This window comes from Schistocerca americana, chromosome 3 (assembly GCF_021461395.2).
Source record: "Schistocerca americana isolate TAMUIC-IGC-003095 chromosome 3, iqSchAmer2.1, whole genome shotgun sequence".
NCBI classification, from domain to species: domain Eukaryota; kingdom Metazoa; phylum Arthropoda; class Insecta; order Orthoptera; family Acrididae; genus Schistocerca; species Schistocerca americana.
The window spans coordinates 223,174,880-223,319,058 of record NC_060121.1 but is presented as its reverse complement, the minus strand read 5'-3'; positions in this window follow the sequence as shown (position 1 = coordinate 223,319,058).

Genomic DNA, 144,179 nt, shown 5'->3' with positions numbered 1-144,179 from the left:
TGTTTAACTAAGTCATTTGTATATGTTTAAATGGTACCTTGAAGAACTCTTGCATAGTGTATATGTATGTACTTTTAGTTTGTTCAATAAAGATAAAAAAAAGTGGTAATCGTCGTAAAAAAAAAAGATGGATAGAGCGTCTGCCAGGTAAGCAGGAGATCCCGGGTTCGAGTCCCGATCGAGGTAAACATTTTCAACTATCCTCGTTGATGTACATCAACGCATATCGGCAGCTTAGGGTCTTGATTTAATTATCATTTCATTCTAAGAAAGCTGCATGGTCATCGATGGTATCTGTTCTTCCGGATATGTCCGAAAGAACAGATACCATCTTCATATATGTATATAAAGCTTGTCGGGGGAGGCGAAAAACAGTGCAGTCGTTGTGTAATACGGAAACGGCGCGATTTATCTTATGCCCTAAAGGACATGATCACTGACTCTTGGGCCAAGGGGATAATCGTTTCCGAAATATTTAAACTGCACTCCTACCGGCGTGGTTAAAGTATACCGTGCATGATAAAATGGCGCTATCCAAAACGAACGCCGAGGCAAGTGTGGTGCACCGTGGGCCATAGGCAACAGGGGTGAATGACAGTTTCAGAAATGTGTACGGTAGAATAGATGTGCAACTGTTGAGCAATTGACCGCCCAGATGAACCAAGGAGCTAGCAAAAGTGTCTCCTCAACGACCATTCAGCGAACGTTGCTGCGTATGGGCCACCCCACCAGGTGCCTGGTTCATGCGCCCATGCTGACTGCTGTCCATCGGCGACGAGGGCTGGAATCTGCACCCCAATAACGCACCTGGCCTTCCACTGAGGCTAGGCGCAAATTGAGACACGTATAGCGTGTGTGGTGCGGCGCCCCGAAGCGCGCGTTTTTGTAACTTCACAGGTTCAAATGGGACCGCGGAAATTGCGACGCGACGCAACTGGGACGCGACACGCGCCTGCGCCAGGTCGCGCGGCGTTGTGGTTGAGGCACAGTTTCTCGCGCCGCGCGTCGCGCGAGCACTGCAGAAGAGGTGAGGCGAGGAACGGGAAGGCAGGCCTGCCATATGCTCACTTTGGCATGGCGCATATGGGCAGAGGAAGTATTGTCCATCCGAAAAATAGAGCCCTATGGTATACTGAATTTTATTGTCACTGAATTGTGTTTCGTTTGGCCGTTTTAGAGCTCCCTCTGTTTTAGTTAGTACATAATAGTTTTCAGTTACATATATCTGTATACTTTTTTGTTTTGTTTATTCTTTTGGCAAGAGCAATCTACAGTTCATGAGCCATTGGCCACTGGAATTATATTTTCTACCTCCACAATATTCTCAGGTCTTAAGAAGGGACAGACGATTCATCGTGAGGATAGTGAATAAACAAGTAAGGAATATTATAAAATCATTTGGTCTAGAAGCAAGGCACAAAAGTAAAACTAGGTCATGTACATGCTGCCTGTTAGGCTGACGTATCTCTACGATCTGTTACAAAAAGTCGAGAAGGCGTAATTTCCAGAGGCATGACCCCATTGTGCTCCTGGTAAAAAGCGTCCAAGATATAAAGTACATAAAATTCACTATCATTATTTGGATATGGATATAATAATAGACATTATAGTATATACATGTGGATATCACATTTCCACTGCAGTCTAGAAACAGTCGAGAAGCCCTCATGAATAGCGATGTTTAAATAGTCTTAAAAATGGTTCAAATGGCTCTAAGCACTATGGGACTTAACATCTGAGGTCATCAGTCCCATAGACTTATAACTACTTAAATCTAACTAACCTAAGGACATCACACACATCCATGCCCGAGGCAGGATTCGAACCTGCGACCGTAGCAGCAGCGCGGTTCCGGACGGAAGCGCCTGGAACCGCTCGGCCACAGTGGCCGGCTTTAATCGTCTCGTCGTGACGAGAAAAAGCATTTCAGTGGTTGCATACACGCTATCAGCATTAATAAACAAATTATATAACAGGCCACACAAATGAGGTAGTGGTCGGTATTGTTCCGAAAGTATATCCTGAAAGAGTATGGTGATCTGCTATATTTAATTTGTTAAAATGTGTTGCTGACAAAGGCAGATCTACTTTTATGACTGTTTTTCGAACGACGTGAACTCCCGCTCACAAGGCACACATGGCAAGCTTCTGCATTCCTGTCGCGTACGTTATTCTCTGATGCTGACAATACACTGCCATTGTTTTGTGCGACAGATCAACTGTTTATTATTCTCAGAAACAACTATTTTATTCGCGAATCACACACTGTCAGTTTGGCAAGCCGTAGGTGAGTAACCAGCATCTGGCATGTGCCTGTTACTCCTCCTGAAGCGAATTTATTTTAACATTGCTCATATCAAGAAATGGAATAAAACCTCTGGTAAGTTTCCATTCTAGTCGTTAGGTGTTAAAAATATGATGGATTACGAGGATTCAACCAAAATTCCAACAGAATTGACAATTTACATTTGTGTGAATTGTTAACCTTATCTTATTCCAAGAAGCATCACCATTTATGAGTAACGGTCACATTTCTCTTGTTGACATGTTTAATTGTACTTCCTTTGCCAAAACACAGTATAATTTGCACAGACTCATCTTACAGTAACGATTGCAATAGAATTATGAAACAGAACGCCTCATTAAACAAGTAATTTGCAACCAGAGAGCTCAATAGCTTACGAAAAACCTCATTCTGTTGGTTTGTGGTAACACAAGAGAAGGAATTTCATGTTTGTTTTCATACTAGGAAACTCCTGCTTCACTAGCTGTCGATAACTCTTAAAAAATGACTGTCACTGGAGTGAAAAAATAAAGCAGAAAGTATAACTAGTGCTATATCGTCATAGATAAGGAAGTTCCGTGTGTTTACGAACTGCCAAAATACTCTCCTCCTTGTATGTTGTCATTCGCCAAAATCTCGTTTCGATGTCTCGAGCGGATTAGAATATATGAGGGCTATTGTGAATATTTCACTCTCGCGGGCACGGCCTCACGAGTGAGCGCGCTACATAGGATCCATTTTCTCGAGATCGGAGACAGAGACCACCTCCTAAGTCTAAAGAAAATGTTAGCTAAATTTCACATGCAGCAACATATGGTGTAATATGTAGCGACACAGTGGGAAAACAGGCTCATTTCCTTCTTTACTAGAAATATTTGAACAAAAAAATGGTTCAAATGGCTCTGAGCACTATGCGACTTAACTTCTGAGGTCATCAGTCGCCTAGAACTTAGAACTAATTAAACCTAACTAACCTAAGGACACCACACACAACCATGCCCGAGGCAGGATTCGAACCTGCGACCGTAGCGGTCACGCGGTTCCAGACTGAAGCGCCTTTAACCGCACGGCCACACCGGCCGGCAAATATTTGAACAAATCGATTACTTAAAACTTAAAGCAGTAAATCTATAAACTGTGCTCCACGGCTGTGATATATTGCAGGAAGGCTTTAATGTAACTGCGACTCTGAGATGCTGAATTACAAAACTTTATTCACTGCCTGAAGATCGTCATGCAGGCTGAAACTGGTGACGAATAAAGTTTTTTGATTCAGCAGGTGAAGGTAATGGTCGCAACAGTTAAAATATCAAACAGTAAGTTTGTTTACAACATCTTGTCATAATTACAAAGGATAAATTAAACTCATTGTTAACTCTAAAAAGTTTACATTTCTTTCCTCACATGTATTTAATTTCATTACCATGAAAATAAGTTATTGTTGGTAACACCCCTATACCGTAACAACATCTCCTTCACACGCACTGTTGGCGTTAAACATGACAGGTAGCCACACACTCCCACACCCACACACGCACACTCAGTCTCACACCCACACCCACACCCTCACACCTTCACACCCACACTCACACTCTCACCCCCTCACACCCAGTCTCACACCCACACCCACACCCATACTCACACCCTCACACCCACACTCACACCCTCACACCCATATTCACACCATCAGACTCACACCCACATCCACACTCCCCCTCCCCCCCCCCCCCCCACACACACAGACACGTGCATGCGTGTGCACACACAGCTTGTTTGGCCGAACCAATATGCTTCCATTGGATAGCCACGGGATACAGTGTGAGTCGTCACTCCAAATGACTCGTTTCCAGTCATCGAGTGCTCATTGTCGCTGCTCAGGAGACCATCTCAAGCCTCGCACACCATTGACTATAGAAATGTGTGGCTGTTCAAGCATTGTACCCCACTCTTTTTAACTCTCTATGCACAGTCATTGTGCAAGATGGAGTGCTGGTAGCACTCTGGAACTCGTGAGTGATTCCTTTTGCCTATTTAATGCAATTTTCTACTACCATTCTTCGCACTGCTGGACGGTCTCTGTCCGTCGATAAATAAGGTGTGCCTAGTCTCGTTTAGCTGTTGTTGTTCCTTCCCATTTCCACTTCACAGTCACATCAGAAAGAGACGACTTGGGCTTCTTTGGCAGCTTTGGAATGTCCCTAATGAATTTCTTACCAGGTGGAGTCCGACAATTAGTCCAAGCTCGAAGTCACTGAACTCTCCTGTTCGACCCATTCTGATTTTGCTGTCTCTCAACTGACGAGACAATACTTTTATGTTGGCGGGTCCGCCTCCCGTGACATCGAGTGTTCTACTGGGCATTACATAGGGGTACTCCTGATACCTCTGGTCAGGTAGTGTAGTTAGTGAAATTAGAAAAATGTGTAACGAATGACTAAGTACCACGGTTGTGGCATGTGTGATGCGGGCGGACATGAAGACATTGGCGACTAGCGACTGACACGAGCAGGTAGTGTCGGATCCGCGTCGAGACTGCCCAGCAGTTAACGGGCGCGCGCCCGGCATGTAGTGCACAGCGAGGGCGTTGATTACACGCCAGCAGCGGCCGAATTACGATCCGCCCGCTACGCCCGCTCACGCCACTCGCTGATTATAGAAGTGTGCGCCGCGCTGCTTTATGCGTTCCGGAAGAGAGCAGGGCTTCATTTTTACCCCCGGCGCCAAGTCAGATGGCAGATAAACATTTCACGGCGAAATTAAACACCGCCGGCGGAATTAGGCGCGCTCGCAGGTCGCGCCCAGAAATTGTCGCGGCCGTCCAATTTATATCCCGACTCGCGGTTAAGTATAAGTTGGGGCCTCTAAGCGGCGGGTTTTACATGCAAATCGCTTCCCGGGAATAAAGCCGCGGCTCTGGTTTCCGCGGCGAGATTACCGCCGCGCGGCCCGGCCCGGCCGAGCAATTTGCTATCAATTATTTTGGCGGTGCGGGCTCGCTGCGTAGCGGGGGCGGCACGAAACACGGCCTGCGGGCGCCGGGGCGGTTCCACGCCAGCTGGGACACGTGCGCGTCCTCGGCTTGTCAGTTGCGCCGCACTTTGCGATAGTAATGCCATTCGTTCTTCATTTTGCTGACCTCATCGCGTCTTCCCGGTGTCGGTACGCTATTCTGGATTTTAAAATGTTAGTGGGAGAGGGTAGCCGGATGTCCTTTCTGTCACCCCACCCCTACCCACATCACCCACGGCAGACCCTCAGTACATATACGTACGTTAGTTCGTTCAGTCTTAGAGTACTGTTCGTCTATGTGAGACCCTTACCAGTTGGGCCTCATTCAAGAGATTGAGAAGGTCCAAAGAAGAGCGGCAAGATTCGTGACTGGTACATTAAGCCATAGCGAGAGCGTTACAAATCTCATAGAATGTTTGAAGTGGGACACACTTGCAGATAGACGACGCGCTAAAGAGAAGGAGCCGGCCAGAGTGGCCGAGCGGTTCTAGGCGCTACAATCTGGAACCACATCCATGCCTCGGGCATGGATGTGTGTGATATTCTAAGTTCTAGGGGACTGATGACCTCAGATGTTAATTTGCATAGTGCTCAGAGCCATTTGAACCAAACAGAAGGGGTTGCTCACTAAATTCCGAAATCCAGTCTTCACCGAGGATGTAGAGCGTATATTATCACCACCAACTTTCAAATCGCGTAATATATCACCATTCAAAGATAAGGAAAATTAGAGTTCTTACTGAGGCGTCCAGACAGGAACAGAGGGGGAGGTGGAGGGGGAAATGACTTTGGCGCGAATTGTGCCCTCTGCCACACACCGCTTGGTGGCTAGCGGAGTATATATGTAGATGTAGATATGTAGATGTAGATGTAGACTCCGCAAGCCACCGTATGGCGCGTGGTGGAGGGTGCCTCTTATCACTACTAGTCACTTTCTTTACTATACTTGTTTTGTAAATAAAACTGCATTTTCCTGCTGCTGTTTACCTTATTTATCCCATACGCGTTTCGCCTTCTCCTGTTCTAACGCATCATCAGTGGATCTATAACGATACAGTTTCCTTAGTTTTAGATTATTAAACTGTTCACTTCGCGTTTTTTTTTTTTTTTTGTTGTTGTAAAAACAGTAATTACTTACGATTTGCTGATCTGCGTTTCCTCACATCTGGTTTGGAGGTCGGGCTACCACTTTTATCACTGCCATATAATCACATCTTTGTGTTCTCGCCTTCCACACACTGTTCACCATGTTTCTAACCCTTTTTTGTGGTGAACTATTGTTCTTTTGCCACTCGATGCAAATATTTTGTCGTACACTGTTTTTTACAACGTAAATATTGCGACCACATTACGTGTTTCATCTCCTTTGGTATGTTTATCTATTTGTTGCCAACCTAACGAAGTATATGTTCGAGACTAACTTCGGTTTATGATATTTATACCGTCTGTGTGTATGAGAGAGAGAGAGAGGGGGGGGGGGGGGATAGAGCCGACGAGTTTTTTTTCTTGGGGGGGGGGGGGGGATGCGGCGGGTATACTAGCTGTTGGCGAGTGGTTGAAAACTTTGGTGACAGCTGATTTGACTTTTCGTTTCAATATTCTGTGGAGTGGTTCAGGGAACAGTGAGTGTAAAGATGCTGGGTTCTATTATTATTACATTGGACAGAATTATTATATTAATAATTTTTGCGAACGTTATTCTATTATTTGCACTAATAGATAAAATTATAGAATAACATTGTGGTTGTGTCCTAGGGACGCAGCAGGAAGCAGTGCGTCACGGGGAGATAAACCCTGGACTGCTGGCTGCGGTGGTGCATCAGGCGGCGGTCGTTCCCCGGGGGCACTGGCTTGGATGGCCGTCCGTTTCTGCCTCGGCCATGAGGTGGTGGTAGTTACGATGGCGAGCTATCTCTTGGAGTTGGCGGCCAGGACCTGTAGGGACTTCCTGGAGGCTGGTCATTGTCTCAGCCAGTGATTCGTGTAAATTTTGTGGGAGAACGTCTTGCTGCTGCTGATCAAGCAGGTCGTTGTCCATGACTAAGCCGTAATTATGACTCTGGACTGTGGCTGTGTTCTAGGTCTTTACACTTACTCCCTCCAAAGGAAAATTTCAATCCTCTGGATTATTGCAGGATGAAGTACAATGACTAATGTGTTGTAGTTGTTTTTATTCTCAGCCTTGTGTCAATGGTAAACACTCTTGCATAACCTTCAACATTTGGCGTTCCTTTACCCTCTACACTCAGTTCACTGTCTCATAAAGCACTCCGTCTTCAGGCCACAAGTGGCCCATCTGGACCATCCGACCGCCGTGTCATCCTCAATTGAGGATGCGGATAGGAGGGGCGTGTGGTCAGCACACCACTCTCACAGTCGTTATGATGGTTTTCTTTGACCGGAGCCGTTACTATTCGGTCGAGTCGCTGTCTTATAACGTAGAGCTTAAAGATCCTTATTTGCACTATCTTACTTCATCTCGCAATTTTTAGTCCTGTTAGCAGCTGTGTCGTTCCACTGCGTGCGAGGCAAGTGGGATCAGGAATGCATCCTAGCTTTGAAGACTTGCTGGTCTTCCCACTTCTTAATGCATACTACATTACACATCTCACACTTTTTAATACTTTATTCACTTTATTCTGCAGAAGAGAAATTTGTTAACATCGAGTATAAATTTAAGTGTCAGGAAGTCGTTTCTGAAAGTATTTGTATGGAGTGTAGCCATGTATGGAAGTGAAACATGGACGATAACTAGTTTGGACAAGAAGAGAATAGAAGCTTTCGAAATGTGGTATTACAGAAGACTGCTGAAGATTAGATGGGTAAATCACATAACTAATGAGGAGGTATTGAGCAGAATTGGGGAGAAGAGGAGTTTGTAGCACAACTTGACAAGAAGAAGGGACCGGTTGGTAGGACATGTTCTGACGCATCAAGGGATCACAAATTTAGCATTGGAGGGCAGCGTGGAGGGTAAAAATAGTAGAGGGAGACCAGGAGATGAATACACTAAGCAGATTGAGAAGGATGTAGGTTGCAGTAAGTATTTGGAGATAAAGAAGCTTGCACAGGATAGAGTAGCATGGAGAGCTGCATCAAATCAGTCTCAGGACTGAAGACCACAACAACAACAATTCACCACAGACCACTAATAACTAGGGAAAATTCTCAGTACACAATTAAGTGATTATGTCACACCCTGCGTTAACTTACACGAAGAATATCACGAAATATAAAACCAGCGACTCCTTTACCTGTACAACACGTTTAGGTTAGTATACATACACACTACCCAGGTTGCCATATCTATCAAATGACGTAAACTATCTACGAAAGAAAGAGTCAGTGGTAACATTCCATCGATGGCATTCTCAGACTGGTAAAAACTCTGGATCCATGAACATAATCCATTACATCTTCTTAAAACACACTTCAGCCTCACAATATATCACTGAATACCCATAATATTTCATTATGATCCTTAATACCTCAACTCAAAGCTCCCTCTTACCCCAAGAGACAAAGTAGTCCAGTGCCCTACTTCATTGGCCTTCCATTCGTGGGTGATACTCACTTTTCAGCTACCCTCCTGTGTCCTTAATAAAACTCTAGCATACGATACGTTCTCCCGTGATGTCAAATCTCTAACGTGGACAGATGTCGTTGGCGGATTTTTCACTATCATGTGCACTCTAATTAGACAGTGCTTTAACTGACGGAGTCAGGGCCAATGATTTGTCTCGCATCCTCGTGGTGTCTCAGCATACTGCTGCTTTCAGTCAGTGTCGCAAGATGCAAAGACAGGAAATCCTAACCATCCGATATTGTTGTGATACTTTGCCCATGTTCTTCTTTATCACTGCCGTACAACAACGGTTTATACCTCCCTTAACATGTACCTTACTCCTGGGGACTAAACAGCATTCACTAATTATTTTCCTGGTGGTCATCATACCACCGGACTATCCTGGCACCTAGTACATACTTAATTAAATGTCGCGCTCAATGTCGCGCTCAAACATTCATTAAATGTCGCTCTCAACTCGTGAAGTCTCATTTCGTTTGCTTCCCTTCTGGGTGCTTCACTTTGTCAAGCAGTGTATTAAAAGTTTTGCATCACCCTGGCTCCCAGAACTCCTGAAGATAGACGTTGACTGTGGAAATTGTATCACAGACACAGTCCCTTTGACTGTTCAGAGATGTCACTAAACACACCCAAAGATATAAACATCCATGCAGGAGCAGCACCTATTAGACGGAGGGAGTCCGACAGCCGTTCAATTCCAGTCATTCCACCAGGTAGGAGGTATACGGCTCTAGTTGTCTGTAGTTCAACTATGCCTAGACGGCCAATACCGCGGTTCGATCGCGTCCGCGTTGTTAGTTTGTGCAAGGAAATGCTCTCAACAAGGGAAGTTTCCAGGAGTCTCAGCGTGTTGTTTGGACATGAAGGAGATACAGAGAGACGGCAACTGTCGATGACATGCGTCGCTCAGGCCGCCGAAGGGCTACTACTGCAGTGGATGACCGCTACCTACGGATTATGTAGTGTTGGCAGAAGAGCCAACACTGTGTTTCTAGAGGAGACCGAAATGCACGCGTTTAATTACACGCTGACTGGCGCGAGGTCTGGAACAGTTAAAGGAATTAATAGTAGCAAATAAAGTACGTAGTTGATATAATACTTAACTTTAATCCACAATTGTAGAACATCGCTCTTGATGATTCATGCTTCACATAATAAATATCAATTGAATACGGCGCCTTACTAGGTCGTAGCAAATGTAGCTGAAGGCTATGCTAACTATCGTCTCGGCAAATGAGAGCGTATTTGTCAGTGAACCATTGCTATGAACGTCGGCTGTACTACTGGGCGAGTGCCAGGACGTCTCTCGAGACCTGCCGTGTGGTGGCGCTCGGTCTGCTATCACTGACAGTGGCGACACGCGGGTCCGACATGTACTAATGGACCGCGGCCGGTTTAAAGGCTACCACCTAGCAAGTGTGGTGTCTGGCGGTGACACCACAGATTATGCCTCGAAGGAAACCTGACAGCAACGCCACCATGTTGAATAATGCTTTTCGTGCAGCCACAGGACGTCGTGTTACAAATCAAACCGTGCGCAATAGGCTGCATGGTGCGCAACTTCATTCCCGACGTCCATGGCGAGGTCCATATTTGCAACCACGATACCAGGCAACACGGTACAGACAGGCCCAGCAACATGCCGAATGGACCGCTTGGGATTGGCATCACGTTCTCTTCACCGGTGAGTGCAGCATATGGCTTCAACCAGATAATCATCGGGGCAACCCGGTCGGGCTGAACGAATTAGACACACTGTCCAGCGAGTGCAGCCAGTCGGAGGTACCCTGCCGTTTTGGGGTGGCATTATGTGGGGCCGACGTACGCCGCTGGTGGTCATGGAAGGCGCCGTAACGGCTGTACGATACGTGAATGCCATCCATCGACCGATAGTGCAATCGTATCGGCAGCATATTGACGCGGCATTCGCCTTCATGGACGTCAATTCGCGCCCCCATCGTGCACATTGAGCCGAGCGTGGCTCATGTGCCCGCCATCATGTATTTGACACCAACTTTTTAACGTACTTCCATCTCACCACGTTAATTGAAATCGCTACTGTCAGTGAGTTGTCGCTTTGCCTGACCGTGAGCGGCGTTAACAGCGCGTATCGATGTATCCCTTCTCGAAGTATCTTTGCTCGGCTGCCATTGCTTCCCTGTCGTAAAGAGTTGGTCGCAGTTCGGATAGCGAGTTCGGGTCTGCCAGGCAGTTGGAACGCGTCTGGAGCGCTGTCCGGACCTGCCAGTCGGGAGTTGCAATGCGGCACTAGTGCAGTCGGGTTGGAGCAACATTGAGGTTTGCGTCGACATGGTCTCGCCCGACCATTGTCACCACGTAACACTTGAGCCGGGCCACGGTCTTGGTGGATCGGCGGTCGGTCGTCCTACCGGACGACGCATTTTGGCTCACCGATCGTACATGGTTGGTTGGTTGGTTGGTTTGGGGAAGGAGACCAGACAGCGTGGTCATCGGTCTCATCGGATTAGGGAAGGATTGGAAGGAAGTCGGCTGTGCCCTTTCAGAGGAACCATCCCGGCATTTGCCTGGAGTGATTTAGGGAAATCACGATCGTACACGAGTCGGCTGTGTGTGTGTGTGTGTGTGTGTGTGTGTGTGTGTGTGTGTGTGTGTGTGTGTGTGTGTGTGTGTGCGCGCGTCGATTCCCGATTTGTCTTCGTGTTTGCTTAGTTACTGTTACGTGCCATTCACGTCTTCGTGCAAGTGTTTCAAAAAAAATGGTTCAAATGGCTCTGAGCACTATGGGACTCAACTTCTGAGGTCATTAGTCCCCTAGAACTTAGAACTAGTTAAACCTAACTAACCTAAGGACATCACAAACATCCATGCCCAAGGCAGGATTCGAACCTGCGACCGGAGCGGTCTTGCGGTTCCAGACTGCAGCGCCTTTAACCGCACGGCCACTTCGGCCGGCTCGTGCAAGTGTTTGTCAGGTTGTGTGTGTATTTCACGTTATTTCCTTTGACTGGTTATTTTAAATGTTGTCGGCGTACTGCCTCTGAGAGGTCGGTCATCTCTTCGGGCTACGTGTAATTGGTTCTCTGAGCGCTTCTGGGGCCCTTCAATTACCATCTTGTTGAACTTGGGTCGGTCCTTTCCTGGTGAGGGATGTCGTTTTACCAGTGTGCGGATTTCCTATGCATGGTTGGGTCCGAGCCAGTATTTGCGCCGTCGTGTGTCTGGAAGTGAGTGGGAGACGCACCAGCGGTGCAGTCGCGACGGAACAGCAGTCGCGGACGTACCAGCGGGCAGTCGGTCGGTTGTTGCGGACGAGAGAAGTTATCTCCGGGCGGTGCAGTCGGCTGTGGCCGCTGGCAGCCCTTTTGCAGTGTCGGAGCGTGTGTGGAGATGTCCGATCGCTACGAGCTTCGTGGTTCACCGACCCAGGACGACAAGGTTGAGTAGTGGTTTCAACTACCCAAGCCACGTCTATTCCTGTTGTGATGGTTCGCTTCAGTGGTTTGCTGTTGGGGAGGATTTCCGGTGAGCAACACCGAGTGGTTTTACTGCTGAGATTTAGCCGTCATGCGATGCAATTAACAATTTTGGTCGACTACAATTTGAGTGCACCAGTGGAATTTTCTGTCTTGTGGCCGTTAGTCTTCTGGTTACCTGCCCTGATCACCAACGTAATTTCAGGCAGCGTCCTTTCCTCACCTGTTGTCGCTGTCCAATATGGTGTGTAATTTTGACAGCTAATACTTACTCCATTGGGGATTATCACGTTTGTAACATTGCTGGTTTGAGTTCTCATGTACTGATTGATCGGAAACAAGTCGTTGTGTCGGTCGGTCCGTGGCTGTCCCCTGGTTGGGTTCCGACGGATCAAGTATAGTTGGGCTCACCACCTGTCCCATCTAAGTGAACGAGGGCAGACCGACCTCCCTGGAGGCATTCTGAGTGCCACCGGTGTTTAATTATCTGTTGTCAGCTATTTTAAATTTTAGGCTTATGGTTATTTGTTTCTTGAAACTTTGCAAATTAATTTTTAAATTTATATTTCAAGCTTAAACACTGCGGCCTTCTGCCTTTAAAGATTATGGTCTTATATTTTAAAATTTTGAATTTTAGTTGTGCCCTCGGCAATTGGTATAGCACCTTGCATATGTTGCGTCTTCAAATTATTTTATTCCTATCTTAACTGGATTTTACCCTGTTGATTTTTAAGATTTCAGAATGGTTCAAATGGCTCTGAGCACTATGGGACTTAACTGCTGAGGTCATCAGTCCCCTAGAACTTAGAACTACTTAAACCTAACTAACCTAAAGACATGACACATATCCATGCACGAGGCAGGATTCGAACCTGCGACCGTAGCAGTCGCGCGGTTCCAGACTGAAGCGCCTAGAACCGATCGTCCACTCCGGCCTGCATTTTTAAGATTTCTTGTTGTTAAACATGCTGGCCTTCTGCCTTTAAAGGTCTATGGTAATACATTCTAAAGTTTTGAAATTTGATTGTGGCCCTCAGCCATTTGTGTTGCACCTTGCATATGTTGCTTTTTTGGGTTTTAAATTGTTTTATTGCTATCTTAATTGAATTTTGATTTTTTAAAGATCTCTTCTTGGCCTTCTGCCTTTAAACGTCTATGGTAATATATTCTAAAATTTTGGAATTTCATTGTGGCCCTCAGCCATTTGTATTCCACTTTGCGTGTGCTGTTTTTTGAATTATTTTATTGCTATCCTAATTGGATTTTTATCTTGTTAAGATTTCTTGTTGGAGGCCTTCAGCCATGAGAGAGTTGCATTCGGTAAAGATTCGACTATGTGCCGTTTTGGTCGTAAAGGTTATTAAATTACAATAAATGACAATTAGAAGCAGAAACTGACCTCAACCTTGGCCCTTTCCACGGTCCCATTACCTGTTCTGCCAAGCGGGGTTTACCGGGCGTCTCACACATCTTGTGAATGACTTCCTTCAGGATAACGACACTGATCGACTAGAGTGGCCAGCAGGTTCTCCAGACATTAACCAAGTCGACCATGCCTGGGATAGATTGAAAAGGGCTGTTTATGGACGACGTGATCCACCAACCACTCTGAGGGATCTACGTCGGATCGCCGTTGAGGAGAGGGACATTCTGGACCAACAGTGCCTTGATGAACTTGTGAATAGTATGCCACGACGAATACAGGCATGCATCAATGGAAGAGGACGTGCTACTGGGTATTAGAGGTACCGGTGTGTACAGAAATCTGGACCACCACCACTGAAGGTCTCGCTGTGTGGTGGTACAACATGCAATGTGCGGCTTTCGTGAGCAATAAGAAGGGCTGAAATGATGTTTACGTTGATCTCTATCCCAATTTTCAGTACAGGTTCCGGAACTCTCGGATCCGTGGTGATGCAAAACTTTTTTTGATGTATGTATACGTCTAATTTAAGTGCTCCTCTACTCTGTTACTTGTTTCAGTTATTTACAGTTCCTTTTCACATTACAGAATGCCTGTTTACAAGAAAAACCTTATGGTTACACCGGTTTGTTTTTAAATTTTCTTAGTACCACGGTTTTCTACGTCTAACCAGGTGCCCTCTTAGCACTGGCTGCTGTAATGTCCTTTACAGTGGCATACCCAACAAATTAGATCGTGAGATTTGGTGCACGTGGCTGCGTGCCCTGCTAAATTACGTTGCGTGCATATTACCGGAGTTAATGGTTCGGCTCTCGACCCTTTGCCAAATACTACTGAGGTGTCTACGAAAGGTAATGCCTCCGAATTTTTATTCTGTTCTCAATATCGGTTAAGGTATTACATGTCATGCATATTACTCGGTCGACTTTCCCAATTCACTGAGGCAAGTTTCAAACCTCTGCCGGTAGAGGGCTCCGCACTGTAGCGTGTAGCATGGCGCTGAGAAACGTAATTATGTCGGTGCATGAGAGGCAGCGTGCTGTAATCGAATTTCTAATCGCAGAAAACTTATCTGCAACTGAAATCTATAGAAGAATAAAAGCTGTGCACGGTACTGATTGTATTGACATTAGTAATGTGTGACGTTGGTTTTTCTGTGTTCGTAATGAAGGAAACGGGGGTGCTAACCTCAACGTGTGGGACAAATCTCAAAGTGGACAATCGTGTACGTCAACCTACGAGACTCATCGGAATAGGATTGATAAACTCATCAGATAAAATCGTCAGATAATAGACACTGCTATCACGCAACTGTGACTTATCACGGGAACGTGTAGAGGTCATCACTGCAGAACTGCGATACAGAAAACAGCGCGCACAGTGGGTGCCTCGAATGCTCACACCTGACATGAAACAGAGGAGAGTGGATATCTGTCAACAACTTCATTTGTGTGTGAGGGTGGTGAGTTTCAAATGGTTCATATAGCTCTAAGAACTATGGGACATAACATCTGAGGTCATCAGTCCCCTAGACTTCGAACTACTTAAACCTAACTAACCTAAGGACATCACACGCATCCATGCCCGAAGCATGATTCGAACATGCGACCGTAGCAGCCGCATGGTTCCGGGCTGAAGCGCTTAGAACCGCTCGGCCACAGCGGCCGGCAGGTGTAAGTTTCTCAACAACATTCTGACTCGTGACGAAAGCTTGATTCAACATTCTGACCCCGAAAACAAGAGTGCATCAATGCAGTTCCGCCATAAAGGATGACCGACGGTAAATAGTTGAATAAGATGCCAGCAGCAGCAAAGCCAAGCTTACAGTGTTCTGGGGTGTTCTTGACATGGTGCATTTGGAATTCGTGCCTGAAGGCACCACCATAAACTCTGTTAGGTACTGCGAAACCTTGAGAAAACTTGAAGCAAGGAATCGAAGAGTTCGTCCACACGTGGATTACCCTCACCTTCAGCATGACAATGACACACCACACACGAATGTGACATCTGCAACAATTCGACGCCTTGGGTTCTCTGTTATCGATCATCCTACATACAGACCTGACTTGGTCACGTCAGAATTTCATCCTTTCCCAAAATTTAAATAACACCTTCGAGGACTTCACTTTGATGAAGCGGTGAAAGTTGAGGTGAGGTTGTGGTTTTGTCAACAAATTAAAACGCTTTGCAGTAATGATATCAACAAACTGGTCTCTCGTTGTGAGAAATGTGTTCGTCGCCAGGGAGACTGTGTCAGAAATAAATGTGTAGATTTCAAGAATAAAGATGTAGAATGTTAACAACGTTCGCTTTACTTAAAAAAATTTAAGAATTTTTACATAAAAATTTCGGAGGCACTATTTTAAAGCATGCTGTTGTAATGACGATGCTGGTGCTAAACTGCCTTTTATTCCATTAATTTCCATTCTGCGTTCTGGCGTCCATAGCCAAGGTGTGTTATGACGGCCATTAAGTGTGCTGCGTTCAGTACTGTATGGGTCAAAAATTTCCTGTAGAAACGTATCATTCGTAAGTATGATTTTAACTGTATCTTGTTTGATGGTTCGGGACACTTGATTGTTGCGTCCAGTGTATGTGGATCAGTCCTTCAATATTTACTGTTATCTAAAAACTTCATCTAATTTCGTCCAAACTACATCTTAAAAGTTTAATTATTATGCCTTATAAGTGCAATCTACTAAAAAGGTGGTCGAGTGTTTGATGACGCTCAGTCCAACTTTTAGGTATGAAAGTGAGATGTTGGAACCGAATGGTAATACCTCAAAATAATGATTACGTTGAGAAATAAATACGTAGACATGAAGAATAAAGATTCACAAGTTTAACAAAGTTTAATATGAAATGAATACCCTTAGCTGCATACAGGCGTTGATATAAGTCAACGGGGACAGTTGAAAATGTGTGCCCCGACCGGGACTCGAACCTGGAATGTCCTGCTTACATGGCAGACGCTCTATCCATCTTCATATATACATAATTAAGGTTCTCCGGCTATTTGGCCATGTTCTTTTGTGTGGATGCACAAACAGTGCCCGAACTCTTACGGGAATCGGCGGTAAAGCCGCGAGTAATGAGTATGATGGGCAAGGGCACTATGAATATAGATTGGGACAATAAGTTGCGAATGTGGGTCTCACGGGAGGCGTGCCAGATAAGTCCCTGCAGTCCCACTATCCTCTGTGTCCTCGGAGGCTCAGATGGATAGAGTATCTGCCATGTAATCAGGAGATCACGGGTTCGAGTCCCGGTCGGGGCACACATTTTCAACTCTCCCCGTTAACTTATATCAACGCCTGTATGCAGCTAAGGGTATTCTTTTCATAGTAATTTCATTCTAACGAGCTACATGTCCGAGAGAACAGATACCATCTTCATACATCAATAAAGTTTGTTTTATTTAAAATGCTTTAAGAATTTTCACATAAAAAATACGGAGGCATTACTTTTCAGCTCACCGTTGTAATCCCACCATAGTGGCAAACAGAACCAAGAATGGAATGAACCACACAAGAATGCAAGAATCACGTGAGTGAAAATTCATACTCTGTATTGTACTGCAATGTACTTACGTATATTGTTGTTTCAATTGAATCACCATTGTAGTCTCCATCTCCTTCTGTCAGCAGAATGAAGCATAGCCACTTCTTCAACTCGAACCCATCCCTCTTGTCACCACAAATACAGCGCATCTTCTAGTGTTGGGCGTTTTGGCGAGCGGAGCTGTCCAGAATGTGACAGCGAATATGGTGGCTAAAGACAAACACGATTGTGAACACTAAACAGTTCCTCATTGTACCATCCGATTTGGAGAATCATCTGGGTGCACCATCGTGTCTGTTGGTGCTTGATGTTGTCACATAATTTTTTCAATCGGCTCTTCAGGCAATGTATGCCAGCGACCAGCCTGCGACGTACACATGCTGCCTGCGACGTGGCGTGCTGAGCTTAGTGGTGAGTTGTCGGTGACAGTCATGGTCCTGAACCTGACCCGTGGTGTTACATCAGGCGGAGGTGGTGCCTCAGCGGCACGAAGATGGGTCATCGGTGATCAGTGACAGACGGCCCTGCTGTCCCCATGATACTCGGTTCTTCTGAGGGTTTAATGCAGCTGTCCTGGCTGACTATGCGGAAGGAGCCGCGTTTGTCTGCCACACAGAAGTTTCTTGAATATTGGTGTGACCTGTGCTACTTTCCAGTCTTTAGGAACAGACCTTTCGTCAAGTGAGCGGTTGTATATGATATCTAAGAAAGGCGCTATTGTGTCAGGTACCAATCAGGTTCCTTTCAGTGTATGCAGACATAATAGCGCCTTTCTTAGCAATCATATACAACCGCTCACTTCACGAAAAGTCTGTTCCTAAAGACTGGAAAGTAGCACAGGTCACACCAGTATTGAAGAAAGGAAATAGGAGTAAGCCCTTGAATTACAGACCCATATCACTGACCTCAATTTGCAGTAGTATTTTGGAGCATATACTGTACTCTAACATTATGAATCACCTTGAAGAAAATGACGTTGATACATAACCAACACGGATTCAGAAAATACCGTTCTTGGACAACGCAGCTAGCCCTTTATTCCCATGAAGTAATGAGTGCTGACGACAAGGGATCTCAGGTCGATTGCATATTCCTAGATTTCCAGAAGACTTTTGATACCGTTCCTCACAAGCGACTATTAATCAAATTGCGTGCATATGGAGTATCGTCTCGGTTGTGTGACTGGATTCGTCATTTCCTCTCAGAGAGGTCACGATTCGTAGTGATAGACGGTAAATTATATAGCAGAACAGAAATATCTGGCGTTCCGCAAGGTAGTGTCATAGGCCCTCTGCTGTTTCTGATTTACCTAAATGATCTAGGTCATAATCTGAGCCGCCACTTTACATTGTTTGCAGATGACGCTGTAATTTGCCGTCTAGTAAAATCAACAGACGATCAGTTCCATTTACAAAATGATCTAGACAGAATTTCTGTATGGTACGAAAAGTGACAATTGGCACTAAACAAAGAAAAGTGCGAGGTCATCCAAATAGGTACTAAACGAAATTCGATAAATTTTGGGTATACGATAAACCGCACAAATGTAAGGGCTGTCAGTTCGACTAAATACCTAGGAATTACAATAACGAGCAACTTAAATTGGAAAGACCACATACATAATATTGTGGGGAAGGCGAAACAAAGAGTGCGCTTTGATGGCAGAACACTTGGAATATGCGACAAACCCACTAAAGAGACAGCCTATATTACACTTGCCCGTCCTCTGCTGGAATACTGCTGCGGGATGTTGAATCCTTACCAGGTAGGATTGTCGGAGGACATCGAAAAAGTGCAAAGAAGGGCAGCTCGTTTCATGTTATTGCGCAATGGGGGTGAGAGTGTCATTGATATGATACGCGAGTTGGGTTGGCAGTCTCTGAAGCAAAGGCGGTCTTCCTTCCGGCGAGATCTATTTACGAAATTTCGATCACCAACTTTCTCTTCCAATGCGAAAATATTTTGTTGACGCCCACCTACGTAGGGAGAAATGATCATCATATTAAAATAAGAGAAATTAGAGCTGGACCGGAAAGATTTAGGGTTCCCCTTTTCCCACGCCCCTTTCGAGAGTGGAATGGTCAGTAGTATGAAATTGGTACGATGAACCCTCTGCCAGGCATTTAAGTGTGAGTCGCAGAGTAACCATGTACATGTAGAGGACAGGCCAGTGACAAAAATCAGGCGGTAATGGATCAGACCACAGAAACTTCCTAAGGACTGTTAAGTGACTTTTGGAGTAGAAACGTCTCCGTGGTGCTGATGAGGGAGCTCGTTGCCTATGGCTGAGACGTAGTTACGACTCTGGGCCGTGGCTGTCTTCTAAGCTATTACACATATGTAAATGTGTGAACGCTTTTCCGAAATGTTCGCGAATCACGTAGGTGAGGTGATACATTGTTACCAGCTCAGTATTCAACTAGTCAGATTTGGAAAACCGCCTAAAAACCACAGCCAGGCTTGCTGGCATACCAACCATCGTTGTTAATCCGTTAGGCAGATTCGATCTCGGGCCAGCATATCGAGGGTGAGCACTTATGTTGTCAAGGTTGTTTCGACTATGCTGCAGAAGTTCCGCTGGGAAGCTCTTACACAGTCGCAATACGGTCCCAATCTCTCCCCCACGAGATTTCCATAGCTTTGGAGCTTTGAAGAATGACATTCGTGACCGGCGGTTTGCTTCCGAGGAAGATGTCCATGCCTGGGTGCAATCATCTTCCTGAGGCAATTAAAAAATTTTTTCTGCTAAGGTATTGACCGTCTTGTCTCACAGTTGGGTGAATGTATTAACAAATGCGGTCATTACTTTTGAAATAATAAACAGTTTACTTCCTTTTTTCTGTCTGTCTCATTTAAGTTACTGCTGTCGAACGGGATTAGCCGCGCGGTCTCAGGCGCTGCAGTCATGGACTGTGCGGCTGGTCGCGGCGGAGTTCTCCCTCGGGCATGGTTGTGTGTGTTTGTCATTCGGATAATTTAGATTAAGTAGTGTGTAAGATTAGGGACTGATGACCTTAGCAGTTAAGTCCCATAAGATTTCACACACATTTGAACATTTTGAAGTTGCTGCTGTTTGCCGCAGGAATACGTAAGGATTTTGAACGTCTATGACAGTAGATAGTAAATATTGATTTAGTCTAACCATTTAGTCTAACTATATGTAATGCGGAATTGACCATTAGGTGTAACTAGGGGCGGATCATCAGTATTAAAGATATAAAGGAGTACTGTTTTGTCAGTAGAAACCAGTAACAGCAGAACGGGTCGATCGGGAGAATATGGTGACGTCGAACGTGGACTAGTCATTGGATGTCACCTGCATAGCAGATCCATCAGGGCCATTACAGCCCTTCTAAGGCTGCTGCTGTAGGCTGTTGGTGATGTGATTGTGAATTGGAAACGCCAATGAACAACCGCAGCTAAACGAAGACCAGGCAGCCTCCACGTACTGACTGCTCGCCGGAGCAGTGCGGAATGTAATGGTAAAAATTCACATGAAAACAAGGGAGGCAATCTCTCTTGAGTTTCCAAGTGATACCAGGAGTTCAGCTAGCACTCTGCCTGTGTGTAGTGGAAAATAGTGAGGTACTGTGGTGGAGCAGCTCCTCACAAGCTACACACCTCCGTAGTTACTGCTGAGCGAAGCTTGAAGTGGTCCAAAGACCTACGCTACTGGACAGTGCATAACTGTAGACAGGTGATTTGGAATGGCGAATTAAGCTGTGCCCAGTGGCAATCTGCTGGAAGGGTTTAGCTTCGGCTCCTTCACGAACTCACCTGCAATCTTGTGTAGCGCCAACTGTGAACTACACTGCTGGCCACCGTAAATGCAACACCAAGAAAAATAAGAGGTAGCACAACAAAATTTATTTTGTAGATAACATGTTGACCAAGTATCAAATGATTACGTTTACAGACGTCTGTGACATGTGGTTCCTGCCAGAATCAGTAGCCAGAGTAGCCGCCATTGTTGGAGATCGCTGCCACACGTCTCGGCATTGAGTCAAAGAGACGTTGGATGTGTTCCTGGGGTACAGCAGCCCAAGCAGCTTCCACACGTTGCCAAAGATCATCTGGTGTGGCAGCTGGGGATGTAATCTGGGTTACTCGTTGAGCAACCATGGACCACATGTTTTCTATCGGCGAAAGTTCCGGAGAGCGAGCCGACCAGGGAAGCAATTCAATCTGTTTATTGACGAAGAACCTTTGGACAATGCGTGCCACGTGTGGTCGCGCATTATCCTGTTGAAATATGGCTGTGGCCGAGCCCTGAAGGTAAGGGAGGACAACTGGCTCCAGCACCTCGGATATGTAGCGCCGGCTACTTAAAGTACCGGCAATGCGTACTAGAGGCGTGCGAGAGTAATATCCAATACCGCCCCATACCATAATACCCGGTGCAAGACCAGTGTGGCGGTGCATAATGCAGCTGTCCAGCATCCTCTCTCCACGGTGTCTCCACACTCGAATCCGACCATCGTGGTGCTGCAGACAGAAACGTGCCTCGTCAGCAAAGACAACGTCATTCCATTCTGCCGTCCACATCCGTCTGTCATCACACCATTGGCGACGGAGGCGTCTGTGATTCTGCGTCAATGGTAGACGAAGCAATGGACGTCTTGCGGACAGACCATTCTGCTGTAAACGGCGTCGAATGGTACGCGCAGACACTGGGTGATGCGTTACAGATGCAATGTGCTGTGCTATGGTTCGGGATGTCACTGAGCGATCCGTCACTGCCATGCGCACAATTTGCCTATCAGCACGTGCAGTGGTGCACCGAGGTGAATGCGATCGACCACGTCGGTCCGTCGTACCCTCCTGCATCCAACGGTCACATATCCGCATTAGAGTTATTTGGTTTCGTCCAACACGACTAGCGATTTCTCTGTATGATAATCCACAATCTCGGTAAGCCACAATCCTTCCTCTGTCGAACTCGGATACTTGATCAAAAGATGTTCGCTGTTGTCTACGAGGCATAACTGATCGTCTTGTGAAACAACCACAAGGTAAACATACGTGCCGAACGTACACTCGTCGAAATCGCCAAGCCTTAAATGGCGCTATGAGGTGGCGCCACAGGCGCGCGTGATGTGCGTCTGCGCTGAAATTCTAATCAGTTGCATATCTCATCGCTGCAAACCCATGGTGTAAATTTCACTTGATTCGGATGCTTCCTTCAGGGTGTTGCATTTACGGTGGCCAGCTGTGTATATGGGAGTGACGTTACAGTATGGGGGTGTATTTCGCGGTTCGTATGTGGTTACCTTATTACCATTAAGAAAATGCCGAATGCGGAACGATATGAACAAATTTTACAGCATCGTGTACTTCGTGCAGTAGAGGAACAGGTCGGAGACCATGACTGTTTGTATCAGCGTGACAATGCATCCTGTCATAAAGCAGCATCTGTGCGTCAATGTTTTCTGGAAAATGATATTCCTGAAATGGTCAGGCTTACCCAGAGTACCGAAATAAACCGTAATGTAGCACCTTTAGGATGAATTTGAAGGTCGTCTTTCCTCCAGACCCTAGTGTCTAACATCAGTATCTCCTTTCGTATCGGCTCTTGAGAAATAATGGGTTGCCACTCATACAGTGACATTGTAGACACCTCATTAAAGGTGTCCCCAGCAGTTCAGGTACTTATAAAGGTGAAAGGTAGACACACCGTGTATTAATGTCCATTAATAGGCATCACGATATTTTTTATCAGTTAGTGTGTATGAAAAATGCTGTGTTAAAATGTAAATGTGAGTATATTACAGGCCACTGAAGATGTTCCCAATAAGTGAGGATTGCATTTACGCAGTTGCACACTGACTTAGTATTAGAGTCGTAAAGTTATTAGCTGGTATGGATAAGGTGAACAACATTAAAAGAGGCTTCTATGATTAAACGGAAAGTATCTCAGTGTCTGACTCAGATATGCGACAAACCTCGCTTTGTGGTTTTGAATGTCCGCCCCCCGTAGCTGAGTGGTCAGCGCAATAGAATATCAATCCTAAGGGCCCGGGTTCGATTCCCGGGGAGATTTTCTCTGCTCAGAGACTGGTGTTGTCCTAATCATCATCATTTCACCCCATCGACGCGCAAGTCGCCGACGAGGCCTCAAATCGAAATACTTGTACCCGGCGAACGGTCTACCCGGCGCGAGGCCCTAGTCACACTACACGTATGTAGTTTTGGATGCTCATCATAGCTGCAAAGACTACATAACGGAGTGTTCTTATCTTTACATCGAATATTTCCTGTTGTCTATAGTTGCGGAAGAGTGGAGTTCTGATCCCCTTGTGAAGTCGAGATTTAGATTTTTTGTGATTTATCTTTTAAAGCGAGTGTCAGATTGTTTTCACTTGAAAAGGACACGTTCGATATTCTTTGCCGTTCTTGTCACTACGGAGATTGAGCTCTGTCTTTAATGAGATCATTGTCGACCGAATGTGAAATCCTATTCATTCTTTTTTTCCTTGTAATGTAGCTTGGGCACATGGTGAGCTGTCATCACATATATAGCGAGAGGAAGTTGAAAAAATAACTACTTCACCCTTGCCAAATGAAATGACATTTTCAGAGACTTTACTGGTCTCATAGAGGTATGATTTTACGCATATAGACTAAAGTGGCGAGTGAAAATTTGTGCCAAGGCCGGGAATCAAACCCGGGGCTCCTGCTTACTAGGCACCTACTAAACCAACTTGGCACAGCGGTTCGCACAACTGCACGGATTACCCTGGCACGCCTCCCTCCTCGACGTTGTGTCATTACATTTGAATAAGTACATGCACCTGGTTTCATGCTGCATCTCCCACTTATGTTCGATGCTGAGGTGCTATTCCAGAATGTACAGAGTCTCGGCAATTCTGCTTTTTGTGCGTAAGGCGGAAATTAAAAAAGTAGACTGGGCTGGCAGTGAAAACTGGGATCGAGGAGGGAAATCCGCGCAGTTGTCCGAACCACCGTGCGAACACAATCGGCTTATAGCCGTTGATCCCCATCACGTAAGCAGCCAGTAATTGCAACGAATATTGTTAAAAAAAATTTGGAGGGCTCATAAATCTTTAAAAAAAATAACAACGCCTGAAGTGGGAGAGGTAATATTCTTTATATATATATTTTAACCTGCCCCCAAGAACCATGGACCTTGCCGTTGGTGGGGAGGCTTGCGTGCCTCAGCGATACAGATAGCCGTACCGTAGGTGCAACCAAAGCGGGGGGGTACCTGTTGAGAGGCCAGACAAACGTGTGGTTCCTGAAGAGGGGCAGCAGCCTTTTCAGTAGTTGCAGGGGCAACAGTCTGAATAATCGATTGATCTGGCCTCGTAACACTAACCAAAACGGCCTTGCTGTGCTGGTACTGCGAACGGCTGAAAGCAAGGGAAACTACAGCCGTAATTTTTCCCGAGGGCATGCAGCCTTACTGTATGGTTAAATGATGGCGTCCTCTTGGGTAAAATATTCCGGAGGTAAAATAGTCCCCCATTCGGATCTCCGGGCGGGGACTACCCAGGACGACGTCGTTATCAGGAGAAAGATAACTGGCGTTCTACGGATCGGAACGTGGAATGTCAGATCCCTTAATCGAGCAGCTAGGTTAGAAAATTTAAAAAGGGAAACTAATACGTTAAAGTTAGATATAGTAGGAATTAGTGACGTTCGGTGGCAGGAGGACCAAGACTTCTGGTCAGGCGAATACAGGGTTATAAATACAAAATCAAATAGGGGTAATGCAGGAGTCGGTTTAATAATGAATAAAAAAATAAGAGTGCGGGTAAGCTACTGCAAACAGCATAGTGAACGCATTATTGTGGCCAAAATAGACACGAAGCCCACGGCTACTAAAGTAGTACAAGTTTATATGCCAACTAGCTCTGCAGATGAAGAAATTGAAGAAATGTATGATGAAATGAAAGAAATAATTCAGATACTGAAGGGAGACGAAAATTTAATGGTCATGGGTGACTGGAATTCGGTAGTAGGAAAAGGGAGAAAGGGAAATGTAGTAGGTAAATATGGATTGGGGGTAAGAAATGAAAGAGGAAGCCACCTGGTACAATTTTGCACAGAGCACAACTTGATCATAGCTAACACTTGATTCAAGAATCATAAAAGAAGGTTGTATACATGAGAGAAGCCTGGAGATACTGACAGGTTTCAGATAGATTATATAATGGTAAGACAGAGATTCAGGAACCAGGTTTTAAACTGTAAGACATTTCCAGGGGCAGATGTGGACTCAGACCACAATCTATTGGTTATGAAATGTAGATTAAAACTGAAGAAACTGCAAAAAGGTGGGAATTTAAGGAAATGGGACCTGGATAAACTGACTAAACCAGAGGTTGTACAGAGCTTCAGGGATAGCATAAGGGAACAATTGACAGGAATGGGAGAAAGAAATACAGTAGAAGAAGAATGGGTAGCTTTGAGAGATTAAGTAGTGAAGACAGCAGAGGATCAATTAAGTAAAAAGACTAGGGCTAGTAGAAATCCTTGGGTAACACAAGAAATATTGAATTTAATTGAAGAAAGGAGAAAATATAAAAATGCGGTAAAGGAAGCAGGCAAAAAGGAATACAAACGTCTCAAAAATGAGATCAACAAGAAGTGCAAAATGGCTAAGCAGGGATGGCTAGAGGACAAATGTAAGGATGTAAAGGCATATCTCACTAGGTGTAAGATAGATATTGCCTACAGGAAAACTAAAGAGACCTTTGGAGAAAAGAGAACCACTTGTATGAATATCAAGAGCTCAGATGGAAACCCAGTTCTAAGCAAAGAAGGGAAAGCAGAAAGGTGGAAGGAGTATATAGAGGGTTTATACAATGGCGATGTATTTGATGACAATATGATGGAAATGGAAGAGGATGTAGATGAAGATGAAGATGAAATGGGAGATACGATACTGTGTGAAGAGTTTGACAGAGCACTGAAAGTCCTGAGTCGAAACAAGGCCCCGGGAGTAGACAACATTCCATTAGAACTACTGACGGCCTTGGGAGAGCCAGTCCTGACAAAACTCTACCATCTGGTGAGCAAGATGTACGAGACAGGTGAAATACCCTCAGAATACAAGAAGAATATAATAATTCCAATCTCAAAGAAAGCAGGTGCTGACACATGTGAAAATTACCGAACAATCAGTTTAATAAGTCACGGATGCAAAATACTAGCGCGAATTCTTTACAGACGAATGAAAAAACTGGTAGAAGCCGACCTTGGGGAAGATCAGTTTGGATTCCGTAGAAATAATGGAACACGTGAGGCAATACTAACCCTACGACTTATGTTAGAAGCTAGATTAAAAAAAGGCAAACCTTCGTTTCTAGAATTTGTAGACTTCGAGGAAGATTTTGACAATGTTGACTGGAATACTCTCTTTCAAATTCTAAAGGTGGCAGGGGTAAAATAAAGGGAGCGAAAGGCTATTTACAGTTTGTACAGAAACCAGATGGCAGTTATAAGAGTCGAGGGGTATGAAAGGGAAGCAGTGGTTGGGAAGGGAGTGAGAGGGTTGTAGCCTCTCCCCGATGTTGATATTGAGCAAGCAGTGAAGGAAACAAAAGAAAAATTCGGAGTAGATATTAAAATCCATGGAGAAGAAATAAAAACTTTGTGGTTCGCCGATGACATTGTAATTCTATCAGAGACAGCAAAGGACTTTGAAGAGCAGTTGAACGGAATGGACAGTGTCTTGAAAGGAGGATATAAGATGAACATCAACAAAAGCAAAACAAGGATAATGGAATGTAGTCGAATTAATTCGGGTGATGCTGAGGGAATTAGATTAGGAAATGAGACACTTAAAGTAGTAAAGGATTTTTGCTATTTGGGGAGGAAAATAACTGGTGATGGTCGAAGTAAAGAGGATATAAAATGTAGACTGGCAATGACATGGAAAGCGTTTCTAAAGAAGAGAAATTTGTTAACATCGAGTACAGATTTAAGTGTCAGGAAGTCGTTTCTGAAAGTATGGAGTGTAGCCATGTATGGAAGTGAAACATGGACGATAACTAGCCTGGACAAGAAGAGAATAGAAACTTTCGAAATGTGTTTCTACAGAAGAATGCTGAAGATTAGATGGGTAGATCATATAACTAATGAGGAGGTATTGGATAGGATTGGGGAGAAGAGAAGTTTGTGGCACAACTTGACTAGAAGAAGGGACCGGTTGGTAGGACATTTTCTGAGGCATCAAGGGATCATCAATTTAGTATTGGAGGGCAGCGTGGAGGGTAAAAATCGTAGAGGGAGACCAAGAGATGAATACACTAAACAGATACAGAAGTATGTAGGTTGCAGTAGGTACTGGGAGATGAAGAAACTTGCACAGGATAGATTAGCATGGAGAGCTGCATCAAACCAGTCTCAGGACTGAAGACCAAAACAAGAACATATATTTTAAACAAAATTTTGCGTTAAACTTTGTTTAAAATAAATAAATAAATGTGGCTTGGTGAATAGCGCACGTGCCTGCTAAGCAGGTTGGATTCCCGGCATTGGTACATATTTCCACTTGCCACTTTAGTCTATGTACATACAGCACACTTGTCAAAGATACTCGAATTAGTTGCGTGGGCTTGCTCGTACAGAAAGTTAAATTACTGGCACAACGCGATACGAACAAGGTGATATTGGTAGGCAGGTCGACGGCCACACGTCCCAAACACCTGTAGCAAACTGTGTACCGTGAATGTAAGCCAGATGCCTCAGTGATGTCCATCTGTGAGTGAAATCGTAATGTCAGTGCAGAAATGAACAAAACTACCCTTCCTGTAACGAACGTTTATCAAGCTGGCACGCTATATAAGCAAGCGAAATATCACAGACTGCAAGAGCGTAAGCTTAAATAATTCAGTAAGGGTAAATAAAACAGACCAAAGGTGGTGTCACTGCGCATACGGAATACGATCGATCACGAAGCATCTCAAGTGCACTCCAATATTATGCCAAACAACTAGATTCTCTCTTCACCAAGTCTTGTGTCAATCAAACTGACCGAGGATCTTCATGTTGTCTCATTAGGTCTCTGACGATCGTGACTGTTAAGAGCCAGAACAATGAGGCGTGGCTGTATAGTGTGGTGCTGTTATAGGACTGCACGTTTCTGCTGCGGTGACGATTAGGCAGCGTCTAACGCCTGGCTGTCGGGCGGGAAACAGACCTTCAGAGCATCAGGCGCTACACTGAGACTCGTGCCAGACTGGCAGAAGTTCAAAAGTTTACCTTAGTGGTGCCACAGGCTTTGGCCAGTCTTTACAGATTGGAAGTGCTTATTACGGCATGTTGATAATTATCACTTCGGGACCGTCAGATCACAAGTGAATAAACACAATTTTCTTTTTTCATACGCGTTTCGCCTTTATTCTTTGCAAAGCATCTCCAGTATCCTGGAACATGTACGTATTTTTGTTGAGACTATTTAGTTTTCATTTAGGACGTTGTATGTAGAGCTTATAAGCAGTTCTGGTACTCAATGGTTTTCTATGATGTAGTAATAATTTAAAGTTCCACTTACAGAACGCAACGTGTAGATGAATATCCACGAAATCTATAAGTAGAACTTTAATTATAACTACATCATAGAAAAGCAAAAAGTGCTAGAACTGTTTATAGCCTACATATACAACATCCTAAACGTAAGCTAAATAATAGTAAAATATGTTTACGTATTCCAGGCAACAGAAGGTGCCATGGAAATAATAAAGCCGTTACGGGTACGACGCAAAAATTGTGTATTTTTCAATTGGGATTGGACAGTGCCAAAGTAATAATTATCAACATACCGTAATATTACACGCAACTGAGGACAACAGAATTACACTGTTGAAAACGGAAGTGCTTAATTTGACTTTCTTCGTTTTCTTTTGTTATGAACGTACAGCTTATACGAATGGCGTGCAGTTCTAGGATACATCTATACACTGTGTGAAGTGTGTTGCAGGAGCTAGTTTGTATTAACACATACAGGTAGCACCTAATAAACATTGATAGTACCCTTACTCATGGATAACTCAAAGTTTATATTACTCTAGAGGAAATGACGCGTACGTGAAATTAAAGCAGGCATGAAACCCTCACGTATAACCGAACTTCCTAAGGTGCGTTAGTGTCACGATGTTTGGCCCAGAGGTAACCGTCTCGAATTCTAGAGTGGAAATAATTACCAGCATTCGGCTGAAAAGGGGATGAGACGTGGTGGCCAACAGTTCCTTAACACTATACTTTCAAAACCTTCTTCAGTGCGCTGTTAAAATTGGACTGGAATGAGAAAAGGCTGTGGAGATGATGTTCCAATATCAATAGTTTAAGCTTGAGACAAAGTGACACAAAACGAAATTACAAAATTATGTACAAAATACCGGCAAAGGAAAAGATTTCCACAAAGTAACAACTCTACAATTATTGTTCTTCTTCGTAAGAAAAGGAACAGTCAGGACATAAAAACTATGGACCTACCAGCCCCCTCTCCGTGATGTACAAGATATTCACTAATATTGACCCAATTCGCATTAAGAAACCTTGTATATTACTTAGTCAAACGAATAAGTTGACTTTGGAAGTGGGATGCTACCCTTTGGAGCCCTTGCAAGTCGCAAACTAAATTACAGAAAGGAGTAATGAGCGTTAATTAGAACACTGGACTTAAAATAATTATATTAATTTATTAAAGTTAGCACATTGTCTGCATATCAAAGAATATGAGGAGATACATACAATTTTTACAACTTTCGTTAGACTCTGAAATCGTGAGTTACCAGGATCAGTAAAATGACATGGAAGGACTAGGTTCCATTAACTAACATAATTTATTTCCGGGCAGGAAGGTGCGCCGGTCCCCGGCACTAATCCGCCCTTCGGATTTGTGTGGAGGTCCGGTGAGCCGGCCAGTCTATGGATGGTTTTTAGGCGGTTTTCCGTCTGCCTCGTCAAATTCGGGCTGGTTCCCCTCATTCCGCCTCAGCTACACTATGTCGGCGATTGCTGCGCAAACAAGTTCTCCACGTACGCGTACACCACCATTACTCTACCACGCAAAAAATGGTTCAAATGGCTCTGAGCACTATGGGACTCAACTGCTGAGGTCATTAGTCCCCTAGAACTTAGAACTAGTTAAACCTAACTAACCTAAGGACATCACAAACATCCATGCCCGAGGCAGGATTCGAACCTGCGACCGTAGCGGTCTTGCGGTTCCAGACTGCAGCGCCTTTAACCGCACGGCCACTTCGGCCGGCCTCTACCACGCAAACATAGGGGTTACACTCGTCTGGTGTGAGACGTTCGCTGGGGGAGTCCACCGGGGGCCGAATCGCACAATAACCGTGGGTTCGGTGTGGGGCGGCGGAGGGGTCAAGTAGCTGCGGTAGTCGTCGTGGGGTTGTGAACCACTGCGCCTGCGGCGGGGACGCAGCCACTACATCGTTTCTAGGTTCCCGGTTACCATAACGTAACATAACATCATTTATTCTTGGGCAACAGGTCCCTTTTGAAAAACAGTTGAGAAAATTAAAGTTCATTTGACCTTAGAAACATGAAGGCGTTCAAAATGGTGAATGAGATGTCCGTTGAATTACAATAATAATAACCATAACAATATTGGCCTTTTTAAAATTTTTAAATTAAACAGTGTTAAATAAACCGGCAAAATAGTTAAAATAGTTCTAGATAAATTTCTTCAGAATATTAGGCAGACCCCCAAAAGGTTTAAACTGAAAGGTTTACAAAAATTTAGAACAAGAATACAACATGTATTAAACATTAAAGGGAAAACTTCTTGTGCGAAGCTAATTAACCAAAGACCTCTTGCCCGACAGCAAAATTCCATTTACAGTGCATCTCAGATAACATGAGATATTCAGCTTGGGCACAGACAGCCAGAACGCGCGACTACAAACAAACAGACAACCGCGCTTGGAAATGCCCGAGAGACGTACACGCGGCCGCAAGTAAGCCAGGCCCACGAGACGAGAAGCCGTCGACACAAAACACTCTCCCAACAACTTAGTAAGTGCTGCTAACAGCAATAAAGGTAAGTGACTGCACTACACTACGAGTAGAGTTATGGTTTCACCATGATTGCACCTATAGAACGTTTCCAATCAGTTGATACGCCCTAAGAAATAAGCTTCGCTAATAGAGAGCTATAGAAAGGAAGCTGTAATTTCCTACTCGGGTCTTACCGTTAACTGAAACTCACAACAAGGTTAAACGGACTGGAAAACAGTGATATCGGGGTCCATCAGCTTCTAAAACATCGCGAAATTAAATGTTAAAACCTCGAAACAGCTGGAATAAAATCATACGAAGATTTTTTAAACAAACATTTTTTAAGTAGATGAGGCGTAGGCCCGTGATATAGCAATGCTTGACAACTGGGCACATTACATAATCATAACAACATCAACAATGGCATTTTTTATTTTTTGAGAGAGAGAGAACGCTCTCCAGCAGATTAATACAAATTACTTCAAAACCATGCAGAGCAAGCAGGACAATACACTACTCCTAAAGTCACAGAGCCAAACAACAAGACGTGCATGATGACTCAATGAACATTAACACGAACGTCTGTTCAAACAGCTTGCGGATCGGAAAATCGGTGCACAGAGCTGAACAACTTGTTGCGCACAACATAAGAGAACCGGACCTTTGCCGTCATCTACATCTACATCTACGCGATTGCTCTGCTATTCACAATAAAGTGCCTGGCAGAGGGTTCAATGAACCACCTTCAAGCAGTCTCTCCACCCCCTCACTCTCGAACTGCGCGCGGGAAAAACGAGCACTTAAATTTTTCTGTGCGAGCCCCGATTTCTCTTACTTTATCGTGATGATCATTTCTACCTATGTAGGTGGGTGCCAACATAATGTTTTTGCTGTCGAAGGAGAAAACTGGTGATTGAAATTTCTTGACAAGATCCCGTCGCAACGAAAAACGCCTTTGTTTTAATGATTGCCACTCCAATTCACTTATCGTGTCTGTGGCACTGTCTCCCCTATTTCGCGATAGTACAAACCGAGCCGCCCTTCTTTGTACTTTTTCTATGTCGACCGTCAGTCCCACCTGATGCGGATCCCACACCGCACAGCAATACGCGGACAAGCGTGGTGTAAGCAGTCTCTTTAGTATACCTCTTGCACCTTCTAAGTGTTTTGCCAATGAATAGCAGTCTTTGGTTTGCTCTACCTGATGTGTTGGCAAATGTGCCAACACCTTGTAGATAGAGGAGGCCGAAATGCACGCTATCTAACGCAGACGGGCGTGAATTCTGGATCAGGATAAGTAGTGAATGGTAGCAAGAAAAGTATGCAGCTCCTCGAATACTTAACTTTTATCTATCCTTGTTGTATACATCGTTCTTCTTGTTGAAACAATTCATACGATAACTATCAAAATATGTAAGGCTAATGGCGCCTTGCTAGGTCGTAGCCATGGACTTAGCTGAAGGCTATTTTAACTGTCTCTTGGCAAACGAGAGAAAGGCTTCGTCAGTGTAGTCGCTAGCAAAGTCGTCGTACAACTGGGGCCGAGTGCTATTCCGTCTCTCGAGACCTGCCTTGTGGTGGCGCTCGGTCTGCGATCACACAGTGGCGACACGCGGGTCCGAAATGTACTAAATGGACCGCGGCCGATTTAAGCTACCACCTAGCAAGTGTGGTGTCTGGCGGTGACACCACACTACCCACAATATTATCCATGTGACCGTTCCAGTTTAGGTTATTTGTAAATGTAATCCCTAAGTATTTAGCTGAATTTACAGCCTACAGAGTTGTGTGACTTACGGCCTTCTGCCCAATCCTGGCGAAGAAGAGCGCCCGGAAAAGACGTCGTGCCGATGTGCACCACGTGTCCGTTGCTCCAGGCACTGCTGCTGCCTCCGGCTCCATGCTGTGCGATAACTACCCGTCAACTGACTGCGCCGCGTTCTATGGAGGCCTCTCTGTAAACACGACTCTAGTGGCCGCTTTGGAAGACCAAGCGAGGTAGCGATAGCCGCGCAAGGGAGTAATCCGCGTCCCCTACTGAGGTGCCAGCTAAAAGATATCGGTAGTAAAATATCCGCCACGGCTCAGACTCCATCAGGAAAGTGAGAAATCCCGATCAAAAGACAAATCAGACCAGGCGATACCGTGCTACCAAAAGAATTCCCAATAGTACTAGACGAAGTTTCAGGTCCGTCAACTGGAGAAACGAAGAAGGAATCTGTGTTAACGAGACATGGCTGAACCACCTTCGCTTTGCTGATTACGTTGTACTGTTCCCCTCTAACACAGATAAACTTGTTTTATTATTTATTTTATGGCCTTCATTGGACCACTGTAGTCAAAAATACAAAGTTCTAAACAAGTTGTTACATATGGATACAATTTGGTTCGACAATAACTTAATATATTTAGGTAATATAATTATTAGAGGCTATTCTTATATGAAAGGTGTTTTGCTCTTCTGTCTGCCCAATATTTCTTCATTCTTTCCGATATTTTCTTTCTTTCTTCATCTGAGACAACTCTTCCTGTACTCCTTTATTGATTTTCATTTGTAGTCTGGTTTGCGGGTCTTGCAGTATTCTGGTTTTCTCTGTCTTGTTTTTTAGGTCATCTACTGTAATTTGAAGTTCTTTTATATCTTCCTTAATTTCTGTGATCCATTTAATGTCGCTCTTGCTATTCCACAATTTTTGCATTATTTTTTTACTAATTCTGTTTTCTGGAGTTCTCATCAGATGTCCAAAGAATGAGATGCGTTTCTTCCTGATTGTGCTCATGACTGGTTCTATTTTCTTATATACTGTTTCATTTGATGCTATTCTCCAATGTCCATTTATTTTATACTGCTTATTTATACATGTCTTAATTATTCTTCTTTTTTTTTTTAGTATTCTGTCAATTTCTGCTGTATTAGTTGTTTTGAAGATAGTTTCAGTTGCATATGTTATTTCTGGTTGTGAAACTGTTTTATAGTGTTTTAATTTTGCATCCATAGATGGTTTTTTTTGTTGTATGTAGTTTTGGTAATGTAATTTGCATAGTTCAGTTTTTTTATTCTATTTTGCCATGATGGCTTCTCATTTAGAATGTATGTTATTATTTCGCCTAAATATTTAAATTTATCAACAATTTTGATTTCCTGTTCTCCTATTGTAATTTTGTTTGCAAGTGGTGGATCAGTTAGCATAATCTCCGTTTCTTCAAATGATATTCTAAGGCCTACTTTCTATGCTATTTCTTGTAGTAATTTCACTTGTTGTCTGGCTAAACTTGAATAACTAATGGAATACATTATTTGCGTACGTTTGAAAGTATACCTGAAAATACATAAGATGAAAATATTATACAACGAATGCGTAGAAAAGAAAATTGTATAATTTTACAGTGGAATCCTAGATTCAGCTGATGCGTTTTCTGTAATTTAGTTAACAGAAAACGATGATTGAATAAATGACTAGAAATATATTTTGCAGTGAACATATAGTGTGTAGTGGGGCGATCACTCTGTTGTAGAAATAATGCAAAAGCCAAGATTGCTTAAATACTGTTTACTGGATAACCGGTTTCAACACACTAAAGGTACCATCATTGGATCTGAATGTAGATTAATATTTATAAACCATCTGGACATAACGATACACGCGGCAGAATAGCTGATATAATAGAGGAGGAGTAGAAATGAGCTGCAGTGCTTTTGGTAAATCAAACAGTGATTTAAAACTGTGCTTCCTATGTGGTTGAAAATGCTAATTCCACTGTAGTGTGCATTTCCAGTTTGGCCGTTTGGCGGCGAGACACCGACTTTTAATGAGGAATCCACTCAAAAACTGAAGTCTGGTAGGCGAGTAGCTTCGAGATGCATGTTTGGATTTCCTACGGAAACCAGGAACACAAATCTGTATTATTAGAGAACAGAGAGAAGCAGATGCCGTAATTATAGTTGCAATTAATTCGAAATAGACGTGGGAGGAAGGTGTAACCAGGCGAATCGTTGATAAATGGATCAAAGAATTTTTTTGCTGGATTCCATGGCGTAAAACGTGACAAAGAAGAAGATCTGTTGCAAAGTGAGTAGACAAAATTATAAGGCGTGAAGGAGCAACAACCACACTCACACCTCAACACCGTAAAACGTGTAAAAGAGTGGCTAAATGGCTCTGAGCACTATGGGACTTAACATCTGTGGTCATCAGTCCCCCAGAACTTAGAACTACTTGAACCTAACTAACCTAAGGACATCACACACATCCATGCCCGAGGCAGGATTCGAACCTGCGACCGTAGCAGTCACGCGATTCCGGACTGAGCACCTAGAACCGCTAGACCACCACGGCCGGCTGTAAAAGAGTGGTGACTGCCTTTATCCAGCAGTCGATATACATAGCTGATGATGTTAATTTCATACTTCTGCTGATTTCATTCCAGTAAGGTTATTCCCAATCTGATTATAATATATAATTCCTCGACTCATTAATTTTGTGCCAAACATGTTTCCTAGAAACCAGAATGCTTATTTTTCATTCTGTTAATATTTGATGAGTTGCTTTACCATTCCATTACTTCTCTTCACTTTCATCTTAGCTATGTTTGTCCTTGTGCCTAGCATTGATGGCACTGGGCTATCAATATGCAATTTTTTTTTCGGTCGTGGACACACACACACACACAAACCTTTCAGTTACAGAAAAATGTAATATTGACGGAATCGACCACGCCAAATACAATGCATGATGCGCTATCTCGCGGGACATGGAGATGAAATCGAACTGCGCTTGCTTTGCCGGGTTAATCACAGCTGGTCGGGTATACTCGGCGACGTACATCAGAGTTACCGAAAACTCCATAGCATAGGCAAATACCAGGACAAAATATACACCTGAATTGAGTTCTCCGTCTGTACATGGTAGTCCTGGATCTACAATATTTCCAAACCGGGGCCAAAATTTGATAGTGACGCCCCCCCCCCCCCTCCCCTTCGAGCGTTTGAGTAGAACGTCAAAAACTAAAAAGAAATCTATTTTCCAAAAATGTGTCCAGTGCAATGCCATGCCTCTTCAGGCAGCATTCCTCTATGGCACGTCACTGTATTTGGCTCTGTGGAGCTCAAAGGTGTATATTTTGTCACGGAAGCCATCAAATCTATATTCAAGACAGCGGAAATTAAAATGTCCTGTGGCACCCCTTCTGTTCCCAGTCAGTCGGTTTGATATCCTACCCTTCCCTTTTTTCTTTTTTTTCTAAAAAAAAAAACTCTTACAATTATTACGGGGTGGGATTACTTGTCACCGGGACAGTAAGAACTCTTCAGATAATTTGCACTATTTATTGTCTGTTAACTAATAAGTTTCTCTTTTGGGAGACAAAGTTAAATGTAAGGAACATAAAAGCAGTAAAGACAAGAGAGAAGCAAAACAGCACACATTTCTGAAATCCTTGGGTCCCAGCATTTTTTTCTCTCTAATCTTGCTACAGCTTTACACGGCATGGTTGCCTTCCTGCGAAATAATCTGTTACCTCGTCAAAGTTCGACAAATGTTTTGCCACTTGAAAAATCAAAATGTCGGTATCTAATACTGGAAAAGCTGTTAGTACCCAACACTGGTGTGGTTTCTCGATTTGGTTAGATTTATTTTGTCACAGTGTGCTCGATAAAACGAAATACTCCTTTCTAATATTGCAGTAACACATGCGAAATAAGCGAGACTGTTTTGCCACAAATGGTCATCTTTATCTACCTCATTTACATAAATAACGCGACAATATAATTCACGAAATGCCAATATCAAATGCCTATTAGGTCTACTAAAAGAAAAAGGTTCAATATTAGGAAACAGTTTTACATTTCATTCTCAAGCTCCAGTTTCTCAAGCACAAGATCGAAAAGTAGTATAATTACGACATTTTTACATAAATTTGGAATCGTCATATTCTTCCAAATAATTTGTGTGATGACTCCGTTTCTTCTCCTCCTTCGTTCCAACAAACAATCTCGTCATCACCAATTCTGTAACTATTCCTGCCATTGTCAAAACTTATTCTCCGGTTAACTTCACTAAAACCACCGGTTTATTTATCCAGCGTTTATTTTCCGGTTATACGTTATTACGTTTTTGCACAACGCGTTTCCCGCGCTATTCTTAGAATAGAATTTAGGCGGCTGCTAATAGGGGACTGTAAAACTGTCTCTTTTAGTAGTGTTGCGAACTGCCAAAAATTTTCTGCGAAAATTTCAGTTTGTTGGATACTCCGAGAAGATAATATGTAATCTTTGTTACTTGTTATTTGTGTTAGTCGTTTATTTCCACTCTGGTAGTGTGAATGTATGGATTTTGCTAATAATTATAACAACGCTTATCATTCTTACACCCAATCAACCACATGAACAAACAGCGATTGGCATTCACCCGATCGGGTTTATTCGGCTCAGCTCGTATAACCCCGTCCCCATATGTCAGCAACCGAGCGAGGTGGCGCAGTGGTTAGACACTGGACTCGCATTCGGGAGGACGACGGTTCAATCCCGCGTCCGGCCATCCTGATTTAGGTTTTCCGTGATTTCCCTAAATCACTCCAGGCAAATGCCGGGATGGTTCCTGTGAAAGGGCACGGCCGACTTCCTTCCCCATCCTTCCCTAATCCGATGAGACCGATGACCACGCTGTCTGGTCTCCTTCCCCAACAACCAACCAACCAACCATATGTCAGCAGGGATTTCTAGACGCGCCGGGATTCCCCTGACAGAGACATCAGGTACAATCTACACGCATTCAGAAATCAACTTTTGATTCGTTGAGATATCAACTTAGATAGTGATCAAAAATATTCAGAAACCAACAGGGATGCATTTCAAAATCATATGAACAATCTATAGACCAACGTGCGCTGGATGCTAGGCTCTTTGTGAAACAGTACTTAAAGAATATGAATTTGGCCCCCCTAACATTGCCGTCCGGGGCAGATACCACAGTTTTCCCCCCTCCCTCCCCCATCCCTCCCAGATGCGGGCCTGGTGCACGGTAGAAAATATTACTTTTTCTGAGAGCAGGTTGGTTTTATTCAAGATAACAATACATCGTATTATTTACCACACTTTTGACCAGAAAACTCTATTTCCAACATAGCCTCCGTTCAACGGGACGGTCTTACGTTACCTTAATGGTAAGCCCGCATGATGACACACTATGGGCTATGTTGGAGACAATGTGTTGCTGCATCAATAACCTCTCCATCATCCACTTGCTGCTTCCCGCGGAGTGCATCCTTAATTGGCTAAACAGATGGAAGTCTAAAGGTGAGACATCCATGAACCGTGAAAATTTAACTTTCAAAGTCTTTTCGTATTATTTACCACACTTTTGACCAGAAAACTCTATTTCCAACATAGCCTCCGTTCAACGGGACGGTCTTACGTTACCTTAATGGTAAGCCCGCATGATGACACACTATGGGCTATGTTGGAGACAATGTGTTGCTGCATCAATAACCTCTCCATCATCCACTTGCTGCTTCCCGCGGAGTGCATCCTTAATTGGCTAAACAGATGGAAGTCTAAAGGTGAGACATCCATGAACCGTGAAAATTTAACTTTCAAAGTCTTTTCTTAAAGAATTTACTTAATTTACTAGCGATTCATCAAGAACATTAACACATTTAATCACACTATGTGAGCGTGGAACTAGTTGCCAGGGAGTAACTGATGAAAATGAAATTGCCTTTAAGAAATGAGAATTTTATTCATAAAAGCCTTTTCAAAAACAGATTTAAAATTTGTAAGCAGAAAAGCACCCTCGAAATATCAAGTTACGATTCTATTTAGAGGCAGAAAGAACAATATTGATAGTATGAGCCTTCGGGCTGAGAAGCTTGCCGCTCCCTTTCAACACGGCCGTAGTCACGACCGCTCACAACATTCTCTGAAAGACTACACAGGTGCAAATCTGCAATGCACCAGATTTCTTTTAAAAAAAATTTTTAACAACTCACACAAACACATCAACTATGCACCCCGTAAGAGGTATGGAAATGGTGCAAACACTCACACTAAGAAATTCTTTGCCACCGAAAGTGCAATTTGTTTTTAAAATGACTCTTACGGTGGAAGGGCGGCAACTTTATAAAAATGACTATTTAAATAAAACCCATGAAATTCAGACTTACATAAAATGTACAACATGCTCGACATTACACATATATCGCCTAGCAAGATGATAGGCAAGATAAAAACATAATTCAGGAATTCGGCCTTCACCTTAATTCTATAAAATCGTTAACACCGAATGCGACAAACATGACAGGCAGCTATTAACGTTCGGCAGACAGACAGACAGACAGACAGACACTAACTGCCTAGCAAATGCGGACGAGAGAGAGACGAGCAAGCTGGGGACGAGAGACTGGCCAAGAACAAAAAAAGGCTCAAATGGCTCTGAGCACTATGCAACTTCTGAGGTCATCAGTCGCCTAGAACTTAGAACTACTTAAACCTAACTAACCTAAGGACATTACACACATCCAGGCCCGAGGCAGGATTCGAACCTGCAACCGTAGCGGTCGCTCGGCTCCAGACTGTAGTGCCTAGAACCGCACGGCCAAGAGCACAAGTAGAATTTAACAAGTAAATGAAACAACATATCACGAATCACTTATAATAACTGCGATGTCTGGCGAAGAACTGGCGCAGCATCCCCAAAACGCTCTCCCGAACCGTCCACTGCCAGCCGCTTCAACGGACGCAGGAAGGCGAGCCGATCTCCCGTCTCACGGCGTCGCAGCTCGCACAGGCCAGACCGATGTCGCAGGTTGGCTCCTGTTGCTCTCGTGTCGGCCGCGAAGCCTCTACTCCTCGCTATGCGGCGCGGCCCACTGGACTGACGCGGCGACCTCACATGCGCCGACGCTCAAGACGGACAAGTCATCTTGTGTCCCAGTGCGCGACCGACCAACCGATCGATCCAACCGCCAATGACCATTGCCTGCACAATCTCGAGCAGACCGGCGGCCTAACACATACTAGCACTCCGGACCACAGACGGACACTGACTGCCCCACACTGACCCGGCTGACCAACTGACTAGACTCGCCACTTCACTGCTGGTCCGTCTCCAACTGATCGACTGACGAGCTCATAGCGCCCCTTAAATGCACGTGAACAGGCAAACTTTCCCCTTTCCTACCAGAGGGAGACACCAAAGCTGCGACTGCCACAGCGGCGCCACCGCCAGAAACGGATGGCGACTGCTTCATACAACGCGCTGCGGCGCGCTTTTCAAAACAGCAAATTTTACCACGGCTCGATCCAGACCTTAGATTGGATGAGGAAGAACAGTCAACAGTTTGTAAACTCCTGTCTGGTGCGCGGAATAGTCTGAGGCCTTGAGTTGTCACGGAGAAGGAGAGCAGTACAAAATGCTTCAGAGTTGATCGTTGCACCATGAGGAAGGACATCAAATAGAATAACGCGTTCAGCGTCCCAGAAGACTGTCTCCATGACTTTACTGGGGAAGGATACTGTTCTGAGGTGAAGTGGTGTGGTGCCTTTCCATGCTTTGCTGTTTTGTTTCCTGTTCGAAGTGATAAATCCACAGTTCATTGCCTGTGACGATGTTCTGCAAAACATTGTCTCCATCAGCACCGTAACGCTCAAGCAATTCCTAACACATGGTCCTCCCTTGCTTTTTATGATCTTCTGTTAGGCCGCCAGGAACCCAGCGGGTGCACACCTCCGAGTATCCCAAATGGTGGTAGAGTATGTCAGCACTACCAACAGAGATGTCCGGTTGAGCGGCGAGATGTTTGACGGTGATCCGTCGGTCACCTGTAATGAGAGTGTATTTATCAATGAATCAATAATGGTGAGAGAACTGAGGCATTAAATTGTATAAATTCAAGGAAATTATGAATGAATCATTAATACATTAAATTTAAATAATTTTCAATTAAGGTTTGAAAGCGTGGCGATCCGTCGACCTTCTGTGAAAATAATTTTACCAAAACTGTCTTAAAATTCAGCCAACTGAATATCCAGTCCTTCAATCCAGCGCATTGCATCTGGAATTGCTAGCAGGAAGTCCTCTTCAGGACCTTGATAGGTTCGAATCCTGCGTTCTCTGACAATGTGAACAGTCTACCATGGAGCCCCGCAGTCACAGGCTGGATTGGGCAGCTTCTTCCACTTAAAGAGAGCATCCCTGCATCGGCCATGGCCGGTACGGAATCTGTTCAGAGTAGTCCAGGTCTTGCGTGGTAGGAAGAATCCACTTGGAAGTTTAGCACCTGAGAAGATGTCATGCAGGCGCACATCTGTCACTGCTTCCCACCGACCTTTCCATTCCTCAAGCGGTGTGAAATCCTTAGCAACCATGTCAGCAGCATCGCACAGAGTTGGATGGCGTGATTTCAGTCTCTTACGATTTAAAAGTGGCAGGTCGCTATGCACGGGTAGGTTAGAATTCCTGGAGATCTTGTGGAATTCCCTCATAAGGGCAGTACATCTGCGTAGATCAGTAGGCATTATACCGGTTAGCAGTGGAAGCCAATAAACTGGAGTAGATCTGATTGTGCCAGATATTATTCGCATTGTCGTATTCAGCCGAATGTCAACAAGCCTTGTATGATGACTGTTGATCCAAACAAGTGCACAGTACTCAGCACTTGAGTGCACCAAGCCCAGAGCTGAAAGTCGCAGGGTGGTTACTGATGATCCCCAGGTAGTTCCGGATAGCTTATGGAGGATGTTGTTTCTAGTCCTCAACTTTTGAGCTAAGATAAGAAGGTGGTGTTTGAAGCATAGTGCACGGTCCAGGATGACACCAAGATATTTTGGGTTCCAATTATGACGAAGAATTCTGCCTCTGAAACTTACTTCCAGTTTTACGTTCGCCAAACGATTATTTAAATGGAAGCAACACACTTCTGTTTTACTCACACTGGGTTGGAGTCTCCAGATTCTGAAGTAATTATCTAATGCAGACAATTCATCGTTTAGAATCTCTTCCGTTGTCTTCATTTCCTGGTGTTGTACAACTACAGCCAGGTCATCGGCATAGCAGAATTTTGTGGACGAAGTATCAGGTAGATCACATAGATATAGATTGAAGAGTAATGGTGAGAGAACTGAGGCATTAAATTGTATAAATTCAAGAAAATTATCAATGAATAATTAATACATTAAATTTAAATAATTTTGAATTAAGGTTTGAAAGCACGGCGATCCGTCGAGCTTGCGTGAAAATAATTTCACCAAGAAACTGTCTGAAAATTCAGTCGCCACAAAAACACACAGAAAATTTTCAGTTAGCACAAGTTCCAAAGAAAAATACGTCAGTAGTCAACAAAACCGAGACATGCAAGCCAGGCATATCAAACAACGAATGGCGGATCATAACATATGGGCCTTAAGTAAATCGTAAAAATAATACTTGAACTCTTTTTAATAAAATACCATTTATTCACGCTGACTGCATAAGTGAATGTGTAAATAAAATTTAAACAACAACGCCCTCAAGATTTCCACCAACGCAACATCAGTCCCCTAGAACTTAGAACTGCTTAAACCTAACTAACCTAAGGACATCACACACATCCATGCCCGAGGCAGGATTCGAACCTGCGACCGTAGCGGTCGCGCGGTTCCAGACTGAAGCGCCTAGAGCCGCTAGGCCACATCGGTCGGCAATACCGTCGCCGTACCGCCGTTTTGTAAGGGTGCCGCTGATGACAATCAAAGCGGTCCTCCTATGAAAATAAATAGCACCCCAGGATATCACTCCAGGTTGTCGGGCCGTATGGCAAGCGACAGTTAGTTTAGTATCCCACCACTGTCCAGGACATCTCATTGACTGGAATAGAACTGTCTTCAGTGATGAGTCTCGCTTCGAACCGAGCCCCGATGACCAGTGAAGACATATCTGGAGATGGCTCGGACAGCGCTGGGATACTAACCTTACTGGCCTCCCGTACGGTTCGACAACCAGGAGTGATGGTCTAGGGTGCCATTTGCTTTCACGGCAGGACCCATTTCATTGTCATCAACGGCACTCTTGCAACTCAGTGGTACACCGGAGAAATTCTACGCCCCGTTTTGTTGCCCTTCGTGGTAAGCCATCCCGGGCTTCATTTCAGCAAGATAACGTACGCCCGCCCACGGAGAGACCTTTTACCGCATACCAAACCCTACCTCGGCCAACAAGGCCGCCGGACGTTTCCCCTAATAGAGAACGTTTGGGGTATTATGGGCAGGGTCCTAAAACCAGCTCGGCATTTTTACGCTGTAACGTACCAGCTGGACAGGATTCGACACGATATCCCTCAGCAATCCTTCGTGTGCCTCACAACGCAGCAGCATTATCGTTAAGAGGCACAGTGCGTTATCTCTCCTCTAGGCAGAAAGAAGGTAAGTAGGACATCATTTTGATCCCAAATACTGTGGTCATATACTTTTTGATGCTCAGAATTTGTTTTCATTCTTTTTTTGCTTTGCTGGAGATCGTGAATGATACCGTTCCACTGACTGCTCAAAAATGGTTCAAATGGCTCTAACCACTATGGGACTTAACATCTGAGGTCATCAGTCCGGTAGACTCAGAACTACTTAAAATAGAACAAGAAGCTACTTATCTCAAGGTAGTAGTTGTGGTACAAGCTCTTCTGTAATGGATCACGTTAGCCTCACTGCTGGTGAAGTACAAGTTCCATTGTGTTCACTACTCTGGTCACTATGTGCTGCCTGAGACTGAGACTCTGATTGCGATTGCGGCTGTCTGCAACTGCAAGTGTCTGTGACTGATGACTCGACCTGGTGGATGACTGGCTGACTGGGACGCGACGGCGATCTGTATACTGGCAATCGAGAGAGCGCTGGCGGCGCGTTGCCTGCGAGTCTGTCTTTGCCCTCTCTCCTGACAGGACCACTAGCCCCAGCGTTTATTATCGATCTTCTGGCAACCTCTTGCCGCCTGGAGTGCTGGCACCAGCTTACGCCAGCACACTATCCTGCTGTATTTTTTCCTCATTCCTTGATTTGAGCCGGCCGGGGTGGCCGAGCGGTTCTAGGTGTTACAGTCTGGAACCGCGCGACCACTACGGTCGCAGGTTTGAATCCTGCCTCGGGTATGGATGTCCTTAGGTTAGTTAGGTTTAAGTAGTTCTAAGTTCTAGGGGACTGATGACCTCAAAAGTTAAGTCCAGAGCCATTTGAACCATTTGAACCTTGATTTGAGTTTGTCAGTTACAACTCAATGTCGGCCTGATCGTTCTTCATCATGAAAATTCGTTCGCTCGCCATTAAACATAAGGCAACGTTTCTGAACTGAAGATTTATTCATCGCACTTCCATGAACTAAGATTATCGGTCTGTAAATTTCTACAGCATGGACTTCTTCTCATTGAGGAGCTGTATTGCAATAAAAACCTCAACTTGGCGCGACTGATAATTTTGTCAGAGGTTTTAAAGTTACATAAAATAACAGTAAGCTATGGCTCCTGTCTGTTGTTGGCGTCATACTCACGCCAACAATTGGGAATGAAATAATAATTTAATCAAGACCTTACGCTGTCGACAGGCGTTGGTATACATCAATGGGGACAGCTGAAAATGTGTGCCCCGATCGGGACTAGAATCCGTGATTTCCTGCTTAAGTGGCAGACGTTCTATCCATCTGACCCACAGAGGGCACAGAGGATAGTGCGACTGCAGGGATTTATCCCTCGCACGCTCCCCGTGAGACCCACATTCCCAACGTAATGTCCACACACTACATTCGTAGTGCCCCTGCCCATTACACTCATTACTCGAGGCAGGCAATCTTACCGAGTCCCGTAATAGTTCAGGCAATACGTGTGCATCCGCACAGAAGAAGGTCAATGGCAGGTTCATATTCATAACCATTCGGAAGGTTCGTGACATGAATCGTCAGGTCAAAATGTTCTTTATTTTTACAATAGCCCTCGAAATTCAGCATTCAACTCTTAGGTTGGTAGAAATTCACGTTTTACGTGAATGTGATAGATGAGGAATCCTGTCACCTTAGGAGCACTGTAAATGTTATTACTGACCGAAATCTGGGATACCCAAGATATGGTGTCGCAGGTGTCGTATTCCTCGGCTCTTGAGCACGCGTGATGGTGGGATGTCCGCTGCAGCACGCAGGATCCGGACGACATCCGAGGACTTGGCTTGGCGACGGATCTGCCTGACTCGCGAAAAGCGCGCTCGGGCCGCGACACAATGCGCTCAATTGGCGCGCTCGGTGGCAGGCAGGAAGCAGCGGTCGGGGCGACACGTGACCCTGCCTGCTGCTCACTCTGACGGACATTCCTCCACGCGGAGACCACGCTCGGTAGACCTGGAAACCAACAAAATACATTACCTGATCAAAAGTGTCTGGACAGCGCTACGTAGTGAGGAACTGACCATTAGATGTCACGATAGGGGGACCCACTAGAATGAAAGGAGGTGGAGAGGGTTGTGTTGTCAGCAGAGAAGCATGAGATATCGGTGACGGACTAGACACTGGATGGCTCAGAAATGGTTCAAATGGCTCTAAGCACTATAGGACTTAACATGTGAGGTAATCAGCCCCCTAGACTTAGACACGATACTGCGTGTAGAGTTTGACAGAGCACTGAAAGACCTGAGTCGAAACAAGGCCCCGGGAGTAGACAACATTCCATTAGAACTACTGACGGCCTTGGGAGAGCTAGTCCTGACAAAACTCTACCATCTGGTGAGCAAGATGTATGAGACAGACGAAATTCCCTCAGACTTCGAGAAGAATATAATAATTCCAGTCCCAAAGAAAGCAGGTGTTGAAAATTACCGAACTATCAGTTTAATAAGTCACAGCTGCAAAATAATAACGCGAATTCTTTACAGACGAATGGAAAAACTGGTAGAAGCCGACCTCGGGGAAGATCAGTTTGGGTTCCGTAGGAATGTTGGAGCACGTGAGGCAATACTGACCTTACGACTTATCTTAGAAGAAATATTAAGGAAAAGCAAACCTACGTTTCTAGCACTTGTAGACTTAGAGAAAGCTTTTGTCAATGTTGATTGGAATATTCTCTTTCAAATTCTAAAGGACGCAGGGGTAAAATACAGGGAGCGAAAGACTATTTACAATTTGTACAGAAACCAGATGGCAGTCATAAAAGTTGAGGGGCATGAAAGGGAAGCAGTGCTTGGGAAGGGAGTGAGACAGGATTGTAGCCTCTCCCCGATGTTATTCAATCTATGTATTGAGCAAGCAGTAAACGGAACAAAAGAAAAATTCGGAGTAGGTATTAAAATCCATGGAGAAGAGATAAAAACTTTAAGGTTCGCCGATGACATTGTAATTCTTTCAGAGACAGCAAAGGCTTGGAAGAGCAGTTGAACGGAATGGACAGTGTCTTGAAACGAGGATATAAGATGAACATCAACAAAAGCAAAACGAGGATAATGGAATGTAGTCGAGTTACGTCGGGTGATGCTGAGGGAATTAGGTTAGGAAATGAGACACTTAAAGTAATAAAGGAGTTTTGCTATTTGGGGAGCAAAATAACTGATGATGGTCGAAGTAGGAAGGATATAAAATATAGACTGGCAATGGCAAGGAAAGCGTTTCTGACGAAGAGAAATTTGTTAACATCGAGTGTAGATTTAAGTGTCAGGAAGTCCTTTCTGAAACTATTTGTATGGAGTATAGCCATGTGTGGAAGTGAAACATGGACCATAAATAGTTTGGACAAGAAGAGAATAGAAGCTTTCGAAATTATGGTGCTACAGAAGAATGCTGAAGATTAGATGGGTAGATCACATAACTAATGAGGAGGTATTGAATAGAATTGGGGAGGAGAGGAGTTTGTGGCACAACTTGACAAGAAGAAGGGACCGCTTGGTAGGACATGTTCTGAGGCATCAAGGGATCACAAATTTAGCACTGGAGGGCAGCGTGGAGGGTAAAAATAGTAGAGGGAGACCAAGAGATGAATACACTAAACAGATTCGGAAGGATGTAGGTTGCAGTAAAGTACTGGGAGGTGAAGAAGATTGCACAGGATAGAGTAGCATGGAGAGCTGCATCAAACCAGTCTCAGGACTGAAGACCACAACAACAACAGACTTAGAACTACTTAAACGTAACTAACCTAAAGACATGACACACATCCATGCCCGAGGCAGGATTTGAATGTCTGACCGTAGCAGCAGCACGGTTCCGGACAGAAGCGCCTAGAACCGCTCGGCCACAGCGGCCGGCCCACTGGATGGGACCTGAGTAACAAATCAAGGGCATTTCAATACTTCCAAAGTGGCTCACGTCGACTGTTGCTAATGTCACTGTGAAGAGGATTGGTGAACAAGCAACCGCAGCTGAAGCAGGACCAGACACACCTCATGCAATAACGGGCAGAGACCCTCCAGTACTGCGGTGGGTAGTTGTAAAATATCACGTGAAATCAGCGGAAGTAATCACTCGTGAGTTCCAAATTGATACCAGCAGCCCAGCTAGTGCAACGGCTGTCTTTATCGAGTTAAAAAAGAACTGGGTACAATGACCGAGCAGCTCATCATGGGCCATACATTTTTGAAGCCAGTGCTAAGTAACCCTTCAGGCGGTGTAAAGAGTAATCAATTATTCAAAAACAGTCTTAATCGCATTTATTATTATTATTATACCGCCAACCGGTTTCAACCCGACGTAGGGGTCATCTTCTGGGCGTTTACACCATTGGTCGACTGCTGGTGGTGTTACTCCTGTAAACATAGTTTCCTGCCATTATGTAGACATTACTCATACTAATCGGTGCTTCATCTCCACAACCATGTTGTCCAAAAATCGGTGTAAAGAGTGTCGCTACTGGACAGTGGATGACGAAACGAGTGATTTGGAGTGACGAATCACGTTGGACCCTTTGACAATCCGATGGAAGGGTTTGAGTTTGGCGAACGTCTGCAGAATGTTACCTGCCATCATGTGCAGTGCCAGCAGTGAAGTAGGCAGGAGATTGTCACAGAATGACGGAATGCGCCAAATAAAAAGCTATGAACACATTTTGCAGTACTGTTTATTGCATACACTGGAAGATGGAGATCATGACTGTATCAGCATGACAAAACAAGCAGCATCTGCAGCATCTATGAAGCAATGGTTTGTTGCCAATTCCTGGAATGGACGACCCTGCACAGATCCAGGCCTCAACACAGTGAAACGCCTTTTGGATGCACTAGAACGTAAACCGTTCCAGACTCCACGTAGAACGTCACTACCTTCTCCGGTTTTGGATACCGAGAAAGAATTGACAGCCATTCATCCACCGACATACAGACACGTCACAGCTGAATTGTCCGCAGGAGCGTCCAAGTCATAAAGGCGAAAGGTGGACACATACCGCATTATTGTCCTGTATTGGGCGTCCGGATTATCTTTATCAGATGTTGAATATTGCGATCGATTCCAGCGTAGGCGAAAAATCTGAAATATGTAGGGCACTGAAAAACAGCAATAGAACATCTTTTCCACTACTTTCCGAAAATGGGATAACTTATGACATAGGCAGGAGAATATGCGATTTTCTCACGAACATCAGGAAGAGACATAAAACGTTATCGCTTACCCGTCCGGTGGTCTGACATCACCTGGTCATGGCTCGTACGCTGACGTATCTGTTGTTACGGAATGCAGTAAATAAATAAGGAGAAAGCCAGTTTAGTATCAGTCAGGTGCTGTGGCTGCCATGAAACTTGGGGTTAGGATAGTTGACGGAGTGGAAAGCTTAGCGGTGGTTTGGGGGGGCACAGCTGCTCCTCTTGAAAGGGTGGGTGGAATGCGACACGGCGTCAAGCTAATACTGTTGACAGCCTGGGAGAGACGGAGGAAATCCATCCAGCCTTGTAGGCCTAAGGTCTTTTGGAATCCACCAAAAAGGGAAGTGAACCAATCACAGCCCTGCAATTAAATTATGTATGTCCTGTTTACAATGTAATTGACACATGCAAGACATATAGGAAAACAGTGCCAGTCTCCCACAAAGTCATCAGGGAAGATTAAATAATTTTTTCAAAGATGCGGTTACTACAAAATGCCGTCCAAATCTAAAATACCGCAGAGGTTCTACTGGTTCACGAATAGCTGGCGCAAACATTAGTTGTGCGAGTCAGTGTGGAGGCGGCACCGCGCGAAAACGACACTTCTTCTTGGCCACTCGTGAGTGCAAGACTTTATTCACACTCATGAGCTGGTGGACAGATTCAGTACAGCGGAGCACAGCCTTGGTGAGATGTTGAATAGTGCGATCGATTCCAGAAAGTGGGTGGACTACACTTCCTGAGGAGCGGGAAACAATCTTTAGGTTAGACGTGTTAGCTCTACAGGGAAATGTTGACCGTAATAAGAGAACTCGTAGGAACAGTAGTACAAAGAGAAGCAGGGCCTACTAGTAGATTCTTAAATGGTTATGTGGGTAACAGAAGTTTTTTTGGTGGTAGGTAGTAGTATCCCTTTCTTTCTTTCTATCTTTCTTCTTCTGTTTACTGTTGGTTACATTAATTTTTTCTTGGTAGCATTTGTACATTGTATTGTATGTATTGTATGTTAACCGAGGACCTAGAAACGATGGAGAGGCTCCGTCCCCGCCGCAGCCGCAGTAGTCCACAACCCCACGACGACAACCGCACTCCACTTCACCTCTCCGCCGCCCCACACCGAACCCAGGGTTATTGTGCGGTTTGGTCCCCGGTGGATCTCCCAGGGAACGTCTCACACCAGATGAGTTTAACCCCTTTGTTTGCGTGGTAGAGTAATGGGGGTGTACGCGTACGTGGAAAACTTGTTTGCGCAGCAATCGCCGACGTAGCTGAGGCGGAATAAGGGGAACCAGCCCGCATTCGCCGAGGCAGGTGGAAAACCGCCTAAAAACCATACACAGACTGACCGGCTCATCGGACCTCGACACAAATCCGCCGGGCGGATTCGTGCCGGGGACCAGGCGCTCCTTCCCGCCCGGAAAGCCGTGCGTCAGACCGCACGGCCAACCGGGCGGGCTAGCATTTGGTCACACTAAATGTAAAGTCCATTGACTGACACTGTCGGGCCCGTCGGGACGGGATGACTGCCATGTCATACTCCACCAGTGGCGTGATTGGATGTGATATGGAAGGGCGTGGGATCAGCACACAGCTCTCCCAGCTGTTGTTAATTGGAGTGATCTGGAGCCGCTGCTACTCCGTCAAGCAGCTCCTCATCTGGCATCACGGAGCTGACAAGGGGAGACCGCAACGTTGGGATCACGGATCTACTTCCAACTTTGTACACCTTTAGTAGGCCATTACAACAACACAATTTGCAAGTATTAAGGTGCACTACTCTGGCAATTCTGAGAAAATCGCAAGACAAGTTTTACGCGTCTGTTACACTACGTGATTAAAAGTATCCGGACACTGGCAGAAAATGACTTACAAATTCGAGGCGTCCTCCAACGGTAATGCTGGAATTCAATATGGTCCTCGTCCACCATTAGCCTTGATGACAGCTTCCACTCTGGCGGGAATACGTTCAATCAGGTGCTGGAACCTTTCTTGGGGAATGGCAGCCCATTCTTCACGGAGTGCTGTTCTGGGAAGAGGTATCGATGCCGGTCGATGAGGCCTGGCACGAAGTCGGCGTTCCAAAATATCCCAAAGGTGTTCAGGTCAGGACTCTGTACAGGCCAGTCCATTACAGGGATATTACTATCGTGTAACCACTCCACCACAGGCCGTACATTATGAACAGGTGCTCGATGGTGTTCAAAGATGCAATCACCATCCCCGAATTGCTCTTCAACAGTGGGAAGCAAGAACGTGCTTAAAACATCAGTGTAGGCCTGTGCTGTGATAGTGCCACGTAAAACAACAAGTTGTGCAAGCGCCCTCCATTAAAAACACGACCACACCATAACACCACCGCCTCCGAATTTTACTGGTGGCACTACACGCGTTGGAAGATGACGTTCACTGACCATTCGCCATCCCCACACCCTACCATCGGATCGCCATATTGTGTACCGTGATTTGTGACTCCACACAACGTTTTTCCACTGTTCAATTGTCCAATGTTTACTCTCCTTACACCAAGCGAGGCGTCGTTTGGCATTTACCAGCGTGGTGTGTGGTTTGTGAGCAGCCGCTCGACCATGAAATCCAAGTTTTCTCACCTCCCGCCTAACTGTCACAGTACTTGCAGTGGATCCTGATGCACTTTGGAATTCCTGTGTGATGGTCTGGATAGATGTCTGCCTATTAGACATTACGACCCTCTTCAACTGTCAGCGGTCTCTGTCAGTCAACACACGAGGCCTGTATGCTTTTGTACTGTACATGTCCTTTCAGGTTTCCACTTCTCTATCACATCGGAAACAATGGACCTAGGGATGCTTAGGAGAGTTGAAATGTCGCGTACAGACGTATGACAGAAGTGATCCCGAATCACCTGACTACGTTTGAAGGCCGTTGAGTTCCACGGAGCGCCCCATTCTGCTCTATCACGATGTCTAATGACTGCTGAGGTCGCTAATATGGAGTATCTGGCAGTAGGTGACAACACAATGCAACTAATATGAAAAACGTATGTTTTTGGAGGCGTTGGGATACTCTTCATCACACAGTGTATGTAACTAAGATAGAGGTGCGAAGGTATAGTCACCGTGGCCAAGTGGTGAGCGATCGCGCGTTGCCAGAGGGCCGTAGAAGAGGCGACCGTTCAAGTTCTATAAACATTTACTTTTTAATCTATGTCTTTTTTAAAAATCACTGGTCACATTATTTAAATGATGTGGTAATACAGTAAAAAAAAAACACTCGCATTTTCATGAAGTTCTTGTGAATTTCAAATCTTATTTGACTATTTACAATCTGTAGTTAAATTTTCGTGGACGAGGAACAGGCTCAGAAAGCACAAGCCGAACCTCGATAAACAATGACGCGAATGTCGTTATTCACAGTCAGCAATATAGTATGTCATAATGCGCCAGACCACAAGATTAATGTACATTTACTCGTCGGATGTGCTCGTAACATCACTGTTGCTGGATGGTATTTGTCATGCAGACATGGAAAACATAAATTGAAGCTTCATGCAAAAGCACGTTCTTTTTTCATTACATTAACTCTCAATTTCATATAAATTAAATAATATGGCCAGTGATAAGAAAATAGATTAATAATTGAGTCTGAGTGGAAGTTGAAGCGTCGCCTCATACACGTTCGTTTTACAAAGTCCATACGCTAATCACTTGACCAGCATTAGCTCTAACACCCGGCACCTACGCACAGATTCATAAGGCACATAACAACGCGTAAAACTTCTCTTGCGATTTTCTCGGAAATGTCAGAGTAGTACGCTTAGCTACTTGCATATTATGTTGTTTCAATGACCTACTAAAGATGTACAAAATTCGAAGTACACTCATGCTCATAAATTAAGGATAATTCTGATACATTGTGAAAAAACGCTCTGGTGGGCGGTTTGCGGGTTTCAATCACCTCGGGGTATGACCATGCGGTGCTTCTGACCTGCGGTCGTCGCACGGTGGCGCTGGCAGCAGTCCACATTCGCAGAGATCTGTTGGTGCATGTCAGAGTGCGGTGCAGCGAGTAAGTGTGCAGATGTTTTCAGACTTGCTAATGGTGGCTGTGTGTTTAAAATGGCTCAAAGAATACATATTGATGACGTTATGAGCGGTAGAATACTAGGGCGACTGGAGGCTGCTCAAACACAGCAGGTCGTATCACGAGCCCTCCGTGTGCCACAAAGTGTGATCTTAAGATTATGGAAATGATTCCAGTAGACAGGAAAGGTGTCCAGGCGCTACAGTACGGGACGTCCACAGTGTACAACACCACAAGAAGACAGATATCTCACCATCATACCAGCAGACGGCCACGGAGTACTGAAGGTAACCTTGTTCGGGACCTTACCGCAGCCACTGGAACAGTTGTCTCCAGACACACAGTCTACCGACGACTGAACAGACATGGTTTATTCGCCCGGAGACCTGCAGGTGCATTCCACTGACCCCTAGTTACAGGAGAACCCGTGAAGCCTGGTGTCAAGTACACAGTACATGGTCACTGGAACAGTGGTCCCAGGTTATGCTCACGTACGAGTCCAGGTATAGTCTGAACAGAGATTCTCGCCGGGTTTCCACCTGGCGTGAACCAGGAACCAGATACCAACCCCTTAATGTCCTTGAAAGGGACCTGTATGGAGGTCGTGGTTTGATGGTCTGGTGTGGGATTGTGATTGGTGCACGCACACTCCTGCATGTCTGTGACAGAGGAACTGTAACATGTATCGGGACGTCATTTTGCAACAGTATGTCCACCTTTTCAAGGGTGCAGTGGGTCCCACCTTCCTCCTGATGAATGATAACGCACGGCCCCACCGAGCTGCCATCGTGGAGGAGTACCTTGAAACAGAAGATATCAGGCGAATGGAGTGGCCTGCCTGTTCTCCAGATCTAAACCCCATCGAGCACGTCTTTGATGCTCTCGGTCGACGTATCGCTGTACGTCTTCACACCCCTAGGACACTTCTGAATCTCCGACCGGCAATGGTACAGGAATGGGAGGCTACACCCCAACAGCTGCTCGACCACCTGATCCAGAGTATGCCAACCCGTTGTGCGGCCTGTGTACGTGTGCATGGTGATCATATCCCATATTGATGTCGGGGTACATGCGCAGGAAACAGTGGCGTTTTGTAGCACATGTGTTTCGGAACGGTTTTCTCAACTCATCACCAATGCTGAAAACTTACAGATCTGTGTAGTGTGTGTTCCCTATGTTAGTATGCTTTTAGTGCCAGTTTTGTGTAGTGCCACGTTGTGTGGCAACACATTCTGCAATTATCCTTAATTTATGAGCGAGAGTGTAAATCTGTTATCCCAACGTCGTGCCCTCCCCTCGTGAGTGCGTCCCGTGCCAGTCCCCTCACCAAGGAAAAATCCCTGGCAGTACGGGGAAGCGAATCCCGGTCCACTGCGTGGCAGTCAGCCGCGCTGACTACTCAGAGAATTAGGCGAACGCTCCTGTGTAGTAAGTAGGATTGGTAGAAATAAAATGGAAATGTCGTGTGGCTAGGGCCTCCCGTCGGGTAGACCGTTCGCCTGGTGCAGGTCTTTCTATTTGACGCCACTTCGGCGACCTGCGCGTCGATGGGGATGAAATGATGATGATTAGGACAACACAACATCCAGTCCCTGAGCGGAGAAAATTTCCGACCCAGCCGGGAATCGAACCCGGGCCCTTAGGATTGACAGTCTGCCACGCTGACCACTCAGCTACCGGGGCTTGGTAATACTTATTGTACACATTTCTTACTACTGACAAAAAGTTGTGCCTTCTCCCTTCTGTAAACTGTCCAAACTACGACTTGGTTCGTGTCTCCGAAGTCTTTCACGGTGGCAGTTCTTAATAAAAATTTATTCTCAAGATATGGTTCCTTCAACATGGTGATAAATACTCCGTTTCAGTTCTGAGTCTAATGAACATCGACATGTCTTTGACCTTCCATTTCTTTAATGTACACAATATACATCCTACATATATATGTCAATAGATTGCTATACATATAAGTCAAGTAATTTGTTGAATAATTAATACTTGATAATTTTTAAATAAATGTACTAGTAGTACATCAGTCATTAGACTGGTTTGATACTGCACGCCACTAAATCCCTCCTGTGTAAATCTCTTCATCTTAGAGTCGCAAGTGTCTTCAGTTATTTTCCACTGAGATATTGTAGCTGGCGAGGAGCTAGGAGTGGAGAAGAAAAAAAAAAAAACATACCTCTTACAGAAACATCCCTTTTCAACAGTTCTCTGCAAAGTTCTTATGGACGTCGTTTTGAGGCATTTTATTTATTTAGCGTATGGCTAATACAGACATATCATGAAATTAAATTACATACACATATGTACATATTTACACACAAGAGACTTATATTTGGCTTGGCTTTGCAACTTAATATGTAGTCCTTCAATCCAGCGCACTGCATCTGGAGTTGCTACCAGGAAGTCCTCTTTGGCGCCGTGATAGGCTCGAATCCTTCATTCACTGACAATGTGGTGAACAGTGTGGTATGGAGCCCCGCAGTCACAGGCTGGATTGGGCAGCTTCTTCCACTTAAAGAGAGCATCCCTGCATCGGCCGTGGCCGGTACGGATGCTGTTGAGAGTAGTCCAGGTCTTGCGTGGTAGGTCGAATCCACTTGGAAGTTTAGCACCTGAGAAGATGTTATGCAGGTGAACATCTGTCACTCCTTCCCACCGACCTTTCCAGTCTTCAAGAAGTTTGAAATCCTTAGCAACCATGTCAGCAGCATCACACAGTGTTGGATGGCGTGATTTCAGTCTCTTACGATTTAAAAGTGGCAGGTCGCTATGCACGGGTAGGTTAGAATTCCTGGAGATCTTGTGGAATTCCCTCATAAGGGCAGTACATCTGCGTAGATCAGGAGGCATTATACCGGTTAACAGTGGAAGCCAATAAACTGGAGTAGATCTGATTGCGCCACATATTATGCGCATTGTCGTATTCAGCCGAATGTCAACAAGCCTTGTATGATGACTGTTGATCCAAACAGGTGCACAGTACTCAGCACTTGAGTACGCCAAGCCCAGAGCTGAAGGTCGCTGGGCGGTTACTGATGATCCCCAGGTAGTTCCGCATAGCTTATGGAGGATGTTGTTTCGAGTCCTCAACTTTTGAGCTAAGATAAGAAGGAGTTGTTTGAAGCATAGTGTACGATCCAGGATGACACCAAGATATTTTATGACGAAGAATTCTGCCTCTGAAACTTACTTCCAGTTTTACGTTCGCCAACCGATTATTTAAATGGAAGCAACACACTTCGGTTTTACTCACACTGGGTTGGAGTCTCCAGATTTGGAAGTAATTATCTAATACAGACAGGTCATCGGTTAGAATCTCTTCCGTTGTCTTCATTTCCTGGTATTGTACAACTACAGCCAGGTCATCGGCATAGCAGAATTTTCTGGACGAAGTATCAGGTAGATCACATAGATGTAGACTGAACAGTAATGGTGAGAGAACTGAGGCATTAAATTGTATAAATTCAATAAAATTATAAATGAATCATTAATACGATAAATTTAAACAATTTTCAAATAGGATTTGAAAGCGTGGCGATCCGTCGAATTTCTGTGAAAATAATTTCACCAAGACACTGTCTAGAAATTCAGTCATTACTAAAACGCACAGAAAATTTTCAGTTAACACACGTAACAAAGAAAAATACGTCAGTAATCAACACAGCCGAGATCTGAAAGCCTGGCATATCAAACAACGAATCGCGGATCATAACATATGGGCCTTAAGTAAATCGGAAAAATAGTACTTGAACTCTTTAGATAAAATACCATATATTCAGGCCGATTGCATAAAATGATGTGTAAATAAAATTTAAACAACAAAACCCACAATATTTCCACTAAAACAAATGGTTCTAGGCGCTACAGTCTGGAACCGCGCGACCGCTACGGTCGCAGGTTCGAATCCTGCCTCGGGCATGGATGTGTGTGCTGTCCTTAGGTTAGTTAGGTTTAAGTAATTCAAAGTTATACGGGACTAATGACCTCAGATGTTAAGTCCCGTAGTGCTCAGAGCCATTTGAACCATCCACTAAAGCAACAAACAAGGGCGTTAGTCCTAAGTACCAAATTAAATGACAAAATGACACTACAAATATTGATAAACTAACCGGCTCAACAATAAGGACTATGCCATGAACAGACAGAAAGCTTCAGCAATGTAGGTTTGACACTCGTAAAAGATCAACTTAAGTCGAATCTAAAACACATAGCATAATAATCGCTACAATACAGCAGATTTTTTCCAAGCTGGATTATGGGTACTAGAGCCTGCCATCGTATTACTTTATGCAGGCCACAATGATTCACACACACCTCGTAGCGAGCAAACAGGGACCCATTGCGGAGCACAACTGTGATACGCAGCTAAGGCCGCACATACCTGTGCAAGCAGCACTACGTGGAGGATTCTTTTGGCTGTTCTTTAGTTTTGTCTTTCAGTTACTTACAGCAATTTTACTTAATTTTACAGATAAATACATGAATTCTGAAGTAGGAAATTATAAATTACGGCATGTTTTAAGAAGAGAGCAAGAGGAAGGCAGGAAAGAGTACATAGACATGTCCCTTCATCAACACCATGTCCGCCCCGATAGCTGAGTGGTCTGCGTGACGGATTACCATCCTACAGGCCCAGGTTCGAGTCCCGGCTCGGTAGGAGATTTTCTCCGCTCTGGGACTGGGTGTTGTGCTGTCTTCATCCCTATCCGGTGCGCAGGTCGCCCAATGTGGCGCCGAATGTAATAAGACCTTGCACCAAGGCGGCCGGACCTGCCCCGCAAGGGGCCTCCCGGCCAATGACGCCAAACGCTCATTTCCAATTTTCATCAGTACCATCTATTGAAACTGACTTAGTATGTACAGTTTGGTATTGTACAGTCTGCACACCGCTCAACAAGTCCGTTCAGTGGCAACGGGTGCCAATGACTATGATTCAATAATTGCACTTTGCCCGTTCATATTGGAGCCATTACCAGCAGATTAAGTTCCAGGGCCGTCATCCACCATATCCGAGCGTCGTGCTTCTCCGGCGTGTGAGGTGACAGAAGAGCACCACCCGCGCGCACGAAATAATGTTGAAGTCCAGCAATTATCCACAGCGTCCATGATCCACATGAATGCTAGTTCTTATCCTTGGATGACCATCTTGCAGTTCCACAGGAAAACGACAGAGAGCGAGGTAATGCGGGCCGCCGATACGTCGGCGCGGCAGAGTAAGTCCTGCCCCCTGGTGACACGCGAGATGGGCCGTTGCTTAGCTACGGGCAAAGAGGTTGCACCGGGCTTTCGATTACTTACCGAAACACCGCACTGGTCAGTTGGGTATATCCCAATCTCTGTCTTCCCCTGCAGTTTTTACACACTACACCCCCCTCAAGTTCTTTCGACCTATCCAATCTTCTTGTCTAAGTTTTCCACATATTCTTCTCCTCGCAGTTCTGCGGTGAACTTCTTCGTTTCTTACTTCACCAGTCCATCTAATATTACTCGTACTTCTATGGCACCAAATCTCAAGCGCTTCGACTTCCCACAGTCCACCATGCACCTCTATACAATGCTGCACTCCAAAAACACATTTATTCCTCAAAATAAGGCCTATATTTGATACGAATAAATTTCTTCTGCACAGTAATGCTCTCTTTCCCAGTGCTAGCCTGCTCTTTAAGCCCTGCTTGCTTTGTCCATCGTGTGTTATTTTGCTTCCTTGGTAGCAGTAGTATTCTATCACTTAGTCTACCACGTGTTCCACGATTTTGATTTTACGTTTATCACTAATTTCATTTCTGCCATTTCTCGTTACATTCAACTTACCTTAATTTACTCTCAGTCCATAGTGTGTACTTATTAGCCTGTTTATTCTTTCAGCCAATCCTGCAATTCTCATTCACTTTAACTGAGAATTGCTACGTCAGAAATGAATCATCACTGGTATCCTTTCATCATAAATTTTTGATCCCACTCCTGAACATTTCTTTTATTTCCGTTGCTTCTTCTTCGGTGTGTAGACTAAACAGCAGCCAAAGACTTCGTACCTTCTTATAGCGTTTGTAACACGGGCTCTTCATTTTTTGCTTTCCATCCTTGATTTTTGATCTTGGTCCTTGTATATTACCTGTCTTTTCCGATAGCATACATGATTTTCTAAGGAAACGTCTTCCACAATTTTTGCTGTTTCGGCCTTCAATAGTTAGAAAAGGAACCCTTATCGGATCACTTTGTTGTCCGTCTGTTAAGACCACCTTTTCTCAGGAATGGATTGAGGTATGAAGTTGAAATTTTTGTTAAATACTAAGTTCAACGGCCCCTATGCGGTACTCAAACTTTAAGCTTCGAAGTCAATGCAGTCAAAAGATACAGCTATTTACGTCACATATTTTGATCCTCGCAAACTCACTCATTAAGACCTGCAGATGAACAATCTATAAACATAATTAAGTTTCTAAGGAACACTCAGAGCGTGCGTTCTGATCACATGTGTCCTGTTTTTCATTCTCGAAGGCATTTTCTCGCTCTACAAATCCTTTGAATGTGTCATGATTTTTCTTACGTCTTGCTGCCGATGTCAGACGCAACGCCAGGTATTCTTCTGTACCTTATCCTACTCAACAACTTGAATGCTTGCTGAGTTGATTTTGCCACAGCTCTTGAACTTACCTGCACTTTCTGTCTTCGGCATTTCGTGGTCTTCTGAGAGTCTGATGGGGACTATCTCCAGACTCATGTATTCTACAATCCAATTTGGATAGTCTTTTCTGGCCATTTCTCCCAACGATTTTATAAATTCCAAAATAATGGTATCCAATCCTGCTTTACTTCGTAATAAGTATCCCATAGCTCTGTTGAACTCTGACGCTAACACTGAATCGCCTATGTCTTCAATAACCGCTCTTATCCTTACTTGTATCACGTTACCAACCAAGTCTTCTTCAGTGCACGTTTTCTACCCATCCGGTCTCTTCTCTGCGTTCAACAGTGGAATTCCTCTTGCACTCTTAATTTTGACGATTTTACTTTTAATGTCACCGAAGGTTGTTTCAACTTTTCTATATGCTGAATAATTTCTTCTGACTACCGTTTCTTTCTCGGTTTCTTCCTATTTTTCCTGCAACTATTTCGCTTTGACTTCCTTCGCTTCCTATTAATTTAATCCCTCAGTACCTTAAACGGCTGTATTCCTGTCTCATCCTGAACATTTTTTACTTCTTTCTTCAATCGATAAATTGCATTATTTTTTTCTGTTACCAAAGATTTCTTCGCAGTTATCTTTCTCATTCCTGTGTTTGTCCGTCCAAATTAGATGGTCGCAATTTTAGAGATGTGCATTCCTGTTCAAATGAACTACCTGATCTGGTATTCAGCCTTAGAGAAGTGCAAACGCATCTCATCATTTCTCTGTACTTCATAATCCCAATTTCTGAACGACTCTTACACTTCAATCTACTCTCCATCTTTACTAAATTATAATCTGAGTCTGCATTTGCTCCGGAGTGCGCCTTACAATGCAACATCTGATTTCGGAATCTGTCTATCCATGATGTAATCCTGCTGGAATCTTTCCGTGACTTCAGGTCTCTTTTTAAAGCATACCTGCTCCTCTTGCATTTTTATATAGTGTGTTCGTTTTTATTACTGAAGTTTATCGCAGAACTCAATTAGTCTTTCTCGTCTTTCACTGCTACGGCCAGACCCGTATTCTCTCGTAACTTCGTCTCTTTTCCTTCACCTACCACAGTGATCTAGTCACCCATCATTATTAAATTTTCGTCTCTCTTTACATACTGAATTTCATGTTCAATATCCTCATATACTTTCTCTGTCTCTTCATCTTCTCTTTGAAACGTCGGCATATATATCTGTCGCTGTTGGCACTGGTTTAGATTCGGTTCTCACGACAAATATCCTATCACTGAAGTGTTCACAGTAATTCACTCTCCCCTACCTTCCTGTTCATGACCAGTCCTACTCCCGTTACACCAATTTCTGCTGCTGTTAATGATACCCTATATTTGACCAGGAATCTTATTCTGTCCATTTCAATTCAATAACCCCCACTTATCTCGATGCAGCTTTTTCATGTCGTTTTTCAGATTTTCTATTTTCCTTATCATTTTCAGACTACTGCCGTTCCACGCTCCGACATGCACAGTGTTCCCCTTCGTTACTCTTTTTCTCATTATCAACATAACTAATGCAGAATTTTTTGGCAATGGGGCGATCTTTATGAATTGTCCTTCAATTACAGGCCTTGTACACGTTATGTGTCTTTAATGCTGTGGTTTCCACTGATTTCTTCATCCTCAGGCCAAGATCATTGCTGATTCTCCAGCCTTTTAGAGGAACTTTCCCACATCAAGGGTAACAGAGTATCCCAACCTCTGTTCGCTCCTCCGCCCTCTTTGCCAACACAGATACACTGATAAGCCAAAGGATTATGACCACTGTCCACCGCACCGCTGGATGCTACCTGGTGGTGACGCAGGCACGTGACAGAGTAACAAAAATATGAAAGCGGAGAGATCATCCTAGCAGAGACATGGGCTGCAAATGGGAAAATCCAATGAGATAAGCGACTTTGACAAAGCGCAGATTATTATCACGCAGAGCCAGTGAACACGTATCTCGAAAACGGCGAAGCTGATCGAATGTTCACGTGCTTCTGTCGTGCACCTACGGAAAGAGGCAGAGGGACTGTGAAACTACCACTAATCCACTAAATAGTTGGACATCCACGGCTCTTCATAGAATGTGGAGTTAGGGGGCTTGTCCGCTCTGTAAAGTAGGATAGATGGTGATATGTGGCTTCTCTGCCGAAAGAGCACAATGCTGGTGCACGCACAAGTGTTTCGCTGCTCACCGCTCATCGTACGTTGTTGAACAAGGAGCTACGCAGCAGACCACCCCTACGTGTTCACATGCTGACCCAACGACTTCGTCAATAACGACTGCAGCGGGCACGGAGCCGACGGGAATCGCCCGATCAATGGAAACGTGTCGGCTCTTCGGGTGAATCACATTTTTGCTACACCAGGTCGATGATCGTCTTCACAAACGCCGTCGTCGAGGTGGACGGCGGCTCGAAACGTGTAGCGTGCCAAGGACGCAGGCTGGTGGGAGCAGTATTATGCTACTGGAGACGTTCTCCTGCGCTTGCATGGGTGGTGGTGGTGTGGTGGTGTGTTGGGGCTTATGGCCGCTCAACATCGAGGTCATCAGCGCCCTGACACATATTAAAAGGAACGAATGTGGACAGACCTAATAAAACTAAAGCACACACTCAAAGAAAGCAGGAAAAGAAGGAGAATGCTACATAAGAAAGTAAAACCTAAGGAAAGGGGAAACATAGCAACAAGAATGTCACAGGAAATTGTTATTGGCTGGCCACTTACATAAAATATGGGCGAGCTTGTCACACAGTGAGCAAATTAAAATCCTCTCCCTAAAATCTTTGTAAAAACATTTGACAGGGCACAGAACTTTAAAACTTTAACCACATTCGTCCGAGTGTTGCCTAAAAGAGATGGCAGGTCCGCTGGCAAGTCAGCCGCGACCCGCTGGTCAGAAAATAAAACGCAATCCAATAAAATGTGGCGCACAGTGACCTGGACGCCGCAAGCACTACACAGTGGAGGGTCCTCTCGCCGGAGCAGGAAGCCATGCGTCATAGGGCTGTGGCTTATTCGAAACCGAGTGAGGAGAACCTCGTCGATGGGGCTGAAAGGAAGTACACCACACACGCGTTGTGGGCTTGACTATCCGGAGCTTATTGTCAGTCACTTCCAGCCACTCATCCTCCCACCGACGCATGACCCGTGAGCTCAATAGCGAGGTGAGTGCGTGCAAGGGGATAGCACACTGAGATACTTGTGGGGCGAGACACGCCTCCTTGGCTGCGAGATCTGCCCTTTCATTCCCAGCAATGCCAACATGCCCCGGAACCCAGCAGAAAGCTACAACCTTCCCCAGTCGCTGCAGTCGGAGGAGGGCATCCTGGATGGTCTGGACAATTTTGTCTGCCGGATACAAACGTTGCAGTGAGTGAAGGGCACTGAGTGAATCGGAGCAGACAAGAAATTTAGGAGAGGAAGAATGTCTCATGTGCTCCAGTGCCCGCAAGGTCGCAAACAATTCTGCATCAAAGACAGTAAAAGCCGGAGGCAGTCGGACCTTGAGGACACGATATGGAAAAACAACTGAGCAACCAACAGAATCCCCTTGTTTCGACCCATCCGTAAAAACAGCTACATAGTCGTGGTGCTCAGATAAAATGGCAGAAAATGCTGCATTGAAAATGGTGGCAGGAGCGCAATCTCTCTTGTACTGCAATAAATCTAAAATCACTCCCGGCCTCTTCAGTAACCAGGGTGGCAGGCGGTTAAAACCTTGGATTTGGGGTTGTACAGACTCCACACCGAGGGACTCTAGTACACGTGGCATACGGATCCCAAACGGCAAGGGACCTGTGGTAGTAATCGAAGACACGCTGACAGCTGCGAACCACCTGCGCCCCTTCTGGTTGATGTCTTGCCCGGCGGCGATGTCATCCTTCAGCAGTATAATTGTCCGTGTCTCGGAGCCAGTACCGTACAACAGTTATTCGAGGAGCATTAGAGTGAGCTCACGTTAATGTCTCGAAGACCAAATTCTCCTAAGGCAAATTCTTTGGAACCCATCAGGGTCGCTATAGGGCGCTATCACCGCGTACGCAAATCAGCGGCCCGTTGTTTATGCGAATTACATGACCTGTGCCCAGACATCTAATGCCCCACCCCTCCACAAATGTACTAACAAACCGTCGGCTCCCTGATACGCTGAATCAGTGATGTATTTCGCTCCAAAGGCGGACAAACAGGCTATTAATCAGGTGGTCATAATGTTTTGGCGCATCAAAGTACACATTTAAGACTTAAAAATAAGTCGCAGGGAGGCAACAGTAAACCACCTCACCTCCACCAGTATCTCGTCTAGAAAGGCATTCTGGTTCCTAGATGTGCTCCTCTGCGCCCTTTCCCTAAGACTAGTTGGCTATGACTTATGACAAGTTTGGTATATCAGAGTTTAGGTTAGATTAGATTAGATTAATACTAGTTCCATGGATCATGAATACGATATTTCGTAATGATGTGGAACGAGTCAAATTTTCCAATACATGACATAATTAAGTTAATTTAACAACATACTTAGGTTAATATAACAACATTTTTATTTTTGTGTTTTTTTATTTTTTTATTTTTTATAATTTTTTTTGTCTTAATTTATATCTAAAAATTCGTCTTTGGAGTAGAAGAAGTTGTCATTCAGGAATTCTTTTTATTTCTTCTTAAATACTTGTTGGTTATCTGCCAGACTTTTGATACTATTTGGTAAGTGACCAAAGACTTTAGTGGCAGTAAAATTCACTACTTTCTGTGCCAAAGTTAGATTTAATCTTGAATAGTGAAGATATCTTTTCTCCTAGTATTGTAGTTATGCACACTGCTATTACTTTTGAATTGGGTTTGGTTGTTAATAACAAATTTCATAAGAGAGTATATATACTGAGAAGCTACTGTGAATATCCTTAGATCCTTAAATAAATGTCTGCAGGATAATCTTGGGTGGACTCCAGCTATATTTGGCTTAGTGGTATCCATGTATGACAGAGTTTAACTTTGGCTGGTAATTTCTTGCCACAGTTACGCTTGCATTTCATCTCCTTCCTTTACCCAGTCTGAGCCCCACCTCTAGAAGAGGTAAGGTGTCTTAGCCCGACAGTATCTTTTTCCTAGACAGTAAGTCCATTCCATTCCATTCTGGACGGTTAGTATAGCACCAGTTTTGAATTTTATCAAACTGAAATACAGTCTGGGTTGAAAAGTCGTTTAATATTACCTCTGAATAAATATATTTCTATATAAATATAGAATGGGAAAACATAAAATCATGTATGATCCAAACGGCTATTGAGGCAATAGGGAAGAAAAATAAATTTTGGATGAGACAGTGTCTCAAAATACGAAGTGAAGATATGGCAAATGCAATGAAAGAGAAACAAAACGCTTACAATGCAAATCTACAGCGCATTAGAAAGATCTCAGATATTGCAAATGGTTTACATAGTAAACTCCTGAAACAGTGTAACAAACAGGAAACAGATTCTGCACGATTACACGTAACAGAGAAAGGCATTTGGACAAAACTAACTGGATAATCAGCAGAAAACAATGATAAAAACTGAGCTAACGAAAACAGACTAGCGCAAAAACAAGAGTATGAAGTATACCTAGAAGACAATATTACGTTGAAGGAGATGCAAGAAGCATTAAAGTAGATGAAGAATAGAAGAGTAACACGACCCGATAATATTAATACATAACTTTTATCAAGCGAGGAAAATTAACTTCAGCTGTCACATTTATCAAATCAATCTTGTGAATGGAAGACGTAACCTACTTTTGGAGAATGGTGGAAGTAATATCACTCTAGAGAAAAGAAACTAGAAAAGCTTGTGAAAGTTGCAGAGGAATATGTTTGCTGGACGCTGGTTGTAAATTACATTCACAAATAATTAATACCACGTTGAAAAGAATAGCTGACGCCCATTTACTGGAGCAACAAAATGGTTTTAGAAAAGAACGACCATAGAGTGACACTATAGTGCGGCAGGTAAATGAAAAGAGATGAAAAAATAATCTGATGACTCATTTTACAATTCTTAATTATCATACAGCCGTCGTTGGAGCGAATAGGTATATCTTTTGAAATATTGTGGAAAGACATTGTCATCCAAAACATTTAAAGCAAGTGATAAAAAGTTTGTATTTCGGTAACGAAATTTTAATTAAACAGGCAATGGACAGAGGAGTACGGTACGTTTGTAGTCTATGAGACGGTTTATGTAATATATGTATTCACGACATTGTAGGACAATGGAAACAAGAAGTTAACCCAGAAATAAAATTATTTCCTAGATACATACATTTAAATACTGTACTCTTTGCTGATGACCAAATAATTTTAAAAAAGACGATGATTTACTATTTGTTCTATATCGCTTAGGTCGAGCCGGCCGGGGTGGCCGAGCGGTTCTAGGTACTACAGTCCAAAATCGCGCGACTGCTACGGTCGAATCCTACCTCGGGCATGGATGTGTGTGATGTCCTTAAGTTAGTTAGGTTTAAGTAGCTCCAAGTCTAGGGGACTGATGACCTCAGATGTTAACTCCCATAGTGCTCATTTCAACCATTTTTTTAATACTCTCAGGAACAGTCAGCTCACAAGGTCTGCGCCATACATATGAACGTTGATCACTCACACAGAGACAGGACCTACTCTCGTCACTGAAGACAAAAGAGCACCATTCCACTCTCCCGTTAACTCCTTCACGATCCAGAGTAGCCATTCTTGGGGGCGTTTTCAGTGGCAGCCTGGTCGGAGACACACGTGGTCTTAATCGTGCTGCTAGCAGACGGTTTACATTGATCCCTGACGACACAGTAAGTGCGACATGTGCCCTTATTTCGTCCCAAGATAATGTTCGGTTGGTCACTGCTGCTCGCACAACGCGTCGATCTCGACGTCGGTACAGTACCTGGTCTACAGCTGTGGAAATATTTCACAGGCTACTTTTGAAAGCGTCGACACAACACCGGTAAATTGTGCCCAACAAGTGAAGAAATCCGTCGATACATCTATCCAGCTTCTCGCACGCCCACAATACGACGATTTTAAAATGGCTGAAGCTTTCTCTTGATAGGATAACCACAACTGCTGCGTATATAATTCGTGACTGCGATCCACTGCATTTGCTATAAATTTTTGTTTTCCGATAGAAGAACAGCACAATTACGTTTCAGACCAACAGTCCCACCTTCACGTGCATCTGAAAAATTACGACTAATACGTGACGATTACAAAAAATTGTCAGACTAAATAATCTAACAGAACAGGTAGTACACTACAGGCCATTAAAATTACTACACCAAAAAGAAATACAGATGATAAACGGGTATTCATTGGACAAATATACTAGAACTGACATGTCATTACATTTTCACGCAATTTTGGTGGATAGATCCTAAGAAAACAGTACCCGGAACAACCACCTCTGGCCGTAATAACGGCCTTGATACGCCTGGGCATTGAATCAAACAGAGCTTGGATGGCATGTACAGGTACAGTTGCCCATGCAGCTTCAACACGATACCACAGTTCATCAAGATTAGTGACTGGTATATTGTGACGAGCCAGTTGCTCGGTCACCATTGACCACAAGTTTTCAATTGGTGAGAGATCTGGAGAATGTGGTGGCAAGGGTAGCAGTCGAACATTTTCTGTATCCAGAAAGGCCCGTACAGGACCTGCAACATGCGGTCGTGCATTATCCTGCTCAAATGTACGGTTTCGCAGGGATCGAATGAAGGGTAGAGCCACGGGTCGTAACACATCTGAAATGTACCGTCCACGTTTCACAGTGCTGTCAATGCGGACAAGAGGTGACCGAGACGTGTAACCAATGGCACCCCATACCATCACGGCGGATGATACGCCAGTACGGCGATGACGAAAATAAGCTTTCATTGTGCGTTCACCGCGATGTCACCAAACACGGATACAACCATCATGATTATGATAACAGAACCCGGATGCATCCGAAAAAATTACGTTTTGCCATTCGTGCACCCAGGTTCGTCGTTGAGTACACCATCGCAGGGGCTCCTGTCTGTGATGCAGCGTCAAGGGTAACCGCAGCCATGGTCTCCGAGCTGATCGCCCGTGCTGCTGCAAACGTCGTCGAACTGTTCGTGCAGATGGTTTTTGTCTTGCAAACGTCCCCATCTGTTGACTCAGGGATCCAGTCGTGGCTGCACGATCCGATACAGCCATGCGGATAAGATGCGTGTCATCTCGACTGCTAGTGATACGAGGCCGTTGGGATTCAGCACGGCGTTCGATATTACCCTCCTGAACCCACTCATTCGACATTCTGCTAACAGTCATTGGATCTCGACCAACGCGAGCAGCAATGTCGCGATACGACAAACGGCAATCGCGATAGGCTACAATCCGACCCTTATCAAAGTCGGAAACGTGATGGTACGCATTTCTCCTCCTTTCATGAGCCAGCACAACAACGTTTCACCTGGCAACGCCGGTCAATTGCTGTTTGTGTATGAGAAATCGGTTGGAAACTTTCCTCACGTCAGCACGTTGTAGGTGTCGCCACCGGTGCCAACCATGTGTGAATGCTCTGAAAAGCTAATCATTTGCATATCACAGCATCTTCTTCCTTTCGGTTAAATTTCGCGTCTGTAGCACGTCACCTTCGTGGTGTAGCAATTTTAATGGCCAGTAGTGTCATATTCTGAAGAGGATACCTCTTACACGTACAGAATGTCCATACGAGTCTGCTCAGGGGTTAATACAGTGATTCTTCGGTACACGGCACGTAAGCAGAAATTCCATGTCATTCATTCCTAGAAACTGCGGAAAACCTCTCGATGAGTACGACTTGTATAAAACACACTAGATGGCGATCCCGCGCTTGCTGTTCAACCGGACGACGTTGGAGACTCTTGCAGGAACACTGCGAAACGCCCATCTCCGGAGTACCACAGAGCGACCGCGAATACCCCAGCCACTGTGTCGCACCGCTGCGCCGTTTAGGATGTAAACACGTGTGGGGCACCCAGCATGCAGCCTCGCTTACGTAACGCTAGACATGCCGCCTCTCCCACGTTACGAAACAATGGAAATATAATTTCGAGCGCCTGTCTGAAATCGAATACCGGCTTATACAAGACCAGCATCTGACTCTCAAATGCGCGCGTGATTTAATAAGCCCGAATCATGCATATCGGCTTAATTCATTTATCAAACACTAAATTAATTCAAAAAGAACAAAGAGTACACTCGTACTCCCGCGTATTTACATTTTCCATTTGCAGATTTATGTCGAGAACATTTAGCGCTGCATGTGTAATTTCGGACTGTTCTAAATAAGAGAGTTCCCCGGGGGATATATCTGCCGTTTGGTGTGTAGCCTTCTTAGATTACCGTACAGTGACAGAATATGCTGGTCATTGTGTCCTTAACTCGCAACATTAAATTTAAAATTGTAATTGCGGTCGCATTTGAATTTAAAATGCTGAAGGTCTAACCCAAGTAGTGACAGCTGTGTTTATCAAGACCCGCTAATAGAATACGGTGTTGACCGATGAGCTACGTCGTCAGCCTGTTTCCGAGCGTTTAACAATGTTGTGCCTAGCGCGATACTGTACAACGTCTTTGGGACGATTACAGCAGTGGCTCGACCAAAATAACCACGAGTGTAGACAATATCAATCTCTAGATTGCAGTTATAATTGTACCGAGACGGACGTGGGAAGTGATTCAGAAGAGTTTACTGTGCAGCGTGTAGCGATTTATGGCCTGTGTTGGAGGCGAGTACGAATCAGCTTCTGACTCACACTGCCCGCCCACATCGATATCTGCTTTAGTAACAACACTACACTTCCCTTTGATTACTTGCACTCTGCTGCTACTAGTAACGCACGAGTTGAACAGATTAATACGAACACCCTGGCATAAACACATCACTCTTGCACCTACTGAGTGTTTCATTTTACCACTGGAACGAAGCATCTATGATCGTCGTATTTCATAAACGGAAATTGGTCACAGTATAATGAGAGAGGTATACCAGAAATGATAGAAGATTTTGCACGTATATACTCATAGCTCCAAATTAAAAGAGAGATGATGGTGCAAATGGCCCTGAGCACTATGGGACATAACATCTGTGGTCATCTGTCCCCTAGAACTTAGAACTACTTAAACCTAACTAACCTAATGACATCACACACATCCATGACCGAAGCAGGATTCGAACCTGCGACCGTAGCAGTAGTGCGGTTCCCGGCTGAGCGCCTAGAACCGCCCGACCACCGCTGCCGGCAAAAGAGAGATGAAATTTAGAATATGGTTCAGCTTCCGAAAAATAAAAAGTGGAGCGGTGCAGCTTTTGCCACACTGCACTCGCATTCGGACGGACGACGTTCAAGACCGCGGCCTCCGTGATTTCCCTAAATCGCTTCGGCCGTGCGGTTAAAGGCGCTGCAGTCTGGAACCGCAAGACCGCTACGGTCGCAGGTTCGAATCCTGCCTCGGGCATGGATGTTTGTGATGTCCTTAGGTTGGTTAGGTTTAACTAGTTCTAAGTTCTAGGGGACTAATGACCTCAGCAGTTGAGTCCCATAGTGCTCAGAGCCATTTGAACCATTTGAACCCTAAATCGCTTCAGGCAAATGCCTGGATGGTTCCTGTGAAAGGGCACAGCCGACTTCCTTCCCCATCCTTCCCTAATTCGATGGAACCGAAGACCTCGCTGTTCGGTCCCCTCCCCCAAAATCAACTAACCAACCAACTTCGAACAAAAAGATGTAGCTGTGCTAGTAGCCTAACATGCGTAAACTCCCTTCAGATTTTCGAAGTCCTTATTTAGTCTGATTCTACGAGGGCGCTCAATAAGTAATGCAACACTTTTTTTTCCAAGGCCCATTTCGATTGAAAAACTGCAGAATTTGTTGTGGGACTTGGGGAATGCTTGCGCTTTAGCCACCAGATTTTCATGAAGTTCCGACAGGTGGTGTGACTATACGTAGTCTTCAGAATGGAGTCTGTGACGGAGATGAGTTCCAAGCAGTGAACAAAAACACGGTGAGTCGTTTGGTCAGGCATCTGTCACATGGTCGCGCAAACCTGTCTGATTTCCAGCGTGCCAGCCAGCCACGCACAGCTGTGATTAGCTGTGACACCTGCAATGTAGGAACGTGCGGACACTCTCACTCGAGAAGGTACACACTTCAAAATCAAACACCTCGCTACTCAACTGGACGTCTCTTTTGGTGGCGCTAATACAATCGTCCACTAGCGTGTATCCCTGCTGGGTTCCTCACCACCTAACAGAAGACCATAAAGAGCAGCGAAAGACTGTCTGTGCTTGTTAGGAGGCTGATCGTCACAGGCGATGCAACATGGGTTCATCACTTCGTACCGAAAACAAAACGGCAATCCGTGTAGTGGCTCCACACCACCACTTCTCCGAAGAAAAAGTGCTAAGACGCACTCTCACCCAGTCTTCTGGGACTCTGGAGGGGTTATTCTCTTTGATTTTCTCCCTCACGGTGCAACAATCAACTCTGAAGTGACTCTAGCGTTTTCGTCGCCAAATAAAGTCCTCCTTCTCCGTGATAATTCCTCAAAAATGTCTGCGCAGAAAACTTCATTGGACTCCTCTTCCTCATCCTCCATACCGTCCATCCGTTTGACCCAATGAAGGATGCGATCTGCGGGAAGCAGTTGTAGATGATAGGGAGGTAACTGATGCCACAAGACGTTATCTCCGACGTCGACCAAAATGTCTGCGCAGAAAACTTCATTGGACTCCTCTTCCTCATCCTCCATACCATCCATCCGTTTGACCCAATGAAGGATGCGATCCGCGGGAAGCAGTTGTAGATGATAGGGAGGTAACTGATGCCACAAGACGTTATCTCCGACGTCGACCAATAGAGTGGTAACACGCTGGCGTATAGGCCCTCATTAAGGCGGCGTAAGGCTATCGCACTGAACGGAGATTATGTTCAAAGAAAGGGTTTTGTAACTAATAGAGTGGGTAATAATATGGTGTTCTGGAATCCTGAATAAAACCAATATGCTTTCGGAAAGAAAATATGTTGCATTATTTACTAACCACCCCTTTTATGTCAGTTTTACAATCTCTACAGCTGAAACAGGTCTATTGGAAGTTTGTTATTTGCATTTGTGGAGTTTTTACGTAATTCGGATGTCTCAAATTGCATTGCTTGTTATCCGTGCGTAGTCTCTAGTCAGATCTTGACCGGTTCACCACTTGGTGCAACCAGTGGTTGCTCAAGGTCAATCCTTCCAAGACCCAGGCGATCATTGTAGGCAAAACCACCCCTTCCTTCCATCTCCTCGACTTCTATATCACCATTTATGGCCGTCCGATCACCCTCACCCTCACCTTCAAGTAACTTGGTGTCACCCTTGACCGTCGCCTCTCCTGGACCCCCCATCTCCGGACAATCCAAGTCAAGGCACGCTCTCACCTCCGTCTCCTCAAGCTCCTTTCCGGCCGTACATGGGGTCTGGACTCCTCCACCATCCTCCACACCTATGAATCCCTCATCCGCCCTATCCTCTGCTACGCCCACCCTGCATGGATCTCCACCCCTCCTACCTTTTACAAATCCCTTCAAATCCTAGAACGCCATGCGCTCCTCCTCGCCTATCGCATCCGTGTTCTCTCCCCCACACGGATTCTATATAACCTTATTCATTTCCCGCACCTCCTCCTTTTCCTCGAATGGATACAGATCCTCTACACCTCCCCTAAACTTGATCCCCCTCACCCGCTTGTCTCTCCCATCCTCTCCCACCCCCATCTGCTACCCCGCCTGTATTCCCACGCCCCACCTGCTCTCCATCTCTCCACTCTCCATACCCTCGCCCAAGGTGGCTTCCACCAACTCCCCCTCCCTGATGATGCCCTCATCCCCTCCATATACCCCTCCTACCAACTTTGATCCTCCCCTTCCACACCCTATGTTTTTTCCTTAGGGCACCCTCTCTCCCCTCTCTCCCTTCTCTCCCTCCTCCCTTTCTCCCCCCTCCTCCCCTGGGCTTCCCCTACCACCCGTACCTTCTTAGGCCGCGCGGGATTAGCCTAGGAACTGCAGTCATGGACTGTGCGGCTGGTCCCGGCGGAGGTTTGAGTCCTCCCTCAGGCATTGGTGTGTGTGTTTGTCCTTAGGATAATTTGGGTTAAGTAGTGTGTAAGCTTAGGGACTGATGACCTTAGCATTTAAGTCCCATAAGATTTCACACACATTTGAACATTTATTTGTACTTGCTTTCCTCCCCTCCCATCTCCTCTGCCGCTGGCATCTACACCCTCCCCTCTCCCTCCTCCCCCACCTTTTCCCCTTTTGGCAGGTCCCTGGACTTGTACACATCAAGTGAACATTCGTGCACTGGAGATTATCGTCATCGGTTCTTTGTGTGTGCCACCGTGTTAGTGATTCAGTGTTTTCACCGCCCACGCTCCATCGTTCATGTGTGTCATTTCAGTCATCAGTGTTCGTGTGCAAGTGACGAATGTTTTTTATTTTACTGCACCTGTGAACGGCTCCGTGTTTTTTTAGTCATGTGTCTACTGTTTTTTTTCCACAATTATGTTTTGTTTTTCTGTGTCTTCCTTGTTTCTATCTGTACTATCTGTGGCCGAAGAGCGGCGTAATATTTCCACTGCCGGCCCACCTTTTGTATAAGGTGTTAAAATAACAATAAAGGAAAAAAAGTCTAGTCAGATTAGCTATGTAGCTGGAATTTTTTTTTTTTTTTTTTTTTAGTCATTGCAGCTTAGCGGCGAGTAGCGCGGGAGTTCTATCGTTATGGGATTAGTGAGACAGACTTTGAGCAGAGGACTCGTGGCAGTGGAGGCATCGAGCTTACTGCAGTGCTCCAGACAACAAGTACACTATTTTATACACACCATCGAGCGATATACTCTTTAAATAAAAATGATCTGGATCGAGGATGAGGACATTGCTCTTAGGTGAAATATTTCTTGCATTCTTCGTCTAGTTCCGCACACAATAAAGGGATTTTTAAAGTTTTATAAGCTGCCGAGTTATCTTGGCATTAGTAACGCAGCCCTGGAATTACGTCAACAACCATTTCATGTTAATATGTTGGATAGTTATTTCAACTTAGACACTGAAAGTTTGTGATTCTACTGTTCCTATTATGTCAGTTATATTTCTTAATTTTGTGATTCCAAAACAATTAACTCCGTTGAACTACCGTGTAAAATTTTATACAGCACATCAAAAACCTTTGTTAAATGCATACTTGTAAATTTATTTAAATTTGTGCCACAACACCAGTATTAATCGTTAATATTGTTATATTGTTCTTCCACCATTCCCTTAAATTACTAAACCTATTTCGTAATGTTTTCCACGCATGTCAATCAGCTGCAGGCTTCTAAAGCCCTTTGTTGGACTTATAGCTGCATGCTATCGTAATGTGTCATCGATTTATGTCATTTACTGTATGATAGTTATTTACCTTTCTGGTGGCTAAATGGCAGTTAGCTGCCGAACACCTAGTAAATAAAAAAAATCGTCGTAGCATTTTGATCTACAGCCAAGTAGACAAATGTAACGTAGGTGCAGAAATACAAGGAAAGATCCATTATTGCTTGCTTACGTGATTGGAAATCAATCTTTAGAGAAAAATTAGCACATCCTTTTCGGGGCTGATTGTTGCAACAGTGCGTATGGCATAAATGAAGCAATTACATTAACAGATCAATAGCACGACCGGTTCTAAGGAACCACGTATCAACCCACGCTGAAACACGCAAATTAATACATGTAGCAGCCCCCGCGAACGACAATACAGGCGCTGATTCTGGCATCCATTCGATTGTGCAGATGCCGAATATCATCTTGGGATACGTTATGCCATGCCTGCTCGAACTGTTCATGTAGTCTGTAAGAGTTGCTGGTTGGCAAGTTGCACGATTCACTCCTGGTCCCATCATATCCCATACGTAATCGATTGGAGACACGTCCAGAGACCGTGTTAGCCAGGGAAGTTGCTGCACGTCTTGCAGAGCCCGTTGAGATAAACATATTGTGGTGTCACCGCCAGACACCACACTTGCTAGGTGGTAGCCTTTAAATCGGCCGCGGTCCGTTAGTATACGTCGGACCCGCGTGTCGCCACTATCAGTCATTGCAGACCGAGCGCCGCCTCACGGCAGGTCTAGAGAGACTTCCTTGCACTCGCCCCAGTTGTACAACCGACTTTGCTAGCGATAGTTCACTGACAAAATACGCTCTCATTTGCCGAGACGATAGCATAGCCATCAGCTACGTCATTTGCTACGACCTAGCAAGGCGCCATTATCAGTTGCTATTGATCTTGTAATTCATGTACCGTCAGACTGACGTTCACCATTAATGGATTAAAATTAAGTATTCCACCAGCTACGTCCGTTTTTCTAAAGTCTAATTTCCCTTTCCTGTTCCAGACCTCACGCCAGCCTGCGTGAGCTAAAACGCGTGCCTTTCGGCTTCCTCTAATATTCCTGGGCTGGCTCTCCTGCCAATCCACAACACATATAGTGTGCTGGCGAGCATTATCCTGTTGTAACAACACATCACCTTCTTGTTGCAAGAACGGCAAAAGAAAGGATCTAACCATGAGCCGTGGTAAAAATTGCTGTTTTGAAGAGCGCGCCGCAGCGCTTTGTGTGAAGCAGTCGCCCTCCGTTTCTGGCGGTGGCGCCCCTGTGGCATTCGCAGCTTTGGTGTCTCCCTCTGGTGGGAAAGGGGAAAAGTTGCCTGTTCACGTGCATTTTAGGGGGTCAGTCTGACGTGAGGCTGAGTCTGTCAGTCGGAGCGGTTCTGGTCAGTTGGTCAGCCGGCTCAGTGTGGGGCAGGCATCAGTGTGGGGCAGGCAGTGTCTGTCGTCCGGAGTGCTAGTATGTGTTAGGCCGCCAGTCTGCTCGAGTTTGTTCAGGCAATGGTCATTGGCGGTTGGATCGATCGGTTGGTCGGTCGCGCACTGAGACAGAAGATGACTTGTCCGCCTTGAGCGTCGGCGCCTGTGAGGTTGCCACGTCAGTCCAGTGGGCCGCGGCGTATAGCGAGGGGCAGTGGCTTCGCGGCCTACACGGGACCAACAGGAGTCAACCCACGACATCGGTCTGGCCGGCGCGAGCTGGGACGCCGTGAGACGGGAGATCGGCGCGCCTTCCTGCGTCCGTTGAAGCGGCTGGCTTCGGACGGTTCGGGAGAGCGTTTTAGGGGTGCTGCGCCAAGTCTTCGCCAGAAATCGCAGCTTATTACAAGTTAAGTGATTGCTGATATGTTGTTTCATTCATTTGTTCAGTTCCACTTGTTTTCTTGGTCAGTCTCTCGTTCCCAGCCTGCTCGCCTGTCTTTCGTCCGCATTTATTAGGCAGTTAGTGTCTGTCTGTCTGTCGGTCTGCCGTACGTTAATAGCTGCCTCTTCATGTTTGTCGGATTCGGTGTTAACGAATTTATAGAATTAAGGTGTAAAGGCCGAATTCCTGAAATATGTTTTTATCATGCCTATCATCTTGCGAGGCGGTATGTGTGTAATGCAGAGCATTTTCTACATTTTATTTAAGTCTGAATTTCATGGCCGGCCGGAGTGGCCGTGCGGTTCTAGGCGCTACAGTCTGGACCGCTACGGTCGCAGATTCGAATCCTGCCTCGGGCATGGATGTGTGTGATGTCCTTAGGTTAGTTAGGTTTAAGTAGTTCTAGGGGACTGATGACCACAGCAGTTAAGTCCCATAGAGCTCAGAGCCATTTTAAATTTCATGGGTTTTACTTAAATAGTCATTTTTATAAAGTTGCCACCCTTCCACCGTAAGAGTCATTTTAAAAACAAATTGCACTTTCGGTGGCAAAGAATTTCTTAGTGTGAGTGTTTGCACCATTTCCATACCTCTTACGGGGTGCATAGTTAATTTGTTTGTGTAAGTTGTTAAAATTTTTAGTTTAAAGTAATCTGGTGTGTTGCAGATTTGCATCAGTGTAGTCTTTCAGAGGTTGTTGTGAGCGGTTGTGACTACGGCCGTGTTGAAAGGGAGCAGCAAGCTTCTCAGCCCGAAGGCTCATACTGTCAGTATTGTTCTTTCTGCCTCTAAATAAAATTGTAACTCGATATTTCGAGGGTGCTTTTCTGCTTATAAATTTTAAATCTGTTTTGAAAAGGCTTTTATGAATAAAATTCCCATTTGTTAAAGGTAATTTTATTTTCATCATTTACTCCCTGGCAACTACTTCCACGCTCATCTAGTGTGATAGAATATGTTAATGTTCTTGATGAATCGTTAATAAATAAAATAAATTCTTTAAGAAAAGATTTTGAAAGTAAATTCACGGTTCAAACCACATTCTGCACGTACCGTCCCCTCCAGAAACACCAAAGGTGCACGAGAGTTGTAGCTTATCACACACCAGACCGTACGACTGGGATGGGGCTAGTGTGTCTCTGATGAATGCACCCTACGAAACACTGCTCACCGGATCTACGTCGCGCGCAGACGAGAATCACTTGCATGCAGGACAATGTGCTTTCATCGCTGACGACCACGGCGCGCCATCCATCTTCCAAGCGATCCTTTGACTATACCAAAGGAGCCGTGCACGTTCATTCAGTGTCGTGAGTGGAAGACGGGATAGAGAAGTGCATGTGCGTAGTCCCAATGCTAATTACCGTTTCACAACAGTTCGTGTAGACACGTTCCGGCTCACAAGCCCTCTTAACTGGGGTAGCTGCACAATCTGCCACTGCTGCCCTTACAATACGATGATTCTGGCGGCGTCTGCGTTGCAGGTCTACGGGTGTGAGAATATTCACGTGACTCCTGACACCTGAACTGTTGCACAAATGACACAGCACGTCCAACTTGTGTGGCAGTTCTCCGAAATGACCATCCCGGCACACGGAAGGCCACCATTTGACCACTCTAAAACTCGGTCGGTTGGCTGTAGGAAGCAAGAATGCGTCTCCGCAGTATGGTTACCCCCGTGCTTCGCACGTGTGCACCACACTGATCCTTCTGGCTGTGAGCATTGTTTATTAAAGGATAGCCACAAATGGCGCTCCGGTAGCTACACCACTACGCTATCTGTAGATGGACGACGTTGAAACCGTCGTCGTCGGATCAAAATTGACATCGTTTTTCGAGATGTGCTAGCTTTTTCCGACAGTGTATTTAGGATCAACTGAATGTGAAACGAACACGTGGCACAGTTAGAAGGGATTGAGGATGCCACACAGATTCGCTGGAAGAATCCTAATGAGATGTAACTCATCCAAGAAAGACATAGCTTACGAAATCCCAGGTAGACGGATTTTTGAGTATTGCTCACCTGCGTGGGACTTACCAAGTATAAATACCAGACGAAATAGGATCCATAAAACAGCTGCATGTTGAGAAATTGCGGCAGCGTCATGAACATGCTCGCCCAGATGCTCCCATAGAGGGTTTGGACTGTACTGCTTACTGTCATAATCCCGAGAAGATGTAAACCACCCCCGCCCGCCCCCACCATCAGCACCCTGTGTGCTGTTAAGCGGTGGGCTTTCGGGTGTGAATGGCGGGCCACAGAGTACTCGGTTCTGGCAACCGGCTCTGTCTCTTGATCAGATGTATGAAAACTGTTATGAATTCTAATGAAAATTTGACACCCGACCGTGGAAATCAATGCTCGTCGTTCTCACTAATAGAAGATTCTGATTAAGAAGGATACTGAGGAAAATATGTTGGGGATACAACAATCTTCAACAGTACGATTCAAGCATATTCGTCTAGAATTACTTACACGTAACCATGAGCAACCATCATTGACCAGATAAACTACTGACATACAACGATAATCAATCAATGCAAGAGACAGTCAATTGCTCGGTAAAATGGAAATGCCGTGTGGCTAGGGCCTCCCGTCGGGTAGACCGTTCGCCTGGTGCAAGTCTTTCGAGTAGACGCCACTTCGGCGACTAGCGTGTCGATGGGGATGAAATGACGATGATAAAGACAACAACACCCAGTCCCTGAGCGGAAAAAATCTCCGATCCAGCCGAGAATCGAACCCGGGCCGTTAGGTATGACGTTCCGTCGGGCTGACTACTCAGGTACCAGGGGCGGACATTGCTCGGTGTAATCGTCAAATAGACGATTATGGCACCTACGTCTTACTTATGCCTGGAGGTACAATACAATGCACGACAAAAGGTACTTTGTACCTTTGTTAACCATCCCTTTCCTACTCCAGTCCGAAGTGGAGCGAGGAAAAAAGGATTGCCTCTGTACGAGCCCCAATATCCCTTGTTTTATCTTTTCGGTTCACACGCGAGATAAACGCTTTAGGCAGTAGAAGCATTACGCAGCATGTCGTAATGCTGATTCTCTGAATTTCCTCAGTATCATGTCGGGAAAATATGTTCCCTCCAAGGATTCCCAACTAAGCTTGCGAAGCGTTTCCGTAACGCTCTCACATTGATCGAATATATGGCAACAAATCTGAGGGCATATTTTCTTCGACGCCTTCCTTTAACCCAACCTGCTGCGGATGCACAACACCCCAGCAGAATTAAAGAATGGATCCCACATGCGTTTTCACAGGGTCTCATTTCTCTCCGTCCGAAGAGGCCTCAGAAGATCCAACGATACCGACCGACCGCCTTGTCATCCTCAGGCGATTTGCGTCACTGGATGCAGATGGGGGGAGACATGTGGTCAGTACGCCGCACTCCCGGCCGTCGTCAGTTTTCGTGACCAGTGCGTCTCCTCTATCGGTGCGCAAACTTTCCCAGAACTCTCCCAATAAAATGAAATCCACCCTTGGCCTTCGCTGCAGATAACCTTTCGTGCTCATTATTCATGTCGCTTTGCAGCGTTATGTCAATCAGCGCCCCAGTAATATTGTATTCAAATATTATAGGCTGGTTTCTGCGACACATCCGGATTAACTTTTATCCGCATGTAACGCGAGCTGCTCTTTATCGTACCAAATAGGAATTGTACGCAAGTCATCCCGAGACATTCTACTGTCGTTTGACTACAACACTTTCTCCGTGTGCGACACCGTCGGAAGTAAGCACATTTAAAAGTTCGGGGTTCGAATCCCGACTCGGCACACAGCTTTAACTTTCCAGGAAGTTTCTAAACACGTTCGAACTGCTGTGCTTCCTATCTGACACATTGTTTAAGTACACAGTAAACCAGAGAGGTTCTATGACCTTTCCCTGGACTCACCTTTGACATTGCTTTTGTCTCTGTCGAACACACTAACACACTGAGCCGTGTACGGCTCGCGTTTATCTCATTTATTGTTTGTCATCTTCTATTACGGTACTGCCACCTCGTTTTCTTATTCCATTTACTGGCGTCACTAACTTCTTGGCTTACTCGCCCTTGAGCGGCAGCAGCAGCGCGTATAGATAAGTGTACTGTCGTACCAAGTCTGCAGCGACCGGTAGTATCTCCGGGTCGTCGAGTGTCTGGCAGTCAGTTGGAGACGGACCAGCGATGCAGTCGGGACGCAGCAGCAGTGAAGTTGGGGACGGAGCGCCAGTGAGACGCCGACAGTCAGTGCTCGCAATCCGCTGGCGACAAACATGAACTGTCCGACGGAGGGAGATTGGAGTAGGTCGACCGTTGGTTGGTCGTTCGGTTGGTCGCCTCATAGGCCCACGTGTATTTGGTCCTTTCATCGTTTCGGTTGGTTGGTTGGCGTGGAACAGCGAGGAAGTCACCGTGGCGCGTGTCTGGCCGGGGCCTGGCGGCGTCCACGTGCGGTCGGAGTGTGAGGGGCTGTTCCGACTGCTACGAGGCCCGTGGCTCACCTGTCCAGGACACGAAAGTTGAGTAAATAAAAACGTGTTCTTGTCGGTGGGTCCGTTGACTGTCTGTCGGTTAAGTTGTCGTCGGATCGACAATGGTTGGGCCGACTGCCTGTCTCACCTAAGCGAGCGTTAGTGTTTGAATTCCTGACCGACCCTCGGAGCTTCTGAGCGTCCTTGGGCCTTCAGCCTAATTAAAGAATTTTTTTAAGATAAGGCTTTGCCTTTTAGATTTCTGATTTTGGTTGAGCTCTAAGTTATTGGCTTTCAGCCGTTTTTAAATTAAAGTGGTCTTGCCCCTAAGGCATTAGATTGTACGACGCATTCAGCCGCTAATTAAGTTCCAAAACTAAAGCTGTGGTTTTTTTTAATTTCTTGGTTCTAGTAATGTTTGATCAAATAAAAGGTTGTATGTTGGATTGCAACTGACAGCCACTTATTTTGGCCCCTTTCCACAACTTAAACTACCTGTCCTGTCCTGCGGGTTTAGCAGGGCTTTTCACACACGCCATTCAGGACAACGCACTGAGCTCTATATTTCAAAATTTTTTTGAGCCAATCACTTATTTGAGAACGTCTTTCATATGTTTTGACCATTGTTCACAGGAATACGAAACAGAAGTATCTGTGTTATTAAAAAGTACCATACAATGTTCCTTCGGCATGCATGTAATTAAGAAGTACTTCTTAATAACACAGACACTGCTATTTCGTATTTAATCCCCAGTACCATGTCCTTCCTAATCGGGAGTATACGTGACGTACGAGTGCAGTTTATGTCACATGGACGACGAAATATGGAAGTTTGGGTCTGGCCGTAATTCGTGCACGGATAGCCGAAGCGGTTAAGGCGACCACTCGAGTAAAGAAGGAAATCCGGTTTCGAGTCCTGATCCAGCACGAATTTTCATTGTGAATATCCTAATATTCAGCAGACGTGATTCATATTCGCAGTTGGGAATACATTTCTTGCATTGTCTACATTGTCAACGGCGTGGTGCTGCGTCGAACACTTTGCAGAAAGCTGTGAGCTCTGCTCCACGCAAGCTGTGTTTTCTCAATCCAAGCACATATATGGACAGCAGCTTTTATCTCTCTGGGAACATTGCATTCAAGTTCAGAGCATAGTCAAGGATCCTGTGATATACTTAAGGATATAGATCTATAATTTCATATATCCGTACTTTTGCTTTTCATGTTGAAAGACGGCACTTGAGAGTGATCATCTTTCACAATCGCGTACTCACGCATCAAGTGTAAGTCATTACCCAACTGTAAGACGATCCGACACTAGGGGCTTCTGGAGCTGTGCATCCTTCCAGTGGAATGTGTTGTATCTCTTTTCTCATTCACAGCCTGACCAGTCAGGTAACCCGCCCGCCAACCACAGCTGCAACCTTTCCGACGGTGTGTGGACACCGGCGACCGCTTGGCGAATCCTGCATTAGCGGTTGGGGCATGGAGGTAGGGGTTCGCGGATGGTTCCGACGCACCCGAACCACAAACCTGACCACGAGCCATACGTCCACAGATTCGCGAGCGGGTCGGGCCTGACGCGTCTGTTTTAGAAGGTTCGAGGGCTGGCCAATCTGTGTATGAGCACCTTTAAGGACATGAGGAAGCTTTGACCAGTGTCATCCAGAGTGCTGGACAGTTATTGTTCAGTTGGGACACCGCGTGCAATTTAAATGCGAAGCACTCTAATTCCTAGTAGCACCTCTAGCAGACGTGCTTCAGACTCTGTCTTGTGATTTCAAGATGGGTGCTACAGATCGACAATTTTCAACAGTATCGTGAGATCGCAGTAAGCGCCGAGCATTTGTGTTGTATTAATGCAGTTGGAATCCACGCATGCTTTGGGGTTTTGGAAAATTGTGCTCTTTTTGCGTCCCATTTTGCAGTCTAATTTGGCACGGAAAACGTTATATCTTTGTTCTCAGCAGAACACATGCTTATCAGAATCTGGTTTTGACTTAACCATCTGCAAATTGAACAATTTCTGTCACTTACAAGATCACGTATCAGAACTTTGGAACTCTATGTTTAATACTCTTGTGCTGTGATGTGTGGAAGGCTTGTCGACCTGTTTAGTCCGATTCTTGTATTTATCTATTATAACTAATCTTGTGTATATTACGCTTTCCGACATTATACCGCATTTAATATAAGTTTTATCACCGTAAATTCACTATCTTAAATGTCTTCTTTTGTTCAAATTCCACTACACGTCCCAAATCTCCATATGTGAATACTCGTAGTTAAAGTTTCCATCATAAAACATGCTCATGCTCCATTCACTTACATTTCAAGCTAAATCCCCTATTCAGTCACTCGTTGACCACGATGGCACCGAAACAGAGGACGACCGAAGAAAGGCAGAAATACTGAATTCAGTGTTCCGAAACTGTTTCACTACGGAAAATCGTAACACGGTCCCTGACTTCAGCCGTCGCACGGACGCCAAAATGGAAAATATTGAAATAAACGATATCGGAACTGAAAAACAACTGCTATCACTTAGTAGCGGAAAAGCATCCGGACCAGACGAGATACCCTTAAGATTCTACAGTGATTATGCTAAATAACTTGCCCCCTTTCTATCAGCAATTTATCGTAGATCGCTGGAAGAACGTAAAGTACCTAGCGACTGGAAGAAAGCGCAGGTCGTTCCCATTTTCAAGAAGGGTCATAAATCAGATGCGAATAATTATAGGCCTATTTCGCTTACGTCAATCTGTTGTAGAATAATGGAACATGTTTTGTGTTCTCGTATTATGACGTTCTTAGATAATACAAATCTCCTTCATCATAACCAACATGGATTCCGCAAACAGAGATCATGTGAAACTCAGCTCGCCCTATTTGCCCAAGAAATTCACAGTGCCGTAGACACTGGCGAGCAGATTGATGCCGTATTCCTGGACTTCAGGAAGGCATTTGATACGGTTCCGCACTTACGTTTAGTGAAAAAAATACGAGCTTACGGAATATCGGACCAGGTTTGTCATTGGATTCAGGATTTCCTAGAAGAAAGAACACAACATGTCATTCTTAACGGTTCAAAATCTGCAGATGTAGAGGTAATTTCGGGAGTACCGCAGGGAAGCGTGATAGGACCTTTATTGTTTACAATATACATAAATGACTTAGTTGACAACATCGGTAGCTCCGTGAGGCTATTTGCAGATGACACGGTTGTCTACAAGAAAGTAGCAACATCAGAAGACTCGTACGTACTCCAGGAGGACCTGCAGAGGATTAATGCATGGTGCGACAGCTGGCAGCTTTCCCTAAACGTAGATAAATGTAATATAATGCGCATACATAGGGGCAGAAATCCATTCCAGTACGATTATGCCATAGGTGGTAAATCATTGGAAGCGGTAACGACCGTAAAATACTTAGGAGTTACTATCCGGAGCGATCTGAAGTGGAATGATCACATAAAACAAATAGTGGGAAAAGCAGGCGCCAGGTTGAGATTTATAGGAAGAATTCTAAGAAAATGTGACTCATCGACGAAAGAAGTAGCTTACAAAACGCTTGTTCGTCCGATTCTTGAGTATTGCTCATCAGTATGGGACCCTTACCAGGTTGGATTAATAGAAGAGATAGACATGATCCAGCGAAAAGCAGCGCGATTCGTCATGGGGACATTTAGTCAGCGCGAGAGCGTTACGGAGATGCTGAACAAGCTCCAGTGGCGGACACTTCAAGAAAGGCGTTACGCAATACGGAGAGGTTTATTATCGAAATTACGAGAGAGCACATTCCGGGAAGAGATGGGCAACATATTACTACCGCCCACATATATCTCGCGTAATGATCACAACGAAAAGATCCGAGAAATTAGAGCAAATACGGAGACTTACAAGCAGTCGTTCTTCCCACGCACAATTCGTGAATGGAACAGGGAAGGGGGGATCAGATAGTGGTACAATAAGTACCCTCCGCCACACACCGTAAGGTGGCTCGCGGAGTATAGATGTAGATGTAGATGTAGAACAGGGGCTACGCTATACACTGTGATTCAACTGACCTACCTGTGGGTTCTATGCAACCTGCAAGGCCTTCAGATACCATTTTCATGTTCTGTCCCTCGCTACCTGCAAACTATTAGTCCCACATAAAAAATGAACAGAACCCTTTACTAGGAAATTTATTGCAGTTAAATTTTTTACTGGGATACGTATTCGAATTATTCAAGAAAAATGCACGAAAATGAGCTCCAAACGCACTCCTCTTGATAACTCGAAAACTGTGTTCTCTTGCGACAATGTATTTCAGTACAAAATTTGAGTACGATACACTACTGGCCATTAAAATTGCTACACCACGAATATGACGTGCTATAGACGCGAAATTTAACCGACAGGAAGAAGATGTTGCGATATACAAATGATTAGCTTTCCAGAGCATTCACACAAGGCTGGCGCCGGTGACGACACCTACAACGTGCTGACATGAGGAAAGTTTCAAAACCGATTTCTCATACGCAAACAACAGTTGCCGGCGTTGCCTGGTGAAATGTTGTTGTGACGCCTCGTGTAAGGAGGAGAAATGCGTACCATCACGTTCCCTACTTTGATAAAGGTCGGATTGTAACCTACCGCGATTGCGGTTTATCGTAACGCGACATTGCTGCTCGCGTTCGTCGAGATCCAGTGGCTGTTAGCAGAATATGGAATCGGTAGGTTCAGGAGGGTAACACGGAACGCCGTGCTGGATCCCAACGGCCTGGTATCACTAGCAGTCGAGATGACACTCATCCTATCCGCATGGCTGTAACGGGTCGTGCAGCCACGTCTCGATCCCTGAGTCAACAGAGGGGGACGTTTGCAAGACAAAAACCATCTACACGAACAGTTCGTCATCGTTTGCAGCAGCATGGACTATCAGCTCAGAGACTTTGACGCTGCATCACAGACAGGAGCGTCCGCGATGGTGTACTCAACGACGAACCTGGGTGCACGAATGGCTAAACGTCATTTTTTCGGATGAATCCAGTTTCGGTTTACAGCATCATGATGGTCGCATCCGTATTTGGCGACATCGCGGTGACCGCACATTGGAAGCGTGTATTCGTCATCGCCATACTGGCGTATCACCCGCCGTAATGGTATGAGGTGACATCGGTTACGCGTCTCGGTCATCTCGTGTTCGCATTGATGGCACTTTGAACAGTGGGCGTTACATTTCAGATGTGTTACGACCCGTGGCTCTACCCTTCATTCGATCCACGCGAAACCCTACATTTCAGCAGGATAATGCACGACCACATGTTGCAGGTCCTGTACGGGCCTTTCTGGGTACAGAAAATGTTCGAGTGCTGCCCTGGCCTGCACATGCTCCAGATCTCTCACCAACTGAAAACGTCTGGTCAATGGTGGCCGAGCAACTGGCTCGTCACAATACGCCAGTCACTACTCTTGATGAACTGTGGTATCGTGTTGAAGCTACATGGGCAGCTGTACCTGTACACGCGATCCAAGCTCTGTTTGACTCAATGCCCAGGCGTATCAAGGCCGTTATTACGGCCAGAGGTGGTTGTTCTGGGTACTGATTTCTCAGGATCTATGCACCCAAATTGCGTGAAAATGTAATCACATGTCAGTTCTAGTATAATATATTTGTCCAATGAATACCCGTTTATCATCTGCATTTTTCTTGGAGTAGCAATGTTAATGGCCAGTAGTGTATCATTACTTTATTGTCTGACAACCTGCTAGTCGTTTTAAATACCGCGAGGTTATAATCAAACTGACGGAGATCCGAGTACTGCAGTGCGGCATGCATACATCACAGGGCGCTAAAATACCATAGATATGTTTATTAATTGGTGAGGCCGAGTAGTAGGCTGAAAAACTAATATCTCCACTTCTGGCACCAGGTGAAAATATGACCTCTTTTGACGTTAGTATGCTATTTGTCGCGTATTGACTTCTTTTGTGAGTTACTGCTCGTTGAAGTTTTCTATACGAAATGCAATGGCTATTGAGAAGAAAGAGAATGCATCGCTGGTAAAGTTGTTTTATCAGAACGGCAGCACTGCAGCAATAGCAGCGCTGCACTGCGGGAATATCAACGACAGAAACAGCTACGATGAGGCCCCATGCCAATAAATGGCCTAAAGAATATGATCAAGAAATTTGAAGAAACATGTAGTAACACGATTCACAATTCCGTCGCTCTTCACATAGTGTAGACCGGGAACTGTCTGCTAAGCATGCCCGATGTGAACAGAGCTGGGCACGACCCGTGCTGTCTGAGTTGGTATTGTTCCGCCGGCAGAGGGCGCAGCCGAATTCTCGCATGCCCTCTGGTGGACGGGACTTTACTTGCGCCAACTACTGTCCGTGATGCGCCGTGCCGATGTGCGCCTCCCGAGATCTTTCTGGTGGCTACTGCAAAGCAGGTGAATTATATAGTGCAGCAGGGAGAGGAAGGCGGCCCATTCCCATGGCAGTTGTTGATGAAGTTTCTGTAACTACAGCCGACAGTGCAGCACATGCCTCAAATTCTGCAGGCCGTGCTCGACTATGTCGTAGCAGTGGTCTCTGCCCTGGTCAACAGTTCAAAAGATTTTGCGGCCCATCCCTACACGATTGCGAATGTGCAAGAAATGAAGCCCCAGGGTAGGCTGCAGCGCCGTGACTGTGTCCTTCGTTTTTTGGCTCTCATGGAAATGGATGACATCAGGCTGGAGAGTATTATTTGGACGGACGAGGCACATTTTACTCTGCATTGTGCCATGAATGCATAGTGCTGTCGCATGTGGGGTTCTACGCCGTCGCTTGCTGTACAAGAGTATCCACTGTACTGTGTCTTCGGAACAAGACACAGCCAGGGCGAAAGCACCACAGGCTCAAAGATGTGAAATGGTGCCGGTGCTATGGAGACACGCCACTTGCCACGGGCGGCGCTGAGGATGAAGATATCGACAATGGCCATTTGCCAGCCGAGTACAATCCGCTAATGACTGGACGACAACGGACAGACGCCTACTAAGAAGAGAGAAGAGCAGCTCTCGCCCACTTGGTTATAGATCATCTACCAGGGCTGAGTTAGACACGGAACGTCGTTTAGTGAACTCTTAGATGTGAACAGAGAGCTGTTGTAAATGGCATTTGCTATGTACTGTGAAGTCTACCTACGGTCATTTGCACTTAGCCATTGAGGGCCTTCCCACGCCCGGGTTCCCGGGTTCCATTCCCGGCGGGGTCAGGGATTTTCTCTGCCTCGTGATGACTGGGTGTTGTGTGATGTCCTTAGGTTAGTTGGGTTTAAGTAGTTCTATGTTCTAGGGGACTGCTGACCTCAGATGTTAAGTCCCATACTGCTTAGAGCCATTGAGGGCCTTGTTTTTGCTATACTACATGCAGCGGGAAAAGATCAGTTTGAATTCCGCAGAAATGTTGGCACACGTGAGGCAATACTGACCCTACGACTTATATTAGAAAATAGGTTAAGGAACGGCAAACCTACGTTTCTAGCATTTGTAGACTTAGAGAAAGCTTTTGACAATGTTGAGTGGAATACCCTCTTTCAAATTCTGAAGGTGGCAGGGGTAAAATACAGGGAGCGAAAGGCTATTTACAATTTGTACAGAAACCAGATGGCAGTTATAAGAGTCACGGGGCATGAAAGGGAAGCAGTGGTTGGGAAGGGACTGAGACAGGGTTGTAGCCTCTCCCCGATGTTATTCAATCTGTATATTGAGCAAGCAGTGAAGGAAACAAAAGAAACATTCGGAGTAGGAATTAAAATCCATGGAGAAGAAATAAAAACTTCGAGGTTCGCCGATGACATTGTAATTCTGTCAGAGACAGCAAAGGACTTGGAAGAGCAGTTGAACGGAATGGACAGTGTCTTGAAAGGAGGATATAAGATGAACATCAACAAAAGCAAAACGAGGATAATGGAATGTAGTCGAATTAAGTCGGGTGATGCCGAGGGAGTTACATTAGGAAATGAGACACTTAAAATAGTAAAGGAGTTTTGCTATTTGGGGAGCAAAATAACTGATGATGGTCGAAGTAGAGAGGATATAAAATGTAGACTCGCAATGGCAAGAAAAGCGTTTCTGAAGAAGAGAAATTTGTTAACATCGAGTTTAGATTTAAATGTCAGGAAGTCGTTTCTGAAAGTATTTGTATGGAGTGTACCCATGTATGGAAGTGAAACACGGACGATAAATAGTTTAGACAAGAAGGGAATAGAAGCTTTCGAAATGTGATGATACAGAAGAATGCAGAAGATTGGATGGGTAGATCACGTAACTAATGAGGAGGTTTTGAATAGAATTGGGGAGAAGAGGAGTTTGTGGCGCAACTTGACAAGAAGAAGGGACCGGGTGGTAGGACATGTTCTGAGGCATCAAGGGATCACAAATTTAGCGTTGGAGGGCAGCGTGGAGAGTAAAAATCGTAGAGGGAGACCAAGGGATTAGTACACTAAACAGATTGAGAAGGGTGTAGGTTGCAGTAGGTACTGGGAGACGAAGAAGCTTGCACAGGATAGAGTAGCATGGAGACCTGCATCAAACCAGTCTCTGGACTGAAGACTGCAACAACAACAACATGCAGTGTTGCAGACTTCACTATTCGATAAGTCACAAAGATAGCTTAACCTTTTTAACTCTTTTGTGAGACTTTGTTACTAATTTATTGGAGTGTTACCTGACGCTGGAGCATAGCTGTGTAATAGTGGCAGGGAGAAACAGTCTTAGCGGTATACTGCACCTGAAGCCGTTTCACGAATTCACAAACTCGGTCTCCACGGCAGTAGCCACGAGACCTTTACAAAACTGGCGACGAGGGTTTACAAAACACTGCACTCAGATTATGTGACTGTGTGGCGCGGTTTCATAAGCTCCTTCATTCTCGGTCCGTTTTTCTTCGAGAAGATGACACCTCGCGAGACTGTAACGCGTACAGTGACATACGCACGTTGTAAGGACCTTCTTGTGCAACACGTGAGTTCAGCTTTGCAAGAACGCAACCGTGTCCACACCACTATTTTCACACAAGATGGGGCGACACCACATGTCGCTGGCCAGGTGAAAGATTTGCTTCGAAAAAAATGGTTCAAATGGCTCTGAGCACTATGAGGTCATCAGTAAGAACTTAGAACTACTTAAACCTAACTAACCTAAGGACATCACACACATCCATGCCCGAGGCAGGATTCGAGCCGACCGTAGAGGTCGCGCGGTTCCAGAGTGTAGCGCCTAGAACCGCTCGGTCACCACGGCCGGCATTTGCTTCGAGAAACCTTCGGTAACGACTGCACCATCTCTAGGCCTTCCAGATAGGTGGTCTTCCATATCGCTCGACCTAAATCCATGTGACTTCCGACTGTGGGGATATCTGAAATATCGTGCCTATCAGGGACGTATCCCAACTCTTCTTGATCTTAAGGACAGCATACGACGACATATCGCTGTGACTACATCGGATATGTTGCGAGCAACTCTGCATCGGATGAAACATGTTTCTGAGTTGGAAGACAACGTTAAATACATGTTGTAACGTGTGATCATAACCTAATAAAGTTTCCATAACCACCGTTATCACGTGTTTTATCGTTCGTCCCCTTTTCCGGTGCGCTCACCACATTCTGACGACTTACAGCGCCATATTTTCACCTGGTGGCTGAAAGTGGAACTATTACCTTTTTCTTCGCGAGCGCACTGGTTAATTGTAGCTTGAAATCACAGTCGTTTGCAATGAAGTTGAGCAATTGGACTATTTTCAGGAAACATAGGTTTGTAAAAAAACATTAAGCTGTCAAAATGACCGTTAACTAGGTATGCAAAATTAAATAAAAGCTATGTGTATTGCTTTTGCATATGCAGTTTCTAGAGTAACATCTGCTGAAAAGAAATGAAAGTTACAAAATTTTCGCGCATCACGCATTAAGCGAGCGTCGATGACGGTGACGAATGATATAAGGGAACCTGAAATTCACTAGATGACAAGTTTCCTGAAGTGCCACAAAGTACAACTGAAACTGTAGACATCGATAGATTTCATGTCTAGAGTCCGAAAGAAAGGCTACAGCTATCGATTATTTCATTGAAGAAAATCAGGTAGACCAAAGAGGAAGTGACACGAAATACTGAAATATGTAAATAAGTGCTTAAAGCGTAGAGCTAAGGAGGAAATAATTGTCTTTAGATATTAAAAACAGTTGCAATTGCAAATTAATGCAGAGCCAGTTCATTTATTACTTCGAATCTGGGAGCGCTCTCGCAAGAAAAAAAGAAAAAAAAATGAGTCCCATGTGACAGAGATGAAATTCTAGCGAGTATCACTCACATACAAATGCGACCCTCTTATACCTGAATTTCGATTATAAGCATTTAAATTTTTAATTCGTGGCAGCCGAAAATCAAAGCCCCCATTTTGCAGTCATCCGTCACTAGCGGCGGGTGGCCCTGTTATGCGGATATCAGCATTCTCGCCGCCCGACTAATACCAAATAAATGTAAATCCAGGCGCAGCCTTATATAAACGCCGCTTTCTTGCGTCCGCCGCGTCCGAACCCCCGGTAATCTAAACGACAGCTGTTGGTTCTAAATACGCTCTGAATAATAATTAACGATTCAGATTCCCCGATAACGACCTACTTCAACTTATTTGTATTTCATACATCAGCGCCGGACCTGGCTAATGTGCTTATAAATTAGACGTCACCGGCGCTGACGTGAAACATGTGTCCCAGCGGAGGCGAACAATAGAGCGCCGGAAAAAATGGAAATGTGCCGGGAGGCCTCTCCTAGGAGCCGGCCGGCCACGTCTGCTATGCCCGCAGACGCATCATTGAGTGACAATGCCAACTACTCTACAGAGACTTCCCCGTATTCTGTACCTACGAGCTCTTGTGCGTAGAGACTGGTACCGGTCCATGAAACAGGGACGGAGCGCCCTCGCTCCTGTTTATCAAAAGAGTGATAGGTCTGAGACATAGAATTGTAGAACAGTATCGCTTAAGGGGGTAGTACGTCAAGCGAGCCGACTCGGAGCAGGAGAGAGGCACCACAGGACATTTTAATTTTCACTGTCTATACTTTTGCAAATAAATTCATAAACCTTTGTCAGCATCACCAGGAAGAATTCAGGATTGACATGTTAAAAAACGTAACAAAATAAGTTTTTTTACATGTGAAATTTCATCATTTTTTCACTTACTGTTGGCTGCATTTGTTGGTATACTTTCCTTCATAAGTAAGAGATACTCTTCGATGAATTTTACACAGCATACAAGCCATACTTACGGGTGTATGAAACTCTAGAATTTATTTAATTTATGAAAAAATGAATGAGCTGTTACATTTTAAACTTCATATTTAGAAACAGCTCAAATCTTATTGTTAATTATCTCAATTTTTACCACAGTTCTTAATATATTTGGAAAAAACTAGAGTGTCATACACCTGTAAATATGGTTTGTATGCTGTGCACGATTCATCTAAGAATCTCTCTTACTTACGAAGAAAAGTGTACCTGTAGCAACGGATGCAGCCAATAGTAAGTGAAAAAATGATGAAATTTCACATTTAAAAAACCTATTTTTTTATGTTTTTGAGCTTCCACTGCTATGAGTGTGAATCATGAATTCTTCCTGGTCATGCTGATAAATTTTTATGAATTTATTTGTAAAAATATAGAGAGTGGAAATTAAAATGTCCTGTGGTGCCTCTCCTCTTCCAAGTCGGCCCGTTTGAGATCCTATCCCCCCTTAAGCCCAGCTGTTACAGGAAACTAGAGCATATTCTTACCGCTGGCCGAGGTGGCCGAGCGGTTCTAGGCGCTACAGTCTGGAACCGCGCGACCGCTACGGTCGCAGGTTCGAATCCTGCCTCGGGCATGGATGTGTGTGGTGTCCTTAGGTTAGTTAGGTTAAGTAGTTCTAAGTTCTAGGGGACTGATGACCCCAGAAGTTAAGTCCCATAGTGCTCAGAGCCATTTCAACCATTTTCTTAACTAAAACATGATATTCTACATCTACACCTCTCGGTGGTTATGATTAAAATGCAGCTACTCTTGGAAATCAGGTGTGGACGAAAAATATAGCAACGAAACTTGGTAGATACGCTAATGAATTAATGCGTAACCGATTTACGCTGGAAAAAAATTAGTTCTGATTTTGGCCACCAGCTGCAAATCTGACGCTGTACAGCATCTCGTCGACATCTCGGGTGTTCATATTGAGCCACTGTGCAAGCGGTGGTTAATAATAAAATTATGCCTTACCAACTTGTTTGACTTTTTCATCCAACACCCCGTTCTCAGTCCATTACATATGGAAACATTTCTATACGTATTTCTTGCATTAACAACTCCAGATCTGCACCTGGTGGCCAAAATTGGAATTACTTTTTTTCCAGCGTAAATCGGTTCAACGTAAACGCATTAGAATATCTATCTACTATGATTAAAGCCCACACTGGACCTCTGTGAGTAACTGAACTTTAATTATTACCACCCGGTACATACATACCCCGAAAGCCACCGTAGGTACGTGTACCACAACTAGCCATTTCCTTTCCTGTTCCACTCGCAAATAGAGCGAAGGAGACATGACTGTCATTGTGCCTTTGTAACCTCCCTCTTACTAATCGGCCTATCCTGCTTGCGATATAAAATATGACCGTGGATCGCGTGTATGTATAATGGATTTTTTCTGATTGTAAAAGGCTATCTTTCCCGAAGAAGTGATACCGATAAGTAGGAGGAAAGTGTAGAACCGACCCTTCGGAAAGTCTATCAAAATTAAAAGTAATTAAACCGAACAGGACTATAATTTGGAAAATGAAAGTTATTTTGTACATTCACTCACGAACAACACTGGACCGAAAGGGGTACCACTGATCATGAATCCAAAAGTTACACTAATGAACGGAAAGGAAGTAATTAACGGTCGCCAGCCCACTAGGGCATTTTCATCCGGAATCCTGTGCAGATTATGGGAAAGAAAAACATATAGTATTAAACACGGACGTGGCAAATAAAGGTTGCCACGTTTTTTCTTTTTTTTTTTTTTTGACAGTAATTTTAAGTGAGTATGTAATGATAAAGGAAATTGAGAAGTCACTCTTACGTTATGTTTGGCATTAAATTTTGAAAAAGTGAATCGAGTAATGATTTGAAAATATGTAATTAAACTTTGTTAGTACTGAACTTCGTTACGTGAACAATGACTTTCAATGACCTCAGCATAACGTCATCAAAGAAATTTAGAAAAAAAGCAAGCACTTTTTACTTTGCCGTTACTTGTTTTGCAAATTGGATTTCATATTATTGTCCGAACAACTGAGCCTTTTTTACTGACTTGAACAGAATTAAATTCTAGAATACGTACCAAACCAAACAGCCATGTGCTCCAAGCTATATGTAAAATAAATAAAACTTCTGCACTCTTAATTTGTGCATTTCTTTAGATTTGGATTTTTTGCAGTGATTGTGAAACGTCCCCTTTGAACAATTTATACAAGACTGTGCTTAACCTGACACACAATACTTTGTTAGCGCAACGCAATCTGACTTTCTGTCTCCCTTGATAATATTTATTTTGGTTCCCGTATTGTCTGTTTATCTTATTGTCTCTGTGACAGTCATTACCACGGAGAGGTGATCTTTCCCTGTAGTTATTACTACTCTGCCAACGGTTGTCATATGGGTGTTGTCTATTTTGGTCACGATTTGTGTTGTGAGAATAGCCTTGTCGTGTCAAGTTATTACTTCTTTCATCGCGGAATTGCGACGGATGTGACCTGTAATTGTTATGTTCCTGTTTCCGCGTTCCCCGATTGTCAGTGTCAATTTCCAATTCTTGTAACAGACCCTGAAAAGCTTCAATGTCGTCTTTGCAACGTCCTGCTAAAATAATATGTCGTAAATGTTCAGGCAATTTGAGTAAGCAAATGCGGATGAGTTCTGAGGGGCTGTATGGGTTTGAAAGATACTGATTCTTGTGCAACATGTCTTCAAAATATTTCACAAGACTGGAAAATTCAGATTGTTCGAAATGTTTCATCATTATGATACTATGTTTTACACGGTCTTGTGTGGCTTGAGACCAATATGCTGAGAGGAAGGCATGGTAAAACTCTCCTTCACTGTGGCAATCGTGAATGACCGATCGCATTCTTACAGCTGGTTCATTCTCTAAGTAGCCACACATAAATTCTAACCTGTGCTCCAATGACCAGTTGGGAGGAAAACAATGAGAGAATTGATGGAGCCACGCTTGTGGATGAATGTCGTTGGCAGAATTCTTAAAGGTTTTGAATTTACGTGTAGTAATGAACAGCTTATAGTCAAAATCATCATGTCGGCAAGTCGCATGTCGGTCATTGTTACGTCGTTTCGGCGGTTCCATCTCAAAATTCGGCGTACCTTGCCAACTTCTTTCACAATTTCCGAAGTGCCCTGTGTTGTTATTTTGTGTCTGTTCCGTATTTGTATGTCCCTCTTCCCGTATTGGGGCGCGAGTGTCCTCTGAAATACGTAATTCTTGTACTAACTGTGTCAGCTGATCTTGTACTTCCCGGATTTCTCTTTGGTGTTGCGTATTAATCTGATTCTGATTTTGTTTGAATTTCCTAATTTGTTCGCACTCTTCAGTGTCAGTGAAGGCTACAGGTCTTGTGTCATTCAGATCATCATCTACCTTTGTAGATAAGTTAGTGACCTGATCCGAAAGTTCGGCTACTTTCTCCGATAGTGAACACATTTCCCCAGTGTGTTTTTCTGAACCAAGTTTCAGAATGTCCATTTGTGTTGAAATCGAATCTACTGTGTCCTTTAAGTTTTCCTGAGTTATTGCAAGTTGCGTAACCGAATCGGTAGATGCAACTGAGTCAATTTTAGCCCACAAGGTCTCATGATATTCATGAACAATGGCTTGCAGTTCTTTTATGGCTGCTTCGTGATTCTGTAATGCATTTTCATGCCGCGAAAAAATAGGTTGAAAATGCTCACAAATTTGTGTTTTTACGTCATTACAGACTTTTTGACATTTCGATTCAATGTTATGTAACTCAGTAGTTAAATCTTCACGTGTTTGTTCAAGCGTGGTGTGAAGATTTTGTTCCATTGCGTCTAACTGTTGCTGTGTTTGCCTCTGGTGTTGTTCCATTGTGTCTAACTGTTGCTGTGTTTGTCTCTGGTGTTGTTCCATTGTGTCTAACTTTTTAAGATTTTGTTCCACTGTGTTTAACTTTTTGAGATTTTGTTCCACTGTGTCTAACTTTTTAAGATTTTGTCCCATTTGTCTCTGATTTTGTTCCATTTGTTGCATTAATTGCAATAATAATGTATTAGTGTCTGGAATCTGTTTCTCTACGCTTTTCGGCAGTGCATTTGCACCGGCAACATTCACATTTTGACAAGCAGAAAATGCGTCTTGACTTATTTGAGAAAACGGTGATAACCCAAAACCTGAATCTACAGTATTTGCGAAATTGTGTCCTGTCATTTCGGATTCCTGAGGCGAGCTGTTGCCGACCGATCGATCGATAATGCTTCCCTCTTCACTAATTGTTTCACTGTCCATGCCATTGTTTGCTGCCCGCTCCATTTCCCTATGCACGATTACCAAATTACTACTTTGAACATCAGTTAATTCATTACTCTGCGGCGCTAACACACTGCCTTCGTCTTCACTGTCATTTCTCAGTTTACTTTGGAGCCTAGTATTACGTTTTTCACACGCCATTATTGTCACAGTATTTCACACGACAACACAGAAAAACACAATTTGAAGAGCAAAATAAAATAACGTAGCAATGGAAATAATGTCTAGTTAATTGCAGCTGCGAAATACTTGGTGCAAATCTACATGCATGCCACAACTGTTTTACTCTACAACAATGAAAAACTACAACTACAAAGGAGATTCTCTCTACAATTACGCGCTAGCAATAAACAAAAGCTACACTAAACACACAAACTACAAGAAAAATCAGAAGATTCCAGGTTCGAATCCTGGCAGGGTCGCCATATGAAACGTCCCCTTTGAACAATTTATACAAGACTGTGCTTAACCTGACACACAATACTTTGTTAGCGCAACGCAATCTGACTTTCAAAATTCCCTACAAAAGAATGGCCCTGACTAACATTAAACTATACCTTTCACAAATCACTTACCTCACAAAAATCTTCGCTGCTCAAGCTACTGCAATACAGCAAGCGCCACTACTGCCAGCTAAATAAAAGATTCAAACTACTAAAGGCACTAACTACTGATAGGGATAGTTAGCAAATGAAAGATATTAATAGAGAACAGACAATGTATTTACCTTAATATCATCACAAGTCATAATATATATATCAGTTCATGAAAAATTACAAAACTCCGCCATCTCTCTCCCCACATCCACCACTGCTGGCGGCTCACCTCCAACTGCGCAACGCTACGCGCTGTTCACAGCCAGCTGCCTAACACTACAATGGCGAGTATTACAACAATGCAAAGCAGACACAGACTGCCCACAGCACAGCCAGTGATTGTCATACAGAGGTGGCGTTACCAATAAAAAAACCTAAACAGCCTACTTACATAGAGAAAACATAAACAGCCTACTTACAATTGATACTCAAACTTGAAAAATGAAATTGCTTTACTTTAGTCATATACTGAAGCCCCTGTTATACAGTTGCCGGCCGCGGTGACCAAACGGTTCTAGGCGCTCAGTCCGGCACCGCGCGACTACTATGGTCGCAGGTTCAAATCCTGCCTCGGTCATGGATGTGTGTGATGTCCTTAGGTTAGTTAGGTTTAAGTAGTTCTAAGTTCTAGGGGACTAATGACCATAGAAGTTAAGTCCCATAGTGTTCAGAACCATTTGAACCATTTTTTTTTTCTTTTACAACAGTTAACTGAAAGTAGACTGAGGCTAAAATTCTTAAAAGAGAAATTATTCATAAATAAACTGGTTGTAACTATTCAGTTTGTTTCTTATGACACTCAGTTACCATATTAGGAAAAAAAGGGAACAAGGATCCTGCTTGATAACAATGTCTGGGGCAATGAGGACACAATCGCCCTGAGTTTAACTGATTATTATTTAAATAAATAATATCAATCAGATCACATTCAGTTGTGCTGCTGGGTTAGCCGTTAATACTTTCTACCCGTTAACAGACTTACTTCAGTGCTGTGCATACGACGAAACTCGGAGCCGACGACGGAACTGTGTTGCAGGAACTGCTGCTGTTGTTGAAGACGGTAGCATATTGTGGAGCCACGGCTAATTATGGGAACGGGCAATCGTAATTAATACAGCCTCTTCTGCCCGTACTCCTAGACATATGGCCGGCGCGCATACATGATGCCGCCGAAAATGGTACACTCTGCTGCGAGGGCGTTAACACCACACTTCCGCACACTACAAGCGCTGGAACCCGTCTCTCCTCTCTCGGCGCGCTCTGCGCAACATCTCCCTACCCAAAGATTTTACAACGCACAAGCACTACTATTATCGTTGCTAGTCGATGCAAATAACAATTCCTTTGGTTTTTTCCATAGAGTAAATATCTCTGGAGTGAGCACTCACATGCGCAGAACAGATTTTGTGTTGTCAACATACATTGCCGGCCTGGTCACGTGATCTCGGGACGTTGTGTGTTTGTTCGTATAGCGCCCTGTAGTTTTTGGTATGATACCGCACTACATCCGTAGTACAGACGGATTCTTTTCGTACGTGTCGTGGATTATTTATATATGTTGCGCAGACATTTTAACAGTATCCATTTGATACCGGGAATAAACCAGCTACGTAACTTTTAAGGGCAAGTGATATTACATTCAGCTTCTTTGCGATAGGTGTCATAGTTCAGATGCACTCGATTTTTGGTAGTTTTTGGTATGATACCGCACTTTATAGTATTACAGAGCCTGAAGTACATTTTTGCAGTGATAGTCCTGCAAAACGACTTGAGAGTACGTTAGTACTTTCGCAAGTGTCCGAAAAACACCGTATTTACAACACATTAGCGATTATATCCCTGCTAATTCGTCCTTTTTTCTTGTATTTCTGCGTATTTATTTTCTCGTTTTTGCGATCTAAAGCACAATTTTTCTTACTGGTGGCACTTTGAGGTATTTATTTAACGCATTTTAAGTACTTGCTCCCAGTTCATTAAATAAATAGTAGACGGAGTAATCTATGTACATAATTGACAAGTCACTGATAAATGCATGGAGGATAGTATTTACTGAAACAACTAACCTTTCCCTTTCCTGTTCCACTAGCAAATTTACGAGAGGAAGCGATTGTTTGTAAGCTTTTGTACGAGCCGTAATATCTGTTATATAGTCATAAAATCGTAGAAAAATAGGTCTACAGAATCAAGTCTTAATTATAATGCGTCTCGAAATTTTTAAACGTATACAGTGTCTCTTTCTAAAATGAAAACTATAATTAGAGCTATATGGAATGTACCCATGAAAAGTTACTATTCCTCCTTTCACATATTTTTCTTTGCATCCGTAGCAACAACGTAATTCACCATCGCTATTACACTATCAACAAACGGTGAAACACAACAAAAACTCTTGGTATTATAAACTTCAAACGCTGCAGAAAACACACACGCACAGCGAAGTCCCGAGGTCACGTGACAATCCTGGTTTAATGTTGACAACATGCGCAGAACGCAATGCTCACTCCAGAGATATTTACTCTATGGTTTTTTCCAGAGCTTATAAGTTTCACAGTAAAACATAGATAAATACAATGAAACGTCAACAGACTTCTACCTAAATGTACACATACAGTGAAGCAATCTCCTTACTTATTAAAAGAAAGCAATTAAATTACAAATATTTACATACAATTCAAAAAAAATTATATATCGGTAACAGGTGCCATGCATCCTGCATTTTCGGTGTTACACCTTCCTGGACCTTGCGTAAAATGTACGTTGGCGGCAGTTGGATCGTTGTGCAGTCAGCTTCAAATGCTAGTTCTCTAAATTTTCTCAGTAGTGTTCCGGGAAAAGAACGTCGTCTGCCCTCCAGGGATTCCCATTTGAGTTCCACAAGCAAAAGAGTCAGCACAAAATCAGGACAAAAATCACAAGTGTGCATGCTGTATTGATACACCACTTGCACATAATAGATGCAGGTTATGAGGTGTATGTGGTGTAATACAAATGAGCTACTAATATGAGCAGTTAACCAAAGCCCTAAATTACTAAGCTGTGCTGTAATATATGGAAGTTTATGTCCCAGAAAACAAAGTAAACTAGGGATTTGACCACAAATGTCTAACGAAACAGTCACAGACAAACTTGCTTACGTAATGTAGGCTCAATGGAAATTAATTTTGCACAGCTAAATATCTAAGCATCAGACAGTACATAATCGTTCACCAAGAACCTGTTAAAATTCGTAGAGAGTGTATGCTTTCGGCTTATAGCCAAAAATCATGTAATGAGGATGATCGCTCGTGTCTGTAACACTGAATTTAGACTTGAAAAACAATATTTATTCAGACACATCAGTAAACAACGTCGACCATGCCAGAGTTTAAGAAGAAAGTGTCCACATGCTGTTGCAAATAGAGAGCCTCTCGCAATCGTGTTTTCTGTGGAACATCTAACTAATATAGCAGAACACTGTCTATAGCACTCAGAAATCATCAGTCCTCGAAGACAGCATAGAGTGACTTACCTTTCTCCACCTGTAACCTTAATCCACGCAAACAACAGAATGTTTGTTGCTAATGGTTAGCAGTGGTAGCAGTGGTAGGTAGCATACTGTTAATTCAGTTATCTGTTCATGTCATATATGCGAAACAGCACAGATGATTCATAAAGCCCACATGGGTTGAAACATTAGTCTAACGTCAAACGTTGTGCACATTACCCTTGTAGCCCATGGGTAAGTAACATGCAGTGTTGTGCAGCGGCACGTAAGAAGGGTCTGTCTAATCCCACTGTTTTGTGGATAGAGAGAGAGAGAGAGAGAGAGAGAGAGAGAGAGAGAGAGAGAGAGACGCAGACAGTAGGCACTCAAAGCAAAAATGCTGTTTGCGAAGGAGGTGGTGGGAAACTGATTTGCCAGACAAGATACATACTACAGGAGAAATTACGTATCTATGGTACAGGTGGCGAACTACGTATTTGGGAGTTTAAGTAGCATTTCGAAAAACTTTCTACAGACAAGGAAAGGAATTCAGTTGTATTCAGTAAATACGATAGAACAAATTCCCAAACACCAGTATACAGGTTTGGTGATTTGTACCGGGATCTCAGTAAGTATCATTTTGAATAGGACATCGGATGTATTTGGTATGAGTGCTACTAGAACAGTCACGTATACAGTATGCCTGTTGGGTCACTTTCCGTAGCTGCTGTTGTACATCAATTATCATTGTTTTTTCCTGTCAGACTACGTAACACAGGGGAATAAACACCTTAAGTATACTGTAGGCCAAATTTATAAAGAAAATATGTTTTTAATACATAAATAGCAAAATGCAGAAACATGCTATGTACATCAAATTTACAGTATGAACAGTGAAGATGCTTTGCAAATAAATAAATAAATAAATAAATAAAAATAAAATAAAAAAATAAAAAATAAAAAAAGCGAAACGTGTTTGATGATAAGCACTCTTAAATTGCTGAAAGCTTAGTACGGGCTAAAACAATAATAACTGACAAGCTAAAACAGCGTTTACTTTTCCCCACCTGTTAGATGACAGCGTTAATAATGTTCTGTAAATTTTCAGTTCAGTCTAACTAATGTAGTAACAATGACTTGAGCTAACGAACAAATGAAAAGCTCTGTACTCACGTCTCTCATTACAGGCACTCGATCTCTCTTCTACTACTGATGGCGTTCGTACTGTCCTACTACTAACAGGTGGTCAAAAGTGACGCAGTCTTTTAGGGAAATACCTAAATCATAGCTCGGAAAATGTATATCTCAGGACATGGGGCGCTATTCAGAGTGACATCTATTCAGTCCGCACTACAAGTTCTTTAAGTTTACCAAGAACATATACGGACATCCTTTACAGTAAACTATATTACACTGTGGTTTCTAAACACGATTAATAACACAGGAGCTATGGGAGTAATGCAGGCTGTAGACTCATAAATCTGGATGATACCAAGACTTCATTTTATCTTGTCTTCCAATCTAAGGAATTTCAATATTCCATCCTGGCACTTGTTTCATAAGGGTGCACCTCCAGACGCTAAGCGTTATTATTATATTTTCCATTTTCTCAAGATGCTAACTGTCGCGTGTAGATAACTTGCTGCCACGATCCTCGACATAAAGTCGTGTGGGTCTCTTCACCCACCTGAGGAAGGTCGGAAGACTCTGTGTCGAAATGTCTTGGAAGGAAGTTAACAACATCCAGCAGTTTGCCTGTAATTTCATGGAACAAACTACACTAACGGGAAAAGTAGCAACCCCAAAAAGGAGTTGAGCGACATAAACGAAAGTTACTAGGCGTGATTCTACGTGTGGAAGATGATCTCTATTCAAATTTCACGCCAGTTGCATAAGAGTAGCGGTAGTAGCGACACATTGAGGATGCAAATTAGGTTTGCTTTAAGTACACTCTGCAGCGGTCGTGCGCTTTAGTTACCTGTGGGATTAAACATGGTGAACTGATATTAGTCAAGAATGCCTTTGAGGCGACAAAGACGCCGTTATCAACACCTCACTGAGTTTGAACCTGGTTGTGTAATAGAGCTACGAGAAGTTGTATGTTTCTTCTGCGATACTGCAAATAGACTTGGCAGGAATGTAGCCACTGTACATGATTGCTGGCAGCGGTGGTCAGAAGAATGTACAGTCGTAAGACTACTGACAAGGGAATCCCCCCATCGCACCCCCCTCAGTTTTAGTTATAACTTGGCACAGTGGACAGACCTTGAAAAACTGAACACAGGTCAATCGAGAAAACAGGAACAAGTTGCGTGGAACTATGAAAAAAATAAGCAAAATATACAAACTGAGTAGACCATGAGCAAGACAGGCAACATCAAGGGTAATGTGAACTCAGGAGCGCCGTGGTCCCGTGGTTAGCGTGAGCAGTTGCGGAACGAAAGGTCCTTGGTTTAAGTCTTCCCTCGAGTGAAAAGTTTAATTTTTTATATAATCAACTTCGCTCTCCAAAATTTAAGGACATGTTCAGATTTGCTTGGACATATGCGGGATTTGACTGTCTACACACGGAAAAATTTGAAAACGTTAAACATATATGTTTTGACAGAGCACAGGGAAAACTGTGCGACTGTGAAACTGTTGCATTCATTTGTTGCAGTTTATGTGACAAACTCTTCTGTTTTCATCACTTTTTTGGGAGTGATTATCACATCCACAACAAAACCTAAATCGGGCAAGGTAGAAGAATCTTTTTACCCATCCGCCAAGTGTAGAAGTTAGGTGGGTCGACAACATATTCCTGTCATGTGACGCACATGCCGTCACCAGTGTCACATAGAATATATCAGACGTGCTATCTTGTGGAGGAATCGATTGACCTATGACCTTGCGATCAAATGTTTTCGGTTCTCATTGGAGAGGCACGTCCTTTCGTCTACTAATCGCACGGTTTTGCGGTGCGGTCGCAAAACACAGACACTAAACTTATTACAGTGAACAGAGACGTCAACGAAACGAAAGGACAGATTATAACTTTGCGAAAATAAAGAAAGTAATCTTTTCACTCGAGGGAAGACTTAAACCAAGGACCTCTCGTTCCGCAGCTGCTCACGCTAACCACGGGACCACGGCGCTCCTGAGTTCACATTACCCTTGATGTTGCCTGCCTTGCTCATGGTCTACTCAGTTTGTATATTTTGCTTGTTTTTTTCATAGTTCCACACAACTTCTTCCTGTTTTCTCGATTGATCTGTGTTCAGTTTTTTCAAGGCCTATCCACTGTGCCAACTTATAACTAAATCTGAGGGGGGTGCGATGGGGAGGTTCCCTTGTGAGAGGGAAGACCATCGTGTTCGGAGTATGGGTCTATTGCATCGTACTGGATTTGCAGCAGAAATCTGAGCAACAGTTGGCACCACCGTGACACAAAAAAATTTCACAAATTGGTTACTTCAAGGACAGCCCCGAGCTAGACATCCTATAGCGTGCATTCCACCGACCCCAAACCACCGCCATTTGGGACTTCAATTGTGTGAAGCGAGAGATCATTCGAGGTTAGGGTTGATGTTTGTTGTGTTTTCTGATGAAAGCTTGTTCTGTCTCAGTGCCAGCGATGGCCGTGTGTTGGTTAGGAGGAGACAAATTGAAGGCCTGCATCCAACCTGTTTGCGTGCTAGACACGCTGGACCTACATTTAGAGCTATGGTCTGATGTTCTATTTCGTATGACAGCAGGAACGCTCTCGTGGCTATCCCGCTCACCCTGACTGCTAATCTGTACATCAGTCAGGTGATTCAATCAGTTGTGCTGCTATTCGTGAGCAACATTCCGGGGTGTATTTTCCAACAGGATCTTCCTCGCCCACATACCGCTATTGCAACGCAACATGTTCTACAGAAGGTCCACATGTAGCCACGGCCTGCTCGATCAACAGATTTGTTTACAGTCGAGCACATACGGGACCTTATCGGCCGACAACTCCACCCGTCATCCACATCCAGCATTAACTGCCCCTGTGCTGACAGACCAAGTGTAACAGGCACGGAACGCAATCCCACAAACTGACAGCCCACACCTGTACAACACAGTGCATGCACGTTTGCATGCTTGTGAGCCGTGTGAAGCAGTCGCTCTCCGTTTCTGGCAGTGGCGCCGCTGTGGTAATTGCAGCTTTGGTGTCTCCCTCTGGTGGGAAAGGGGAAAGGCTGTCTGTTCACGTGCATTTAAGGTGCGGTATGAGCTCGCCAGTGTCCCCCCCCCCCCCCCCCTCTGCCTTTGGCTCGGTAGTGTCGTCTTTGTGCTGCCAATTTCGTGCAGTGTTCTACAGCGAGTGTTCTACTGTGCGTGTTTTACAGTGAGTGTTCCGTGTTGTGTTTTTTGGGACTTGTTGCGAACGGCCATCATACTGTCGCTGGGTGTGCCTTTTATCTCTTGCGAACAGAAACCAGACTGTTGCCATGTTTTTTAATTGTGTGTCTACTATGTTACTTGCCTGATTCCTGTGTCTTTTATCTACATTGCCAACCCCTTTTGCTTTCTGTTTTAACTTTCCGCAATTTTACGCCATTTTACACTTTAAATCGCCATTTTATCGCCTGTTTTTCCTTGTTTCTTTCTTCTTCCTTTATTTAAAACAAGTCTGTAGGCTGTAGAGCAGCGTAGTAAGCTGCTGCCGGCCCGCCCCCTTCGGGGGGAATTGAAAATCAATAAAGAAAAAAAAAACTCGCCAGTGGTGAGTCTGGGGTCAGTCTCTCGTCCCCAGCTTGCTAGTCTGTCCCTCGTCCGCATTTGTTAGGCAGTTCGGAGTGCTAGTATGTCTGTCGTTCGGATCAACCTTCGAAGCCGGCAAAATGAGAGACTTTCCATTCTGCCAGTAAGAGAACGCAGCGAGTGGTCGCCCGGTCGGGGCTTAGTTCTTACATCTGAAGCTGCGCGTTAGGCCGCCAGTCGGCTCGAGTTTGCTCAGGCAATGGTCACTGGCGGTTGGATGTATCGGTTGGTCGGTCGCGCACTGAGACACAAGATGACCTGTCCGTCTTGAGCGTCGGCGCATGTGAGGTCGCTACGTGAGTCCAGTGGGCCGCGGCGTATAGTGAGGGGTAGTGACTTCGCGGTTGACACGAGAGCAACAGCAGTCAACCCACGACATCAGTCTGGCCGGTGCGAGCTGCGACGCCGTGAGACGGGAGATCGGCGCGCATTCCTGCTTCCGTAGAATCGGCTGGCAGCATACGGTTCGGGAGAGCGACTTGGGGGTGCTGCGCCAGGTCTTCTCGATAAATCGCAGTTTATTAGAAGTTAAGTGATTGATAACATGTTGTGTGATTTACTCTTGTTAAATTCTAATTGTTTTCTTGGTAAGGTCACCAGCCGTTTTGCTTTGGGGTCGTCCCACCATTCTTCTCCGTTTGTCCACCCGCGGGAACGTGGTTGTTTATAAATCGGGCGGTCCGTTTTTTTTTTTTCCTCTTACGGAGTAGGGGCGGGTTAGAGCAACCTTCAGGTAATCTCCCTATCAATCTACCGTACGTTAGTAGCTGCCTCTGTCATGTTTGTCGGATTTGGTGTGTTAACGAATTTATTGCTTGGAGTGTAACGGCCTAATTCCTGAAATATGTTTTGATCTTGCCTATCATCTTGAAAGGCGGTATCTGTGTACTGTACAGCATCTTAAATTGTTTGACCAACCTTGTACAATTTTATGTGAGATTGCATTTTATGGGCTTTTATTTAAATGATCATTTTAGTATATAAAGTTGCCACCCTTTCACCGTAAGACGTTTCTTAGAAGTTAAAATCAAGTTGCACCTTCGGTGGCAAAATTAAGATTTTAATTGTTAGTGTTTTGTACCATTTCCGTCCCTCCTACGGGGTGCATAGTTTGTGTGCTTGTGCAAATTATTAAAACTTTTAGTTTAAAGTAATTTGGTGTGTTGCAGATTTGCACAAGTGTAGTCTTTAAGAGGCTGTTGTAAGCGGTCGTAACTACGGCCGTTGTCAAAAGGAAGCGGCAAGGTTCTCTGTCCGAAAGCTCATGCAGTCAAAACTTGTTTCTTTCTGCCTCTGAATAAATTGTAACTTGATATTTAGAGGGTAATTTCTGATTATAATTTTAAATCTGTTTCTTTCCTTTTTTTTAAAAAAAAAAAAAAGCTTTTAGGCACCATTAAAGTGAATAAAATTCCCATTTGTTAAAAGGAATTTGGTTATGATTTCGTCACTTACTCCCTGGCAACTACTTCCACGCTTACATCGTGTGATTAAATGTGTTAATGTTTGATGAATCGCTGGTAAATAAAATAAATTTTAAGTATCTTCTTCGAAAATAAATCACGGTTAAGCTTGCATTCAACATTCTGATGGTTACAGCGGTTATTATGGACCAGCATCTCACATTTGCAATGGTTTATCCCGCGCCTACATTAACCTGTGATCTTGCTGTGTTAATCACTTAAATATTTTATCTAGACAAATGTATTCCCCCCGTTTCATTACTCTGCATTAATTATTTTTCGGTGTTACGATTTTTTTTCGGTCAGTGTATTTACCAGGACAATTTTAAATCTCAAACAAAGCCTATTAAAACCATTTCTATCTTCGTGGCCCATTACAGCGCATCAAACCGCCCAGCGTTAGGTCTAGTTTCGCAAAAAACTTTTTATTTGTTTTAAAGGGATCACGGTGATCAAGAAAAACTTAATCAGTGGTTTGAGGGAAAACTCCGCAATGAATTTTTGTCCACATTTTCATACCCAAACGGAGACTGGGAATTAAACTAGTGGGGTATCAAATTGACCAGCGTGAGGTCTAGTTCGGCAAAAAATGTAGCATTGATTTTCAGAATTGTTTCCTTCGAATCAAGCACTAAATTTAGAACATTTCTAGAATACCAGACACTAGGAAGACAAATTAGGTATCATAAAGTTTATCTTTTCAAGACCTAGGTATTTTGCACATAAAATGTTCCATTGGTGTGAAGTTTCATTGCTAAAACGTTTTCTTTCGAATGAAGCACTACATTCGACATTTAGAAAACCGAAGATGCTAGGAAAGTAAATGGAATGTCAAAAAGATCACGCTGTCTGAAGAAAAATTGATAATAAAAAAATTGGGGAAAAGTCTGTCAAATGTTTTTTGAAATGATTTGTCTGAAAGTAAGCAACAATTGGCGTGTCTTTGAATAATGCACGAAATCGTGTGCAAAAATGATATAACTCAAATATTTCTCCAATCCACGGCTTCCCAAACTTTTCATTTGACAGAACACTTTGAGAATTCTGGTACTTTGATGGATCAGTTTGTTTATTGTGAAGATTAATGACATTTCAGAAAATGAGAAAAAGATGTTTCAGTCGGTGATTACTTCAGTTTTAGATCGTAACTGGTAACACCGAAAACATAATAGAAAATATTAAAAATAATTAGTGTCGTCAAAACGGAGAAAAAACACCACGTTAATAGGTTTTCACGGAGGACCTATACACTTCCGCGGGTCACCAAAGTTCCTCGGAACACAATTTGGGAAACCCTGGCCTATTTTAATTGGAACTTTTAGACAAACACTTCACAAAACATTTCACCGATATTTTTCAACTTTTTTCCAGAAGGACATTTAATGTAAGAGCTAATGGATACTGCTACAGCCTATCGTCTGTTGCTTTACACATCGTCCGTGGTTTTTCGAAATATTTTCTGTCCTTCTCAAGAAAACATTGGTAAATGGTAAGGCAATCAATAAATCGAGCTTTTCTTTTGATATAGTCATCGTACATTCTGTTTACTGCTATGTACTGTCGATATATCTACGATTGTTTGTGTCTGTATGCATTTGCTGTCACTTTGAAATAACGGTATATTAGCACCTAAGATCGAGACCCAGTCAGGACTCTAACCCGGACCATGAGGTTTACGAGACAGTGACGTAATACCGAGGCCACAGAGGTCGGTGTGTGATAGCTTCTTCCGCGTACGTAGCATTTCTTTGCTTAGCGATGCATAACGGAGAACGGTGCCCTTACAGAAATTCCTTGTTTGTTGCCTCTAAGAACATGACACCTTTACTCTGTCGTAGACGAAGTTGCGGTACGTGGCGAAAGGTTTCCTGTTCTCTTTCTCTCTCTCTCTCTCTCTCTCTCTCTCTCTCTCTCTCTCTCTCTCTCTCTCTCTGTGTGTGTGTGTGTGTGTGTGTGTGTGTGTGTGTGTGTGTGTGTGTGTGCGCGCGCGTGGGTGGGAGGGTGGCTGGGTGTGTGTGTGTGTGTGTGTGTGTGTGTGTGTGTGTGTGTGTGTGTGTGTGTCTTCATCCATGCGTTCTGTATAGTAATATCACCTAAACGTAGTCTAACCTTGAGACGTTGCGCCGGTAGTCCATTTACATCAATAGCAGTTGATCTGTTTTCCTCTTTACTTCCCAAACTCTTGAGCAGTATGTACAGAGGGACTTGCACACTCTAAGATAATTGCGCAACAATAGTGGCGCGTTCTCAGAAGAGAGAGCATGTTCGATGTTTCCTGCAGACAGGATTCTGCTTCGTTAGGAGTAGCAGGTGTAACACAGCTCGCGATTAAAATGGTACCATAACTGGAAAAGTATTCCAAAGTTTAAGTAGCGGGACTGTACGATCCTTGTGGGTAAACTGTTTAAATTTGACACAGATTCACCGTGAAATTGTGGCGATGTATTAACCAAATGCAACGTCGCACTCACCCGTAGTGAAATGCTGCCAACAATTTGGTGTGTGATGTTGATGTTGCACCGTGGGATTTCCACTTTCTCCGCAAAACAAAGACAACATCGCCGTGAGGGAAATGTTCAACGATGCGGACTATCATATGTTTAATACTTCATAACTACGTCCAAAGATATAGTGTCCTGCATCTCTGTCACTTTGAAGTGTTCAAAATGGTTCAAGTGGCTCTGAGCACTATGTGACTTAACATCTGAGGTCATCAGTCACCTAGAACTTAGAACTACTTAAACCTAACTAACCTAAGGAAATCACACACATCCATGCCCGAGACAGGATTCGAACCTGCGACGGTAGCAGTCGCGCGTTTCCAGACTGAAGTGCCTAGAACCGCTCAGCCACACCGGCCGGCACTTTGAAGTGTAGTGCGGCATTTAATAAAAGTTATTTAGCCTGCCACAATAACGTCTATTTTACTTTTTGAAGTCTCCTCGTACACTTTTCTACTATTTTTTCGTATGCAATCTGTTTGGGTTTATTTATGAGATTTCTACTCCAAAGGATTGTGTTTCGTTGAATAAAGCTTTCCATAGCCCAATTCTTTTTTGAATATGTTCTGTACCCTTTCCATTTGGAAGTACAGTTACACATTCCTTAACGTTCATAAAGATGAATTAGCTTAGCAGATATCTGTTGCAGGAAACGTTATAAAACAATGTGTAATGCGAAAAGAAACTCTTGCTGCTAGTACATATAAGGATCACGTTGAAAGCTGTCTTTGAATGTGGGTTCAAGGATAATAAGTGGCGGTCGCCTACTGTGAGATTGACATGTGTAGCAACAGTAGCTACGACCTATTTCTGCAAAGACAGGAAGGTGAGAGTCAGCGTCCCATCGCTGCCCAGGTCATTCTACACCAACATAAATGCTCGACAAGGCATTAGAAATCGCATTGCAGAGGCTGCTTCACTGCCTTATTAGCTGTTCCATGACCTATTGCATTCCCTTATAGGCAAGGTGAATTAGTATGCCACAGTTAGCAGACATGTGCATTATGTTGTTGAAAAACGCCATTGCCGTCAGGAATCATGATCGCAATGAGGGAGTGTACGTGCTCTGCATCCAGTGTACGATACTCTTTGGCCGACGTGGTGCCTTGCACAAGATCCACTGGACCCATGGAATTCGACGTGAATGTTCCCCAAAGCATAATGGAGCCGCTGCCGTGCTTGTTTCTGTCCTGTTGAACAGATGTGAGAAGCTGTCCACCTGGAAGACGACGGAATGGCGACCTCCCATCGTCATGATGAAGGAGGTACATGGATTCATCAGACCATGCAACGCTCTGTCAATGCGCCAGCGTCCAGTGCCTGTAGTCACGTGCCATTTCAGTCATACACTACTGGCCATTAAAATAGCTACACAAAGAAGAAATGCAGATGATAAACGGGTATTCATTGGACAAATATATTATACTAGAAATGACATGTGATTACATTTTCACGCAATTTGGGTGTATAGATCCTGAGAAATCAGTACCCAGAACAACCACCTCTGGCCGTAATAACGACCTTGATATGTCTAGGCATTGAGTCAAACAGAGCTGGGATGGCGTGTACAGGTACAGCTGCCCATGCAGCTTCAACACGATACCACAGTTCATCGAGAGTAGTGACTGGCGTATTCTCACGAGCCAGTTCCTCGGCCACCATTGACCAGACGTTTTCAATTGGTGAGAGATCTGGAGAATGTGGTGGCCAGGGCAGCAGTCGAACATTTTCTGTATCCAAAAAGGCCCGTACAGTACCTGCAACATGCGGTCGTTCATTATCCTGCTGAAATGTAGGGTTTCGCAGTGATCGAATGAAGGGTAAAGCTACGGGTCGTAACACATCTGAAATGTAACGTCTACTGTTCAAAGTGCCGTCAAGAGATGACCGAGACGTGTAACCAATAGCACCCCATACAATCACGACAGTTGATACGCCAGTATGGCGATGAAGAATACACGCTTCCAATGTGCGTTCACCGCGATGTCGCCAAACAGGGATGCGGCCATCATGATGCTCTAAACAGAACCTGGATTCATCCGAAAAAATTACGTTTTGCCATTCGTGCACCCAGGTTCGTCGTTGAGTACCCCATCGCAGGCGCTCCTGCGTCAAGGGTAACCGCAGCCATGGTCTCCGAGTTGATGGTCCGTGCTGCTGCAAAACGGCGTCGAACTGTTTGTGCAGATGGTTGTTGTCTTGCAAACGTCCCCATCTGTTGACTCAGGAATCGAGACGTGGCTGCACGATCCCTTACAGCCAAGCGGATAAGATGCCTGTCATCTCAAGTGCTAGTGATACGAGGCCGTTGGGATCCATGACGGCGTTCCGTATTACCCTCCTGAACCCACCGATTCCATATTCTGCTAACAGTCATTGGATCTCGACCAACGCGAGCGCCAATGTCGCGATACGATAAACGGCAATCGCGATGGGCTAAAATCCGACCTTTATCAAAGTCGGAAACGTGATGGTAAACATTTCTCCTCCTTACACGAAGCATCACAACAACGTTTCACCAGGCAACGCCGGTCAACTGCTGTTTGTGTATGAGAAATCGATTGGAAACTTTCCTCATGTCAGCACGTTGTAGGTGTCGCCACCGGCGCCAACCTTACGTGACTGCTCTGAAAAGCTAATCATTTGCATATCACGCTAATCATTTGCATATCACAGCATCTTCTTCCTGTCGGTTAAATTTCGCGTTTGTAGCACGTCGTCATGGCCAGTGGTGTAGTTGCAGATGTTGTGGTACCATTGGTACATGCTCGGATCGTCGACTGCGGAGGCCCATCGTAAGGAGTGTTCGGTGCACTCTGTGTTCAGAAACGCTTGTGCCCTGCTCAGCGTTAAAGTCAGCGTTATTTCTGCCACAGTTTGCCGCCCAAACCCACTTTGTTTCGCGCGGTGTTGAAGACACTCACCAAAACACTTCTCGAGCACCCGACAAGTTTTGCAGTTTCAGAAATGCTCGTGTCGAGCATCTGAGGCATCACAATCTGCCCTCGATCAGTCTCAGATAGATCATCCGCCTTTTCCATTCTACACGCGGGCAGCACGCTGACTGATACTAAATCCACCGTGCGTGTGTCTGACTTGCAGTCTTTCCTCGCCATGTGGCGCTGCTATCGCCTGGAAGCGTTTATATCGATACAAGGTCGATGATCATAATAATCTGGCTGCTTAGTGTATGCTACTCGCAGATCCTTACGCAAACTAAATGAAGGAATCAGTAGAATTACTGCAGTCTGTCTCGAATAGACGTAACAGTCATGTAAGATTATGTAGCAGTTCACGCGAGAACACGTCGCCTTTTGTCCAGTGATACCCATTCAATTTCCCTGAGTACCTGTGTTACACTTTCGTACGAACTGTATCGAACTGTTGCGTTGACAGTAGGAGGGGACTTCAAAATGTATGTTACACGTTATTATGGCCGGCCAGGAAACTTACACTGAAACAGTTCAAAGTGTCACAAATACGCGATACTGTTTCTCAATGTACTGACCATTCGAGGTAAATAACTGTCGGAACGTCCTACCATTTTTTCCGTTCCTCGAGGCTAGAAACCTATTCCTTGGTCGTGTTGCAGTTCGGAAGCGGCGATATGAACGTCGTCATCGTTGGAAAATGTCTTTCCTCCAGATGTAATTCCAGCTTGCCAGAAAGTTGGAAATAGCATTGTGAAAGATTTTTCTTCCTTATGATACTTGAGTTTCTTCCGGCCGATAAAATGTTCAAAGAACTTATGAGAATGACGCCGGGTGACGTCTTCGACAACCGCCGACATTTGGAAAGGTACACTCACTGCCATTTTCAAGGCACAAACGCCATCCTTCCTTGTCAGCATCACCAACGTCTATGCAGGCTTCGCCAAACTGTTGGCTCTATTTCACTACGGCTGTACGTAACATTGTCTTTGCTCCACACGCTGATAGAATTTCACGGTTGTCCTGTGTGAAATTTTAATGTTTTGTCCACAAGAATGGCACTGCCCTGCGTGCTTCAACTTTCTAGTACGTTTCTAGCTGCCGCGTCGTTTCACTCGAACAGTGTAATGCACCTGTTATCCGTATCGCATCAGAATTATGTCTACAGGAAAAGTGGTTCAAATGTCTCTGAGCGCTATGGGACTTAACTTCTGAGGACATCAGTCCCCTAGAACTTAGAACTACATAAACCTAACTAACTTAAGAACATCACACACATCCATGCCCGAGGCAGGATTCGAACCTGCGACCGTAGCGGTCGCGCGGTTCCAGACTGTAGCGCCTCGAACCGCTCGGCCACCCTGGCCGGCTCTACAGGAAACCGAGAACGTGTAGTCTCTTCTGATAATGCGCCACCCTCGTTGAGGAATAGCGTGGGAAGACATGCGTTACTTACTTTCTTCAGTCCCTAAATACTGAAACATCCTCACAGAAAAATTAATGAATTACTGTGCTGATAGATCTCTTACGTTATTTGATTTTCAAATAGCTGAGCAGAACTGAACGTACTCAGACATTTCTCTCTTTACTTATTCTGATCAACATTAAACTAACACACAATATTTTTAGCGCAATGCAATCTGCCTTTTAATAATCCCTACAAAAGAATGGCCCTGACTAACAATAACCTATACTTTTCATGAATCACTTACCTCACAAAAATCTTCGTTACTCGAATTACTGCAATACAGCGAGCGCCAATACTGCCAGCTAAATAAAAGATTCTAACTACTGAAGGCATTAACTACTGATAGACATAGTTAGCAAATGAAAGATTTTGATAGAGAACAAGCAATGTATTTACCTTAATAATGTTCAAAAGTCATCATATATGTGGTGTCACCGCCAGACACCACACTTGCTAGGTGGTAGCCTTTAAATCGGCCGCGTTCCGTTAGTATACGTCGGACCCGCGTGTCGCCACTGTCAGTGATTGCAGACCGAGCGCCACCACACGGCAGGTCTAGAAAGACGTACTGGCACTCGCCCCAGTTGTACAGCCGACTTTGCAAGGAAAGGTTCACTGACAACTACGCTCTCATTTGCCGAGACGATAGTTAGCATAGCCTTCAGCTACGTCATTTGCTACTACCTAGAAAGGCGCCGTATTCAATTGATATTTATTATGTGAAGCATGCATCATCAAGAGAGATGTTCTACAATTGTGGATTAAAGATAAGTATTACATCATCTACGTACTTTATTTGCAATTCTCAAGATATTGTCCTGTTCCAGACCTCACGCCAGTCAGCGTGTAATTAAACGCGTGCATTTCGGCCTCCTCTAGAAACACAGTGTTGGCTCTTCTGCCATCACTACAAAATATATATATATATATATATATATATATATATATATATATATATATATATATATATATATACAGTATTACAAATTTACTCTTTCTGATGGACACACGTCCACATCATCCGCTCTCAAAATTCTGCCATCTCTCTCCCCACATCCACCACTGCTGGCGGCTCACCTCCAACTGCGCAACGTTACGCGCTGTTCACATCCAACTGCCCACCACTACGATAGCGAATATTCCAACAATGCTAACCAGCCACAGACTGCACACAGTAAAGCAAGTGATTTTCATACAGAGCGCAACGTGACGTTACCAACATAAAAACCTAAACAGCCTACTTACAATACTTCTTTGGATACGTTCCTCTGCTCTTTGGTTGACTTCATAACAAAAAATACTCGAAATATGTAGCCCTGTACGCAGTTTTTTCTATAGATGCGTTACACTTGTCAAAATTCTTTAAAAACTTCTTATGTTCACTTCCCTACTACAGATTAGATCCGTTTCATACTGCTTCGCAGAATTATTCCTAGAAGTGTCTTCTAATGATACAGTCTCATGTTTTCGAGTTGTTTCTCTCGTTTATTGACATTATCTTGCATTCATGCACCCTTCTGGCGAGTTGCCATTAAGTACACTGGTTTAAATGATGACTATGTCATTCTACATTTCCATACAATCACTCCGGGGGTGACACTTCCCTCTAAGTAAACCACCCACCTTCAGCAGCTAGTCAGACTACGCTCTGACCCGGTATTGTAGGCACTAATTATTGTCAGTGCAATTTCCCATCCCCCGTTGCCTCTTTTGAGAGTTATGCTATGGCTCTTCGTTCTACAAAAGCCTTGCAAGGGCACCCTGCACTGTTTGCATTGCTCCATACACTGTAGGCGGCATTCAGGGTCCATAGAGTCGATAAGTGAAATGTTCTGTAGCTGCTAACGGGATATGAGGCTTTCAGTTTCACACCAGTTCTTCCAGTCGGGTATCGGTTTCGTTGTTTGCTTACTTAAACTCAGTCTCACGGAGCAGAGTCGGTCCCAAGCCAAAGATTCCCTAACCAGAAGAAATCTGAAGTGGGAACCCAGGGCTTTGGCGTCAGCGACCAAGAACGTTAAAGGATGAGGCACGAACGTGATCGCATATATGATGTGTGGCTTACGGTCGACTCTTCGGACATGAAAAATGCGTTTCCACATCCCGTATCCAATATTTAGGGAAAAGTAAGCGAGATAAAATTGTGTGAAATGGTTATCTGTGACACCTCGTTCGGTTTCGACTTACTAACCCGGAATGATCGCCCTTATGAGATTGAATTTGGCATGTTTTCTTCGCTCAGTAATAATATTGTGCTCATGTTTGTTGTGTGGCTGGAGTCAGATCTGTTTTAAAAACAAGACGAATTATCTCCAGTTTACTTAACATATTTCAGTGCCTAACAGGTTCAGACTAGTCGATCGTTTTCGACAGCTCTATAAAACTAAGAAAACTGTATTGCAAAAAGATATTACACTGATAAAGTAAGCAACCACGTAGATGAACTACGTTTAATTTGAAAATGGTACCATTAAATAATTCTTAGCCTAAGCCTACGACGATCAATATCGACGATTACCTTACGTACAAGGCACTTACCAGGAGATGCGATCGCTTGCCTGGGACCGATTACAGTTATTTTTAATAGAAAAAAGACACTAATACTATAAATATTCCACAGTATTAATTTATTTCGTGAACCGATTTTCGGTTTACAGGGTCATCATCAGACAGTAACCTACTACCGGCACGAAAGAGAACAGAATACGACTGAACAACTTCGAAATGCAAAATTGAGTAAATGTCATCTTTGACAATTCATTTGGAATATAATTAAAATGTATATGCTACAATATTTTATTATATTAAAACTTCAGTAACAAAGATGATATTTACTCTGTTATTGCATCTTAATCTCCAAGTATATTTTTCAAAGTTTTTCACCAGTATTCCACACTCTTTAGTGACGACAGTCAGTTATTGTCTCATGATGAGTTAGTACGCCAGCAGTCTCCAAGCAAGAAGAGCATTAGGCCGATCTCACACAACGTGGAAAAATGACAGACAAGGACGTCGCAGCATTAGGAATCCCAGCTCGGTGGAGAGAGACAGCGAGAGATAGAAGAAGGTGATCACTGAAGAGAAGAAGAAGAAGAAGAAGAAAAATAAGCACATCCACAGATCATGTGTTGCATTGATAAATACGAAATTTTTCTACCAAGAAACAATTAAAAGTTCCGCAGACAAACTAACAATTAGGCTCACACGCAAGATTTCAAGTTACAGAAAACAGTAAACAAGTATGGTTTAGAATAATCTGTAGCTGACAAGAATTTTCCACAAGTTAAATAAAAAGAATAAACCAATTTTGCATAGAATATGCACTGTCATCACATGCAAAATGTTTTAATTATAACTTTTCGGACAGCAGGAAAAATTCTGCCTAGTTATAAGATTGGCCCGATATAAGGGCCCGCCATTGACAGTGTCGTGTCCCATGTCTGAAATCCATTGCGGCCGTGTTTCGAATTTCCTTTTGAAGGGTTTAAGGAGTGATTAAGATTTTAACACTGCTGTGAAATGAAATTGGTGAAATACTAGAGATGAAAATGTCTTCCGCCACTGATATTCGAACCTGTTTGTAACATGATAATTGCAGACAGTAAGTCTGAAAGCAACTCATTAATGTCGAAAGCCTTCACTGATGTGTACCACATGGGCAACAAAATGGTCGTAGAGTGATGTTCTGGAATGGCATTACATGGAGCCGCTGTTCTCCTCTCGTGATTGTCGAGTGAAATCTCACTGCTCTACGGTACAGTGACGAGATTTTGCAAAGATTAGTGACACCGCATCGCTACCAATTCGGCGACAACGTCATCTTGATACAATAAACTTGCGTGCTCATCGTGCTGTCCACGTGATCCCAAGTATCGATCTACGGAAAAACATCTATATCTAAAGAAATATAGATCTATCGAAGAATATAGACTATTCGATAAACATCGATCTATAGTAAAATAAAGACATCACGATACACGTCTCAAAAATTATCGATAAATCGAAAAAATAGGGCAATTGGACATATTGATATATCGATGAACATCGATATTTCGAAAAAGACCGATACAGTGACAAATCAATCTACTGTATTATATCGAAATTTCGGAAAATATCGTTCTACCGAAAAACATGGGGACAATGGTTCGATCTATCGAAAGCTGCCGATTTTCTAAATTATCAGAGTAAAAGAAAAGATTGAACCAACCAAAATTATCGAACTATCAACGGATATCGATCTATACTGACATAACGATTTCGGAAAAAATTCGATACATAAAAAATATCGATCAATCAGAAACCTGGGATATCTCAATAACCCCATAGAAACATACAGATATCTCGAAATACATCGAAGCATTGGAAAATATCTATCTATCTAAATACACTTATAACTTGGTCCATACAGGTCTACAGAAAAATATCGAGTTACCAAAAAGTATCGACATCTCGCAAAATAAGGACATCTCTAAAACCAAGGACCCATCGAAAAATACCAATACTCCGCAAAATTTTATCTATCGTAGTATATAGACATCTCGCCTGTTATCATGCTATCGAAAAACATTGATCTAACGAAAGCGATACGTAACTGCCAAAACACCGATCTATCAAGAAAAATCGGCTAACCGGAAAATATGGATCGATGGAGTAACAACGACAACTGGATAAATAACGATACAGGGAAAAATATCAATCGAAGAATGTGATCCATCTAGAAATACTGATCTATGGGAATATCGATATCCCACAGAAGGTCGCTTCACCAATGAATATCGATCCATCGAACATCATCGTCTTGCAGAAAATTGTCGATCCATCGACGGATATCGAGCTACAGGAAGATACCGATATATTAAAAAGTATTTAACTCCTGAATAGTATCGAAGTCACAGGACATATCGATCCATCGAAAAGTTTAAAGCTATGAATATATCGACCATTCATAATACATCGACCTCACGAGATTTTCGCAGTCGGAACGTGTCCACATACCGATAATATCGATATCACGATATATACACATATTGTTAATATCGATATGTCCGAAAGTATCAATATTACGTAATACATGAACATCTCGAAAAATATCTGGCTACCGATTATATAGTTACTTCGTTACGTCGATATCTCGTAACATATCGATCTTTCGAAAAATTCGTTCGATTGGTATGTATCGATCTTTCAGAAAATATCTGTTTACCAATGGGTTTCTGTATCTCAGAAGATATCGACTTGTAGAAATTTCGATCTATTGGAAAACATCGACCTGTCGATAAATATTGTTTACTCTAAAAGCATTTATATCTCGGAAAATATCGGTATATCAGTAGGTATCGATCTACAGAAAAATGTCTGTGTATCGAAATACGTATATCATTCTGCGTCGTGTAATTGGTATCTGGGAAGATAACTTTATCTCTAAAATTATTGATGTCTAGAGAAATATAGATCAATTTACGCATTTCGATCCATTGTAAATATCGGTCTATCGAAGCTTTGGTGTCTCAGTCTATCGATATCCCGAAAGATATCGATCCATCTAAAAATTTAGTTCTTTCGAAAAATATAGATAGCTCCAAAAGATAGGCATCTCTAAAAATATCGATATCTCGAAAAATATAAATGCAAATCCGTATATTTGCATGCCTCATAGCCAATATTTGTTTTCTGTGCCACAAATTTCGAAATAATGCATGGCACAAAACTTCTGTTGACAAGTTACCTAAGCATTTGACGGTATTCATGTGGGGTTTTATTGGAATGCAGTACAGCGTGGGAAAAGTGAATCAAAATGTAAAATGATAAGTAAAAACATTATGACCATCTGTTTAACAGCTGATACATCACTGATTCTGCTTATCATGGATCCGACAGTTCTGTTAGTAGGTTTGAGAAGGTATTTGGCATTAGATAACTACCCACAGGTCATGTAGTTCGATTAAATAATTGGCCACTGATTTGCGTATGCGGTGATCACATCCGATGGCGACCCACACGGTTTCCATAGAATTTACATTAGGCGAATCTGGCCGCCGAAACACCAACTTCATTATAAGGCTCCTCAAACCAGTGTAACACAGTTCTGGCTCCGACACACGAACAGTTACACTGCTGAAAGATGACGTTGCTTTCTGGGAAGACATCAAGCATGAAAGCATGCAGGTGGTTCGATTACTAGCACAGATCGCAAGCAAGCGCAGGAGAACGTCTCGAGTAGTATAATACTACTCCCACCAGCCTGAGCACATGGCGCACTGCACGTTTCGAGCAGCCGTTAACATCGATGACGGCATTTGTGGAGACGACCATCGACCTAGTGTCGCAAAAATGTGATTCACCCGAAGAGCCGACACGTTTCCATTGATCGACGGTCGAATGTCGACTGTCCTGGGCCCACTGCAGTCTTAGTTGACGATGTCGTTGGGTCAACACGTGAACACGTAGGGGTGGTCTGCTGCGGAGCTTCATGTTCGACAACGTACGGTGAATGGTGTGCACCGAAACACTTGTGTGTGGATCAGCATTGTGCCCTTTTGGCAGAGATGCCACAGATGACCATCTATCCTGCATTACAGAGCAGACAGACCTCCGATCATCACTTTCTGTAAAGAGTCGCGGACGCCCGAACATTTAGTGCCTAGGGATAGTTTCACCACCCTTCTACCTCTTTCCTTAGATGCTGACGACAGCAGCACTTGAACATTCGACCAGCTTCGCCATTTTCGAGATACTCTTTCACCGGCTCTACGTAATAATAATCTGCCCTTTCGCAATGTCGCTTTTCTCGATGTATTTCCCATGCCTTCGCGTGGGTAATCCCACAACGTTGTCTGCTCCGCTTAAAACACTGGCCATAAAATTGCTACACCAAGAAGAAATGCAGATGATAAACGGGTATTCATTGGACAAATATATTATACTAGAGTCCGCAGCTCGTGGTCGTGCGGTAGCGTTCTCGCTTCCCGCGCCCGGGTTCCCGGGTTCGATTACCGGCGGGGTCAGGGATTTTCTCTGCCTCGTGATGACTGGGTGTTGTGTGATGTCCTAAGGTCAGTTAGGTTTAAGTAGTTCTAAGTTGTAGGGGACTGATGCCCATAGATGTTAAGTTCCATAGTGCTCAGAGCCATTTGAACCGTTTATGATACTAGAAATGACATGTGATTACATTTTCCCGCAATTTGGGTGCGTAGATCCTGAGAAATCAGTACCTAGAACAACCTCTGGCCGTAATAACTGCCTTGATACACCTGGTCATTGAGACAAACAGAGCTTGGGTGGCGTGTACAGGCACAGCTGCCCATGCAGCTTCAACACGATACCACAGTTCATCGAGAGTATTGACTGGCGTATTCTCACGATCCAGTTGCTCGGCCACCATTGACCAGACGTTTTCAATTGGTGAGAGATCTGGAGAATGTGGTGGCCAAGGCAGCAGTCGAACATTTTCTGTATCCAGAAAGGCCCGTACAGGACCTGCAACATGCGGTCGTGCATTATCTTTCTGAAATGTAGGGTTTCGCAGTGATCGAATGAAGGGTAAAGCCTTGGGTCGTAACACATCTGAAATGTAACGTCCACTGTTCAAAGTGCCGTCAGTGCGAACAAGAGGTGACCGAGACGTGTAACCAATGGCACTCCATACCATCACGCCGGGTGATACGCGAGTATGGCGATGACGAATACACGCTTCCAATGTGCGTTCGCCGCGATGTCGCCAAACACGGATGCGACCATCACGATGCAGTAAACAGAACCTGGATTCATCCGAAAGAATGACGTTTTGCCATTCGTGCACCCAGGTTCGTCGTTGAGTGTACCATCGCAGGCGCTCCTGCCTGTGATGCGGCGTCAAGAGTAACCGCAGCCATGGTCTCCGAGCTGATAGTCCATGCTGCTGCAAACGTCGTCGAACTGTTGGTGCAGATGGTTGTTGTCTTGCAAACGTCCCCATGTGTTGACTCAGGGATGGAGACGTGGCTGCACGATCCGTTACAGCCAAGCGGATAAGATGCCTGCCATCTCGACTGCTAGTGATACGAGGCCGTTGGGATTTAGCACGGCGTTCCGTATTACCCTTCTGAACCCACCGATTCCATATTCTGCTAACAGTCATTGTATCTCGACCAACACGAGCAGCAATGTCGCGATACGATAAATCGCAATCGCGATAGGCTACAATCTGACCTATATCAAAGTCGGAAACGTGATGGTACGCATTTCTCCTCCTTACACGAGGCATCACAGCAACGTTTCACTAGGCAACGCCGGTCAACTGCTGTTTGTGTATGAGAAATCGGTTGGAAACTTTCCTCATGTCAACATGTTGTTGGTGTCGCCACCGGGGAAAACCTTGTGTGAATGCTCTGAATAGCTAATCATTTGCATATCACAACATCTTGTTCCTGTCGGTTAAATATCGCGTCTGTAGCACGTCAGCTTCGTGGTGTAGCAATTTAAATGGCCAGTAGTGTACATACCTTTGTTAGCGCGTTACGGACCCGTAACGCCATCAGGCGGCATCCAACGTCACGGTGGGCAGTGGTCATAATGTTTTGGCTTGTGAGTGTGTCTCAAACTATCAAGGGTTGTTATTTCAAAATAGGGGATATTCGGGTCACGTTTTCTTGTAGATTTTATTTTTCCTCTCCGGCCAGGCAGAATTATTACAAAGTTTGAAACATTTTTCCGCTGACAATTTGGATGTGAGAAAGACACAGTATATGTGTGAAGAGAGTGAAGGGTGGAACAGCTCTTTCTTGATACCAGTCGAGGAGCACCGATCCGCTGTTAGCCATAAGAGAACAGCAGGTTTTCTTAGGCGACTAATAAACATTGGAGCTTATGCAGTGACGTACTATAATAAATTCTGTCCAAGTTCACCTAAGAACAAGTTTAATGATGGTAATACAATACGAGACCAAGGTGCTAGTTTAAGCTCTGTCAAGTAATTACGTACCTCTGGTTTACGAGCTTGTGGGGCGTTTCCGAGTATGGGTCGACCCTTATGAAAGCGCATGAACATCGTGCAGGCGCATTAAGACCTTACGTAGGCAGTGTAAGGGTTTCTTTATTTGAATGTATTCCGCGGCGATAAATTTTATGACCATCATATAATCCAGCTACGTCGAAGTTTCTAGCGTCATCGCAAGACACTTCAAAAAACATATTTAATTAATAAAAAAGTAAGAGTGACAATGCAGTTTGCCTTTGCAGTATAGGAAGAGATGGTATAACGCAGTGGCATTTTTTTTCTCTTGTAAAACTAACGAACGTCACCGTGACAAGAAAAGACGTTATGTCAAATTACTCGCTTGAAGAATGCCACAAGTGTCCTTTACGAACATGATGCGAAGATTAATTCCGTAGACCACTTTTCCTGACTACGGTTGGTGTTGCTGTTATCTGGAATTCGTTCAATTCACATGTTTTGTTGTACATTTTTGGTCTCGTCAGAAAGCTGCCTCACTGCTAGAAATAATAATACAACGTGTGGCGTCTCCAGTGTGCAGTTTCACTTGAAAATTGTTTTAATATATGTATACGTTTAGGTTTCATATAAAACAAGCACACATCAATGCCGTTGTGCCATTTGTGTTTTAAAATATTCGCGTCTCAATTTAGTGCTACTGCACAATGGAGCATAGATGTGAACTGCTTGTCGTATAATTGACATGATATTCCTCTTAATGATGCAGAGAGAGACAGGATTACACGGTATACCTTCTCCGTGCAAAATGGCAGTGCCCATGGTATCGTCTGTATTTATAATGTATTCATAACCAAAAATGTCTGCATCCCTTGAAACATACCGTATTTTATCGTGTAATTCCCTCATTTTTCTCGAAAAATTTTGTAGAAATCACTAGGAAGGGAATTTTGCGAGTAGTAGAGTGGTGCTTTTAGGAATTCAGAAAGGAAGGGAAACGATACATCAGATAGGTAAAAGTTATATTTACGGTAATTTGTGAAAAAAATTATACCTACCGGCATTTATTTTCAATTAATACAGAAGAGCTGGATCCATACCGCGGTTTTATTATGCCTACAATGAAGAGCAGCAAATGCATTGTTTCTTTTCTCTCATTATTCTGTGGTATCGATTTAGTCACTATCATCACCATTTTCATGCTCAAATAACACTCATCTTCTTCGTTTTCACTCTTCCACACGTCCTCGGAACCGCCAATGGCACAAGAAATCCCTGTTTTCTCCCTTGCATGGATTATCCACGTGCACATGGTCGGTATTGATGGCCTCCCTATCTTGGCTCCGTAAGTCAGCTGATGAGACTCCGCCGTCATCCATACTGAATACAGGCCTCGAAGGTGTTCTACGAACGGTTTCTTGACGCTGACATCTAAAGATTCATCACAGTTTCCACAAGGTGATCCTGGTAACTCTTTGGGATAAGACAGGACTTTGTTTGTAGTAATGCCTCTGGTCGCCTTTCCTAGACTTTCTCTAATCAATCCACCATCAAATCTGCTGTCATCCAACCTTTTTTTCCCTAAACTCGTAAGTAAATTCCATGTGGGGTAGTCTCCTTTGATGATGTCTTCCTTTTGAAGACGGCATACGATGGAAGCTTATTGACGTCTACTGTAATGCACATTACTGTGCATCTTAGTTTCTCCGCTCCAGTCGTCTTCACAAAGACATTTTTTGGAGCAACGGTGTCGTTATGCGACATATAAAAAAATACTGGTATCTGGTCAGTATTACCAATCTGGGAGAGAGCCGGCCGGAATGGCCCTGCGGTTCTAGACGCTACAGTCTGGAACCGAGCGACCGCTACGGTCGCAGGTTCGAATCCTGCCTCGGGCATGGATGTGTGTGCAAATTCCTCAATATTTCCTTGGAGCAACTGCCCGACATCTTCAGGTGATTGAACCTTGCTGGTGGCTAGGTACGACTGACGGTCTGGTATCGCGCGCCGCTGAATTTGAATCCCCACCAGACGTCATGGACGTCGAAGACCCACTGCACCATCGCGCCATGAGCTGTGGTGGCGAGCGCCTCCTGGCCCGCATTTAGAGTGAGGGCGCCACAGTGGAACATGTGGTTGCAGCGGCCAATAGCGGCGTCCCTGATAGCGTACTTAAGCGCCTGCCTCTGGCTGAGATTGCACCTCCCGTAAACTCGATCCTCCTCACCCGCTCGTCTCCCCGATCCTCTTCCACCCCCGCCCATTGCCGCGCCTGTATTCCCACGTCTCACCTGGTCTCCATCTCTCAACCCTCCTTACCCTCTCCCAAGGTGGCTTCCACCAGCTCCCCCTCCCTGTTGATGTTCTCCTCCCCTCCATCTATCCATCCTATCAACTTTGACCCTGCCCCCCCCCCCCCCACTTCCGGTGTCCTTTCCTTTAGGCACCCTCCCTCCCTTCCCTTCTCTTCCCTTTCCTTCCCTTTCCTTTTCCCCCGTCCCCTCCCTCCACCCCTCTTCCCCCGGGCTTCCCCTCCCCCTTCCTCCCTCGCCCTATCTCCCCTGCCCGTGGGATCTCTGCTCTCCCCTCTCGCTCTCCCCTTCCTCCTCCTCCTCCTCTCTTGGCAGATCCCCGGACTCGCACACGCACAGTGAACATTTGCGCGCCGGAGGTCATCGCCATCAGTGTCTCGTGTGTGTGCCTTCGTTTGTGTTTAGTGTTTGTTCGCCGTCACGCCGCCACTGTTCACGTGTACCATCGCCATCATCCATGTTTTGTGCGCCGTGTCAACTTGTGTCAGTGATGTTTTCTCGTCAGGCGTGAATGGCTCCGTGTTTTTTGTTTTTTAGTGTCTACATTGTTTTGCCCGCCGTTTTGATTGTATACTCTGTGCCCCCTCTATTTATTACTTATTGTAAATCTCAAGGCTGAAGAGCGGCCTACTCAGCTGCTGACAGCCCGCCTTGTGTAAGGTGATAAAAATCACAATAAAGAAAAAAAGAAGCTGAGATTGCCAGTCCTTGCACACGTCTCAGGACATATCGCCTCGCCTTAGACAGCTTAATTACTTTCGTGTTTCGTTTACGAGTGGAGGTGGTTGTCTAGTTAGGTTTTCTTCATTCTGTTGTTTCGTTCTTGTTGTTGTTGTAAGGTCCTTCGTTGGTCGCGTCCGTCCTCTCCCGCTCTGTTGTTGTTCGCAGGCAGCTCCGCGGGTCCCGCCTCGTTTTCCGTCACTTCAACCCCGCGACTGTTCCGGTAGCCGTTAAAACATTTTGGCGACGAGGTAAATGGTGGTTGTTGTTGGTATGGAGGCGAAGTTGGTCGTCTGCTGGAGCAACAGCAGCAGCTCATGCAGCAGCAGCAGCTACAGTTAGACATCTTACAAAAGTCGCTGCAGTTGCTAACGGACAAAGTCGATGCCCGGGATGCATTACCACAACAGCTTCAGAGTCCTCGGGTGTCCGACGCTTTCCTACGTCCGCCGTCGTTTCCACCCATTAACGACGCTAACGAGGACTGGAAAACCTACTAACATCGGCTGAAACAACATTTCACGGCTTTTCAAGTCACGGACGACTCCTTGCAGCGATCGTTGTTTTTGTCTGGGGTCTCCCGGGACACATTCTTTCTTCTCCGGAAGTTGGCACCGTTGTAGGATCCTGTGGCTCTCTCTTTCCAGGAGATCTGCCTTTTGCTGACAAACTATTATTCCCAACGCTACCATGTGGACACCTCTCGGCTGGAGTACCACCAGTACCATAGCCGGCTGGAGTGGCCGAGCGGTTGTAGGCGCTTCAGTCTGGAACTGCGCGACCGCTACGGTCGCAGGTTCGAATCCTGCCTCGGGCATGGATGTGTGTGATGTCCTTAGATTAGTTCTAGGGGACTGATGACCTCAGAAGTTAAGTCCCATAGTGCTCAGAGCCATTTGAACCATTCTTTTTTTAAAAGTTCGAATCATTGGCATGAGGGACATGAGAGCATGAAAATATACCTTCACATATTCAAAAAGCCCGAATCTATCTTAAATGAACAAACAGATTTCGCTACCCATAGTTTAGTTTAAATCTATTACTTGCATACATCCACTTCTTAAAACACAGGTCTCTGACACTATAGGACAAAATTGATCTTCTATCACATCACTTTAAACTAAATCTGTGAAGGGTTTTTAAACAGTTGCAAACAAATGAGCGCGTTGAGTGACTTGCCGTGCGACGACAGTACGAATTCACCAAAATACGCTGACCAGATGTTCTTCCTTATTTCTTCGGTAAATATTTTCCTTACTTCTTCCCACTGTTTCTCACATATTTCCGCACTCGATTCACGCAGTGTGGCCATGAACTGGTACTGATAGGAGATTGTCATAGTAGAGTAGAGAAAGAGAGGAATTTTAAGGCTATTAGCACGTATGGGGAGGATGTCAGGAATAAGAATGGGAAGAGGTTGGTGGATTCATTGAAGAAATATGAATTACGAGTAGAAAATACATTTTTTTCTCACAAGGATCTACATAAATTTTCATGCTTTAACTATACAAGAGGACTGAAATCAATTACTGACTATCGATCTTGGGGCAAGAAACAAGTTTAAAAATTCAGGATGTCAGAGTTAAAGGAGGGCCATATTGTGGAAGTTACCATCATTTGGTGAAATGTAAAATTTAATTCCCTATACTTTTTGGAGTAGTGCGAACAGAAGAGGGCGCAAATACGGACCAGCCTGAGATAATAAGATATAATATGGACACTTTAAGGAAACACAGAGCTAAGTAGTTAGAACAGAAACTGACAAACAAACAGGAGAGTACAGAGACAAAAGTAGAAGAAGAATATGAGCATGTAAAGAAGTCCATAGATGAAGCAGCGAAGGAACCCCTTGCACAATGTATGAAGAAGATGAAACCAGTTCTGTGGGATGTAGAAATATCAGAGATGACTGAAAGAAAAAAGAAACTTAATTGACGTTCCTGAATATGAATGACAGACAAAGTAGGTGCAGATAAAGGACACTAAACAGAAAAGTAGAAAGAGAAGTGTTAAAAAGGGAAAACAAGGGGTGGGAAAAAGGCGTGAATATTTAGAGAGGATGACGTGGGGCTCGTACTGCTGAGGCACGGAGAACAAGTCAATGCGAGTATCAACTAGTGACAAGTAACATCATAATAATATTAGTCACGGTCAATGAACAACTTATTTTAAGGATTTATTCCAAAAAAATCGGCCTGCATTTTCACATATTTGTGAGGTAAGAATGCAACAGGAGGAGTTATGGCGTTTAGATAAAAAACTTCTTCAACAGGCTATGAGGAGCTGTAAGATGAATAAGGCACCAGAATATGGATCAACATATTCAGAGCTGGTGAAGTGTGGTCAACCGAATACTGGAGGCGCTAAGAAGATTGAAAGATCATTAAATGGAGAAAATCTTCCAACCGAATGGAAAACATATTACATAACGCCGGTACTTAGGAAAGAATCACGTCATGACCCAAATAATTATAGGGGATTGACAGTGGTCCTTTTCGTTGAAAGACTGTACTCGAAGGTACTGAAAGATCTGGTAGAGAAAAAAAGAACTCAGAAGCAACAAGAAAAGTAAGCAGGATTCCGAGCAGGAAGATCGGTAATGGACAACATTTAAGTAATGAACCTGATATGTGAAAAACGAACAAATGTTGAACTAGAGATGTATGTTCCATTGATTAACCTAGAGAAAGCACATGACAAAGTAACCATTGACAAACTGTGGGAAAAGTTGACAGAGAGAGAAGTAGATAAAAGATTGCTAAATGCTGTTATGAAATTATATCAAAATAACATAGCGAGAATAAGGATTGGGAATCGCTGAACAGAAGATTTCGAGGTAAGAAGCGTCTGCGACAGGAATGTGAGATAGCACCGTCCCGCTTTAAGCTGTATCTAGGAGCAATCCTGCAGACATGCCATAGAAAATGCCAGGTTATGGGTATGACAGGACAGCAAGATATTTATCCTGTATTTTACAGATGACCAGATTGTACTAGCAGAAGATGATGATGATCTGAGTAATATGATAAGAAAGCTTAGAGAGGAATACAATAAGGTGGGGCTGAAGATAAACATCAAGAAGCGCGAGTACTTGGCAGCTGGAACGGAAAAAGTAAATAATTTTGGAGGTAGAGGGAGAAGTAGGTGTGGTAAAGGCAAAACATCTTGAGGTATTATTTAAAAAACGGGGCACAAGTAATGATGAAATCACTAGGATTAATAAAGGACGAGCTGTAACGAGAACAATGAACTCTGATCTATTGAACAAAAAGATAAGAAGAACAACGATGAAGAGAATGTGTAAGACTATAGTCCAGAGTGTAGTTTTGTACAGAGCAGAAGCCTGAGGCTTAGCAAAAGAAATAAGAATACACTGTTTGTCACTGGGATGAATTACTTGAGACGAAGCTCAAATTGTACTAGAATGGATGGAATAAGAAATGACGTAATCCGACAAAGGTTGAAAATGGATAGGGATATCTGTGACAACATCCAACAAAAGCAGCAGATGTTGTTTGGCCATATGAACAGCAAGAATGAAGACGGGATACCAAATAGTATACCGTGCTGCGTTCCACCCCAGTGGAGAAAAAGGGGTCGCCCACGATACAACTGGCAAAATAATGTCGAGGAGGCAATGGAAGGCAAGACAGAATAAGATGGTGATTGGAGGCGGAGAAGCAACGCCAGCCGTAGGTAATCCGCAAGAAGAAGAAGAAGAAGAAGAGTGGGAGAAGAAGAAGATGAAGCATATGAAGAGGCGGGATGTAGGAGAAGGATACTTCGTGAAATGTAAAAACTTTTTATAATCTACAGCTTTTGTAGGAATAAGAACTTCTTAATGGCTACATTGCGTACTAAACAGTTATTCACCTTCAGATATTCCTCGTTCAGTGCATTATATATAGCTTTCCACGTTTGTCGTATTATTTCCGTCAATGCGCCGTTGAGGTATTCGATTGCTGTATTGTAAACTATAGTAGCCGTCTTCTGTTGCAAGAGGCCGTAGCGTTACGGTAAATCTGAATTTTGTGGAGACAACATTTCTGAGGTGAACATTCTGCTTTGTAATATATTTTTCTGGGAGCATATTGAAATGTACTATCTTCCATTTGCAAATAATTTTCATACGACTTTACGTCCTCGACTTCCAACTCCCGTAACACATTTTGTTGGATGCTTTCACTTTCTCGCCGTTAAACAAATGGCTTCGCCCAAGTACGTTTCCTTTTTATCTGCTCCTCTACCAAATTTAAACACAGTGCAGTTGTAGTACATGAAACTGCGGACCGTAGTAACAAGTCTTTGTCGGTCATTCTGAAGGAACTACGACGAAATATTTGATGACAGTGTAATATCCTTTCTGCGCCTTGTCAAAGATCTTAGTCAAAAAAAGTATGTCGAGGATATGATCAAATTCCTTGATGGTGTAATACCGGCCAATGGAACATACTGACAACGAGCCCACTGTGCAGTGCTAAGGGTCGGTCAATTGGAGCGTGGGAGAGAAATCACGTGATACCTGCACCCATCTTCGTCGGACTTTGCTCCGATACCGGAATTAATGTTCCTCATAGCCGTGCTGAATGGCTAACGACCTCGCATGCCTGCTTAGGGGCATCCAAATGTGTCCCGTCTTCTCAGTATAATGATTTAACTGAAAGCTCGAAAACCTGAATCAATATTTTTACACATCACTGTAATGCGTGTTCAGAAGTTCGTGATGGAACAGCCACGCTGTTTGTCGGCAGCACTTTTGTTCCTCATACTTACCGTTGTGTGTAAAGTGATTCAAAATTCTTGTTTGTTAAGTATAAACAAGTTCCTTACGGTAAAATAAGTAGGTTGGAACCATCATATACTTTTCACCATCATAATCTCAAGCTCCAGTTACGCCGCGAAAATATCAACAGACTTCTCAGAGCTTACGTTCCATGTGTCAAAGTATATGGTCACGTGCCTCGTTTTGACATATGATATTTATTTGTAAAGTTTTTTTTCAAATTTGTGTGAAATCTTATGGGACTTAACTGCTAAGGCCATCAGTCCCTAAGCTTACACACCACTAAATTATCATAAGGAAAAACACACACACACCCATGCCCGAGGGAGGACTCGAACCTGCGCAAAGGACCAGCCGTACAGTCCATGACTGTAGCGCCTTAGACCGCACGGCATTTGTAAAGTAGTCAGAAGTTTGAAGCTTTTTTATACAGGGACTTGCTATATGGAAAGAAGACCTGTGTGGTTAAGAACCACATATAGCCCATAGTGATGGGGACGAAAAGGTGGTGACATTGAAGCTTAGCTTACGAACACCGGAAGTAGCTTCAGCCAAATTTGTTAACTACATGACTTATTATTTGTACAAAAATACTGTGTAAGCAAGAAACCCAGCTACAGCTAACGTGACACGTTGGTATTTATTTCCCGTATTTAGTTAACTTGGAATACTTTTAAAAGTACGACGTTGAATTTCTCTCTTATTCGTATTGTCAACCATGTCGCGAGAATGAGCCCAGCAACGAACCAGTAATTTTGTCAACATGTTTCGGGACATAAGATCAAGCCAGACGGCTGAATATCACAGGTAAATTTCACATCCTCTTTAGAGTCGTATAGTGTAAACATCGCAGTTACACAGACGTATGTGTACAATATATATTTCACATACACATATGTTCAAGATCCCCTGGATCGATTTCAAGCAACCTTGGTAAACATGTTACTTGCTGGGTGATAAACGGGATGATGGGCGGAGAAGATAGGGGGGAGGAGGTGGAGAGAGAGATAAGATGGGCAGACAGGAAGGGGAGAATGGACAGGGAAGAGGGATGGAGGGGAGGGGCAGATGGACATGTGGACACGAGGAGATGGACGAAAGAGAGGGAGGAGATGGTCAGAGAGTGAGGAAGGGAGGGCGGAGAGAGAGAGGAGGACGAGGAGGAGGAGATCGACAGAGAAAGGAAACAGGAGGAAATTGAAAAAGTGGCGGGGGGGGGGGAGGGGAGGAGAAGGACAGAGACAGGGGGCACTGATATAGAGGTGGGGGATGAGGAGATGGAAAGAGGGTAGAGGAGGACGAGATGGGCAGATATAGGAGAGGACTAACTAATAATGGGACACCAATAAATAAATAAGTGACCAACCCCGGATTTCTCAGCTGCTATACACATTGGTATTTCTGCGTAAAATAGAGTGTTTATGCAACATCTCCGACATATTTTATGCTCTACGGAATGGCTCTGTTATCATTTTAGTCACCTAAAAACATAATTACAACACTGTTTGTGAAAACTGCAACACCGAGAAGTAGTGAACTGAATCATTCCAAAATCGGATAATGTGCTCAACAGCGAAGCCATAGTAAGTGATTAGGAATGTAGAGAGATTTCCTGCTTGCTGGCCCAGCAGCGCTGTCTTCAGTGTGACCGGACAGGTCGGTGTTACGCCACACTTACTTGGTGCGAAGCCTTCAAACAAAGTGCTTACGTGCATGCAAGTCTTGGTACGCCTCTTCGATGCAGATGACCCCAATATCAGCATGTGAGTGAGTTCTGTTGTTGTTGTTGTGGTCCTCAGTCCTGAGCCTGGTTTGATGCAGCTCTCCATGCAACTCTATCCTGTGCAAGCTTCTTCATCTCCCAGTACCTACTGCAACCTACATCCTTCTGAATCTGCTTAGTGTATTCATCTCTTGGCCTCCCTCTACGGTTTCTACCCTCTTCGCCGCCCTCCAATACTGAATTGGTGATCCCTTGATGTCTCAGAGCACGTCGTATCAACCGATCCCTTCTTCTAGTCAAGTTGTGCCACAAACTTCTCTTCTCCCCAGTTCTATTCAATACCTCCTCATTAGTTATGTGATTTACCCATCTAATCTTCAGCATTCTTCTGTAGCACCACATTTCGAAAGCTTCTATTCTCTTCTTGTCCAAACTATTTATCGTCCATGTTTCACTTCCATACATGGCTATACTCCATACAAATACTTTCAGAAATGACTTCCTGACACTTAAATCTATACTCGATGTTAACAAATTTCTCTTCTTCAGAAACGCTTTCCTTGCTATTGCCAGTCTACACTTTATATCCTCTCTACTTCTACCATCATCAGTTATTTTGCTCCCCAAATAGCAAAACTCCTTTACTACTTCAAGTGTCTCATTTCCTAATCTAATTCCGTCAACATCACCCGACTTAATTCGACTACAATCCATTATCCTCGTTTTGCTTTTGTTGATGTTCATCTTATATCCTCCTTTCAAGACGCTATCCATTCCGTTCAACTGCTCTTCTAAGTCACTTGCTGTCACTGACAGAATTACAATGTCATCGGCGAACCTTAAATTTTTTATTTCTTCTCCATGGATTTTAATACCTACACCGAATTTTTCTTTTGTTTCCTTCACTGCTTACTCAACATACAGATTGAATAACATCGGGGAAAGGCTACAACCTGTCTCACTGCCTTCCCAACCACTGCTTCCCTTTCATGTCCCTCGACTCTTATAACTGTCATCTGGTTTCTGTACAAATTGTAAATAGCCTTTCGCTCCCTGTATTTTACCCCTGACACCTTCAGAATTTGAAAGAGAGTATTCCACTCAACATTGTCAAAAGCTTTCTCTAAGTCTACAAATACTAGAAACGTAGGTTTACCTTTCCTTAATCTAGCTTCTAAGATATGTCGTAGGGTCAGTATTGCCTCACGTGTTCCAATGTTTCTACGGAATCCAAACCGATCTTCCCCGATGTCGGCTTCTAGTAGTTTTTCCATTCGTCTGTAAAGAATTCGCGTTAGTATTTTGCAGCTGTGGCTTATTAAACTGATTTTTCGGTAATTTTCACATCTGTCAACACCTGCTTTCTTTGAGATTAAAATTATTATATTCTTCTTGAAGTCTGAGGGTATTTCCCCTTGCTCACCAGATGGTAGAGTTTTATCAGTGAGTTCTAATGAGGCAGAATGATTGGTCTCCAGGAAACGGGTTTGTTGTATAGTGACACAGAGTTTCGAACAGGGCACGCTCCTACGAATGTATTGCGTGTGTGAAACCAGTGGACAGAAGACGCTCGTGCAGCGACGAGTGGATACTGGACCACATTATGTGGCCCCACTGAGAGATGGCCACTATCTTCTCCGCATGGCTGTAACCGACAGGATAGCTTCGTAGAAGTGGCTCGACGTTTGTGCACTGCAACGGTTGTGGACATGTCGGCAGTTGACGGTTCGACGCCATCTGCTGAGGGCTGGGCTGGTGGCTCGCCGGGCACTGCATCGCCTTCCACTGACCAGAAACCACCAACGCCTCAGAATCCAGTGGGCACGAGAACGCTGTCACTGGCGTGCTGAGTGCAAAATGCTGTTTTTTCGGACGAGTCCCGCTTCAGCTTCTCCTCCAACGGTGCCCATGTGCGCGTTAGACAATGTTGTTCAAAAATGGCTCTGAGCATTATGGGACTTAACATCTAAGGTCATCAGTCCTCTAGGACTTAGAACTATTAAACCTAACTAACCTAAGGACATCACACACATCCATGTCCGAGGCAGGATTCGAACCTGCGACCGTAGTGGTTCTGCGGTCCAGACATAAGCGCCTAGATCCGCTCGGACACACCGGCCGGCGACAATGTTGTGATGAACACATTCGGGCACTGGAGTGTTGAGGAGCGTAGTGAACAAACGCCAAGTTCGAAGTTTCGGGGCGCCAGAGATTATAGCGCAGGATCTCGCCTCTTGAATAGTGAGGGCAATATGAGGAGCAACATCAGTGTGTGTGTGTGGTGGGGGGGGGGGGGGCGGGCGGGGAGGGGGGGGGGGGTTATAGCGCGAGGCGCTGCTCCTGCGGGCAACTCCACATGCCAAATTTCAGCGGTGCAATGCCCGGCCACAAGTGACGAGGAACATGCAAGCCTTCTTCGGAGAACGACGGCTACCACTGCTTCCCTAGCCTACACACTGACCTGAAATGTTGGCCATCGAACACCTCTCTTCGCTCAGGTCCTCCTGCAACCACCGCCGATTTTCAATATCTTGTTAGTATACTTCTTCCTAACGTATGTTTGCATGTTCACCTGTTTTGAATATTTAGCTTACTGTTGAAAATCGAAAAGGCTATATGTGTTTCGAGTGCTCGGTGAATCTCTATTTTCGGAAGAGATGGATCGAAGAAATTGCATTAGAATTTGCTTGAAAAATGGAATAATGTGCAGCACCGCTTTCGAAGTATTGACTGTGGCTTTTGACGATTCTGCTATGGGTAAGACAAGAATTTACCAGTGGTATAAACGTTTCAAAGAGGGTCGAGAAAACGGTGAAGATGACCGCCCTGGACGCCCTAATACATCAATTAGTGACGTCAATGTCCAAGAGGTAAATAAAATGGTTCTGGAAAATCGCCGAATCTTCATCGGAGGGGCTGCTGACGCTGTCGGGATATTCCTTAGCTCGAGCCAAGCAATTTTTTCGGATGTTTTGGGCATGAAATTTGTAGCAGCAAAGTTTGTTCTGAAATTGTTGAATTTCGGCTGAAAACGACATCTGGTAAGCATCGCTCATGGACTGTTGAATGAAGTCGACAACGATCCAGAACTTCTGAAAACGATTACATAACAGGGGACAAAACATGGTTATTCGGGTATGATATCGAAACCGTGGGCCAATGGTCCCAATGGAAACTGCCTGAATAGACAAGACCAAAAAAGTTCGATCACGTGTGAAGTTTCTTCTACCGTTTTCTTCGATTAAAATCGGATAGTGCTGATGTGGTCCTGCCTTATGGTCGTATGGTCAATAAAGAATACTATCCGGAAGTTATGTGCTGTTTGCTTGAAGCAATCCGAAGAAAAAGGCCTGAATTGTGACAAAACCAGTCGTGGAAATAGCATCAAGACAATGCTTCCGCTCACACCTCAAATCTTGTTCCTGATTTTTGGCAAAAAAAAAAAAAAAAACTTTTATGTCGCCTAAGCCACTGCATTCGCCAACATGGCCACCTGCGACTTCATTCTATTCTCGGGGCTGAAGAAAACCTTGAAAGGACGTCTTTTTGCTAGCACTGATGAGATAAGAACAGAACCGCTGAAGAATCTGAACGCCATAACGAGAAGCTACACTACTGGCCATTAAAATTGGTACATCAAGAAGAAATGCAGATGAAAAACGGGTATTCATTGGGCAAATATATTATACTAGAACTGACGTGTGATTACACTTTTAAACAGTTTGGGTTATGCACCCAAACTGTTTAAAAGTGTAATCAGTACCCAGAACAACCACCACTGGCCGTAATAAGGCCTAGATACGCCTGGGCATTGAGTAAAATAGAGCTTGGATGGCGTGTGCAAGGTAGAGCTGCCCATGCAGCTTCAACACGATACCACAGTTCATCAAGAGTACTGACTGGCGTATTGTGACGAGCCAGTTGCTCGGCCACCATTGACCAGACGTTTTCAATTGGTGAGAGATCTGGAGAATGTGCTGGCCAGGGCAGCAGTCGAACATTTTCTGTATCCAGAAAGGCCCCTACAGGACCTGCAACATGCGGTCGTGCGTTATCCTGCTAAAATGTAGGGTTTCGCAGGGTTCGAATAAAGGGTAGAGCCACGGGTCGTAACACATCTGAAATGTAACGTCCACTGTTCAAAGTGCCGTCAATGCGAACAAGAGGGGACCGAGACGTGTAACCAATGGCACCCCATATCATCACGCCAGGTGATACGCCAGTATGGCGATGACGAACTCACGCTTCCAATGTGCGTTCACCGCGATGTCGCCAAACGCGGATGAGACCATCATGATGCTGTAAACAGAACCTGGAGTCATCCGAAAAAATGACGTTTATTCGTGTACCCAGGATCGTCGTTGAGTACACCATCGCAGGCGCTCCTGTCTTTGATGCAACGTCAAGGGTAACCAGAGCCACGGTCTCCGAGCTGATCGTCCATGCTGCTGCAAACGTCGTCGAACTGTTCGTGGCGATGGTTGTTGTCTTGCAAACGTCCCCATCTGTTGACTCAGGGATCGAGACGTGGCTGCACGATCCGTTACAGCCATGCGTATAAGATGCCTGTCATCTCAACTGCTAGTGATACGAGGCCGTTGGGATCCAGCACGGCGTTCCGTATTACCCTCCTGAACCCACCGATTCCATATTCTGCCAACAGTCATTGCATGTCGACCAAGGCGAGCAGCAACGTCGCGATAAACCCCAATCGCAATAGGGTACAATCCGATCTATATCAAAGTCGGAAACGTGATGGTACGCATTTCTCCCCCTTACACGAGGCATCACAACAACGTTTCACCTGGCAACGCCGGTCAACTTCTGTTTGTGCATGAGAAATCGGTTGGAAACTTTCCTCATGTGAGCACGTTGTAATTGTCGTCTCCGGCGCGAACCTTGTGTGAATGCTCTGAAAAGGTAATCATTTGCATATCACAGCATCTTCTTCCTGTCGGTTAAATTTCGCGTTTGTAGCACGTCATCTTCGTGGTGTATCTATTTTAATGGCCAGTAGTGTAGTATCACAAGTGCTTCCAAGAATCGAAAAGGCGCTGACACATATCCATTGTGTCTGAGGGATACTCGTATTACTTTGAAGAGGACAAAGTTAATATTGATGGTTCAAATGGTTGGTTCAAATGGCTCTGAGCACTATGGGACTCAACATCTTAGGTCATAAGTCCCCTGGTTCAAATGGCCCTGAGCACTATGGGACTTGGCATCTGTGGTCATCAGTCCCCTAGAACTTAGAACTACTTAAACCTAACTAGCCCGAGGCAGGATTCGAACCTGCGACCGTAGCGGTGACGCGGTTCCACACTAATATTGATGAATAAGTAAAGATTCTTCGAGAATTGTCGTACCTCTGATCCGTGACACAGATTTCATTGTTACCAGGTGTCTCCTTGTTCGTGCTGCAGTAGTCTGAGTGGTTACGAGCCCACGTCGCAGAGCGGTCCTCGCCTGCTACAGCCAGCCAGCCGCGCTAATGCATCCGCAGCCCCTCGCGGCCGGCGCAGGCAGGCAGGCAGGCCGGCCGTATATCCCAGGGGTGGGACCGGCGAACAGGGCGCCGCTTGTCCCAGATCCGGTCCGCGCCTTGCCCCGCCCACGCCGTTACGTAACTTGTTCCGCGATATGAATCCCGTATGCAGCCCGTGCGCTCGAGGCCGTGCTTAGCATCGTTTGCTGCATATGCGATTCGCATGCATCGCGTCGCCGGAATGAGGGCGCATCTGGTATTCAAGCAGGCGCGCTCGCGTCATAACAAGGTAATAGGAGCGCCCCATTTCTAATGAGGGCGGCGCGTCCGGGATTTCGGGTTTCTGTCCGGGCACTGCAGCAAGTGGTTCTTTCCGAAAGTGACGTGGAAGAAATAAAACGCGGTGAATACTGCGGTTCACTACTGTTTCCGTTGTAACACTGTTACTCATTTTGAAATTGCACCTGAATGTTCATGTAACATTATGAACCAGGTTTCCAGTTTCAAATACACTCTCAGACACTAAATATGTCTATTATTAATGTATTCTGATGTCGAAGTTTCAGTTTCGTCGATGGCAAAAAATATGTAAAGTCAACGAAAGGGAGTTTACTTGAAAGTAAAACAACTGGGTTCTTAGCTAGAACGTTCAGTGCAAAGCTTGTACTATGTTCCTGCAAAGTGTATTACAATTATGCCTTACCAGGGAACCCGTACGAAACTTTCACAGTTTTCTGCTTTTAAGTAATAACAGTATTTGGAAGAAGTGTAGCCGTTGGGATAAGAGTAGTTGTGGGACTAAAGAAAGAATATTTCAACAAATGAACCGAAACACTCGAAATAATAATCATGATTTTATGATACATCCTCGTATATTTATTGCCATGCATTAGTGCAGTAATTTCTATTTTTCTACCTTAATATTTACATTTACCTTTTGATGAAGAGAAGTTTAATGAGAAATCCAATTATAAAATACAAATAAGTAAATAAATGTGAATTTTATAGTTTAAAACGTAGTGTTCGCTTCTTACCCAGTCTATCACTAAGGCCAAAATAACTTTAACTGTATTTTAAGATTTAAATTGCACGTCATACTTTGGAACTCCTTAATATAAATTTTTACTTGAACTGAAATAACTGAGAAGGTGAAACTTCTACGTTATTTAATTCTGAAACTGAACGTAATGAACCCACTTTCTCTTTACTTATCATTTCAACACTGACCCACAATATTCTAGTGCAACTGTTACTGCTCAAAAATAAAAATAAAATAAAAAACTGACTTCAAATAATTAATAAAAAGAATGGCACTGAATTAGAAGAAATCCTATCTATAACCCATACATATCATAAGTCACTTAACTCACAGTTACACGACCTGCAGGAATGCAGCGCCAATATTGCCAGCTAAACTACTGAACGCTCTAACTACTAATAGGCATGTGGTTAGCAAAAAATGGTTCAAATGGCTCTGAGCACTATGGGACTTAACATCTATGGGCATCAGTCCCCTAGAACTTAGAACTACTTAAACCTAACTAACCTAAGGACATCACACAACACCCAGTCGTCACGAGGCAGAGAAAATCCCTGACCCCGCCGGGAATCGAACCCGGGAACCCGGGCGCGGGAAGCGAGAACGCTACCGCACGACCACGAGTTGCGGCCTGTGGTTAGCAAAGGAAAGATTTTGTTGCAGAGCAGACAATGTATTTAGCAGATTTTACCTTAATCAAGTGACAACGAGTTAAAAAAAAATTATATAATCATCAGTAATAAATCACCATGACGGATATACATTCAGACCGTCCGCTCGCGCTAATACTGCACACGTCGAACACTGCTAATTATTAACCTCTAGCCTCCATCACTGCTGACTACTCACTCCCAACTTCCATCACTGCTGGCTGTTCACCTCCATCTGTGAGTTCGCCCAGCGATAGAGTCTCTTACAGAGTGCACACAGCGCTGTCAGAGTGCAAAAAATGGCTCTGAGCACTATGGGACTTAACTTCTGGGGTCATCAGTCCCCTAGAACTTAGAACTACTTAAACCTAACTAACCTAAGCACATCACACACATCCATGCCCGAGGCAGGACTCGAACCTGCGACCGTAGCGGTCGCTCGGTTCCAGACTGTAGCGCCTAGAACCGCTCGGCCACCCTGGCCGGCGCTGTCAGAGTTACTAATGCAGAGCGCTACATACCGCTGCCAACATACAAACACACAAACAGCCTACTTACATTTTATGTAAACTCGTTACGCCGTGGTAGCAGTAGGTAACTCCACATTGAAGGCGACAGTGGCAAATGGATTTCGTTAAGAAAAATTGACTTGTACTACGGGCAGAAATAATGGACTACCGCATTAATAAGTACTTTAAAACAAATCAAGAGACATTTTTAATGAGATAATTTGAAAATAGAGCATCCTATTCGTGATTAATACACTAAGGTGACAAAATTAATGGGATAGCGATATACCCATATACAGATGGCGGTAGTATCGCGTATACAATGTATAAAAGGGTTCTGTATCGGCGGAGCCGTCGTTTGTACTCACTTGATTCGTGTGAGAAGGTTTCCGACTTGGTTATTGCCGCACGACGAGAATTAGCAGACTTTCAGCGCGGAATGGTAGTTGGAAATGAACAAAACGGCATTCCAATTCGGAAATCGGTAGGGAATTCAGTATTCTGAGATCCACAGTGTCAAGAGTGTGCGAAGAACACCACATTTCAGACTATACCTGTCACCCCGGGCTGCGCAGTGGCCGATGGCCTTCTCTTAACGACCGTCAGCAGCGACGTTTGCGTGGAGATGTCAGTGCTAACACACAAGCAACACGGCATGAAATTACTCCATAAATCAATGTGGGACGTACAACGAACGTATCCGCCAGGAGGTGAGGCGAAATTTGGTGTTAACGAGTTACGGCAGCAAAAGACCGACGCGGATGCTTCGCTAACAGCATGACATCGCCCGCAGCACCTCTAGTGGGCCCGTTACCATATCGGCTACTCCCTACACAACTATAAAACCGTTTCCTGGTCAGATGAGCACCGATTTCAGTTGCTAAGAGCTGGTGGTAAGGTTCGAGAGTGCCACAAACCCCACGTAGCCATGTACCCAAGTTCTAGGCTCTGCGCAAGCTAGTGGTTCAAAATGGTTCAAATGGCTCTAAGCACTATGGGACAACATCTGAGATCATCAGTCCCTTAGACTTACAACTACTTAAACCTAACTAACCTAAGGACATCACACACATCCATGACCTAGGCAGGATTCGAACCTGCAACCGTAGCAGCAGCGCTGTTCTGGACTGAATCGCCTAGAACCACTCGGTCACATCGGCCAGAAAGCTAGTGCGAAGGGTGTTTACTTAAAATGGACTGGGTACTCTAGTCCAGCTGAATCCACCATTGATAGGAAATAGTTATGTTCGGCTACTTCGAGACAATCTGCAGTCGTTCATGGACGTCATGTTCCCAAAGAACGATGGAATTTTTGTGGGTGACAATGTGCCATTATTTTGAAGAACATTCTGGACAGTACGAGCGAATGATTTGGCCACCCAGATCGCCCGACATGAATCCCATCGAACGTTTATGAGACATAATCGATTGGTCAATTCGTGGATAAAATCTCACACCGGCGACACTTTGGCAATAATTGTGAGAGGCAGCATGGTTCGATATTTCCGCACCACCTTGAATTGCTGCGCTACGCCGGATAAAACAATATTAGGAGTTATGCCATGAATTTTGTCACCTCGGTGTAAATTAGCTTCGTAAAGTATAGGTATGAAGATGAGCAGGCCTTTTGCCTGTATTAGTTAAAAGCGTCTTTTACATTAAAATTTCCCACATATGGTAGCTTTTAGCGCAAAATCGGCGTGCAGTGTCAGAATCTGGTTATAAAACATTTCTAATGATACTTCATTCATCCCTGTACGTTAGTATGAGTTGATGAAAAGGGATTTGAGTTGAGAAGTAATATAATACGACGATAGGCTCAAGTTGTGCCGGATAAATGTGTTTCGTATCTGTTACCTACACAACCAAACAATCTGATAACAGCTTCTGTGATGGAAAAAATGACAATGACTTCCAACGACGTCTTACGTGAACTGCTGCGAAGTTATCAAAAAAGCAAAGCAGCCTTCGTTATGAGGATTGTTTAGCACGCCACAGTTTCTTTGCTAGGCATAGTCCTGTGCGATATGCCGCTGCCTTCCTCCTATCTTTGAAGTGACACACCCAGGCAGTTACAGAGGGTGCTTTAATTTAGTGTGGATTCCGAACTACAGTTCAGCTCGACACTTTTCACGTCAACAAACATCGCAGGAGTGAAAGCATTGACGAGTGACAGATAAAAATCCTGTGGTTGAACGGTGATCGAACCCGTGGCGTGTGAGGTAGGGGTTTGTCACTTTACCACAGAGCCTCTGAGAAAACTGTATATGAATGGCGTACGTTTTGTATGAAACAAATATTAAATATTCACACATAGAGTTAATGTAACGTGATGGACAAAGGAAATATGTGAGATAATGAATTCTTGAAGCCAGAATGTATGATAAATCTAGGTTAATGTATAAATAAACTAAGTGTACGGAGTCAACCATTCAGAATGAAGGCCAAAAGCGGATTACAGCATTTAACATCCCCTCCAAATGCCATAGCACAAAAATACTAAAATAATTACAAACTTATTAAAAGCAACATTGGGAGTGAGAGAGTTTTCTTTAAGTCATTTGAATTTACAGCTGGTTAACTCATCAATGGATGTCGGTCACTACGTGTTCTCATGGGCCGGCCGAAGTGGCCGAGCGGTTCTAGGCGCTACAGTCTGGAACCGCGCGACCGCTACGCTCGCAGGTTCGAATCCTGCCTCGTGCATGGATGTGTGTGATGTCCTTAAGATAGTTAGGTTTAAGTAGTTCTAAGTTCTAGGGGACTGATGACCTCAGAAGTTAAGTACCATAGTGCTCAGAGGCATTTTTGTTCTCATGACATCAACAGCTAGAATAAAGGCACAAACACGGCTAGTCTGATCGCAAAATGCAATGCGAAAAGGACACGATTTTGCATAAACCTAATACTCCCGAGATTTTCACTCATGTAAATACAACCCGAATGCATACGGGTTGCTGTAGTCTCACCATTATGCTGAAAGTTGCTGATCGAATGTGTCCATATCAAATACACAAGACAAGAGCAGAAATTACTTCTTATCGATGTGCTGGAGCGATGAATATGCTTCATGCCTAGAGCTGCGTGAGGCGTGCAACTGAAAAACAAAAGCGCGGTTCGAAGGTCTCCGGTTGCCATAAGAGAGGCCTGCCCTTTCCGGTTCGCAAAGATGCACATCTACACCGGACAGAGTTGGCTACTGACTACGTGATTTATGAAAGGTGCTCGCGACGAATAAACAAGTTGTTTATAGCAAACGTTTAAAGAAACAATGCCGAAACAAAACTGGAAATATCACCCGAATGTTTTTGTTGGACGATATTTTTATGATTTTCGTAAAGGCCTAACCGATTAGCAGCGTCTCTAATTGTTTCGATCCACTTTTAGTTGTCAGTCATCTTCAGAAAAGACTCTTTAGAATCTTGATTTTGTCAATAACGGACAGAGAGTTTAAAATTGGACGAGAAAACGGGATACAATGACTGAGCTGAGGGCAGCTAGCAGAGCAAATGGATACCATGTAAGCATAGCGAATAAATTAAGATGTAAGAAACAGCGCACGGAGGTAAATGGGAATGAATACTATCAGCCTAACGATTCCGTAATTCGATAATTTATCTAAGAAAGTATTTAACAATTTTTAACCATTTAAAGCTGAAATGGAAGAAAGTCAACAACGAGCCACAAAGTAAATTAAGGAACAGTTTAAAGCGGGTGGTTGTTAAATGCGACAAAGCTGATGTCTACAAAATTCCATCTTACAGCTGCAATGTCAACTGCATCACTTAGGTTGTTAGGTCGTTCAATCTGAGATACAGTCAATACAGGGACGTTTTTTGGCTTAATAATTTGAATACTCGCACGACCATGAAACGGGCTACTTTTTGCTGGAAAATGAAGACCTAACAACAAGGATATACAGCATAAGCGTAGAAAAATAGATCAGAAACGTTTTGAGATTACGATACATGTTGGAAAATATGAAAATACATTAAATAAGCAGACTACAGAGGACGCAAAATCTTTTTTTAAAAAAAGCTCTGTCAAATATAAGTATTTGAATAGATACTTTAATTATAGTAATACAGCATAAACAGGCACGAACAAAAATGGGGAATACTTCATACATTACTGTCAAAACCGTAACTTAAGAATTACATCAACGAAGTTTCAAACCTCATGATGAAAACTCACAACACGGAAAACGCCCAAATACATATGGGGAGAATTCCAATTACCTAACGTAGCCATAACAAACAAAAATACAAGAGAAAGTCGAAGGTGAGAACTCGCAAGGGATTCTTCGAGTCCAACCATCACTTGCTAAAAGTGAAGATCGGGCCAATCCCAAGAAACAGAAAGACAATAAAGAACCAAATTATAAGACTGGGCCCTGAATACTTGAAGATAAACAGAGGCAAAATTATTGAAGAAATTAATCAACATACAACGGAAAATTGGACAGACCTCTCGAAGACAACTAGAAAGGCAATGCGTCGGGGTCACCCTCCTGGAAAACGCAAACTGTGATGGTGGAACGCAAATTGTGATCAGTCCACTGAACGCAGAGTCGAGGCATGGAAATAGCTTAGCAGTAACAGAACAACAGAAACATGGCAATGTTTCCAAAAAGTGCAGAAACAATCCTCGGCAGGTATTACAAGAGTTAGAAGGGGATATGAATAAAAGCACACCAAATGAAATTGAGGAAGACTTCAAGGGAAAGAATATTCAGGAAAATTCTGAAGGATTATCAGCCTCCAAACACCTCCTTCAAAAGAACACACGGATCTCTAGACACAAATACTAGGGAAAAGCGCAAAATCTTAAGAAATACTTGGATAAACTCCTCAGTTGTG